Raw genomic sequence first — 127,585 nt, forward strand, 5'->3', positions numbered from 1 at the left:
TCCTATGCTGTGATAGATCAGATTCTTCAGTGACTGCACCCTAAACAAAACATAAACCCAAATATTGCCACAAAAGGATGCCGTTCTGTAGCTTGTTGAGTTTTCAGTATCACACTTACCATTCCACAACTGAGTTTGTTCACTTTGCTAAGAGATTAAAGCACTTTCAGATTTATCTCAAATCTTATATATTTGTAGAACAAAATGAGTGCAGTGAGCTGATGTCAGAGCTGGTATCTTTCAAGCACGCTTCTGTGTTGTTTTCATCAGAAACTGATGGATCATTTCTCTGAAAATAAGCACATAATCATTTCTCCCACAGCTTTCCTTCTCATCAGAGTCAAACTTTATAGAGAGCAAGACATTTATGCACAACATAAGCATAAACACTATGAAGTGATTTGTTTTTAATGGCTTTCCTCCTTCTGCAGTTTGAATGGGATTGCAGGTTATTTCTCCTACAAATACTGTACAGTGGTCAAGTATTTCTTCTGTTATGCATAGAAACTTTTATTTTACTGGTGGCTATGCACAGCCTTTAACTTTCCAATCTGTAGTTCTAGGCAACTGAGCATGGTGTGAAGCCTTGGTTTTTAGATGCACTTTACATGGAAATGCCCACTTGTGGATTCTCTGAGCAGGAAACAGACTCTCAGACTTCCTTAGTGCCCACAGTGGCAACGCTCGCTGTGGTTCTGCTCTTCTCTTCACAGCTGGAGTCTTCCCTCAGATCCTTAAATAGGTTAATCCATCGTCACAGGGAAGTCATAGGAAATTAATTATTGCAGTCTCTGATAAACAAAGCTAGCAGCAAACTTTCCATTGGAGAGCAAGACCAGTCTCCTTCAGCCAGAAGGAGAGACACAGTCTCAGGGCATAAACCTATTTAGCTTCTCAGAATGCAACAACTTGTAGAATTATTGACAAAAATTGCACCTGAAAACCAAGAATTAAGAGCTTACAGTGACTCCAGAATGATTATCACATAACGTAACAGCCAGAGGTGATAGCGATACTGCAGAGGCTGCAAAGAAAGCCACTTGGATCAGAAGACCTATGATGCTGTCTTCCAGACACAGGTCCAGGACTGTGCTCCCTACAAAGGCAGCCACACCTAGTAGGGTACACTGGCATTTTGCTTCCAAGTTTCTGTGTTCAGCTGCTCGCACCATAGTTCAAACAGATTTAAACCAACTGGATAGAGCTTAGAAGAAGGCAAAGTCAATGATCAAAGATCTAGAAAAAAATGACATCTAAGAAAATACTGAAGGAACCAGGGATGTCACTCTGGAGAGGACCGAATTAAGACATCGTAACAGTCTTCAATTACTACATAGACAGCAGCTGCAAAAATAGTGGGAATAATCCATTCTCCACATCCACAGTGAATGGCATGAGCTTCTGTGGGAAATCACAGAATCACGAATCAATGATCCAGAAATGTTGCAGAGGACCTCTTGGAGATCTTTCCAGCCCTACCTTCTATAATTGCTAGAAGCAACATGCAGGTGTGTGAGGTCATCCTCTTTCCCATCAGTAGTGTGTAATTAGCTACCATTTCCCATTTTAGGAGTTGGCTTAGTGGTAGTTTTCCACTGGAGCAACTCTAATCACTTATGGGGAGATTTCTGATTTGCTCTGCTGTTAGGAAGATCAGGAGCAACTTGGTATTTCTCCTTCTTTAAAGCCATTCAGGATGTTGCTTGATCAGAGTTGAAGTGAAATTAGTGCTAATGTGAGTGAGCAGCACTATGGATGCTGCTCAGGAAAATGCTAGGGCTATGAACATCTTTTTTCTTAAAGAACATAAGTAGAGGCCAAATTCAGCGGCAGCTAAAACCTCATTTGTTGTACAGTTGAATTTACAGATCTGTGGACAGTGTTAAATGGAGGTATCATTCCTCAACAGTTTGAAACAGTATAGCACAACCATGACAATGATGAGATAAGAGGCATATATGGGTAACAGTCTAGGAACTAAATCTGCTTTAATCTACTTGAGTGTAAATCCACTTACTTCAGCTGCATATCTCCAGAGAGTGATTCCAGGGTGAGAAAACAGAATTTTGCCCCACTGTACTCCCTTTTTTGTTGTTGTGTCTTTTTCTTTATGATGTGTTACCTCGTAGTCACAGCAGAGCACAGATAAGGTGAAATTGTAAATTGTGTATTCTCGGCCAGGACTTTTCTGTTTGTAATGCTGGTATGTGTACTTACCTGTGATCAGGCATAGGAGGTATAATCATCAACATGACCTGTGCAACTACAAACAGGAGCAAGCAGAGAGCCTAAAGGTTTCAATAATGATCCTTTAACTACAGAGGTCAAAGGCAAATTCCCACGAATTACAAAGGACCTGTGATCTTGGTTTCCAGCAGGTGCCTAAAGCTGTCATGGCAAACCTGCCTTTGCTTGCATAGCAGTGAGAATAAACAGACTTCTGAAGGCATCAGGAGAAGAAAGCCTCTCTCTACCAGGACAATTAACCAGTTGTTTCTTCTTTTGTGCGTGCTGGTTTTAGGCGTACCATTGCAGGTTTTGTGTGGCACCAGCAGCACTGGCTGGGGCGTTTGCAGCTCTGCCCCAGCCACAGCCAGGGGCTGCTGAAGGAGGCAGAGAGATGGGATGCCTGGGATGGGAGGGGGCTTGAGGGGCACGGATGCAACATCAGTCCCCCTGCTCACAGAACAACTTGTCAGATAATTATAACCATCGTTCGGGATATATTCTGAGTAGCCCATAAATTCTTATGAATGAAATTGCCCTAGTCGGCACCGCAGCATGTTAGTATTAAATCACCACGGTATATAATCCAGAAGGTAAAACCTCTAAATCTTTTGAAAGGTTTGTTCTTCTGACTAGTAATTTAACAATCTTGTAAGAAGCTGAGATATAAGAGCTTTCTGGCAGAGAAATAGAGAAGAGGCAATGAAAAAAGTGTCATGTACTCTTCTGAATCAATTGTACTGTCTAAAGTTTCTAATGAATTATGAAAGGTGAGATGACTTCTCTGTTTTTCCTTTAAGCTAACCTGGGACCAGACACTGTAATTAAATCTGTACAGAGCACTGCTCCCTTACATATGTTTTTTGTGCAATATGCAGGGTTTTGGGCAGGATAAAATATATAAAAACCCAGGATTTTCATTTAATGCATGTGCTTTTTTGCATTTGTTTTCCATGTCCTGTGCATTCTTATGGAGATGACTGAATGATTATCAGTATTTGATGAGCAACTTATTTTCAACGCTCTCTTACATATCTCTAGGGATTTTCTCAGTTTGGGTTTCTCACTGGTTTTGCAGATCATAACCTAAAGGCTTCACCCAAAGCCCAAAGAAATAAATAAGCGTATTTCTTTGGCCTTGAATAACTGAAGGACTAGACAACAGGCTAACTCAGTACAGCTCCTGGGTCAGGCAGCTTTTAGTTTTCCTTTTCCTATGCTGATATTTTTTCCTTGGGGAATTCAGTAAATGTTGCCTAGAAACACCTGTGCCTCAGAAAAATCTGAAGCACAGCAAAATAGTCATAGAATCAGGTATGTGAAAAAGCGCATCTGTTCCCACCAAACTGAATTTGGGGAGACAATTCCCATAAAAATATTGTACTAATCAAAATGCTGTTCAACCATTTTTCTCCTCAGAGAGAAACTTAACTACAGCTTGCATCGCCCACAAATTTACTAGTCAACCTTAAAAATTTAATAAGTGCAGTGCATTAGTATAATATTCTGCTCGCTCCTGAATCGGTATAAGTAAAGGTTTTAATTACTAAAATTATGCAGTTATAAAAATAATTTAATGGAATTATTCTTCCCATTTGCATTCATGGGCTGCCTGTACTCAGGCATTATGAGACGTGGTAAATTGCACTGAACTGTGGTGGAATAATTCTCAGTGCTGTAACTCTGCCTGAGGACCGTGCACCTTAATGTTTTCAATTCCCAGCAAAATCAAACCGCAGGGAAGTACGCTCGGTATATTGTAAGGAGGATTAAACGTAACGTATGGCTTTTGAAATCACTATACTTTGTGTTTTGTTGAGGGACCTATGACCTAGGCATAGGTAAAATTATTTCACTGTCATGATCTAAGAAGACTGGTTTCTGCTTTCAGTGAAGTCTTTTGCATAACACCTTTTGCCATTGCTGGTGCAGAATGTGTGCCTCGCAGGTGAAGGTTTCTGGATGATGCCTTAATTAAAGCGCATCCTCTCTAATCTGAAATGATGTCTGTTTATTTCAAAACTAATTACTTAATTATGCTCTCCTCTGCTAAAAAATCTTTGGTGCCTGAACGAGACTGCAAACTCTTCGGGGCTAAGACCACGTATAATGAGATAATGTTATGTTTGCTAAATAATATATTAGGAAAGAAGCTTGTGAATAAAATATAAGCTGAAGTTTTGTGATTCAATTTTGGGTATAGGTAAAATTTTACACTTTATCCCACATTTGCAATCATAAATAATCTTTTTCCTCAGATTCATAAATAAATCATCAGCTGAAATACAACCTGCTACCCAAACAGTCTCAAATGTTAGGAAAATAATTTCTGACTTGACTATGATGGACTGAACAAGAACTCCTGGATTCAAATCAGTTACAACAAAATTTCACATATACAATTCCTCATTTCTTCACAAGCTTTGTGTGTGGAAAGAACTGCAATGTCCTCAGAGACTATTTTGAAGGTATGTTTCTAAAAGTTACAAGGGTAACTTCCTAACCTAGAACACCCACCCTACACCAGATCTATTCCAGACCCTTCTGTGACAGGTAAAGCTAAGTGGTCAGCCAGGGAACAGTGTTCACTGCTTGGTAATATTCAAAGTGGGCAAAAAGAGAACAGACTTTTACACATTTTTAGTGTTTCAGAAGGACTAGTTTCCCAAAGATGAAGAAAAAACGGTGAGACTGATAGTGAGAAAAAAAAATATCAGAAGGAGCAAATGTGATGGAGAACTGTGAGCTCTTTCAAGAAGAGCTCATTAAATAGCCAAAACCCTGTGATTCCAGTGCCAAGAAAGATGGCAGTGTTGCCTGAAAGGCCATCCAGACTCTGAAAAAATGAAAGCAGCAATTAGGAATAAGCAGTGATGTACAATCAATGAAAAAGGGTAACATATAACAATGAATTATAGATGAGAATTTGTGAAGTGTGGGGAACCGGGAGGGGACGAAAAGACACGACAGTGAATTCTTCCCGTTCCTTTCTGGCTGGGCATAAGGCAGTTTGAGCTTTTCATTAGGAGCTTTGTAGGGAGCTACCGCTGTGCAGGAAGGACAGTGGTAGCTCCCTACAAAGCCAGCATTGGGGTTGATGGCTGTCGTCACCCAGCACAGAGTAATCCCTTTGGAAAGGGTCATGGGCTACTACGAGCTTCTCAACGGTGAAAGCAAGCCTGAAGTTTTTTGCTCCAAAGAACAGAAGGAACTACCTTCCAAGAGAGGACTGACCATTTCTCCCTGCCCTTTCTCCCAGGACTGAGCAAAGCCTCTTCCACCCCAGCATAGGCTGCTCCCTCCTTTGCACAGGAGCTCAGCAGAGCCGAGGCGGTGGCAGTGGCCAGCAAAGGTGGAGACTCAGAAGCCCCCATCTCCTTGCTGCTCGCGGGGCAGGAGCAAGCTCAGCCGAGGCCATCTCTGCCCAGCAGTGCTTTTCCCTTACTGCCACAGCAGTGGGGAGCACGGTGGTGGCTTGAGCAAGTCCAGACCACCGGCTGGGACCAGGCAGCCTGGCACGTCCCTCTCATCTGGGGCTCCTGCCCCTGCTCAGACCCCTGTGTGCCAGCTGGCCCTGGAGCTGCTCAAACAAGCTCCTGTTTAACACTCAAGAGCGAGAAATGTAAAGAGCTCAGTCTGCCAAGCTTACCTTAAAGAATCTCGTGACATGGCTCAAAGGTGGTATTGGAGTATTTTCACAGGAAATAGTGCAGTTATGAAGGGACTCTTAAGTCCAGATGAAAAAGGCTCTGTGAAATCATTGTTTGGGAGCTGAAGATGAGAAATTCAAGTTGGATAGTTGGGGATCTTATGTTCATATGGAAGCTAACTAACTGTCTGAACAGCCACAAGACAACTGGATGCCCTTCTGGAAAGTTAGGTTTAACCAAACATTAATATGCTTCAGCATACAGAATATACTGGGGCAACTGAGAGAAATGTAATGGTCAGGGACACATAGAAGGTCTGATCAGATGAAGATCTAATTAGCATTAGATTTTGAAAGCCTGTCATCTGAAGCTCTTGCCATCATTGCCACCATACACGGTCCCATCCATGTATATCATACCTGATGCTTTATGCACCAAAAATGTGTTGACATTGCTGTACCAGAGAAATTAGTTTATGTTTCACTTTGTGTTCTACACTTTAAAGAAAGCAATCACCTCATATAAATAATATAACCTTAACACCTAATTACAAAGAGAAGGGCAAAGCTTTAAAATGGAACTAAACTTAATAAAAAGGAATAATTAATTTTATGACAATTAACCTGTTGATGAAGACTAGAACTGGACAGATTCGCTTTTCATTAGCGAGCATGAAGAATTAGACGACTCCCATGGGGATCCAAATACCTGAAAGTCATCTTACTCAGAAAAAAGACAGAACTCCTTCCTCTGTGTAGCTAAGTACGGTTTCAGCCCTTGCTCTAGGGAGCTGGTGTCCCTGGAGGGTGCAGTAGACCTTGTGCAGAGAAGGCAGGAACATGAAGAAAAGAGGTAGGCAGCATCGTCTCAGAGGCTTTTCCAATCCACGCTGTTGCCACATGCGAAGTGTCATTGGCAGACTGCTGCCCTCTCCTTCTCCAGGCTACAGAGGACTTGCTCTCTCTCTCATGTCTTCTGTTCCCAAACAGCTTGTCACAGGGTAACTCACCCCAATTCCAACCATGCTCCTTTTTTTTCACCTCCTCTCCTGCCTTCAGCTGCCCAGTGGCTCTTGACTCACAGCTTCCCCTCCATGGACTACAGAGGGGAGGAACTGCCACCAAAGTCACACACCGTGACACATGCCAGCAGGGCTGGCGTGGACTTATCCCGACCTTCTTGCACCCTGTCTTTAAGAACTGCTGATGTTCTTTTTGTTTGTTTGTTTGTTTGTTTTGTTTAGTTTGTTTGTTTTTTTTTTTGCTAAAGGAGAATAGCTAATCCAACCTAATTTGGTTTAGTCTTCAGTTCAAGCTAATCCTGTTCCTGCTATGAATTTCAGGGTGGCAACAGTATGCAGTAATGGTGATCATGGTTTTTCTAGACAACTTTAGATTTGTTATCATCTCACCTGATAAGAGCTGACAGATACTCAACTGCAAAAATGCAACATCAAAAAGGAAAAAAGGATCACATGCAGGGAGAAACCTGAACTGTTGCCTCTACTGAGAGCCAAACGAACAGCTGATACAATTGGCACAACTCAGTGGTAATGAGGCTATAGCTGAATGGAGTTATTTTTGTGGCTACATGAAAAAAGCAGAAAATAAACATGGAAATTAGAGATGAGAACAGCTCAGATCCAAATCTCTGCTTCTTCAAACTCTGTAAATGCCGAGCGCTGTCTAGTAGGTTTTTCCTTCTGGTCCCTTTCTTCTGCCTGCACTAATTCACACTATATGGCTGTTGCTTTACATTGTGGATTTTTCTAAAAGTTTTGCAACTTGATACTGTGGGTTTTAATATCTGCATGAGAAGAGATGCCAAAGAAAGTTACAAAAATTCTAGTGTAACAATGACACAACCATCCTTTTGCAGCTTTTGCATGACTTTGCTACAAGATGAAGTTAACGCAAACTGCTGGATCTCTATCAAGAAACATAAAAATGCATAGATATGGAATATGTAAGATGCATGCAAATCAGTTCTTGCTGAATTCATATTTGACCATGTGTTAGGAAGTTAAGGTTTTGCATGGCATATGGTTAAGACCCAATATAAAAAATCTCAACAACTTAGCCATTATGTAGCGCTATAAAATTGTGACATTCTACCTCTTTCTGTTATTCTGCTTTCAGGATTGTAAAGGTATGGGTATTTGCACTGGAAGGGTTCTCAAACTGCAGCTCTATTTGTGCCATAGCCTTTCAAAGAATATGTGTGAACACTTCTGCTTCAGCTCTTTCATTCTCTTCTCTCATGAGGACTCCACTCCGATTCCTCCTTCTTCTTTCCTTATGTCCTGAAGGAATATATAAAGCTGCTCTTTATGTGAGGAAAAAGGTAGTGCACATTTTTTTACTTTTCTACATAGTTAATTAAATGCTTCTAGGCAAACACACTGTGTCTACACAAAGCCGGCAGAGACATGAGATGCAAGGGCCTGAATGCCCCTGGGTTGTGGAAGCAGATTTCTTCTGCACCTAGGTGGAAAACTCTGCTGCTCGGTTTGGACAAGGGAAGGTAAATCCCTCCTGGTCTGAAAGAGACCCTTTTATCAGAAGCATCTTGCAAGCCTACACGCTCCTGTCAATCCAGCACGCAGAGGTACACCACTTCCTAGCCCAGCACAAGATCCCTGCCGCCGCGGCCAAGCCCACACCCTGAAACAGACCCCAAACCCCTGGGAATTTTTGCTAAGAAATAGTGAAGTGCCTTTGAGTTACATTGCGGCCGAGCAGGGGTCTGGAGATTGCAGTTTTGAATTTAAAGTATCCTTTGGGGCAGCGGAGTCCAAGGGACTTGCTTGTAGCTGTAAGTTCAGGCAGTGGCAGGGAGGAATTTGTGTCCTGATGTCCCTGTCCCTAAGGTGCGGTGGCAGTCGGATGTGTGCCTCCTCATTCTGCTCTTGGCTGCCTCTGCCAGACTGGTGACACGGGCTGGAACGTGTGATTTGGGAACTTTTCCAGTGGGAAAATGGACGGGGCCAAGCACCTTAATTTACACAGACCAACCTTCAGTGAGTAATGAATTTGTGAGCTGGAGGTGAAAGACGCTGGGTCCTCTTAGGCAAAACTTCAGGTATAACAATGTAAAGAAAATTAACTCTGTCAAGTGTGCTGTGGGCATAGAAAAATTAATCATAAGTTTATACTTAAGGGTGATGAATACCATTCATGCTTAGAACAGTGTTGCAAATCAAACACTGCATACTGCATTTTGTATTTGCTAGCCTCTTCTTGTCCGAGGGGATGAAAAGAAAGCAGTTATAACCAATTGTAATTGTTTCAGGTCCTGGAATAGTTTCACTTCACATTCTTCTGCTGGAAATTACTGTCTAATGGAAAGCAAGGACCAAATACAGCAACAGGACTAGTGGCAAGTACAATTTGGCTATAATCAGAAAAGTACAAAAATCTCCATGTGTTCAGCTGAAAAACAGACCTCCCAGCAAGTGCGATGTAGTTCGGTTCTCCAGTTAGCCAGGTACCATTTTTTTCTGTAATCTCCTCTAAACTATGTTGATGGAAACAAAAATATAGTTTTCTGTTAATTAAAACTTTTCATTAGTTATGTAGGTCAGTAGGAAACAAAAAAGTAGTTCAAACTCCACCCTCCCCATGCTGCCAGTTTTTCTAATGAAATGTAATTAGCACTAATTGGTAAAACTACACTGATGGCTGGTTATTAATGTTTGTGTATTGGTCCCAGATGTGGTTTTACGGCTGTCAGTGCTAATGGCTCAGTGAAGGAAAAAGAATTCTCCTTTCATATTCCTGTCATTTTCTTCAGGCTGCCCCCGCCCTTCAAACAAGAGTGATTATGTTTAGGGAAGGGAAAGCCTCTTCTTAAATCCCGACTTTGTGAGAAACCGAATGCCTTCAACTCTCATTTGAATTTGGTAGGAGCTGAAAGCAGCCAGCACTTAGCATCTGCAGAATCAGGACTCAACAATTTTAGGGCTGCTTTTCTTAAGCCATCATAATTGTTAGTGGTTCAGAATTTATCAGAATAATTAGCCTCCTAATTGCATACCTGTTCTTGAAAGCACACTTATGAGGCAAGCCTCTCTTCTAAGCAATCACCTTAAAGTATTCTCTTTAGAATAATTGCTTTCCTGCAATTCCTGCAATTGCTGAGTGGACAGCAATCGCCTTCTTCAGGCAGACAGAGGTGAGAGAGCTGGCCTTTTTAGACAGGGATGACATGAAGTGATGAAATCAAGATTTCCACTACAAATCTATCCAGAGAGGTCTGGGGGGGGGTAGCCTCTTGCAGAGTCAAGGAAAGGCAATGTCACAGTGAAGAGGAGGGTCTCCAGGCGTGCTCTGGTAGGGACCAGAGCACACCTGGAAATAGATTGGAAAATACTCAGGAGCTGATTCACTCCCAAATATTAACAGTAAGGCATCAACATTAACACCTGAGAAGATAAAGCCTTTCTTTGAAAAGCATCTGTGTATTCTTACATGGTTTAATAATGTACACCTCCCCAAGTCACCCATGCACACCTTGTTTTTATGAAATCTCGGCTCATTAATATTTCTAAGTTGAAACAGAAATATAGCATACTCCAGGTACAAAGCAATTGCCTGAATGTCTTATCTGACTTATAAGGGAGTTTAACAAATTATTACAATCAGCAGTCACGTGTTTATTTGAAAATGCTTGAAAATTTGAGCCTGTTAAGATACAAGAAATGCCATATATCTTAGGCTATATATACCTGCCATAAGGACAGGACAAGGTCATGATTAAATCTTAGCCCTTAATAGTTTTGTGCCTTACAAGGCATTCAGAACTCCCTTCAGCAACCCCCTGCATTTTGTTGGATGATGCTTGAACTATTTTTCTTAATTTTACATGCAGAATTGTGTTTAACAACACGATACCTGTGGGCTGGGGGGCTGGGAAGCAATAGTTCTTCCTTGCGGCCAATGAAAAAAGGAAGCTGGTCTGTGGCCAGGAGGTCTAGAGGATGTATCGCAACAATATGTACTTACAGCCTGGAATGATGTTCTGCCAGGCAAATCTCAATGCTAGTCATTGCCATTTTATATTTTAAAATAATTAATTGCAGACTTCTGTGTTAAGCTGTTCTTTTCCCCATGGACTGACCACCCCTATACTCATTCGGCTGCAACTAACCTGCCCGGGTGTCTTTTTTACAGTTTCACACCACCACAAATAAATTCTCTCATTAAGCTCAGCTACAATCATGGCTACATCCTTTTCACCCTTGCTGGAATCTAACTAAAGGACGACGTTACCTACCCAACGGCCACATAACTAGATAATTCCTTCTGACCTTGTTTTTGAGCAGGTAAAGTACAGAGAAGGGATATCTTAATGGGATAAATAAAAACCCCCAAACACTTAATCACACAAAGACACAGTACCCAACATTTTGGGTTACATTTTTGCTAGTGCCCATGACCACTCTCATGCACTGAGGCCAACCAGAGTGCTAGGTAGCCCAAGCTAATGCTGTGATAACAAATTAACAATACAGAGAAATGAGATTTGGTGTCCTAGAACTGGTTAATGTACTTATGTAGATGTAGCTTCAGTGTCTATAGTGTCTGTACACTGACAAAAGCAAAGAGATACAGGTTTGAGCTCCTTCAGACCAAGGAATTTGATTTCCTACCTCCTGGATGAGAGCTCTAACGGTTACGGTGTCCAACAAACGTGGGCAGAACCACATTATTCTGACCTAGTTTGCACAGTTTGCTCCGTGGAAAGCCCGAGCTGGTTGGCATCGAGGAGTGCCCTGACAGTGCAGGTCACACACAGCCCCGCGTGTTTCTCCTGCTCCTGGGGAGGCTCAAGCTCTTGAGCTGCTGGAATAACTGCAACAAGTGGGTGTCCAAAGGCAGGTAAAAAGGGAAGAACCAAATGAACTTGGGCATATCCCAGACTAAGAAATAGTTGTTTCAGTTATGGGAGGAGAACTGTATTGCAAATTTGGACTTAAAAGCCTCACTTCCACCTGACTCCTACCTTGGATACCTAGCAGCTCTTTGGGTGTGTCTGCCCTATTTTCACTCACAGATCTTGCTCCCACATTGTCCACTCTGCACTCATGTTAATTCATTCTCTAGCTCTTTTTTGGAGCGAACGAATTTGTTCCCTTTGAAGCAATACCTGTCCGCAGTTCTGGAAATATTTTAGTCCTTCCCAATAAGCAGTGTGAACGACACTACACCAGGTTTGGCTCCTCCTGTCTCCCTTTTGTCCTCGCTTTGCAACCTCGAGCATCCTTGAGCACCTTCCCATGCCGCAGCACCAGCCGTGCAGCACTGACCATCAGGTTCACACTGCAAGAGCACCACTCAGACTGGTGACGGCACAGGCTCTTGCATTGCCTTGGATGCTTTGAACAGCACTTCCTACACCTGTACACACAGAGAAAATGATTATATTGTATTAAGGACTCAGGGTCAAACGCTGCGTAGGGTGGGCATGGTCTTCATGTCCTCTCATCCTGATCAGAATCAATGTCACTGCTCTTGTCACTTGGCTTGAAGCAAGGGACCGCTTTTAGGGTTGTATGCATTTAGCTGCATTTTTCAATCTAGCCTTTTATCCAGTATGGATCTCAGAATAAGATAATCAAATAAATGAGTGCGCATGGGAAGATAAAAATAAGAGAATGAAATAGATGTGTGTGTATGGCAAGACAAAAATAAAATCCTGCAACTTCAAATACACGCACAACCTTTTTACTCCTGAGAGAAGGTTACGAAGCTCCGGTAGAAGATAAGCTGTAAGCCCACAAGCAGCCAGAATCTAGTTGGGAAGCCCACCCTACACTTGCTAGAAGCAGCCAGGAGCCTGCTGTGCGCACCAGCTGGAGGGGAGCTGAAGCCTTCTCCCTCTGATGAGGGTGAAGCCGGCCAGAAACGCCTCTCACCACATGGCAGCATCCACGACCCACCGCGAGGAAGCAGAGATCTCCCCTCGCTACCGGTGCTGCCTCAATGTTTACGTGCCTGAACAACGGGAATCTGCTTCTGGTGGGTGCAAATGAGTGCTGGTGCTTTTCGTCTTCGTTCTGGAGGATGGCTGCTAACAAGAGGCATTTTTAGCTGCGGTGGCAGTACAGGGAGATGGAGGCAGCTCCGTGAGGACACACGGAGGAAAAAAAGTCACGTCATCTCTCTGACTTGTTTCCAGCCCATCTGTGCCAGCGCTGATGAGGGGTTATCCCCACAGGAGGCAATTCAGGGTTAGTCCCTGCAGGTCTGCGGCACAGCTGTAAACTTGCTTAAAATAAATAGCGGAGGGGGGACCAAGTGTGGGAATGCACAAAAATCACAAAATCTGTGACTGTGAAACACCGAGGGGGAATCGTCAGGGGGCAAATTCTCCTGTATTTTACATTCTGTGCTGTGTAACAGCAGCTCAGAGCTTCAGGTCCAGCCGCTTGATCACAGCTCTGGCCCCACTTCAGCTCAGGAGGATGCACTAAAATTGATTATAGATGTCAGTTTTGGTCACTGAGCTCTTGTAGCCCTTCAGGCAATCTACCCCTTCCAGAAATGAAGTCCGAGCCGAAGCAGAGCAGCTCCTTCCCCTCTGCCTCTCGGCGGTCGGGCTTGCCTCAGGCTCCATCCTCCTCCACCTCTTGCTGCTCCTCACTCAGTTTGGGCTTTCCTGGGCTGCAGGAGCCCTTCCCTGCTCTTGGCTGACAGAGATGCTCGCCAAACACCTCCACCCACTGGGGGCGAGCCCCCCCAGCCCTTCGACTGCCGTCACCATCTTGCATCCTACATCCACACGCTGCTTGGCAGGAGGTGAATTTTTACAATTCATTAAGATTTTGATGAGGAGCCGCTGCACAAGCAAACGTTGATCTCCTGGTGCGGTGGTGCTCCCACTCACCTGGGGGTGCTGGCGGACGGCCAGAGTGCTTGGTTGTCCTCCTCAAGCTGAATGGCACCAGGAGCACAGCTGCACACATGTGGGGATAGGAGCAAATGGCAGAACCAAGGGTTAAGTAGTACCCGTCGGCACTCACAGACACTATTTCATTTGCCTCTTCCTCCTCGGAAGGCCAGTATGTATCTATGTGTATTGCCCCCATCCCTGTTGAAGGCAGACTTTGCATCCAGCACTTTGCATTTGAGTCGGTACAAAACAGGAACAGTGCTAGCTCGCTAGGGACATTATCTTTTGCTATTTTGATTTAAAAAATTAAAGCTATCCAACCAGTGACATAAAAAAAAGATCCTCCTATTACAGGTAATAGGAATTGCTGCGTTATTGCTTTGTCCTGCCACTTGTAGCAGCCAACAGCTTATTGCCTCAGAAGAACCATCTCTATCACATAATTGTGCCTGTGTTGTATTTGCTCGGCTTAAGAGAGCTATTACGAACCTGAACTCCCTCTTTGGGCTGGCTGGGGAGGTGAAAACCCACCTGGTCAGGAAACGACGCTTGGGTGAAAGGGCTCTGTAGTTTCCAAATTTTCCCATTTAAAAGGAGCAGCAAAGATATCTCAGAGATAAAACACTCTCTTAGCTGCAAATTGGCCATATACTTTTCCTTTCTTAATGGAAGACCTGTATTTCACTATGTGATGCCCATTTTCTCCAGGGGAGAGTAAAAATACAAAGAACTACACTTCCTACACTGCTCTTTGAACTGATACATGATGCACTGATTTGAGCTAAAATCCCTCTTGAACAGCCTGAAGTTTTAACTCGGAGGAGACAGCATCAGGTAGCTGAGACACTTGAAAGCAACTCCAGCTGTGTGTATACCTTTACCAGTATTGACTATTAACTTTGAAGTATCGGGATGCACTATATATCTTTGAAGTATCGGGATGCACTATTTCGACATGCTGTTAGTAGGAGCCCACGTATCTTTGGGTATAGGTTTGCAGTGAGCCCAGGTATGTTTTGTCACAACCGTGTCCTCTCTCATCCCTGGTTTTCTTCACCTCGCTGTGTCCCAGGAGCATGCCGCACACCTTAATCTGCTTCACAAACACCATCTCTGCAACCTCCTCAGCTAGCGGACACCCTCCGCTACCTCTGAGGAAGGGAAGGCCTACAATGCCCAGCTGAGGGTAGCTGGGCAATAGCCCTAACTCAGTGCACTGTGAATGGCACCAGGAAACAGGGAGCTACACCACAGCTGTTTCAGCCACGAGACAGCGTCTCCGATTCAGCAGCGATTTGTGGCAGTGAATTGCACAGATTGACTAAATCCAGCTGGGTGCTGCTTCCTAACAGGCAAATTGCTTCAGCCGGCAGGCCTGGGCGTACTGCCTTTCCCCAACAGCAGCTGATGGGCGAGAGCGCCCTGTAATATACCTTCTCACTCCCACAAACCGTGAATGATGCGGCACTGGCATCAGCATCGATAAACTGTATCTCCGATCCGGCACTGCCATCAGCATCGATAAACCGTATCTCAGATCCGGCACTGGCACCAGCATCGATAAATCGATACGGTTATATCTCCTATCCACCGTTATGCCTACCTGATGAAGCACAGGGCACCTTCAAGATGCTCCCTCAGAGCTGCCCATCACGAACCCCCCTTTTGAAGTGAAAACGACCAGAAACTACCGGGAGCGCAAGCCGTAACTTGGCGTTTCTCTGCCCTTGGAAGCGGTTGGGCACCCCCGGAGCGGGGCAGCGAGACACCCACCCCCCCACACACCCCCCCCCCCGGCTGCCACCCGGCGGGACACCCGCGCCGAGCCGAGCCGAGCGCGGAGCGGCGCCGCAGCCCTGCCCGCGGCTGCCATGCGTGAGCGCCGCGGCGGGGCTGCCCGGGCTGCCGCTGGGCGCCGGCGGTCCCGCAGCGCAGGGCTCCCCGCGGCGGCGCTCCGCTCCGCGGCCGCGGCCGGACGGACGGGCGGGGGGGCGAGCCGAGCCGGGCCGGGCCGGGCAGGTGCGCGCTGCGGCTCCCCGCTGCCCCCCTCCCAGGTAGGGCCAGCGTGTGCCGGGGGAGCGTGTGCTGCGTGGTGCGTGTGCGTGGGGTGTGTGTGTGGGGGGTGTGCGCGCGTGTGTGTGCGCGCCCGCCCGGCCCCGGCAGGCTGCCGAGCCGCAGCGGCGGAGGCGGCGGCAGCGGCCGCGGAGGTGCCCGCCGGCGCTGGCGGGGGGGACCCCCGCAAGGTAGCAGCGGCGGCGGGGGGGGGGGGGGTGTGTGGGGGCGGGTGCGCGCCCCGGGGCGGGGGCGGTGCGGGGGCAGCCGCGCCGCGGGTTGCGGAGGGGCGGCGGGAGCGACCCGCGGAGCCGGCGCTGAGCCCCGGGCACCGGCGAGGCGGAGCGGGTCTCTCGTTGCAGGCGGCGGCGAACCGGATGCCTTTGGCGGGCAGAAGATGTGTCATGGGAAGCAGGCGAGCGGCGGCGGTGCCCTCCCGGCGGCGCGGCGGCGGCGGGCGCTGGCCGCGGCGCTGTGGCTGCAGCTGGCGCTGAGCCTCGGCCCGGGGCCGGCGGCGGGCGGTGAGTGAGGGGCCCCGGCCCCCGGGCCCCCGGCCCCGGCCCCCTCCTCCGCCCGAGCCACCCCCTCCCCCGCCGCCCCCTCAGCCCCGGCCCCGGGGGAGCGGGGAAAATTCCTCCCCCCGCCTGAGCCCACCCCCTCAGCCCCGGCCCCGGGGAGGGGGGGAGCGGGGAAACTTCCTCCCCCCTGCGCCCGGCGCCCTCCGAGGGGAGCGAAGCGCCGCTCCGTCCTGTGTCCGTGTCCCCCCTCCCGTCCCCCCCCCCCGGCTCCTTCCTTCCCCCCCAAACCCGCCCGCGCAGCCTCCGGCACCCCGCGTGGGGACCCCCGGGAGGAGGGAGCCTCACCCCGGCCCCTGCTAGGGAGCGGTAGCTCTGTGTAAGTACAGCATGATTTTCAAAACAGCGTAATGTGCTTTAATTAAGGGGGGGGGGGGGGGGAAGGAAAAAAAAAGCCTTCCCCCACCGCGGTCCACTCGGACGGACGTCTCTCGGGTGACTCTTAGCGCTAAATCCTGGGGAGAGCAGAAATTTGGGGAGGAAGCAGGCGGTTTGGGGCTGGAAATGCAACGTCCTTCAGCGCTCTCCTCGTGGAGGAGCGACCCAGCCTTATTTGGCCTTTTTCGTTTTAATTACATTTTGACACTATCTTTTTAAATTATTGAGCCTGTGAGATATTTTCAGCAGGTACATTTAATTACAAAATTGCTTTCAATTGATTCCGTAATTAGACTTGGATTGCTGGAAAAGTCTTAAAGTAAACTGCTTTGCTGCGAAATTAACTTGGCTGTGATAATGAGAGCAGCTTCGCATTTCTACTCCGGCGTGGTATGATACATTTGTGTTGGGGGAATAAGCCATTTTATGATTGAATCGCATCACTAATGGCAGACAGGGTCCAATATAAAAATTGCCTGGGCTTCTTCTCGTGCCAGAGACTTTTGCCAAAATTTTCCAACTCGGATGCCTAAGCCCAAGCAGCTCTGATCCAGATGTGTTTTCTGTCACTGAACATAGACTTACAGAAATACAGCTGAAGAGGGCCTCAAAAGGTCATCTTGTCCATCCTCCTCCTGATGTGATTCAGGCCTGATTTTCTGTCTGGAGACGATAATGCCATTTTCCTATACAAATCCCATGACGGCAAATGTGATTCCAGCTAAACAAGCTTTTAAACTGTTGCAGTCTCTACGAATCCCTGTTTAGAAATCAATGGCTTTTTTTTCTGCAACGGCGTTACCCTTGGTTTCCTGGCCAGCTCACGTTTCAGCGTGGTGATGCCATTCTGCCTGGCCTGTGCCTTCCTCGCAATTGGAGTTGTGTGAGCTCCTGTCCTCTAACCTCCTCCTTATGGCTCCATTCATAAAAATGAGACTGTTCCAATGCCCCCTCCTCCCTGAGGCTGTGTATATCCCGCAGTTTGATTGTCGGCATTTATTTAGCTGATTAGTGCAAGAGGTTCTTCAAAATATGGTTTATGTCTCCCTTGAATGTAGTAGTTTTTGTCACAGCCTGCAATAAATTCTTGTGTGATGTTGATCATTATTAACACCGCTGCCTTTCCCCTTGGTAGTGTAACTAATTCTATACCAAATTCCATTTGCAAGGCATTTTTGGATCTTTCAAGAATTTTTTTTCTTTTGGTCCAGAGTCTAGGAAAAGGCTATTCGCTGAAAAAGAGTATTCACTGAATGATTGTGCATGGGTAAAATAACCAGTGAAAAATATTTATTGCTGTTCTTAAGTTATTATTGCTATTATTTTCCAGCGTGGTTGTGCTCGGAAGTTAGGCACTATATAAATATCAGTGAATGTACAGATCTTTCATGTAGTAGAATATATGGTTGTTGGGTTTTTTTCCACCCTGAGTCATTCAAGCGGTAAAAATAATGAGCTTTGTAATTAGAACAGAGGACTGTAAATTAGGATCCCTCCTATTTTAGGTTCTGTTGTATCTGCGAGCGAGCTTACTGTGCTTACACAGCTTGCTGCGAAGGCTCAGCTTTTGACTCCCCAGCCTGTGACGCAGAGTTTGAGAACTTGTAAGCAGCTGTTGACATCGACCAAAGTTGTGGTTTCCTGGGACCTTTGAAAATTTTCTTTCTGTAGGACTCTCATTTTATGGATTTGCGTATCCAGACAGAAGGCGCCCAGCATTACTGACTGCTTTGGAAAATGTAGCCCCAATCACTTTCTGTCTTCTCATTATCTGTTAAATAAGGATAATCATACTTCACTCAGAGATTTGAAAAGAGCTTTGATGACATTTAATGAAAATACTATGGAGGTGGAAAGAATTTGTTTCAAAAGCATTAGAAAAACAGCAGTGACAATATGCTGAAATAAAAACTCTCTCACATATTAAAAAATGAAAATGAATAGTTTAGGGTTATTTTTTCTATAGAGCAATCCACGGCTTACATTTTGGATCCCATTTATGGCCTCCTCCCTTCCTTAGCTGGTACCAGGATTTGGCTACTGTAATAATCCTGTCATGACTTGTGTGACTCCTTCTATTTTATACCTGACTAAGCTCTATTGATTGTCACGTTCTACCATTTCACCCCAAATCAATACTACTTATAACTCCTTTTTTTCTTGTCAATAACCCTACAGAGAATAACTCTGTTTATTACATTCTGACTTTCTCAAAAGTGGATCTAGCAGAAAATTTGTTGTAGAAGTGAACTCAAATGAACAAACCTTTCAACTATCAGTATACCTCATTCCTCCCTGATGTATTTAACTCTGCTGATACCAAATCTCTCATACTTCAGCTTGTGGCTTTCATCTAATCATCTTTGTTTATCTTTCTTTTCACTATGATTCCGTAGTGTAGGAAAAAAAATAAAATAAAGAAAATAAGAAAGTAGGAGCAGGGTGGGAAGGCTGGTAAGAGGAAGGATGAAATGCACAAGTGGATGGAGCTGATGACAAGTTATTTCGAGGTTTTAAGGCATTGTACAGAGTTCACTGTTAAACCTGTAGTATGGAGATAATAGCTGTAAGAATATATTTTTACATATATTTCAAATTCCTGGAATTATATTGACATTGTGGGGGAGGTGGGGAAATCTAAGGAGGGAGAGGAAGGAAAAAAAGTTCAGTAAGCTTCTGGTTTTGAAGTTTCCTATGTGGCCTTAGAATTTTGTCATTGTACCTGGCCGTCTCCTGGGTGCAGGTCTGCTTTATTGTCCTAGGTCAGCTGGGCAAGCTCTGTTCTTCTGCGGTGTCTTCTGCATGGCCCCATGGAGAAGCTCAGGGCTGCAACACGCATCTCCGAAGGCTTGGATGGGGCCGTGGGCTGTCACCTTGTCTTACCTCCTGGCTTCAAGCGGGGTCAGGTGTACTTGTGTTCTTCCTGCAAGGTGTTCGTTTAATCTTCTTAAAAAGTCTCCACCTTTCCTTGAAGCATCCTCTGCCAGTGCTTCATCAGCCTTTACACTAGAAAGTTTTTCCTAAGGTTTAACGTGAAGTGTCCTTGCTGCTGTTTAAGCCTGCTGTTTCCCTCCTCAGCTTTCTGGCTGTCTTTCATGTTCTGTTCCACCTCTTTGGTCTTCCGCTGCAGAAATGCGGAGTCCAGTTCCTCCAAAGACTGGATGGCTCCAGTTTCTCCAAACTTTTCCTAAGTCTACATTGTACTTTCTAGATTGCTGGTCATTCAGACCATGAGCTTTCTCCCATGGAGCCATGTCCCTGTGGAATAAGCTGCCCAGCAGCCTTGCCAGCGCTGAACAGAGCTGAGGGATAGCTGCCCATGCCTTAGAGGCTCCGCTCCTGTTCAGACATCGCAGGTACCTTTGCTGTCATTATATGATGCCGCTGGTTTATATTCAACTTCTGATCCCCTGTAACTCCCAGGCTTGTTTGTGCAGGGCTGCTACCTGGACAGTTGTTCCCATCCCGTATTGCTGCTTTTTTTTGGCTTTGCAATCAGTTTTCTGGCTCTCCCTGGTCACGTGTCCTGCAGGCAACATCCCTTCACGTCGGTGGGTGCTTTTAAGATGGGAAGTAGTATACATGATGCATGATGGTAAAGAAATCTGGCATGTTGTAAAGCCTTCAGACATTTTATTGAATGTTAGTGATACCATGCAGACTAATGGTGGGGTTTTTTCTAGACCAAAGCTGAATTTTTACTGCTCTGTGATTTTATTGCATTTGATTGAAGTCTTGGTTATGCCTTGATTATAGTATCTAACCACTGCCTTTGGATGTAGTGGCTACCGAAACTACATCCCTCAGGTTTCTGAGGATGGTGGGCTTGTTTCCTTGGGGTAATACAAGTATCTGTGTGCCGATGATGGAAGCCCACCATCAGGCTTACTTTGTCAACCTGCCGTTGGTTTTGGCAAGAGAAGCCAGCCAAAGGTTTCCTCTAACTGCCTTGCATACACTTTTGAGATTACAAAGGTTTTCTGAAAACTCAGAATGTTTTCTGATACCCTCTCGTTAAGTCTGTAGTTAATGTATTTTACTCACTCCCTCTCAGTGCGTCTGCTTCGCTTGTCAAGCAAAATAGACATTTCAGCCTTGAGTTCTCTGTACATCTGATGAAATCATCAGTTGTTTTGCAAGATTGTTTTTAACCTCCAGCTTATTGAGCAGCTCAGTATTTTGGAAGGAACAGATTTTTCCCACCGTGACACGGTCTTATTCTCAATCCCAGACCTGCTTCATACAACCTCCGTTCCCCTCTCTGCAGACTTAAGTTAGCAGTTAAGTACCATTTTGTAGCTGTTCTGATTGCAAGCGGCAAGGTCAGCAACATCGTAGGATGGCAGCTCATCGTTTGTCTTCGTGGCAAATTCTTCTGCCTACAGCCCTGCGAGAGGCGGGCATATTTGATAGATTAATCTTAAATTGGTTTCTTAGCACCCTGCAAGAAGGAGGTTCATCCCTGATTTACCGTGGGATTTGGAGACTGAGGTTAACTTCGCTTCTCTGTTCTTCTCCCTTACTCCCAGAATTACAGTAGGGTATCTTTGATCTCTGTATTAGGGATGATTACAACTTTAGAAGAATGAATTAATTACGCTTTGCTTGATTTTCTCATCTGTAAAGTAGATAAGCAGTGTATGTCATGGGCATGTTATGAGGTAGTTTGAGAACCTCCCACAGAAAATGTTACAGGAGTGAGAAATAAGGATTTTAACAGAGTATAAACTAGAGTTTACTAAAGTAAGAGGTTCTTTAACATTGATGGTTTTTGTTGTTGGTGGTGGTATGTGGATTAAAAAATAGTTAAATATTCTTACCAGAATTAGGAAGATGTTATCTTTTTTTACTTTTGCAGCTTCTTATGGATTTTTTCTACAGTGCTGATCACATACTCCCTTTTTTCCCAAATATTGTCTACCTCTGATTGCTGTTCTTTTTTATTACAAGAAAATACACGTTATTAAAAGTAGAAAACCTTGCACTCGTGCTCTGCATTTCAGTGGGGTTTTAGGCATGAAAAGGACGACAAAGTGTGGTCGGAATTCATTTGCTATATGCCAGTGCAAATGTGAATGAAAAACTGGGCTGCACTTAGTGGTGAACATAACTTAGTCAGAAAATGAGCTCGAGGAATAAAGTGGTGTAGTGTGTACAATTTGATTCAGTAAGTGTAAAAATTTGCTTTGCTAACATATTAAGGGGACCGAAGGTACATGTATCTTACCAAATTCGGCAATTTAACTGTGAAACCAACATCTCCTCACTTGGTTTTACATTTTCTCAGTTACTTTCTTTGACGTGGCACAAGCACAGCATTATGAAACCAATTACAGGCTGTACATCTACTAGATTTCACAGTGGAGCGGTTCGTAGCAGTGGTTTTTAACGTCCATGCTTACCTTCTGACTATCTTACCCCATTGCTTCTGTCAACACCGGGTTTGGCTGCCTGTTTTTCAGAGGGGGCTCCCGATGGCTTTTCCTGAACAGCTGGGCTGCGAATGGGATTTATCCGAATCAGGGTGTTTCTTTCTCCACTTACTGAAAACAGTGGAAGAGGTTGTTGGTGCCATCTGTGCTCACTGAGCTCCTGTGGGGAAAATGTGTCGGATGTGTTTTCACGCTCGTGATGGGTGACCTCTGAATCATATCAACTTTTAAATTGGGTAGTGTCCGTCCTGGCTTGCTCTTCTGCTTGTTATTAAGAGATCATACAAAGCTTTTGCTCTGTAGGGGAGTTCCAGAACTTATCATTTCTGTATTAAACAAGCCTTGTTTTGGTCAGTATGACCGACTTTAATATATGGGGCTTTTCTGCCAGTGCCACTACTTACTTTAGCTAAGGATATCACATTAAAAGAAGAAAAACTCCCATAATTTGACAAACATTCTTGCTTGTGTTAGGTTAATAGTAACAACAGTGGTAAAAATGTGACTTATTAATATAGGCCTTCTCATCCATAGAGTTCAAAGCACTTTATAAAGGAAAATAAGTTTTGTTATGTCCCTTTGTAGATGGGGAAATGACTGTAGAAAGATTAAATGGCTTAAAGACTTGTTTCACATAAGAAACAGATCTTGCCATAGGCTGAGAAGAGATCCTCTGGATCTTTGTCCAGTACTTTCTTCTGTAAATAGAATTTAGGGAAATTCCTAATCCACATTTGTATGATATGGCTTTTAGAATAGGATTTTTTTGGCTGTAACTCTTCTAACTGAAATGAGCAGCAGATTTCCTATTCACATAAGTTGCTACTTAAGCAAATCACAGAGGGAGTTTTCCTAGTGTGGTTTATTTGCCTTACTCCTTCATGTCTGAGATAGCACACAGCATTTTTCCAGACACTGAAAACATCTTCTTCTGAATAATAAAAAATAAGAAAATGTTATAAGTTAGGGTTGAGCACTGAAAAATGTTATTGTGCTGTTTCTCATAGTGCAAAGCACATATTAGTAGGAATTATATTTATGCCTTGCTTGATCATGTGGTTGGCGATCATAGTTTACATGAAAGGGCAACATTAGAAAAGCATTGCATGTGATTTTTAAATAGTTCTAACATACTTGAGCCATTAGAGAGGAGAAGAGCATTGCATGACCAGGTAGCTCCATGCAGACAGTGGAGTGAGTGCCATTGCCTTATAGTGCCCATTGCAGTTTAGAAATCAGTGGATGTATAATGCGCTTCTGTAAAAAATGAGTTCAGCTTACAACAGGTTGATCACGAAAGCATAAGGTGCAATGTAAAGGACATAGAAGGATGAAATAGATATAGTGGCTGGTACCTCTCCATTTGCTTATTGGAAGTGGTGAAGTGGGGCAAAATGCAGAGCTAGGAAGCATGACAGGGCTAAGGGTGCAGCAGAGTCTCTGTGTAAAGCCAAATTCTGCACTTGTTAAAAATGTACAAAATCTGAAAAAAAAAAAAAAAAGTTTGCTTGGAAACTGAAAAGAGGAGACAGGGCTTACAATAGACTGAAGAAGAAAATAGGTGGGGTTACTAAGGGTTAGATTATGTAGAAGTTGGGTTATCAAGGGTATCGTGAGATACTGTCCTAAAAATAAACTCTCTTGCACACTGCTAAAGAAAAAACGGGGTACAGCATGCACATGAATCAGGGGAATCATTATATCATTGGACTCCCATTCCGGAGACCTAGAGAATACGCTAAAAAGAAGAGGTTGTCTTTGAAAATGCAAAGCCTTCAGATCCTCTTTTCTGGTACTGCAGAAAGGCAGCAGCACGCATAGTTGTTGATCTGTCAGGAGACTCAAGAGCACCATACAGATTCAAGAGACAGGCTCCCATACGTGCTGGGAGGGAGGAGAACATCCTCAGAAGTGGAAGCCTGTAAACGTGGCATCCTGTTCTCACTTCTGTCATTAGCACCAGTGAATGCATACACTAAAAAAACTGTGGAACAAAAAATTCATTTCCCTCTTTCTGGAGGTGGGACAATAGACTTGAGAGCAGAGGCACAGAAATAGGACTGCAAAAGACCTCAGAAGCATCTGCAGTTCATGCTCCAGCCCAGAACAGGACCCACATAGATACCTCAGGGAAGTTATCATTCAAGACTTTATGTTGGAAACTCTACAATCTCCCCGAGTATCTATCCCAGTGTTTCACTCTCTTAACCATTAAAAAGGTTTTGCTGAAGTCTAATTTAAATCTTTTTTGCTGTAACATAGGACTTTACGAGAATTTAAGTCTCTAGTGTGGGGTTCCCGAGTGTTCCCTCCTCCACTGTGCTGCCTGTTGGTGCAAATGCACCAGTGCTCTGCCTTTGGCCATCCTGACTGCTACTACCACTGCCCTGCATCAGGGTGGGCAGGATTCTGACTGCTCCAGCCCAGCAAACTGTCTCTGAAAAGTTAGATATTAGTTAACAGTCTGCAAGCTAAGGTTTAGCTGTAACTGCCCTATGTTCGTATGCTGCTACCAACATAGAAGGAGTCGTTGTGATTCTTCACGGTGGAAATTACAATTTTTCTAGTTCAGTTAAGGTCACAGCTAAGTTTGTATTTAACACAAGATCAGATATTTTACCAGCAGCTATCAAAAAGGTCAGCTTTGCCTTGCTAGTTTGGAAGGGCTTGCAAGGATTTTCCAAAGTCACAATTGGAAAGAATCAAGAATAAATCTCAGAGTCCTCCTATAAAAGATGCTTATTTACACAGTCTGATCTCCTTGGGGATATTAGACCAACTCTTTGTACTTGATCGTGATGTAAACAGTGTGGTTATTGCCACGCTAAATTGCACCCAAGTGAATTTTGTGTTTTACTTCTGTAGACTGAGTGAAGTTGTATATATTGAATAGCCCTGTGGTAATAGATTAGATCCACACAAAAGCCAGTCAGTAGCTTAAGACTTCCATGTGTTTTTGCAAATAAACAATTTTAAGTGGAATTTTTAGAAGCAGCTACTTACAGCTGTTGCCTCCAGTGCCTGAGTTCCCAGCAAAATTGGTGCTGATGGTGGGTATCCAGAAAGGTTGTGTCATTCAGGAATCTGGAGTGGCACAGGGAGAGGGGGGGATATTAGAGAGTGTGTGGGGAGGAGTTGCTTTTTTAGGCTAAAATGGAGGTTTGAGATTTAGAGCAACACTAAGAGCTGAATTAGCAAGAGGAGCACTGTAGTGGTGTGGGGATTGAAGTCAACAGGACTACTTGCTTGAGTAAATCTCTTGCTGTAAGAGCTTCATGGCATAGAGTGTATCTTCTATCTATTTCTAATACTCTGTGTAAGCCTACCATGCTATTCCTGTGTTTGTGTAATAATGATTTGTATTCTGAAAGCCATGGGTACTTATGAAAGAGACAGTCATTTTTCTGTATCTCTCCACTTAGCTGACATTTTTAGGGATATTTTGTACACATCATATTACTCAGAGAAAACACAAATGATCCACTTAGAACTGAAAATAAATAATAAATAATTTGGTATCCTGTAAATTGGACTTATAAAATAGCTTGATTGCAATTACCAGCTTTGCAGTAATCTTGAAGGAATTAAGATAAAATGGCGTTATCATGAGCAGTAGTAAAAATGAGAATACACAGACATTTGTCTTGGTCTTGTAAAATGCAGAACACCCTTCTCTCCTCTGAAGGGGGACCACAACCCCTAAAAAGTACAGTCACAGCCATTCTGGGGGAGCACCACGCTGCTGTGACTGCAACACTAACTCCCGCTCTATCCCTCCTTTGCTTCGGAGATAATCATCCTGGGCAGTTCTTCCCACCCGCTGACTCATACAAGCACATGCTCTCTTTTTTGCACTCCTTTTTCGCTCTCTTCTCTGAGACCTGAGGTTCTTCTGTGAGGCCAGGGAAGAAGTACGGAGGACGCAGCCTCTCTTTTTGTTAAATGTGACTGCAGGTTAATACCACCTGCAGTTCCCCGGGTGAGCTGGCGTGTATGCCATGGTGGTGACAGCACAGCCCTCTCACCCCATGGCTGTAGCTAGCCCAGCTGCAGGCATCTGGCGTCCCACCTCCCTCCGAGCTCCTCAGCAAGCCTCAGTCACAGCAGCAGGCAAGAGACAAACCAAGTAAGCACTGCTGCTCTCTAGAAGCACCAGTGGTGTAGATTTATCAGAAGCGACAAAACCCTTGTTTATGCACCTTATCGTGATTACACCCCTCTTTCATATCTTGTGTGCCTCTAAGCAAATGATACTGCTGCAGTCTGGTCTTTGGACAGCATTCCGATACCTCTCCCAGCGCAGTACCCACATTTTAAAACTCTCCCTCTCTCTCTGCTATATGATTCATGTCCCAAAGAGCGGGGTCGTTGTTTCAGGATTTAGCCCCTTCTCTTTTTGAAGAATGACACTCAGAAATGGTTGCCCAGATGGAAGAATCCGTCTTTCAAATCTAGCAGAGCCATTCACTGCTGATAGCCCGTGCGTCATCTGCCACCGTTGCCCTTATCCAGTGCATCTGTCTTAGAGAGCAGCACAAGAAAGGTACAGTCTAGGACTGATTTTGTCAAGACTAGGCTGGTTTGCAGAGGCTAGGATATTTTAGTCCAAAGGGAACATTCCAGTGAAAATATTCACTGAACAAAACATACAAATCATTGCAAAATGTGCATAGATGAAGCCCAACTCTATTATACCTATGATCTCTTTGAAACTGGGTCATGATGGGACACACCACTGCACACCAGCTGTAAGAGGTGCAGTGGAAGAAATTGCAGGAAAGGGCACATGGACTAGCAGGGGCATCCAGTTATAAGGGAGGGATGAAGGAGGGGTACGTAACTGTATGCATTCATGCACTAATGCACTTAAGCGTACCCTTATTAATCTTACAAGGGGGGGAGAGAGAGAGGCAGATAGACAGACAGATAGATAGATAGATAGATGTGTGCATATATGCTGGATAAGAAGTAAGAAACTTAAAAAAGCCCCAGCAGTGAAATTGTAAGAAATATTGACAGTCATTTCAAGGTTCTTATGCTTGTTCTTAACATTTACAAGGTTGCTTTTTACAGTGCAAAATGGATGAGCGTTGCTTCTAATGCTTCTGTTTGGGTGCAAGAATGATACTGGATTCATGTGAGGGGTGGAGAGCAGAACAGTGTTGGGTATGCTTAGATTCTATTTCTTTTTTATTTCATATACAGTAACATTACAGTGAAGGACTTCATTCCTCATTTCAAAGAGAAATCCATCAGATAAATTGCATTTGTTGTGGGGAGAGGAATTTTTTCAAAACCAGGGTGAAACATGCCTTTTTGCAGTAGCCTTGATATGATAGGAGGTGCGTTTTCTGGATGCTACTAATGGGTGCATTTTTTGACTCTGGGTTCTGCATGTGGTAGAGTTTTCTTGGTTCTTCCAACAGGCTGTCTGAGAAACCTTGTACTTAGAGCAAGTGGATCTATGCAGTTTAGAAAGTTAGCATGTTGGCCAGGCCAGGTTTATGGGGATCTAACTTGATAAAGCAGACTGAAAAAAATTGCATTTAAAATATTTTTTTAGAATGCTAACATTATTAGAATATAAAAAAATATAAGGGGGCACTCATTTAAAGTAGCTCAGGATTATGTCAGCTAAAGAGATTTTGCCGCAGTGCATTAGTATCGCAGGTAAGTGATTCATTACATTTGCTGTTCTGGCTTGTTTAAAGCTGTGATTTAAAAATGCAGACTTTCAGAGGAAGTAGTTATAAATCTGATCTGAACTCTGATAATTATTTTTTCCAAGGAAACAATATAACAGCTCCCAGTTGCAGCTGTGTGGTTATCTTAGCATTGGCTGTTTATGGTCACTTTTTGCCATACTTAACACTCTGTTTAATTCTTCGGTTGTTTTGATGGAGAGGAAAAAGTCCTTTGAGAGTGTATCTATACATATATTGTTAGAAAAAAATATTTTCCATATGCCGTTTTTTCTGTCTTTGCAGTCAAGTGATTCTATTATCATAAAATCTGCTCTGAAGTGCAAAACCAAAGCAGTACGGGGAGCTGCAGCAGCATTTCAGGAGCCAATGAGACTGGCAGCTTACTGTGAATGTTAACATGACACTGCTATTTGTTAGCTTGGAAGTACCATTTGCTGTTTTTTCCCTGATCCAAATGTCTTTGGAAATAAGATGTTGTAGGGATTTTCCTATTCATCAGCTTTCCATTTCTCCTGTGAATTTCCTTTCTCACTCCAAGGCAGTCGTTCAGGCCATGGGGGCTCTGATTGCCAGCAAGTCTGCCAAATTTCCTGCATGAGCAAATTTGGATCCTCTGTTTTACCTCCTACACTTGACCTTGGGAACAAAGGAGGTAGGTGTGAGTGGAAGTTGTATGAGATGAAGAGATTTGGCCTTATGAAACAGTTCTAAAACAATGTCTCACCTCAGTTTACATGCAGGGATGAAGAAAATCTCATAATTCTAGAACACAAGATGATGCTGATCCTTCTGGTTGGATATACAGCCTCTCCTTTCAGCATCTGAAGACCACTTGTTCTTGTTCCCTTACAGCCTTGTCAGTCCATACTTATCTCCTCCTCTGACCTACTTTCAAAAGTACTTACTGAAAATAAAATGAACAGGTGAATTGGTACCTTTTCTGGGAGATTCTCTGGGAATGACAAGGCACTTGAAAAATGTTTAATGTGTTTCTTTTGTAATTTGGCTCCTGTGCGGCCTTCTACAGATCATCTGGTCTATCTGTCTAGATCAGCTAGCTTTTAAAGAAATTCTTCACAAACACTTTACAACCATTTGCCTTGGTCTGAAATACCAAAAAAAAGTCAGAAAAAAGAAGACAAGGATGTACTAGATGGGGAAAAAAGGGATCAAGGGATGTACCTGAATACAGAGGTTAGCTTCCCTTTTTTTCCTAGTTGTAATGGTAATTTCAGTCTTGATTCTCTTATTGAACTTGACTGTATTAATTTTGTTTATTCCTGAACTGTCCTGCTGAGTTTTGAAACCAAGGGCTGGTGGGTGCCCAATTCCTGAGTGCTCATGTCCTTACTATCATTTCATGATCTATGGTAGGAAGGGAATGATTCTGTACATATAAGCCTAATGACCTGAATTTGTAAAGCTAAATAGCAACACTGCTACTGGCATGACTCACTATTATTTTTAGCTCTGAAGGGGAGACAGTGGAGCAAAGGTTCATCTTTCCATACCAGCTGCGTCTTTTGTTGAACAATCTGATATTGCTGAGAGGTTTAACCTTCATGTTTCTGTTTTTAATCAGACTTCTTCAAGATATTGTACATCTGTTCAGTTTCTTTTCATAATAGGCTCGTTCCCTGAGAGAGTGGCTCTCTGCTCTTCTTGTACGGTATGGGTCCTTGCTTAGTATTTCTAAGGACAGAGACTTTGCAACTTGAACTGTTGCTAGAAAGAGCTGAAGTAGAAAAGGTAACTGATTTAACTGAAACAGCAACACAGAAGTCTTTGGATTGGGTTTGTGCTAGTCAAAGAATAAATATTTTCCCCATTTCCCTTCAGAATGCTAATTATTTTATGTTTATTGTCAGAAGTGAAACGCTTGGTAGTACTGATACAACAAAGGAAGAATCAGGTTTTCCTGTGGGATAACTGATCCAGATTCAGTCTGGAAAATCACACTGATTTCTGAAAGCTTTTGCTCCTAGTCTTGTAGAGTGCTGCAAAGCCTAGCAGGTTGCATGGTCTCTGTGTTCCTGTCAGGGTTACCTGTGAAATTAACTGGTCATTAAAATCCCCTGTGGCTCCCAAGCAGTTCCAGTTTCTAACATTGAATTTCTAAGTAAAGGTGAGTGGTGGTACTGTCAGATTTGGAAGAAAAAAAACATGCTTACATCTTAAAAAAGCAGTTGAGTGACTTTGGAGGTTAAGAACTGCTTTAGAATTGGCTTAGGCACTGAACTAAGCTTAAAGTCCATAAACTTCCAGTGAAACAAAGGCCCTGAGCTACTGTGAAGAAGGTACAGGACAGACCAGAGAGGTGCTGCTGCCTTTAGGGTACTTGCTAAGAGTATGACCAAAGCGAAAACCTGCATTCAGATTACATGGGCTTTAGGTCTTAGACTGTAGCTCATAATGGTGATGCAGCATATTTTATAAGGAGATGACTGCTTGTACGTTAAGTTGAAAAAAAAGATTTTTTTTTTTAATCACAGTGGGAAAGTGCACATACAGAAACCTTTTCTGGAAAAAACTTATCAGTATTTAAAGATAATTTGAATTATTTCTTAAGAAGGACATATGATGGGAAATGTCAACTGAGTGATACTATGTTCTCTGTAATCAAGCCTCCTTCTACTACATATGGAAGATTTATCTGAGCCAAAAAGGGAAGTAAGGACAAAGAATAAGGAACATGGGAGAAGAATGTGCCTTGCATTATCAGGGGATTGCAAACTCAGATAAATTAAGACACAGACATTTTGTCAAAGAAGTCGGGTATGTAAGTTTAAAGCTTGCTCTAGGCAGTTTTAACTTAGCCAGCACTTAGAGCAGCTGATAACCTAAAGTGACACTGACCTTGGCAGACTTACAAGGGTAAGCTTTGCACAGGGATGAATTATTCTTGATCAGTTCCTCAAGTATATGAGGCAGAGGCCAGCATTCCTTCAGTATTGATTATGGATGTTTGTTTTATCCCAGAACAAACATACTGATTGCAGATAGTGGAAGTAGAATCAGTCTCTCTGTATATTTGAGCTCTTCTGTATCCATTATGTGATATCCTGGGGCACAGTGATGCTGCTGAGTTTATGCCATGCCTCCCTCTCCTTGCTTTTTTGACTCATTCCTTTTTAAGGCTGTAATGCATGGAATAGGAAATACTGGTTTTGTTCAGTAACTACCTGCGCAATCAGGCTTTTTTGCTGGGTTGTCTTTTTCCTGACCTTGTTGCGTTCATGTCCAGGGGATGCTTCATGACCTTTGCTTGGCTTCATGACCTTTGCCTGTGGACTTGCAATTGCATAGGTAGTTTTCAAGTATCATTAGTGGCTGCTTTGAGGTTGTCGGTGTTTAGAGACACAGTGGAGGCAATTTAGCCACAACGTCCCTATTTTTAATCCATCCTCTTGTACTGAATCACTGTACCTCTTGCTAAATCTGTCAGGGTCTGTGGGTGTTAAATGCTGCTAGGATGTAAATCCTTTTTCTTGTGAGGAGCTACCCAGACTCAGGAAATAAAGTGCCATGGTGGAAACAGAGGTTGGTTGTACCCTGCCCATGCTAATTGTAATGGTTTCTGTTAGCAGAATTGGGCAGCTCTGGAGTCACACCATAATGAAAACTCTTTTCTGGAAGGTCATAAATTGTGACCCAGTGGACAGAGCCTTTTGGTTTCTTGGACTAACAGAATGCTGTCAATGCCAAAAGTCCCACAGATATTCTCATTTTAGGCTTAATATATGAAAATGTCTGTGATTAAAAAAAAAACCACAACAAAAAAAACACCACCAGAAATGTTATCTGATACCTTAGGGAATGTGACAGCTGAAGTGTCCCTTCTAGGTCTTCTCTTGAGTGACTTGCTGGGTTCAGAGATACTTTTGCACATGCTACTTTGCCCATCTGTTCTCCCTGCTTTCTCAGATCCCCTGAGCAGGCAGAGAAGCAAAACTCAGAAGACTTCTGTTCTCTCTGCTCTTCAGAGAAAAGAAATTGTGTCAACTGCAATACACTGCTTGGACGCAAAAAACCCGAGCCGTCAGGGAAAAAAACCCAGATAGTATCCCTGACATGTAAGGCTGGTTGCAGAAAGGCTCCCAGTCACCTTGGTTTTAGCAGTGGTCATTGAGTTACAGACCTGGATGCTAACATTTTGGACAGCTCTGTTTTTTGTTTGTTTGTTCCTCCGTTAGACATTTAAATAAAGGATGTAATACTGTGGTGAGAAATGGCTTAATTTATGTAATTTTCTTTAACAGCATGGCCTTTAAGGCAATAACATGTTGTAAGACTCAAGCTCTTTGTGAGCTAAATCTCTGTTGACAGCACATGATTGATTCAATTTTGCAGATGGGACAGATTTCCTTGTTGTGTCTCAACGTGTCTCTTGATTACTTGCACACAGACCTAGCCACTGACAAACCAAAAATGTTAATATGGATGAATGCTCACACATATGCCTTACACATATGTGAACGCCCACTGCTTTATGCATTGCTTGAGGAAGAACCATACTTGTACACAATAATCCTGTTCTTTATACATGTGTAATACGGAATGCAAAGTTATGCAGCCAGAAATAGGAGCAGGGGTTTGAAAAGCTGACTTGTAAAAAAATCGAAAATGAATATTGAATGGTTGTATATTCAAGAGGGCTGAGTACAACAGGGATTTGTACTTGATCATCGATCGTTCTTCCTTCAATATGTCATCACTTGTTAGCTTCAAATCTGAAGCTGGTTTCACCTGAAGGCCTTCTCTTACTGTACTCTTATGGGATATCTATCTGTCTCATAGCCCCAGGTCACTTGACACTAATTTCTAATAATTGCTGTCAGTTCTGAAGGAAAAGCCAGTAGTGAACAGGCAAAGAGAGTGAGTTGTTCTCCGGTCCCTGAAAGTTTTACATTTAGCAGCCAGTTGTCACACAAGGCTGCTGGTGTGGCCGCTTCTATGTATTTTCTGAATGTTACCTGGTTCAGTGAAGACCACAGAAGTTATGCTTTGGATTGCATCAGAAGTAAAATGTCACAACTAAGTAGAGGAATTCAGTTTCCAAATTGTCCTTGTAGGATCATACTTCTAGAGATACTGTATAGACATTGAAAGCATTTTAAAATATAAAATTTAGCTCATGTTTCAATTTTCTTTATCTTAATGCCAATTTAGAAATTCATATTTCTGTTCAATAGACTTCAGTGGTAGTAGGCTAACATCTACACAGCAAAATTTTTCTGCCTTATGTGATCCTGTAACTTATAAAACTGAGCAGGGGAGACCCTTGGTCTCTCTGGAGGCTATATTGTGACTGCAGATTATTTGGACAACTGATGGCTTTTGTTTCTTTTCAGTTCAAGAATTTGTCCTCTTAAGCATTTATTTTCCCATTTAATGTAAAATCCTTGCCTGGGCCAGAGCCCTGACACATGAGGTGGCATCCCAAGATTAAATGTTATTAGCATAAAAAGAAGCACTGGAAACCATCGGTTTAATCAAAGGATTTCATTTTCAGAGGCGGTCTACCCCAGATTTCTAGTAAAAGTCCATGAAAGTTGTGATTTTGTACCATCTTTTGAAACTGGATCCTGACCTAAGACACCTTATTCATATGGCACCGTTAGTGGGGAATGACTTCTGGCCACTGTACTCAAATCTCTTTAAAATGTGACCATCTGCCCAGTGTTCTGCAAAGGCAGGAAATATTAATTACAGAATATTCTGGCAGCTCTGGATTTATAACAGAGCTGAATTTGACCCATTAAATTTACAAAATTGATGTTGATCCGAATTTATGTAGATGAAGAACTACATAGCTAAATAGCACTTTGTTTTCTGAACTGTTTTATCTGTGTATAGGAATATTAGACAAAAGGAGTATATTTTAAAAACACATTCAGTACAAATTTGCATGAAAATGGTACTGTTGCTACAGGGTTTATTATGAACTGTTATATAAATAATCTGCTTTTAAACAGACTCTAAATATCTATTTATGCAATGTTGCAGTTAGAAAAGTTAGTATGTGTTTTAAGACTGACAGTAGCTTACTGTGTTCAACATCTTTGATTTGTACAGCAGAACATTTTTCACTTAACAACATATTAAAAAAAAACAAAGCAAATACCAAGAGGCGTACTGTGTGCACGCACTGTATTTAAATACAAAGTTCAAGTTGCATAATGAGTCAGCTACAACCAGGAAAATACTAAATCTGGCAGTTTGTTAGTAAATGTTCTCCTATGCCTATATGTTATAAAGGTTATTTGTCAATAGGTAATGCTGTATATGCTACAAGTTGAATGAACTAAGGCAAAAAGTTTCTAAATGGATGAATTTTAAGAACTGGAACTACACATCAGAGCTACAGTCTGAACCCCTTAGCCAAGCCCATGAGAGGACTCATCTTGTCTTCAGTCATGCTCTTCAGTTCTGCTTACTCTGTCTGCAGAACTACTCACAGACTTGGGGCCCTGCTAAACAAGGGCAGTGCCTATATTGTCTTGCTCTTTTAACAGTAGTGGCTCTTAATGTTGTCCTCTTGCTTTTGAGTCCAGCTCCTGACTCTTGGGTTTGTCCTCTGGATGCTGACTCTGAACTGAGAACCTCTACCACAGCCTCTGGGTGAGGTCATGTATCCCTTGCTGCCGAAAACAAACGCACCATACGAGTGGATTCACCTCTTGTTAGACCATTAATGAATCTTGCTCCAGACATCAAGTTTCACAGCAAAATTGCAGTTTTTCAGAAGGCAGTGAAATAATCTTAACATTGCTCCAGGCTCTTGGGGTTTGTGGGCCTTTCATGCAATGTACTTCTGGAATGGAGTGGAATATTGTATTCTGCCTACTCATTCTTCAGTTCTTCATGTAAATACATACTCCAGCGTTTGCTGGAGGCAGCAATTTCTTAAATCAAACAAGTTATATTTATTTAAGCATGGATCTTCTATCCACTCCACCAGAGCAGGTGACAGTTCCTAAGACTGATTATTCAGGATGAACACCTCTCCCTTATTCAAAGCCTACATGAGTGTGTCTTCTGTACGCGCAGGAAAGCATTCCTCTCATTCTGAAGTGATCACCGCTCTTGCTCACAGATACGGTCCCTGCCGTGGCCTCACCACGTGGCTTCTTCAGGCGGTGCTTGTGCCTACAGGTACCCTTGAAATCAGTAGCCATAGTGTTGGCTTTGTCTTCTTCTACAGCTTGTATGACCACATCAGAAAGCTGCTGTGTGAAATAAAGGCAGTGCCTCTCCGTAGTCTGCCTCAAATGAGCTGAGCCATTGCGAGTCCCCTGCATGTTGGACTTGTCATACAGAAGCAGCTGAGATGTCTCTGTGCACCTCGGTTCACTGGGACACAGTGGTGAGAAACCCACCCATATCCCACCTGCAGGGTGAGTTTATTGCAATGGTGGAAAGCTGTGGCTTCATATTTGAAATCTGGAGGAATAAAGAACTGAAGTATTTGTTACCAAATTGTGTTTCTATTCAGTTTTGAAATGGATATATGATTTTTCAGTGATGTGTTAGCATTGCCAGCTGGGAAGACTCCTTAGGCAAAAGATCTGACTGTTTTGAAATTATAATGGTACAGAATAGTTATAACATGTAGAAGATGATAGTTTCATCCTTTGGGCATGTGTCTGTGTAGGCTGAAGAAATTAGTGGAGCTGGTCTCCTGCCTCAGTTTCCTTAATGCCCTGTATGCATTTTATACAACATTTTGGTTTTATAAATTATCATTCACACATCTGGTTTCTTTCTGTTCTATTTCTGACTCAGGAAAGTACTGCGTTGTATAAAGGGTCTGGAGTTGATGAGATATTAAAGATTTAAATTGTGAAGTATCTGAAGTAAAGCACATTTTTCTTTAGAAACATCCTCAAAACTTAAGGCTCAAGCTATTCTTTTTTTTTTTGAGTGCCTCTTGGAGACTAACCCTCTCTATATCACTGTCTCCTAATTCTCCTGGAAGAAGGATCTGATCACTTGTAGCTTCCAGTCTGTCCTTGTAGTAGGTACAGTCCTTTAAGATGCATTGAGGTCAGTGATAATCAATCCTGCATTCATTTTCCAACAAAAGAATTAATCTGACTGATTTTCAGTAGAATTTTGTGTTGAGAGGGAACTGCAGAAGTAATGTGAACCATGCACTTTGGCTTTGACATTTTTAACCTCAGTTTGCCCTTGTTCATCTGTCTAATCTGTAAACATGTCCAGTACTAGAGCTTTCTGTTCAAAAAAAGTCAAAAAAGCAATCACTGACCATATATATTCCCCCTTTCATCTGCAGTGCATTAAGCAAAAGTGCAACATAGCTAAATTTCTTCTTGCTGCTTTTTCCACTTGTTCTCATTGAGAAAATTCCTGTAGAAAAACCTAGATTGTGACATGAGTCTTGTGTTTCATTCTCCTAAGTTTTGAGGTCGCAATCATATTCCATACCTGAGATGTCTGCAGAAGAGGTGAAATTCTGATGCCCTTTGTCACCCGCATCCGTTGTAGTTGCAGGTCTTGTCTTTGGCATGTCGGTCCTAGGAACACTGAGAGATTGCAGCTTCTGTGGCCATAAAGGGGCAGTTGCAGGAGAGAGGGGGGAACTTTCTCACTTTGAGATTTGGAAGATCAGTTTGATTTTGGGTCCTGAAACAAATGTGGCATGCCGGGTCATTGGGAATGTGTTCTTCTTTCCCTTAGGTATAAGCTCTGTAGCTTCTTTGTCTGTGTCCATGTATAGTGTGATATGGTAGTTGAGCCAGAAGATGAGAAAGATGTAGTGTGCTTTGGCCGTGACTTCAAGTCATAAGTGACTTAACAGTGGAAGAAGTATTTATAATTACAGAAGCCATGTGGATATCAAGTAAAGAATCCAGAAGACACTCCAGACTGCCACAGACTACCTACCACTTGCCTTTGATTGAAAGCAATATTCACAATATAGCAAATTCTTTAAAATATTTTCCTTTTCAAGGATTCACTTCTTCCTTGGCCAGACCTGGGAATCAAGATAACTCAGTGAAAGTTTCATCTGTGTGTTTGAAATGATGGATGCACAAAGTAGAGGATCGGTTGTGTTTCATAGGAGACATAAAACCTCACAGCGTTCACTGGAAATTTATCTTCTCTTGTACAGGAGAGAATTGAATCTTATCAAACTACACCAGGGAGATGTTTTCAAAGCAGAAGACTAGCTGTCTGTTCTGATCCTATGTGAATGTCTGAGAGGAATGTTTTAAGTCATGGTAGCGCAAGCTGAGCTCTCCAGTTTAAGTCTGATGTTTGACTCATCAACACTTCATAGTCAGCTGTAACAAATTCCACTGCCTGGCCTAGTTGAAAGTACCTTTTTTTTGCTATTCGTGCCACTATATCCAAGTCTGGTGTTACGCAGGCACACATTTTAAAGGGGAGTTCGTTCATTTTCAGATACTTACAAATCCTGTTAGTCAGCCTGGGGCCGTCGGGCTGGAAAGCAGCAGTGCAGAGAAGGAGCCTGGGGTGCTGGTGGAGGGCCAGCTGACCGTGAGCCAGCCATGGGCCCTCACAGCAAAGGCGGCCAGCGGCACCCCGGCCTGCGTGAGGGACAGAGAGGGGCTGGGGCATCTTTCGTGGGAGGAGAGGCTGAGAGGGCTGAGACGATTCGGCCCGGAGAAGGGAAGGCTCAGGGGAGGTCTGATTGATGTGTAGAGATAACCTGAAGGGAGAGGGCAGAGGACAGAGCCAGGCTCTTTTCAGTGGTGCCCAGTGGCAGCACAAGAGGCAGTGGGCACGAGTGGAAACATGGGAGGTTCTCTCTGAACATCAGGAAAGCCTGTTTCACTGTGAGGGTGGCCCAGCACCGGTTGCCCAGAGAGGTGATGGAATCTCCATCTGTAGAGATATTCAAAACCTGACTGAATATAGTCCTGGGCAGCCAGCTCTAGCTGACCCTGCTTGAGCTGGGGCATTGCACTAGGTGATCAGAAGGTCCCTTCCAATCTCAGCGGTTCTGTTATTCTGTGATATACCACATATCAACACACATCAGAGGAAGCCTCTTTATCCCACTTGTCTGTCAGTCCTGTTAAGGACACGGGAAGTGTGTGAGACACACTCCGTTACACAGACTTTATACAGTTGTGGAATGACTGAATATGGTGTGCAGGTCATGTCCAAAGCACGTGGACTTGTGGCAACTTGGGTGCAAGGCTGAGGTGTGTTCCTAACGTAAAGAAGCAGCTGAAGATCTGAGACCTGCTGTTTGATTTTTTTTAAGTGTATCCAACAAGATTTGTATGTGGACATTTTTGCTTATGTTCAAGAGCCTGAATGATTCCAGCCTGAAAATATGGCCTAAGAAATACTTAATTCTGGCAGCATGTAATCTACCTTTCCTCCCCTTTCTTTCATATCTCTTATAACTTTAGTCCAGAATGAATGTAGTACTTGATCAAGGTGAAATACTTTAGCAACCCTTTCAATACAGAGTTAAAGGTCTATAGTGCAATGTAAGTAAAGGGAATGACCGTTAGAAAACAAACAAACAAAAATTAGAGAGACATTATGTATGGCAGTGCAATTGTGGTCTGTTATTACTATTGTCATCACTGTTATTGCTATTATGACTGACATAGTTGTTTTTCATAGTCTGGCTACTATCCTCAGCTGAAATTAGGAAGAGTTTGTTGCATTGGTGACTTTATGAACACACAACATGACCGTATGCTGCCTTGGCGCAAGTAGGACCAAACTGCTAAGGCACAGCTCACATTCTTCAGCGTCCTTGTGTTGCTGCTTTCATTATAGGAACAGATGGCTTAGCAGGAGTGTTCCCGGCTTGGTTAAAACAAAGATACAGAAGGTCATATGAACTGGCTTTTATTGGAATAGGCTGGCCATTACAGTTAGGTGTTGTTTAACAATCAGTCCTAGATGTACTTCTCCATTGCACAGGTAGCTTCAAAGGTCTCTCAAGTATGGGAAGCATATACGACACAGAAATGAATTGAATGCTTTTAAGAAGATGCAAAAGGACTGATTTCGTAGACATATATGCATTTTGAGACATTTCTTCCTGTATCTGATTCCGAACATGTAGAGACAACATTTTCATTGTATAGCAGTAAAATGACTGCTCTGTTGGCAGCATCTCATAGTTGCTTACATAAAAGCCACAATGGCTTTGAAACCTTGTATCTGGACAGAGGGATAAAGAAACAGTTATATTTTAGGCACCTGATTCAGTGACCTTAGTTCAACAGTGACAAAAGATTGCTACCATCTAAATAGATATTAAATGACCTCACAAATGTAAAATGGATTTTTCGGTTGCTCAGGTGTCTGCATCACACATGGTCTCCTCATGACCTTTCACAGTCTCCGCAGAGATGCTACTTTTGGATGAGATCTTGGAAGTTGAACTGTTCTTGGTTGTAGAAGTTAGCTACTTGGGGCTGCAGAGGTGCTGCTGGGGCCATGAAAGAAATTTGCAAGCCTCTTCTACTAAGCATACTGTTATTTTACTTTCCAGCACTTTACATCCATGTCAAAGGAAAATCCTTTTTATGCTTTTTATTCACTTTTTATATTCACTGATGTTTGCTCACTGTGTTTTGGCCTTGTATATATGCTACTAGAGGTAGGCCAATTTATGTCAGCTTGCTGTACTTGTTCTTGAAACTGGGGGGGGGTGTGTGTGTGCTAGGAACAGATCTGCAAAGTGATTTTATCTTATTTTCTCCTTTATTGTTTTTGCATTAGATTGATATGCATTCTTTTCTTTGTTCTGTCATGTATTTCTTGGTCTCTTAATTTTCTGCATAAAACTTAAATAGTTACTCACTGATCCACATATATATCAAAAGCTGAAAGAGGTCAGTGAAGACTAATGATGAGAGGGAGAGGAAAGGTGCTTTTGAACATATGTTTCTAGTTTGATTAGATTTTGCTCCTGGTTCTAAATATAAAATCTTTGCAAACTTTTAGCTCCTGCAACCTTGTTAGGTTGTATTCCCAATCAATTGAATCTTCTGGCCAGCATGCCATTAAATGGACATTTTCTAGTTCATAGTTGTAGTAGAGACCATACAGTAGACTTTGTGAGGAAGGCCTTGTGTGGCTGCAAGATGGTCCATTTTTTATAATTATCTTAATTGGTCTAGCAAAACATATTTCTTTTCCCTACAAATGTTGCCTTGGTGTATCCTGAAGGCAATTGCAGCTACAACAGTATTACTGCTGCTCTGAAAGTCGCAGCCGAATATGTCAGTGGGAGTCAAAGTAAAAGGTGCAATAGAAATGTTATGAATTATTATTAAGATACATGAGAAAGCTCTGCAGGGAGGAACTGGAACATCTTGGGAAATGGTCTGCAGTCAGCCAGCTGGGAAAGCTGGAGACAGAATGTTAATAGAAATGTTGTTTTTAAAAATCACCATGACATCAACATTTATATCAAGTGCCTTGTGCTGGAGCTGGTTATATAACTGTGATTATATTAGGTGTGATGAGCAGCTGTGTAGTCGAGAGGGGCTGTGCAGTGTTGGGGAAGGTGGAGTTGGTAGGGATGCCTGTAGCTAAAGCTGCTTCACTAGGAATTAGCAATCCTTGTTTTCAGTGCCCTATAACTTTGTAACCATTTAGCTGAAATTTTCCATTCTTGTTTTATCTCTGGCTTCACAGCTTTGGATTTCAGGAAATATTAGAACAAGATTTTTAAAATACCTAATTGTGTCCAATGTGTTACTTTTTGCATTAATTAATTATCAGAGTTTGCAAATGCTCAAAAGGCATTTAGGTGCTTGTTGAAGTATCTCAGTATTCCTATGCTGCATGTTATCCTGCCCCATGCATTTGGAGCTTCAGGTTGCAGAAGAGAGGTGTAGCCTCCCCTTTGTAACCTATGGGAAGGAGTAACTGGGCTTGAGTCTGAGGCAGGAGCTACCCTTTTGCCCAGAAGAGTGTTGGTCAGAATGGAGCCACATGAAGGAAAGCACCAGTTTGCCTTCTTAAAGTCATACTCAGTTAAAGTTAAAGACATACTAGAAGAGGTTGAAAGGACATTGGACTGCAAAAACCCTCAGCTTATAAAATGCTGAAGTTAGGCTTGCTCATATGGCTGTTCTTCCAGTCCTTTTATATCTGAGCCCATTACAGACATTTGTGGTCTTTCTCAAGACTATCACTTATTTTAACCCAGCTTGCCTGGGTAGAGTTATTTCAGATATGTGAAAGAAAGATACCTTCAAATGATCAGTGTTACCAGTATGGGTTCCAGTAGGATATTTACTTCAGTTATGGTAAAGAAAAATCCAGAACTGAACTCCCCTAGCATAAAAGAGAAGCATCTTAGGAGAGTATGGTAAGTACCATACATCATCTAGTAATTGGTCTGGTATTTGCTTGGCAACACTTTCCTTTATTAGTAGGAAGAGAAAGGGAAACATCCCAGTTCCAGCCTAAGTAAACTAAAACATAAGTTCTTGTCATTGTGAAGTAAAGCCCTCTGGCAAAATTTCTTGGTTAGAAGGATGATAGTTAAGAATAACAACATATAAAGTCTTTATATGGTGAGCATCTTCTCAAAAACGGCATAAGCAATTCAGAAGTAGTTCAGGGACTAGAACAAGTGATGAATATTTCAATAAATGTACTGTTGGAGATAACCAGATACAAACATACTATATCCTTTTTCATCCTCTAAGCAATATATGCTTTAAGGCAGATTTCTTCTGAAGAACCACGGAAGGAATAGCATATAAAACACAGATGCTACTCTGTAGTAGCGTATTCTTAATATTTCATATTTTTACTGACATTTTGAAGGTCAGCTGTCTAGGAGAGATGACGGGGATTGTGCAAGATGGTGAGAGGTCTGAGAAAGCTCTGCTGTCTTTTCTGAAGAACTCTGCTTTCATCCATCCCCCCAGCAAGGCAGCTGTGATGCATATAAAACCTGTGTATGCACAGGCTTCATACGTAGGAAACAAGCTATATGTTTTCTTTTGCAAAATCTGGTAAAAAGTTTATGTCTAGATAGTGAAAATTTGATACTATTCTGCTATCTTAGTGTATTTATATATTAATATCTGTTTGCAAAAGGCTAGCTCTCTTGAGTAATCTGAATTGCTTCTAGCTACTCACCAAGACCAAAGAGTTGCTGCAGTTTTAGTTGAGGCAACTGTTAATCAAAGTTTTTCTCATCCCAGTCTGATTCTTGTCCTTCCTCTGTATGCTTTCTATATTGAAAGGAGCTAGTTATGCCATAAATTACATCTTTTTACAAAAGCTTACACTGAAACAGAATTTGGTCTTAAGACAAAACTGCTGCTTCTTGGAACTCAATTTCTCAACTATAATTATTTTCATTAATTTTTCTGTCACTTTCAATAGCTTTTTCTTCTCTAGAAAGATGTCATAGGCTCCCTCTGGTGGCTATGTTAACTTAATTTGGCTTTGTTTTTTTAAAAAAGAAAGATGAAAAAAACAGAGTACCCCTCAAGATTGAAAGCCCAAACCGAAAGAAACAATAATAATAATAACGCAGCTGTTGTACAAGAGCAGCAATGTAGATTCATACTGAAGAGGGCAAAGGTAATTTCTTGCAGGCATAGCTGAAGGATTTGCAGCACAATAAGAGCTTTAATTTAACACATTCTGTGTTGCTATTGAGCAGTATGCTCAGATAGGAACAGGCCATGAGATCTGCTGAGTGAAAACACAGCCTCTCTTTTTGATTATCTAAAAAATTAGACCTGATATTTCACTTAGCATGGGAAACTGCTTTGACTTTTGACTTTTTTTTTAAATAGAATTGTAATGTACAGAGATATTTTGAAATAAAGATGGAGTCTGTTGCGCTCAGAAATGCATCTCTCAGTTCCCATTAGTTACTTCTTTCGTGTTTATTTTTTCCCAGGCTTTCCAAGCATATGTAAAGTAATTCAGCAGTTCAGTTCTGCTGTCTGTTAGGAATCCATCTGGCAAGTAGTCTGGATGCAAGAAGTTAAAGCTAATGCATTTCATCTCATGGGCAAAGAGCGTGCACAGTCTGTTGCTGCAGCTCAGCTGCCACACACTACCTGGGTAAACCACAATAGCTTGATTGTACAGACACCAGCTTAAACAAGGCTCCAGGCAGCCTCTGCCAGCTTAAGAGCCAGGATTGACGTCTCCCCCAGTTGCCAAAGCAAGGACTGGTTTTAAGTAGTGCCGTTCCATCTGTGCACAGAGAGCTTATGCTGTCCAGCTCATCCATTTTCTGTAGATCATGAACAAATACGTGGAAGGTCTCAGGGTGAAAGCTGCGCTCCCTGCTCTTCACACTCTGCCTCTCCCTTTCGAGTCTCTGGTACTGAAAGCTGCCCGCAAATGTAGCAGTCATAATTCACAGCAAAATCCCTTTAAATGGCCCACTGGGTTATATATTTGGCAAATTTCCACTGGTTGGTGGAAGTTTGAAGAAGCCTAATATCTACAGCATAAATACAACCAAAATGGAGAGATGATTGTGGGTTATTACTGGATTTATATACAGTCCTAATTCTTGTGAGGATTTTGCAGTTTTGCTGAAGTCTGTAACGGTAGATGAGGCAGATTAAAATACTTCAGAAGCTTACTCCCCAAACAGAAAATGTGTTGCACAATGTCATTACCAAAAAGAATATAACTCTTCATTACTGTTATAAATCACACTAAAACAATTTCCTCCCTCATTTGGGTATGCTGTATTTCAAAAGTAAGTGTGACAAGATGTGGTTTTTGGTGTCAGATTAAGTTTACCTGATTACTGATTAAATAAAATTTAAAAAATGCTGAATTCATCCATATTTGGAGTATCTGTTCTTGTACTTCCTCCATACCATGTAGAACACCTGATAAAGTTGAGACAGCATCCCTTGCTACCTAAGAGAAAGCTGAGGTGTTTCAAGCCACAAATGCATACAAAGGCTTTGAGAAGTATCAGTTTCCTCAATTTTTCCATGGGATCCAGTCATTTTACCTCAATCTTCACTCCATTTCCAATTAGGCTTATGTGGTGTACTATATGCATAATTCTATCTGTGACATAGGAAACATGCTGAGTTTTAAGATGTACAAGGACATATGTATATATAGTTATTTTCATTAACGTAGCTGAGTTATAAGGCATTATGTCTAGTAAGTCATCAAGTAAGCTATAGAGTCGATTGTTTTATGAAGTGCTGGACGTGCGAGAGGAACTCAGCTTTTGTATTTCCCTTAGAGAATAAGGCACAATTGATAACACTGCCTAGTTGGCATTTTTTGTGAGAAAGTCCCTTTTCAACTGAGTTTAAGAAATCAAGCTTAAACTTGCAATATAAATGAATTAGCTAGGCAGGAAGAAGAGTGAAGTCCCTAGAAGAATCTTTCAACCCTCTGTTTCAATTTAATCTAAAGCCCAGGTATATTTATGTATGTGAATGTGTTCATGTGGTGTGTAGGCTCTGTCCTTCATCACGGCTCCTTTCTGAGTGGCACGCGGAGTACGTGGAGTTGTGCTTACTCAGGCAAGCCTAATCCTAGCATAGCAAAACGTTCAGGTTGCTCCTCCAGGAGACTGCTTCGACAAGGGATAATAAGTGACATTGGTCCTTCTCTTAAAGGCTGAGTAATATCTGGGCTAAGGGGGAAGTTGCCTGTCCCTTCTTAAGACAGCTACTAAACATGAGGTTGGCATTTATCCCTTTAAACTATTGTATATAAGTCCTTTAGCCTTTCATTTAATCTTAACTTTAACAAAACAATATAAAGTTATCATTTCTATAACCGTGCCTAGTTTCAACATGATGCTGATAGGGCACAAGATGCTGCATTTTATGAGAGCAGTAGGTCTAAATGCGTAGAGGACAGGCATGCTTTGTGAGTGGGAGAGATCTTCAGGTCAAGCCATACGCTTCACACCACGTAGCGATATCTCAGCGTGGGAATTCGTAACTACCTGCGGAGGTCACTCCTGCCTGATGTGTGATGATTGATGCGTCTTTGGTGAGCAGCATGTGGGCTACGAAATGTCTTGAGTCAGAAATCAGGAGCAGAAATACTTCTTTTCATACTGGGAACAAGTATTTCTTAACAGTAAGACAGATCAGATCAATGCCAGCCTCTCTGTTTTTAGGTACAGTGACACATTCACAGAAAATCAATTGCAGGTGAAGAAATTCCAGAAGGTACCAGTGGTTTTTTTTCCAGAAACATAAAAAATTAATTAAAAGATGAAAATTTTCAGGCCATGGTTAGGGCGGACTATGTAAGAGATGACCAAGTGTGGCAAGATGCTTTCTTGTCTTTGGATTTTATAGCCTAAACTCAAAAGGCCTCATGGAGAACAACCCTCAGAATGAAAAGCATCTGGGCCTGGCAAAGGATAAATTAAATAAGTGGGGCTTTGAGAAGGGGTTTAAAAGACAACTGGACATGAATGGGGAAAAATAGGAGGATAAGGTGGTGTCATAAAAAGATAATTCAAGCCTGAAAAAAAACAAAGCCGCTGGAAGTATATCCTGGGGAGAATATAGAAGAAAGGTAGGGCGCAGGAAAAACCGAGAATAGGGGCATATGGTGAGGAAGAACAAAATGAGGGGTTTGAACTTCACAAAGAACGGAGGGGAAGCCAGTGAGGGGAACTGGGGCTGTGCCCTTACCCACCAGGGCACGGTCCCACAGGGTCTCAGCAGGGCTGGGTGCTGGTAATGGGGTCCATCGACAGCCCCAGACACAGCCAGGGGATGAACCAGGTCCAGGGCCCACCCAGTCGGAGCAGCAGGAGAGGTCCACCCAGAAGACGGGGCCAGAGACAGGGCTGGAGACAGGCACAACTACGGCATAGCCCAGGCGAGGTCTGGGAGCCCAGGACTGAGCTACCTGGAGCTCCTGGGCCGTGGGCAGGGGGTGTGCGTGGGGGTGCCAGGTGAGGCCAGTCCGTGCCGTTAAGGCCTGTCATCGCCCTCAGGGTCCTGGCAGAGGTTGAGACGAGAGCAGAGACATTTCTGGGGATAGCGAGGAGACATGGGATTTGAGGCAGTCCTAGAAAGGCGGTTTTGATACCAAACGCTAGATGCCACGTCATGGTGGGTGACTCCCATCGGGTAGAATGGGGAGGAAGAAAGGGAAAGATTTTAAGAGACATTTTTGGAAAGGGGCACCCAACAGAGCCACCGAAGAAAGCTGGGTGAGGATAGAGGAGGTATGGAAAGAAAGGGCCGCTGTTGTTCTCAGGAGGACAATAAAAGTGGTAATGTTGAAGAGCAAAGGGGCGAGATAGTGTAATGGTCAGGAAAATGGTGCAGGGACCATATCAATATTCTTCTTCCACCAGCATTATCAACAGCCGAGTTCAGAGTTCTCTCGTGAAACTGTTTGAGTTATTGGAGACAAAAAATACCCATGGATTTCATGCATAACAAAACAAGGCTATTAGTCTTGCCTAATCCAGCAAGGCCTGCAAGAATTGTCTGACCTTCCTAAAGCAGTTCATCTCTAGTCTGAAATGAGGCTCAAGATGGTGTCAGATTATGAAAAAAACTCTTTCTAAAGTGGTCAGAAACTGAAAGTGGCAGTATATTTAGGCACGTTCAGCTCACTTTTAACCTTAATGTAGTAAGGCATATTGGACAAGGTACTGGCTGACTGGGGTTTGGCTTTCTGCTCACCGCTATGCCATTAGCCTGTGCTGTTTATGACCTACTGCTGTTTGGCTCAGTGCCCCTCATGTAAACTGATAATACGTATGCCTGTCTTCATTGTAGGGTAATCTGTAGTCTGGTTATAGGAGTAAAAAATCATTTATAATCATAAGATTAGTGCTGGCATGCTGTAGTCACAATAGCTACTTAAAGGCCATGCCTAGTTAATAAGCTGCTTAACTAACTCAGTATTTTGGGCTACGTTTATAGAAAGAGCCTGTAGATGTAAAGTGTAGGTACAATAATTAGGAAGAACATAATTGTCTATATAACCCAACTGCTCTTGCAAGTCAGGAAGCTTGATGTGTTGCTTTTATCAGTGGAGACTGCAATTCACTGAACACTGGAAGGCAGGCTCGAAAATCTGTGCAGTTATAAAAAGAAATGGCTGAGCCAAATATTTTGTAAAAACAAAGTAAGATTTGAAAAGAGAGACCCTGAATTAAATCAGGCAACCCATTATGTGCGTGGCTGAGTCTATGGTGTAAGGAGGGAGCCAGACTCCTGCATTTATTTAAGTCTGCTTACTATATAATTCAGGGTAGTGAGGTGAACTAAGGATGAAGCATTAGCTTCAGCATAGAATTTTTATTCTGATCACTGGAGCCTAAAGTTATTAAAAGAACAAACACAATTATGACATCCTAGGGGACTGGCACACATATAAATCTGGATAGGCTGCCTGTTTCTCGCAAAGCATGTGTATGGATCTGTGTACAGCCTGCTTTTTATTTTAACTCGGTTTGCTGCAGCTGTTGCTCTGAAAAGAACCATTTAACACTCTGGGGAAAGAGAAGCTGCAGAAATCCTCAAATTATTATCTATTAAGAAAAATAAGTTTTAAATAAATTGCTTGTTTATGTGGTTAAAACTCTTGTCCCTTGAATAAGAACAAAGAACCATCACTTTGCTAGTTCTAGACCTTTCCTAGCTCCCAGCTAATCAACTTACAGTGCCATAAAAATTTAATAACAGCTTATTCTTCCTCTTCCTCTAGTCCTTCAAAATGATGAGAATCTATTTTCATGATAGGTAGGGATGTGAATACTTTCTGAAGAACAAAAGCCCATAGTCTTTAAATTTAACCAATATATGTGATTTTCAGATTGGCTTTTATGAAAATATTTTGAGCATCAGGTAGCTAGCTCAGCATTACCTATTATCTCAGCACAAGAATGCCATAACTCTCAATCTTTCAACTGACTAATAGCAATGTGTATATATTATATAAAGTGTATTAGATTTCATCTGACAGTCTCAACTTCAGTTCTTGTCAATGCAGAGTACATTATGGAGTCTCTAGTTTTTAGAGGTGTCAGCAGAAGAAAAAACAGTCTGGTTCTTCTGGTCCAAAAGGTTAGGCCATTAACTCTTGGGAAGACTCTCACAGGGTGTTGCCAGCTTCTGAAACTCTCCTGCCAGGCATCTTCCTGGCACTGATGCCACGTTCTTGTTTCAGGCACTGCCCATCCTCTTAGCTCTGTTGTCTGTGAATGAGGGTTTCCCCCTCTCTTCCCTCTTGTCCCTCTCCAGGTCCCTGTGTTAGCCTACTGGGAACCCTCTTGGGCCTCTTGTTCTGTTCCCATCTCCTTCTCTCTTATCTTCTAGTGGTATCACCATCCAAACAGCTGTCAGTCAGCTTCCAGACTAACATATTTTTCTATGTCACTACATCCCATCTCTGTACCTTTGCCAAGTTGCTCCTGCTGTTCCTGCTCTGGCTTCTTCAGTTTCTCTTCTGTCCTTAGCTTCCTCCTCTTCTGCATAAATTCACTGCCATATCCATAATTGAAAGGGAGCGACTTCCAGTAGTGCCCTAAGACACTATCTGTAATACCCACAGATTAAAGAAAGAAAAAAAAAGGAAAGAAAACCCCATGATCTAGGCAATCAGGGACTTGGTTCTCTCACTTCAATAATTCACAAGATTTTAGAATTTTTTTAAGGTAGAGAGATTAAAAGTCTTGGAGGTATGATATAAAATAAAGCATAGATGTATTAAAGAAAGATTGTGTCAGACTAATCTGTTAATCTCCTGAGACGACAGCTGGTTTCCCAGGGAAAGGAAATGCAGCAGATATCGTCTGTCTTAACTTTCGTAAACTGCCACCAGGGAAAGTATATGTGAAGATTTGGATTAATAGAAGAATAGCAGAATTGATAGGAAACTGGCTAGAGAGGAAATAGATTGCGTTGAAAGGGGAAATATTGGGCCAGAGGGGACTTCAAACACTGATGATTTTTTTGACGATGCCACAAAAATTGAGAGTGTGCCAGTGAAATTTGTCATTGACATTTTTCTGGAATTTTTTTTTAGGGGGTTAAATATGACAGTTCTGCAGTGGCACAACATTTTAATTATAAATGTTTTCCTCTTGCTCGCTAGCTCTTCTGTGTCTTTGCTCCTTGAGTTGCTTGTTCTGCTGCTGCAAGCAGCCTGCCATCGCTTTCCAGCCATTGGGAGGTCCTTCGGTAGGACTGCACCAGGGAATGGGCACTCGAGGATTTTTAGTGGAGACAGCCCTGCAACTGGATTATCTCCTGTTACAGTCCCACTCCTGACCAGCTGTTTAAACAGAACAAATTTTAGGGGAGTTTTTACCCTGCATTGAGGAATTAAATTGAACTCAATTATGAATCAGGAAGATAGGAAGAAAATATGCTTCTGCATCATCTTAACCTACTACTGATTTTTCCAGTCTTTTCAGTATGGACAGAATAACTCACAGGACAGAGCATTTTAAATGAGTAATTTAAGTAAAAAGCGTTTTGGTATGATGACAATGCTTCATTATCAGTGCCCAGCTGGGTTCCTGCTTCCTTTCTATCCAATTTTGTGCATTTGTCTCATTCTTGGAAAATAACAAGCCAACTTTGTTTCACTTTTCTTCAGTGAATGCATTCTCATGAAGGGAAGCAACAGACTAAAACCTGTGCTTAATGCTAACAGTACAATGTAAAGTCACTTTTCAATACAGAAGGAAATCAGAAGTTCTCCTTGGGTACAGATTAGGACCAAAATCAGTCAGGGTATTTTTTTCCAGTGGATATTATCTGCTTGCTTTCTAAAAGCTTTACTTGAGTAGAAGTGCTTTGCAGTGTGATCTGAAGCAAATGTGAAAGGTGCAATGGCAATCCTCATGTGGCAAATACCTGGTGAACCAGCAAAACCACCTTGTCTTCCTTTACATCTTCTAGAGCTGTAGGTAAATAATGTCCCAACTTTGCAAGGCTAACCTAATAAGTACCAGCAAGCAAAACATTCACAGAGGAAAAGGTGAATAAAAAATGGTTGGCTGTGATGAGGTCCCCATCTAAGAAGAAAGGTCACGATTTCACGGATAGGTGCATATAGAGAAAAATCACTGTAGGGCATAAGAACTGTCAGGGTATCCAGAAACACCAGAGGATTTGTGATAAGGAATCAAGTGCAAAAGCTGGAAAAAGTGTCTCTCTGCTCTCCTGATTTAAGTATGTACTAGCTTTTTGAATCCCTTGTCTCTCAGTCTTCTCTAGTGTGCACTTTCTTTAAAAGTTTAATATTATAATATTCGCACATTAATCCTGATTGTCCCTATATCCAATTCTGCCTGTTCTTGGGAAGGTATAAAATCAAATTCTATAGCACAGCTGAAAAGCAAAAATTGTTGGATTATCATACTGTGGTGTGCAATAAAAATATAGCATTATCTAGGGAAGTCTGTAGTTGATTAGAGCATAAATATCAAACCCCCAACTCATACCTCTGAGTATTTGATTCCTGCATCTTATAGAAACAAGGATCTCTGCTGAACAGTGTGACATTTCATTACTTTGGATTTGCCATGATGAATAATATTATATGCTATTGGCCTAGAAGAAATATTACTATAGTAACTAGCTCATGATTCATTTTTTTATGGGTTTTTGCTGTATTTCCTAAGGGATGCCTGTCTAGACTAAAAATTTAAACTAATTCTTGGTAACGGTAATTAATTTTTTCCAGAGTGCTAAAAATATGGGACAGATAAACAACAATACTTAGATACTGCTTTTTAAAAACACAGCAGGCCCATAACATTCTTGAAATTATGGGAGTATAGTTTTATTTTATTTGGCACTTTTTTATTAGTAGATTTCTGTGTTGTTATTAATCCTGTTTAGTGACCTAAGGCTGGATTCCCACATCGACAATATTGCAACTCTAATGAAATCCTTAGACATATAATATATAAAATGTTGCATATGAGGATGAAAATAGAAGTGGGATTGTTTGATTTAAATAAAAGTAATGAGCTCACTTATTCATTTAAATCAGTAAAAAGGAAATCTTTCCATAAGTGATATATTAATATTCTATATTTTGGATTTGCACTTATTTAATTCCTTATGATGATTCTTATGGGTTGCCAGTCAACCAGCACATGTTGGCAAATACCATCTTTATTACAGTGCCTTATCAGCATAGAGAATAGGAGGATATGTTAGGTATGTGTCCATTTATTGAAGCATATATAGAGCTTAATATGTCCATTTGTTGAAGCGTATATAGAGCTTAATGTACATTTACTGTATCCTTGTCTTTATTATGCTAAAAGATGTCGTTTGATTTTTTTTTTAATTAGATTCTTTCAAAAACTCATCATCTGTGTCAAAGTGTGTTTGTCTGCAGTTAGAATTCATAGATAGTAAGGGTTCAGATAAGAAGTGTAGAACTACCATTTTAAAGAACTATTTTAAAGTAGTTAAAATTACCTTAAGTGTAAAAAATATGCATAAAAACTAAGTTTATTTAAGCACATTTTATATTTTAAATTCACTTAGAAATGTGAATATTATCTGTAACAAGGAAATTGTAACTTTCTGTAATAAAAATGTAGAAGAACGGAGCTCTGTCAGCAGAACCACCGGCAGATTTACTTTCTGCCTTGTGTTTTTCATTAAGTGATGGGAAGTTCAGAGGATCACCCAGTAGCATAAGACATTTCATAAGGTTTCATAAATTGTGCAGTCAGTCTTGTTGGATTACAAAAGGCTGGAAGCAACAAGTGCTTCTTGCATTATAAATGAAATGGCTTATTTACAGAGATGACATAGTGATAGTAATTGTAAGAAGTTATTATTAAAGGGAGAGGCCTGTGCTGTTTAAGATGTTAGTTAGAAGAAACTCATTTTCAAGAAGAAACAAATGCATCCTTTTAGTTTGCTGTGGGTTTAGTGAAGTGCTCTGCTGATTGTATTTTAACGCATCTTCCTTTTCCAGCAATTTTAAGTGTTTTTTCCTCATGCATTAGCCTAATGTCAAGGCAGTAAAAGAATCCTGTATTGAGGTTCACATTCAAAATTAAAAATGGTGATCACCGCCATGGCTAGAAAATTCAGCTTGTTCCCTGCTGTATGACACTGGTCAAGCACCAGCTGGGGTGTGCTATATCATCCCTGAGTGTTGAACGGTAATTGGAGTAACTAATTGGAGGCATGACCCCTGAAATAAAGATGCTGTTATTACATCTGCAGTCATCTATGCAGGGCCTTGACGTTGCAGCTTTTCCCCCTTTCTCCCTGGTGAGGTTCCCAGGCAGAAGCAGCTCCAGCGTGGCTCCTGGGAGACCCCTTTTGCCCACCATGGGCACTTTGTCCTGCTTACGCTCCTCACGTTCCCTCCCCTGTGCCTGCTCTGCAGGGAGCAGCAATCCTGAGGCTCTCCAGGGAGATGTCACTTTCATTTAGCGCGGAAATGCCCAGGGACTTGTCACGCCTGAGTAGGGATTTTAAGGTTGAGCTGGCCATCGCTCTTAGGAGCATCTCTGAGTGACTGCTCCTTTCCAAGCGCACGCTGAGAAGAGGAGAAAGAGAGGTGGTGAGCGTGGTGGGCAAGATTTGGGAGCATGGAGGTCTCAATAGGAGGGTGTAAGGGCAGGTGGTGAGTTGGCTTGGGGTGGGTTGGGGTGAAGGAGGATGGAGAACAGAGGTTGAGGGAGAAGAGGGCTCAAAATGGGAAGATAAGAAAAATGGGGAATTGCAAATGAGGCAACCTTTCAGCCTTTTGAATGATCTGTTGCCTCTCTTGGAGCCTGTTGCCCTTTGTGCAGGGCTTGCATGTTCATTTTTTATTGCAGATGGGTGGTTTTGGTGCTCATTAACGGCATTACACACTGATTTTCTTATTTTTCTGCTATGACACTCTTGGGTTATATGAAGGAATGATGCTTAATGGTGTTCTTGATTTTATAGATCAGCTTGTGGCTTAAGCAAAGTACCCACCCCCTGGAGGTCTTATTTGCTGTTCTGTTTCTCCTACAATGTAATTTGAACTTCTCCCTTTCTTCCAGTGCCTTGTTAGGCTGCCCTGGATAAGGCTCAGCCAAGTGAGGAGGGATATCCAGCAGCGCTGGGAGTTGGGAGTATGTTCTGCAAGGATAGTGAGGGAGGTTGTGATTCACATCTTAAACAGGGCAGGGTTTTACAAAGCTGCTGAAGTCTCAGGGAAGCTTAAGCATTAGTGACCCTTAAGGGATTAAAGAGAGTTTAGATTTTAGCAGGCATTTCACTAATGAAATCACAGGTTTTTAATTTCATTTCATTTCCAAGGCTAGATGCTAATCGAAGCACATCCTTCCTTTTCTTGTTAGAAGGGTATGTGGATAGTTCAATTAATGTCATCAACAGTGAGGAAGCATAAACAGCCAAAGGAACAAAATGCTGTGCCTGCGTGGCTTTCACAGAAACGGGGCAGAAACTCTTACAGGGATGAAAATGACTTTTCCTTTGTACAAGACGAGCAAGCCCTTGGCATGTTTGCACTTGTGGCCCTTCTGCTTTAGTCCTAATATGCCTTTTTACTGAGAGCTGGCCTGAGATAACCTGCTCCTGCAGTGTTCACATACTCCTTATAAAATGTGCATGCAGACAGTCTGGTCCTGCCACAGGCTGCAAAGCCTCTGCCTCCCTCTACCACCAAGCGAGATAGAAAGGACTTGCTGATTTAGTGAACCCAAATGCAGGTGTTGCTGTATGAGAGGCCCATTCTCCATCATATTTAAGACAAATCCTGAAAATACTCTATATCTTTAATATTATTACACATTATATGTCACTTTTCCTTCACTGTGTGTATGTAACAAACAGAAATGAGAGTGATGTCTCTGTTCAAGAATGAGTGCAGCCATTTCTGAGCTAACATGCATCAGCAGCGTGTCAGTGAAATGCTATATAGCAGTTTTAGAGGCAAAGAAGTCCATCAAAACTAGATTAGAAATCACCTCGCCAGCACCATGAATTACAAGGAGCTGTAAGATATGGAGGTGAGGGAAGAGGGAAGCGAAAGAGGAAACTGAGAAAAAGGTTTAGAGAAATAGAGAATGATGGGAACAGATGAGGAATTCTTCTTCCTGCCTTTTTTCGGGCATGTCTGAAGTTCAGTTGTGGCTGTCATGATTTCTTGTCATCACAAATATGTAATTTTCCCCTGGCTTCTGACATTTCAAGCTTTTCATCAGGGACGAGATGAATCGTTATATGTTTGAGAACATATCATGCAGAATTCTAGAAATACGGTCTGTTCAAATGAACTATAATAGTTCATTTTACACCCCAAGGAGGTCATTGCTTATTTTTCAGTCTTCTGATTAATTTGACATCATTTTTATCTGACTGACAATACCAATTAATTTAGGTAAAATAGGAACCCGTATAAACTGCTTGTGTTTTATCCAGGTTAAGAGCATTGCCATTTTCTGATGACCTTCTGTTGGTCCAACAGCAGGAATATGGTAAATACCACAACCAAACTATATTTTGTATCAACTGCATGTTTTACTGGTGATTATGACCTTATGTTACTCATTAACCTTATCAGAAGGTATTATTGTTCATTATATTTTGCACTATGTCCCTTAAAGGTGCCATGATACAAAAAGTCTGCAACTTAGACTAAATATTAAGGTATTTTGATTACTGAAATAGTCAGTTCCAGCAGTAATTGTGTGGTCTTTACTTTAGGGATTTAAAGTGATACAGTAGCATCCCATAAAGTTGTTGCTAGTGATGCAGTGCTGATTATGATGATGGCTGCTGACCTTACTGAATTTTTACTGCATAGGTAACATGAAAATTTGCTGCTTTATTTGAAAAGTGTGTTGTATAGTTTTTACTAGTAGGTGCTGAAGATTCCCCCTTCCCTCTTTGTAACCGTGAGAAAAAGTCCAGTAGTCAGAGTAAAATTTCATTCTTTTCCCCAAAGACTCATTGAAGGATTTATAAAGAAAAAGAATCCATTCTAGTTCTAAGTTATTTTTTATCTTATTTGATATATGCTTTCCTGCAGGATAATGCGTATCTATTATAACCAAAAGATTGGCTTTGCTATTTATGTAACTTTTATGGTTCTTTCCAAAGACTTGTCTTGTGACCCTGACTGCAAACTGTTTTGGCTGTTTTCATCAGGTTCTGAAGAGACCAAAGCAAAAGATGTCCCATCTATAATGTGAGATTACTTCTGCCATTATATAAATACTGTATCACAACTTTGAGTAGCTGCTCTTACATGCATAGCTTCAAAAAAGGAAAGAAACTAAAGATCGTGAGAAAAAAAGGCTTAATTTACCAAGCTGCTTTGAAGACATGCATTTACTCATTTTTGATGGGGTGGAGCTTAACTAGATGAGATTATATGAAAAAGTTTATTATGTAAAGGGTCCAAGTCTGATATCATTAAGGACAACTGGAAGATGGCAGTTCTCAGGGATGTTTCAGCACTGTTGTTCTTGAATATTGTACCAGAAGTTTCATACTTAAATTGGAAAAGACTGATGGACTTGGCTCTCAGCTAAATAAGATGTTGAAATACTCAGCACACCTCTTGTGCAAGAGGGGAGCAACCCTGGTGAAAATCAGAGCAGTTCCTGGCTTCTTTAGATGGTAATGGCCCCTTCAAAACACCTGGGGTGCCCTCTGTGCACTGGGAGATCCTCAGCACAGCGGCCAGCCTCGCTATACCTCCCTCACACATGTCCTTGCCTCCTTCTCAGCCAAAGCACAGGAGGAGGTGGCACAGCACTGGCTTCACTGCTTTGTGCCTGGATCATATACATCTTCAAAAAGAAGCTTGCCATACAAGTGACTTCCACTGATTTTAGTAGGACTAAGATTTGGGCCAAGTCTACTGTTGATATCTATGGAGAAAAAGATGGGGCTAGGGTTTTGTTTGCTTTGCCTTTTTGATCCTACCATGAGAAGTTACCATATTGCATGTGTAATCCACCTAACTGGCTGCTCCCTGAGGCTTTTTCTTTCTTCCTTGCTTCAGGAACAAGCAATGGAAGTGCTGCATGGAAGCAGTGATCCTGTACTGATTCCATGTGTCATCTCTTATTCAGTAGCTGAATAACAGCTGGCTGCTGGCTTTGTAGAAACTAGAGGGTACAGAATTCAATTTTTCCATTCATGTTCCAGCTCTGTCTTGGGAATTCCTCTTGGGGATAGATTTCTCTGCTCACAAACTGCGCTCAAGAAAAAGAACCTAAGAGACCAACTTACTGCAAAATGATCCCTAGCAGGAATGAAAATCTTTGGTTGTGAAAGGTCACCAGAAAAGTGGCAGTAGGGTCACAGAATTAGGCTGCACCAGGGGAAAAAACATGATTGCCCTCTGTGTTGGGTTTTGTGCTGACGGTCCCCAAATCTCTAACGTTGCATACTTGACTTAATGAAAACAGAGAAATGAGCCTGGCTCATTTTTTTACCAGGCAAATTGTATGTGACCTCAGCACCTTTCTTTTTTCTGTTGTTGCAGAGGCATAGTGCTAGGCAGTTGTGTCCTTGTCCCTGACGCAGCTAGTAAGAAAAGACACATATTTCAAGGTGCGTTATAATATTCCTTGCCTGACTGCAAATTCTGAGATTACTGAAGTAACAAAATTGAGCTAAATGTCATGTTATCCCTTGGTTTAATGGAAAATAATTAAGATCATCACTGACTTTTTATTGAAGGATGTGGGTTTGCTGCCTGAAGCATAAGAAGCTTCTTTTTAATCTCCAGTAGAAATGGACAGCCCTTCTTTATTATTAAGTATTGCCTACTGTGTGTAATCCCATAAACATGATGACTGTATTCCTCCTTGTTCATCATGTTGGTGAATGAGAGAGAGTCTTGGGCAATTTGCACTGGAGTTCTTGAGCCATGCGGCAGATGAGCGGGTGTGAAGTTTAGAGATTTGTTTGACTTGGCTACTGCACCGACCCTTCAGTTCCCATGATAAACTTCACTGGATGGAGAAGTAAAACCGCGTAAGGGCAGATGCTCTGCTGCTCTTTTGCTGCTTCTGCTTCAGCAAAGAGAGGGGACGCTAGTAAAATCTCTTCAGGTGAAGAGCCCCGGCTATCAGAGCGCTGCAGAGGGCGGAGGCTGGGTTTAGGTGATGGCTCACTCCAGCATGCGTAGGCACGTAGGCGTAGGTATTCGGGCTGGGTTCTGGCCATCAGGTCACCTCCTGGAAATTGTAGCCTGGTTGGGGAGTTCAGCACAGTGACCCAGACTCATAAAGTCAGCCATGTATGGAGTCAGGAAAATGCAGTCCTCTCTGGTGACCCCACAGTTTGCCCTTCCTCTGCTAGCGGGGGCAGGTAATTGGATATACAACACATTGGCTCGGCATGTGCTTCTTCTGTTCTCCACTGGCAGCCTTCAGCCAGGGGACTGAAGGGAGAAATTCAGTGTTCAAATGCAAGAGCCCTTTATCACCTTCAGTGCTCTCCATTTGGCTGCCACAGCATCACACCGAGTCCTTTGGTGGAGGGAATGATTTGGCTTCAGGAAACAGATTTATTTTTAAAAGTCTTCTACAGTAATATCTTCCTTCTTTCTGACTGTACCACAGAGGCACTTCATCCTTATCATGCAGGAAGTAGCTGAGGCTCTCTGATACTATTCTCTTAAAATCAAAACATTAAAGCTACAATGCGATGATTTTCAAATTTTCCAGGCATCCCTCCCACTGGCATCAATTGCCCCCCTGCTGTTCCTGTTGCAAAGCTATTTGCTCTTTCGGTATGCAGTACTTGTTCAGTGCTGCACTAAACCTTTGTTGCTTTGCAGTGAAAAATGCTTCAGTTTATGCAAATGACGTTGAAATGAGTTTGATAAAGTGATAAACAGTCACATTTTATGATTGCAACTGTTGGGGTTTTGTTTGTTATTTTACAGTTGATTTTGTGGAAGTAAAGGGCTTTACAAACTCCCTTCTGGCGTCAATGCAGTAATACAGTGCTCCCATAACAGCATTTTAAAAATTTGGTAGGGCCACCAAGACAACATGATGGGGGGATCACATACACCCAACATCACAATGTCCCTTTTCCCTGTGGTAGTGCTCACTCCCCACTCAAAATCTCCCTGTACCTAGCAGCTCATCTTCTGTGTTAGTTACTATGTCTTAGGTTAGGTTTCATGCCCTTTTCTTTATTTCCTCTTCCTCTCTGCTTCTGACACGTTATTATTCTTTCCAGTGACTGTACCAGACCTCCAAAATCCCATTGCCCGCAAGAGTAATTACAGATACATTACTGTGCAATCCCCACTGGTAGGTTGGTTCAAGTGCTTTATTTTTATCCAGGTCAGCTACTGAGCAGTGTGGTTGACTTTGCTTCCTTAGTAGCTGCATGACAAGATGGGAGTATTTCTGTCACCTGAGTATTTCTGCTGTAGCAGAGGTTGGTCCTCTCCCTAGTCTGGAGTACCTGGTACACGAGTTGGGTTGCTAGTGGTCATTAAAGGTTGATGTGAAGCCCCCTGGAAAATTAGATGTCAAATGGAAAAACCTAGACAAAGCACAACTATGGCTGCACGAGAAATAAATGAACACAGTTTGATTGTATCTTTGTCTGACATAGGGTTTGATGACCTACATGCTTGTGCTGATCCTGGAGCTCCTGAACATGGATACAAGACACCCAGTGCAGGTGTTTTCTTTGAAAGTGTGGTAGTCCGGTTTCATTGCCAAGAAGGATACAGGCTTAATGGTACTTCAAAAAAACTTTGTGTGAGACACTTTAATGGCTCCCTGAGCTGGAAACCAAGCGATAAACCTGTGTGCCTACAAGAAGGTAAGTCAGTTTTCTTAACACAGTTCACCAGTGTCAGTTCTTCTCACTTGTCCATGTACCATGTCTGTGTGTCTCAGCACAAAACACAAAAAACTGGAGTCCATTTCACTGTGTCTTATCTGATACATCCTTTAGTTTCCCATCCCTCCCATCCATAATCCCCATTTGTCAGTTAAATTTATACCATGAGAGGTTGTGTGTGTGTGTGCACGTGCACGCATGTGTTGAAAGGACCGTAAAGAAATGTGAAGAAAAAAAGAGAATACATTTCTCCTTTTAACTAGTTACAAATTGATGCAGAGAGAAAAAACAACCTCCAGTATAAGTAAACTTTTTATAACTATTTATTAAAGCTGCCCACTTAATACTCCTTTCTGCAATATTTTACTAGGAAAATATAATGAATTTCCAATGCTACTCCTCCTGCTAATCAGGAGTTTTAAACAATTATATTTTATGATGTGTGCATGACTCAAGTAGGAAAATCAAATACACATGTATTGCAGAAGTTTAAAGTCACAGTAGACGTTTACTTTGAGATAATTCAGACTATTATGGCATAAACCAATTTATTGTATTGCATTTTTGAAATTGTATTTGATTTTAAATAATTAAGACATTACATTACTTTCTTCTTCTAGAAGTTAGATAGAGGCAGGATTAATTTGAATACCGTAATTGTAAATTTTGGCCAAAATACATCCAAGCAACACAAACGATTTATTTCACCAAATATATTAAAGATATAACTTGTTCTTTTTGTTGAATTATTTTTGGTCAACAGAGCTATTAAAACCAGCAGACATGAAAAGTGTTAGTTAAATCAAGTGTGTACATTTTAATGTTGTGACTTCTCCACTGAAGTCATTAGCCATTGCCTTGTTGTCTTCAAGGTGGAGCAAGATAAATTCTATTTCAGGATGCCTTCCATCATTTAAAATCAGATAAATGTATGGACTTCATTCAAAAGTAGTCAAAGACTTACATGGCTCATAAACGCACTTAGTACATAGGATCATGCATCACTCAGCGTGTGTAAGACCTGCAAGTCCTTGTTTAGGCTGATGGGTGAGTGGTTATGAGAATCCTATGCTGGGACAGGGGTGCGTGAAGGCATATGCCACAAGAGGACCAAGCAGGGCCTGGGAGGACCACGCTCAGGAGATACACGTGAAGGGAACAACCCTAAACAGTGGTCTGTGTGGAAGTCGTGCATTAGATATTGCAGAGAGTAGCCAGAGGCAGTTGGTAAGTAGTCCATGGTCTTTCAGGTAGCTGCCCTGTTGGCAGGAGAGGTCTTGGTAAAATACGGGCTCCTGGACATGTGTGAGGCCACAGGCTATAGAGCCATGAGGGGCACAGTCATGAGCTGTCTCATGGTATGCACCGTGATGACAGCTGATGTGTAGAATGTAAAGGCAGTGGGGGCCAATACCACCTGCTCAGAAGGGTGCCATGGGTCAGCTTCAAAGAAACAACTTGGTGCCTTTAAAAATAACGTATGTGCGAAAATCATGCCCTCTCCTGTTACAGCCAGCTTTTAGAAATGTCTCTTTCTCTTATCTAATGGTTATTTAAGAAAAAATACATGTAGAGTGACAGCAGCATATGTCTAAGCTGGGTATTTGAACTACCAGAAAAAGCTATAATGCTTGGAAAATCTGTTTTCTTAACCACTACAGGTAGCTTCTAGGAATTTTGATGTGCATCTTTGAAATAGTACCTGTATCATACCCTGCAGTTGTTAAAATAAGTATTAACGTGTTTTGTTGAATATTCAAACCTCTTCCCAGGCCCCCCCCCAGTCCAGTGGAAATCTGTGGAGGAAGTTTCTGATCACAATGCCATCAACAGCAAAACTGCCACTGATGTCAGTGTGATCAACACTCGAGCCAGGTGTTTTCAAAAAGGAAAGAAATTGGAAGATGAGAACGTGATGGATGATGTGACAACAGCTGCTTAACAGATAATCATTACTTTACAGCACAGAACACTTAAAAAGGATTGCTAGCCAATGCTCTGATCAGGCAAAGCACTTAAGCTTCAGCATAACTGTAATTATCTGATTAGACTTGTTAAAGTTTGGACTGAAGAGTAGGACCCCGATTTAGGATTTAGTAAAGCAAGTGCTTAAGTACTTACCTGATTAATGGTATAATAATACTTCAGGTATTATTAAAACAATCTTAGGGTTTAGCAATAGGAAAACAAAAATTAGATGACAGAATTAATTCTCCTTTCCAATGCACAGTAGAACCATTGATGCAGAAGAAATTCTAAGCAAAGGTTCAGCAGCAGTCCATAAGACCTAAGCATTTGCTTAAGTGCTTGTTAGAGTGATCCTTTTGTGTACAGGGAGCAGAATCATGAGAGGAGCACGATAGGGAGATGGGCAATGTAGGAATGTGGCACACCTGGAGAACAGTTAAGGAGGAATTATAACAGGGTTTGTAATTCTCAGCTGTCTAATGGCATACATAAAAGTCCTCATTGCAGAAATTCTGTAATGATATATAAAAAGAAATTTGAAATTTGTAGCAACTGCTGGAAAAGTAAGAAGTTAATGTTTTACCATTCATCATTAGCTATCACAAGGCAAAATAAACTATATATTGCATTTACCCAGTTAAGGCAGGGGCTGACTGCCGTGTGTGCTATGGTATGCTGTACACGCCTCTCATCCCAGTATATCTAAATGTCAAATATTGCCAGCTGAGCTTGAACAGTAAAAACACTCAATACTTTGGAGTTCATTTTAAGTTAATCTCAGGAGTTGGGATTCAACTAAGAATGGTCACATATAATTTTATGTCTATATGTTATGTACGTTTAATTGTCATTTATGTGTTTACTAGAACAATCTCTAATCACAAATGAATGCTATTTACCAAAGGAAGTAAAGTGACCTGTTTCAGAATGTAATTGATTTTAAAACTAATACATTTGCCTGGAGCTCTTCATCCAATCCATTTGATTTTATAGGTCTGTCATTTCTTGTTAAGAGGCAGGAGATTTTAAGTGTCAGTATGAGAATGAAGTTGCATGACTAGGTGCTCAATAAATGCCCTGTCAAAAACCTGTGTGCTTAGAGTTACGTTCTCGTGTTGATCTGCAGCATGTTGTGACTGTAACTTCCATCAATTCTCATACGGTTATGCACATAAATACCAAAGCTCTAAGGTAGGAATTTTGTATTTACTGTTTAAGACCAATATGTCATGTTGTTCACACTTTAATCTAATCTTCTCCCACTGTGATAATGTGGCTGCTGAGACTGTTGCTCTGCTTGGAACAAATGCTACCTCTTTCCTATGAGATTGAATCTAAATTTACAGTCTACATGGAGATGGCAACCAAGTGAAGAGCTGTGCCCTTCTCTCCCAGTGCTTCTGCAGGCACAAGCCTTCGAGATGTTCTCAGTGCTTCATTCTCCCACTGACAGGGATGATAGACCTGCAGTGGAAGTAGTGGACTAGTACATAGTTTGGCAACAGTTTTCCTGAATGACATTTAGCACTCATTTCTCTTTGCCTTTTTCCCCTGGCTCTGTGAGATGACCGAAATATTTTTATTTCTTCATCTCTTACCTGTCTTGCCCAGTGTTTTCTGATTCTTAAGCCTGGGTGCCAACACTATGTGATGTTTGTAACCGGTGCTTAGCAACAATGGCCACAGATCTTAGGTGAAGCCCCTGTGCACTGTTGTAATACAAGCAAAGACAATAAAGAGAAAGTGTTTATTTAATATGCACTGAAATAGTGTTTGCCATCCACAGAACTATCCTACTAACACAGTACTATGGATTTAACACTAGTAAAAAAACCCGAGACAATATTGATCTTAAATGTTTGCTTTTAAGAGGACAAGGTCCAGATGAGCTCTGCCCGCATTCAACCCATTCTTCATGATGTTCCTTTCATCCTTCCTCCCTGTTCCTCTCCGTTCCAGCCTGTCAATGCTGTGGCTAGATGTGGTCAAGGCTAATTCAGAGACCGCTCCACAGTGAGGTACATAGGAGCACTGGACCTCTGCATTTGAGTTTACTTACAGACTAGTAAACAAAACAGTGCCAGAGCATGGGCCAGGGCACTGCTCTGCAACTGCACATGTTGTTGCAGTGTTAGATAGGTCCCTGACAGGGTCAAGTAGTATTCCTCAAGCAATTCCTACAAGCAGTTCTGGATTAGCAGGGACTAGGGACAATTTTTAGAGGGTAAGAGTTCACCTGCATAGACACAAGCCATGCCAAGCCAGCTGGTACCCATGGATGGTGTGGCTATCTCCATAGTGTCCAGGTCATCCCTTCCTTCAGAGTTGCCTTTATGGTCCAGGTGTTCTCACGAGGAGGGAAGGTGGTCCTCCTTCCCCATGGGCTGGAAGAAACAGTTCTGATATAGATGATGCATGGTTTGCACATAAAATAAGGCACTGTAACTATAGCGTTTAACAAATTTTACTCTTCAGACCAATCTTGGGATGGGGGACACAGTTGGTTTGCTAAAGCCAAGAACTCCTAATGTACAAAGCTGCATCTTCATGAAAGTTAGGTCAAGATGAGCCCTTGCACCTGGCAGGCTGTCGGACCTGCCAGCTGCACCCCACCTCTTCGTGCCTCTGCAAGATAAGAAATGTGTTCCTAACTAGGTCTTTCTTTTGGCTGACCCATTTTAATATTCACATGGTAGATATGAGCAGATCATGTAAAACTGCCAGAAAGGAGTGTAAGTCATAGCCATTGCTGTTCGATGCTGGTTAAAGACCGTGTATTCCCTTAAATGGTTTAGCAGCTTCCATGGATATGCTGAAAAGTACTTAGAATAAAGCAGTTTATTTTCTAGGACAGGACATTTTAAAATCCAGTCACTTATTCTCAGCTTTTCAAGCAGAATTTATGCCAGCTAATCCAGTTGTTTGCAGAGAGGCGGCTACTGCAATTTATGCCTGACTAAGTGCTAAAAAATACAAATTCAGCCAGTGGGAAAGCATTTGCTCACAAGGCATCAGGAAAAAGAGCTGTAATACTGTGGTCCGTTGGTCTCGAGTTTAGCCGGGGCTTGTAATAGGCCTGTTATCAAAGTCAGCAGGATATCGCAGGCGAAGGATGGTACGGTGAGCAACTTATCACTGTTCTCTGCCAACATCTAGCCGATTAAAATGATTCGATCTATAGCTGTTACTTGGAATAATGGGGATGAAGTCGCTGTAATAGGTCATTGTTACAGAATCGATTTCCCCCGCTTTGAAAGTGAAATCTCGTATTTTACTGCACTGTATGTATACACACCTTTTTTATTTGTATAGCAGCGGAAAGCTGTTATGCCAAGAGAGTGAGCTGTTCATTGACGTTATCTTCTGGCATCCATCTCCAACCTCCTCCTGCGTGGCCACGGGGCAGGATCCTCATCTATCTCATCCCATCCTCGGGGGTGCCCAGGGCAGCCTCTTCGTGACAGCGTTCAAGGCTTAGTGTCAGGCATTTCTTACGGGGCATGTCTCCTCTGCTGATTAACTTGCTGGAGAGAGAGAAAAAATTGTTCAGTCTTTGAAGGTGATGTCTGCACCTTCGTCACAGAGCATTTTATAACCTTCTGTTAGGGTATGCATCCTCCCAGACTTGGGCATTTATTCATGGATAAATTCTAATAAAACATCTTGCTGCAGGTTCTCAGACCGCCTGGCAGACTGCCAGCCCTTCCCGTTACAGGCAGCAGGAGGTACCTGCAGCAGCAGCCAAGGAGCTAAAAGTCACAAGAGAAATGGGAGAATTTTTGACTAATAGTATGTCCAGGCCCCATACTAAAAGTTAGCTAAGTACAATGTATTTTAAAAAGCATCCCCATAATGGGAAGATACAAAGGGAAATGTATTTTAACTGGGGAAGCAACACTCTTCCACTTCATACTAGTAAAATTTAGCGATGGAGTCTCAGAATAATATATCCCCTAGTTTGCCTAAGTAAATAAATACATTATGAAATACATTTGCTTGTAGTAGTTTGCGTGTGCTATGCTAAATGACAGTTTATCTTGCTCCTAGTTGCACTAGCAAACAAGCTGTTACTATCGCTTTACTTTGTACACGCTCACAATTAATTGCTAAATACAAATTTAGAGTTGCCTCTTCTCTTTAGCAAGAATTACCCATGAAAATGGCAGAAGTTTCCTCTTTTATGCAAGTGTCAAGGGACTTCTGAAACTTCAATTTTTTTTTATAAATACTGCATTCCTAAATGAAGATAATGTCTCTTGTGGTAGAAATGTTGGAAAAAAACCCCAGCGTAAAACAGGCTTATAATATTTTTACTGTCCTGCTTTTATTTGAAATACTTTGTGGGTTTTGATGCCTGGAAACTTTTATCACCATCTCTGTCATGGATTGACTGCTGGCAGATGAACAGATAATTTTGATCGTATTTTCCCAATATTTAATCTTGTCCTCTCTTCTGTTTAATCTCACTTTACATTTATGAGGAGGATGAACTTTGAGTCACCTGGACTATTCCTTCATATCCTGTGGCTTGTCTCTTAATTATTCAGTATTAGCAGAGGGATTTTTACCCTGCGTCACCCTTTCCTTCCACTTTCCACAACATCTTTCATTTTTCAGTCTTCTGGGATTTATTTTATATTTTGGTGTCTTTGGCACTGGTATATACAGTGAGATGTAAGACTGTCCAATACATGTGTCACAGACAGGTAATAGAGGCCATGTCTGTATATCACTAGAGGTTTGCAGTCATCTCCCTTGTTGAGATCTTATACAAGCACTTGAGATGCTGCTCAGCGCTTAAAAATAACACCTTCTGAAGGCATATGAATTCAGGCACATAAAATTATCTGGTTTAAAACAGAATCAATGATATTAAAGTGAAGACATTCTCATAATGAACTCTGTGGAATGGAACTGGATAAACCCTTGTAAATGTACCTGATTTTCATCTGTCTCTCTACTAAAACTGCAGTTTTTCTGTGTTCCTCATGCCATATCTGTATTTTATCTTTTCTTTCGTCCTGTCCTTAGTGCTGTCAAAGAGTCTGCCTTCACATGTGACTTGGGCATAGTCAGACTGTGCAGTGTAATTAGCACACATGATGAATGGAAGGACAAAATTAAAAACAGTCTTCCTAAATGCTCTTAATTTTGTTTGTTTAAAAAAGTCTGGGGGAATGATCCATTCTTGTAGCACGTCAGCTTCTACTACAGTGCTATAGACTTTGTAACCGATGGTTAACTAGGGAGAGGGACATATTTACTGAAATGCATGTATTTTCCAAACAGTTTAAGCAGAGCACTTACATTAACTGATAACTTTTGCTTAAGAGCTTGATTATTGAATAGCTAGCCATGTTTTTTTAATTAAGTTACTTTTTTTTTTTTCATGAAGTCACAGATTGCCTTGTTCCGCATGTTGAAGATGCAGAGATTCATAACAAGACATACAGGACTGGCGATAAGTTAATAATCAGCTGTCATGAAGGATTCCAGATCCGTTACCCTGACTTAGACAACATGGTTTCAATATGTCAAGACGATGGAACATGGGATAATCTGCCCATTTGTCAAGGTTTAGTACACCAGCACATCCTGTTTTATAGCTCATGCACCTTGTGATAGTTTGCCAATATTTTTTTCTACAGTTGTAAGGGTGTCAGTGATCTGACAAGCTCCACCGTACAGTATTTGAGTAGTGCTGTTGCTAAGATTTTTTTGATTTCTCTTCCCTGTTGCTCACTGGAGGAAAGAAGATGCCACTTTCTGAACACAGCCGTACTTAAAATACTACTTTAAATAGTGCTTTTCGTTTGCTAGTCTAAAATCTGACACAAGACACGTTGCATTTTAAAAAAAATCAGAGTTAAATCAATCAGAAGTTCAGCAAAAGATCTGATGGGCAACTGACATTTTTGCACCCATTAATTTCTGGAAAGATTTAAGCTTCTAACTGCAGTTTACCTTTCTTTACCTTGTACAGCAGGCAGGGGTAGAGGAGAGAAGCTGACACCCGTTGTTCTATCAGAGTTTTCAGCAGAGCTGTTGGTTGGGTTCACAGTCCATTAAACCCATAGGAATTGACTGAAAATTCAGGATGTGCACAGGAATGATTTTGGCCAGAAAAGCCTTTAGCCATAGAACTAGTAGTATTAGTAATACGGACTCCCAGCTTCATTTAGACTGCAAGAAATGGCTGGGGGTGAGCCAGCTTTAGTGAATGGAAATTCAGTAAGCCTGGGCTGCTATTACCTTTACATTTCTAACACGCATGGGTTAGTACCATTGACTTGGTTTTAACCAGTTCACGTCTTGGTAACAAGTTTGACCAGCTGAACAGCATCGAGCGATTTTTAATTGTCTAAGCTAAGGAGAAGACTGGGTTAGTATTAACATTCCTCAAACCCATCTGTCATCTCCTAAAGCTGGCAGTTCTCTGTAGGCACTTAATTGTACCGTCGCATCAATTTGCTGAGTCGGGGCAGGCAGACAGGGGAGCTGGGACACTTTTCGGGAGTGATGGTGACAAGGTGAGACATGAAAGCCAGGGCTTGGTGTTTCTGTTCTAAAGTGATGAGATTGATGGGCGGCAGAGTCAGAAGTTACAGGAGCTTAGTTTGTAGGGGTCTCCACCGTTAGGACCCTTGGTTTGGGGCACATCAAACTGTCCCCCGAGGTCTTGCCTCAGACTATGGCACAGACGTATCACGTTACAGGGCTTAGCTCAGTGTTTTAGACGCACACGTTGTATCTGAATAGGGCTAACAGAAAAGGGGAGTTTTCACAAACCCATAAAAAAGTGGACACTGGTTTTGGGTATCTTATCAGCAATGACATCATGTGCGGCAGTATGAAGTATACATCTTTGAGAGTGGGTGCACCTCACATCTAATTAAGGTAGATTAAGACTCTTGCAGTTAGGTGAGGTGAATACTCAAAAGATTAATTTGCAGGTGCTGTATTTGCCAAAGATGCAGGTGGAAATTTTGTGACAGCCAGTATTAACTGGGTAAGCAAAAGTACCCTAAGTACCCCTTGGTTTGTTACTTTCTTCTGTTGCTGTATTTATACTATGAAACACTCAATTGCTGTTACTTAATATTCGATGTTCACTGCTTTTCAAAATAAAAGTAGTTCTAATAAAAGTTAAGAAATGAACTGCACAAGAGCCAAGTGCTGTTAACTACCAGACAGGTAGAGAATAGGCAATTCAGATTCAAGTATCTGCCATATTTTGCCAAATTCTGTAAACCTGTTCCAAAATTGTCTCCAGCATTTTCTTTTTGCTATGTCAAGCGCTAATAATATTAAAGGCATTTGTCTACTTGCACTAGGTAGGCTGTCAATTACATTTCTATGGCCCTTTGATTGCAACAAGCAGGGGAGTCTCATGACACCAAGATGCCTTTTTTTCTGCCAGAGCAGTGGGAAAGGGGTTGTAGAGCATACAAGGATCTCAAACTATTTTTGCCACAAGATAATAATGATAATTACTGATCTGGAATGATGTGAATTACTTAGCAAAAAAATGTCAAAATGAAGTTTTCAAGCAGCTTGAGGTGTTTGGAGACCTAGGGATTTTCACAAACACTTTGGCTGTCATACAAATTCAAGTAAATCTCTGTCCTGCATTACAAGAAACCCAATGAGCATTAAAATTCTGAGCCAGCAGAACAAAATTTTCCCTGATACAGTTCAGAGAAGAGTAAGCTTGGTCTTGCTCAGGTGGTCTGTGCTCTTTCTGTCCCACTGGAGGCTGCCTGTATCGTCCTGTTCAGTGGGCTGCTCAGTTTGCAGGAACCAGTGTGTTATGTGTGGGGCATGCTTGATCAGAGGTATGAGCAGTAGCCAGTAGATAGGATGCTTGAAGCTTTATTTAAGCAGGGAGACAACCAGCTAGTAAAACAGCTATCAGAACCATTGCTCTGGTATACAGGGTGCTGTAAAAAGCTTTCAGGCTTTTTCTGTTGTTTTCTTTTGCTTTCGTCCCTCTCCCTCAAAAGACCATTGCAAGGAAATAACCACTTGAAGTGCTGCCGAGACACTTAGATGCCAGTATCTTACAAGAATTTCTCAGACTGATTTTAGTTTCCCCCTCAGGTTTAAAATTATGAGAGTCCTATGAACATCCTTCACAAATTCCTAGTAGTGGTAAGAGATCTATTTATGGATTGCCATAATGCAGCTCCTATTGGTCTCATAACTTTATAATATTATTTTTCATTCCCTGATTACTAATATTCTTTACTCCACATTATTGCAAATTAAAAAATCAACAGTATTACGTATTACCCAGAGGGTCATTTCTAAGGCCATGAGGAATTATTTTTTTCTCTAGTACGAATTCTTATCTAAATACTAGCTCAAAACAGACTATGAATGACACGTTATAAAGTCGTGTCATCTATTAAATTCACTGCTCTTTCTTGCACCAAATATGGTTGGTGACCATTTAACCACTCAGTACCATCCATGGTACAAATCCCTCAGAAGTAATTCCGGAAGTAGAACGGAGTCTCTGACTACATTTGCAGTTTCTGGTGATAACAGGTACCTTAACTTTTTGATAACCTAACCTGAGACCTCGTTCAGTGTTTATCACAGGACTGCTCATAGGAAGTCACGTCCCTTTAGACTTTATCAAACTGGAATTTCAAAATCATTAATTCTGTCTGCAAATCTTTTACAGTTGTGTGCACTTTGTCACAGGAGCAGTTTTAGTATTAAAGATGGTTTACATGCCTGTCAGTTTTAAGAGGAGGAATAAAACTCATGGTTTATATAAATGACAATCTTTATTTCTTAAAGATTCTCCCTCAAAAAGAAATTGCCATCTGCTAAACCAGTGAATGTTTGTGAAATAAAATACTGTCATTTTCAGTAAACCTTTCATGGATTTGCTGAGAGTGAATCCCACGCTAGCAAAGCATGTGGGCTAAACAATAAAAGGGTTTGAAACAGGATAATGAGGCATATGTGTCTGAGGGAGATCATGCAGGCATGCCATTCATAGTAGAGAAGATGAAAAATATTGCACTTCTCAATTTAGGAATTATAACCGAGATGTGTGAAGATGACTGAGATAAGCACCGTATAATAAAAGATACCTCCCTCTTCTTAATTTGCAGGTTGCCTGAGGCCATTGGTTCTTCCTCATAGTTACATTAACATATCTGAGTTCGAGTCCTCCTTCCCCGTAGGAACAGTGGTGTATTATCAATGCTTTCCTGGATATAAACTAGAAGGGGCAGAGTTCCTTCAATGCATGTATAACCTTATCTGGTCAGATAGCCCACCTAGGTGCCTTGATGTGGAAGGTAAATGTCTTATTGTTTGCTTATCTTTCAATTGTGCAAACCTAGCATGCTCTATATGATTTAAACTCCGGGCTCTAACCACGGTTCCGCTATATGTAAGGTTTCCACAGGCCACGCAGAGCCTATCTGTTTTTTGTTGCGTGCAACCTGTTGTGGTTCACTGCACCATTAGCTCTTGGTGTTCCCTAACTAACGTTTGCTCTCTCAGTGCGCAAAGTGCAAGAGGGGAAGCTCTTAATGATGATTGCTTTGCCCTTAAAATGTAAATTCTTTGCAGCTTTTCTAATAAAAATACTGAGGTAGTTATGGAATCCACATTTGTGTGCAGATGGTCAGAGTTTCTATAGATACGGATGGATTTTCATGCTAAACTAAAAAATACTCCATAGAAACCCTTAGTTTGCGCTGTGCTGGCTGCAAACATTATTCAGTGCTACATGATGCTGCACGCTTGAATATTTTTCGTCTCTTACAATAGTTAAAGAAGGATTTGCAACTAAAATGACTGAGCTAATTTATTGATTAGGAACATAAAAACCATTCAGTGTGAAACAGAGGTAGATTGTACCAAGCCAAAAGGAATAATCTGTGACTATAGTTGCAATGCTGGAATGGAGGATATTGTACTGCATTTATTTTTGCATCCCAGACATTTAAAACAAAGATACTGAATGGATTGCTCTGTACACTGTTGAAACCTTGTGAACTGCCTTCCTCCATCTTCATACTGCATCTTGAATGAAACATCCTAGGAAGTCACCAGAATCCAAATACATCCTCTGCATTTCATTCCCCTAAAAGGACTACATTTTTGCTCTATTTCAAGCCTGTAAGGAAGCTATCTATATGTAGAATTTAGCTAAAAGCAATTATAGGAATTCATATGTGATGCTTATGTCACTGAGCTAAATGCTAAGCATTCTGGAAGTGCAAGAATTTGCCAACATCATCAACAAAGTGATATACTGCACAAAAATAAAAAAATTATCCTTATTTTTAACTGACAATTCAAGTTCCAAAATTGAAAAATGCCTTTGCAATTTTGCAGTGATGACTAACAAGATGGTTTTTATTTATTTATTTAGCACACCATAAAGGATTAATCCCAAATCAGCTCTATGTAAGCCATTTTTTGAGGGTTTGTTTGTTGTTGTTTATAGCATGGAAAACACATTAAAAAATTAGAAGGGCCCTGTTAGGCTTAATCCAAACAGTCTGTTTTGATAAAAATGACAATTCTCCAGTTAGAAGATAGGAGCATTAAAATACAGAAACCGAAATGTATGAAGCAGAAAAAGTTGTGTCTTAACCTCACTTAACACAGGTGAGCATTCCAGGTCCAATCAAAATACCCAAGAAAACTCGTGCTCGTTGTTTATTGCTTGTATTATAAAGTCACGGAGAGGCACTTTTTCCTTGATAATTTAAAACATGAGGTAAGAACTGCTGCCCTGACAGTTCTACGTTTTAAGTAACATGTCAAAAGTTATCATCCTCAGTCAACTATGATGATCTGTGATGGGGGGATTAGTGTGTGCCAGACGCTGGGTCAAGACCATCTGGGAGGCCTCCTGAGTTTTGATTTAGATCCAGCCTCCCTTTTAATCACTTTCTTATTGCTCTCTTTAAATGTTAAAACTTTCCGTGGTGATTTTGTGTTGGCGTCCCATCTGTGCATGTATTGAGTGAACCACAGGAGACCAAAGTCTAGAGCATAATGCTTGCAAGAGCAAGTTCTCCTCAGCTTTGGGGCTGTCCCCGCTTCTGTTGGGGCAGAAGAGAGAGCAGCAACACTAAAAGGTCACCGCTGACAGCTCCCCTTCTGAACTCCGTTGTAGGGATGCTGCAGCTGGTATGCAGTGAACTTCAAAATTAAATCCACATAGGGTAAATCAACTTGAGATGCCCTCGTTTGAAAGCGTTTGTTCAAGTGATTTATGCAAGGAGTGCCAGTCTCCAGGAATCTTGTTACAATCCACTACTCTCAGTTAGTGGACAAAACTGCTTCCCTGCATATTTTTTATTCTGCACCTTGCATACCAATGCCAAGCTCATTTTTCAGCATTCCTTTTATGTGCGAGGTATAATCTCGCCAAGCAGTATTTTTCACAGAGGAAATCTGCAAATAACAAATTAATTCCATTTATTTATTTCCATAATCAATTCAAAATTCATCCTAATGACATATCCTGCTCAGTGTTTTAATATGGTGATGATTAAAAGCAAATGGTTGTTAGGAAGCTATAGTAAACCATTCTAGAGCTTTTATTCTGCTATAAACAATGCTGATTACAGCCTTCTCATTTTGATATATGTTCTTCTTGAAGCCTTCACAGAAGGAATTTCTTAAATGTGTCTTAAATGCTATATGTCAATCATCTCAGGAATTTTTCCCTCTTTGTTAGGGCAAATAAATTCTGACTGAAGGGTTTGTAGCTCCATTTAAATAAATAGTTACACCAGGGACCGCTCAGCTCCTATTGTACAGTCCAGACTTACTCTCAAGTATTACCAAGCACTGAGCTTCCACCAGCTCTGGTGAGAGGCTAATTTTTGCTGATAGGGAAGATTTTTCTGATAATTACAATCACTGTTGCTTTAGTCACAGCAGTGCATAAAAATTGTGTTACCTGGTACTGAAGTGCAGCCAACACTGCAGAGTTATGCAGCGGCTTCTCAGAAACAGCTGTTTGCATCTGATCAGGGAAGTTGTTAGAGCTCAGGCAAATAAGGATGCCTCTAGCTCGGATTGCCAAGTATTTACTGGTATAAGATCCTCTTCTTAAATGCTTGTACCTTTGCCAAATTTAAAACATTCAGATTGATTTTTGAGTGTCTGCCTCAAGCTGAAACATTTGGGAAGCTTCAGTTGAAATGGTTCAGCTATATCTGAGAATGACGGTAGGGGAAATGGTGTTGTTTTACCAGTGCTAGAAAATTTTACAGTCATTTAGAGGATAAGATGAAGCATCTTAACACTGAATTTTCTTCTCCTTTAAGTCCTCCATTTACATCTTTAACTTTCTTAATATACTTTTTTCTAGTGGATTTCCATAATTATGCAGAAGGTTTTAAAACTCTTTTGTACTGAAACTCGCTAGACACTTCCAAGGATATATGAAAATCTAAGGAAATTTTTTTTTTTATTTGTTTATATGATTTTTAAATTATGCATTTGGGGTTAATCATCCATCTGTAGAAATTGATGTAAGTGAGTGATTGCCTTCTGTAAAATCAGATATGCAAAAGGTGGGTGGAAAAACCCTTAAATTGAAGATTACCACATGGGGTATAAACACTAATTGTAAAATCAGATGGCTTCCAGAAACACTGAAGGAGAGCAAACACTTGAAAACATACTGCTATGAAACTCTGTAAAATTAAATGTATAGAACTAGGAAATGTTTATGATATGATACAATACTTTAAGGTGAATTGGAGAAATTTGGAAAAATTAAAAAAAACAAAACAAAAAAGCCTGACTTAGTACTTTGGGAACATGATCTGCGTATGATTACACACCTTGCCATCTGGACTCCATATTTTAATCTTTCATGCCCTTTGGAAGACTTTCAAGAAGATGTAAAGAATAGTTGTTATAAAGAACTGGGCGGGGGAAAGCAGGCAAAGAGAGGAAAGGCTGGAAGGATTTGATAATAATGTTAATGCTAGAATATAAAGCAGTTGTCTGGATAGTGTAATTGGGAATTCCTGGCTTTGTATGTAAGAGTAAAAGGGAAAATAAGTTGATTTGCAAACAACAAACATGATCCTATTATCTGGAATGTCTTGTTTCAGCATCATCCCAGCTGAACAGAAAAGCTGGTCCTGCAGGAAATCAGATATATTGCAATATCAAAACTTCATTCTACATGCTAGGATCAACAGATTGTCTAGCTGAGGTTAAGCTTGAAAGAATGTAAAATAGGAAATATTTCAAATTTTTATAGGTAGATTCAAAATTAAAATGAAAAAAACATGAGGAATAGACTTCAAAGGGGAGATTTGATGTGTAGAAGAGAGGAAAAACATAGAAGAAAACTGAAGGCACTTCAGAACTCTGGTATATAAAACCACCTCATTGTGAGAAGAGGTGAAAAGATACAATGGTAAGCAACCACCAATTACAGAAAGGATCCTGAAAATTATAGAAACTATGGAATAAAGACAGGAGAAGGAAGGAATTAAGAAAATTGCACAACAAAGCCAGAAGAAGTGCAAGGGAACCCAAAAAAACCCTACCTGGAGCACCAGGAAATTTCTAAAGAACAAAAGGGGCTTAGTCATATGAAAATTAAACCCAGCAAAGTATGCTACAAATAAAAAAATATTCTGGAAAGACAGGCAAAAATACAGGACAGAGCTTTAAAATGATTCTTCTCATAAACCTGAGGACAGACACTCATAGAGAGGGTCTGATAATTCTGACATAGACCCTAGAAAGTAAAGAGCATGAAAGAGCACTGGAGGGGGGTGATGTTACAGGTGAAATGCCATAGCCGCTTAATATTTCAAAACAAAGTAACTTAAATTTTCTAACCAATTACACGCAGGATACTTTGAAGGAAAGCTTCAAAAATCTTCATTCTTACATAACAATTGCTAATGTCATCAACAGTGACTGACACCAAGCTATACATTTGATAAACTATGCTCTCAAAATATTTTAAATTCTTGATGGAACATACAGCAATACACTGAGAAAAAAGATACCAGTCAGCCTGTAATCAGTTTACGTTCAGGCCTCAGAATAAAGTAAGCAATCCTAAGCCTGAGATATCATACATTGGTACGAATGGATTTCTCTCTGTGTTTCTTTGTTGACATTGAGAAGGCTTTAGATAAATTCCAACATGACAGACTGATACGTATCCTCAGGGAAGATAATGTTGATGCAGCAGATCTCTAGCAGATAAAAATCCTGTAGAGGGAACAGAGGGCAGCAATACAAGCAAGTTGTGAAACACTGTGGTATTAAGAAATTAAGAGGTAGATACCAGGATTCTGTTCTATGTTTAGACCTACTCAGCTTGCAGGAAGGAGGGAGAATAGATTAAATATTGCTCAGCTGCCAAAGTTGACATCCAAGTTAACTGAGTTAATGCTAACATAAGACGCATTGATAGCCTTGTTTTTAATAGCTCTGACTAGAGTGGCATTTCAGAATATATTCACTGCCTACAGCAATACTTCTTGCAACTCAGGAACAACAACCAGCAGTAAATGCTCAAATAGCAGCAGCCAACAATACTTGTAAGCACCTTTACTTGGGCAACACCTTTACATCGGTGACACCTTTAGCCTGATGGCCAAAGGATGAAATAGGCTGACAGCGTTTCACCCTGGGGGTGATTTAATCGTAGAACACAAGTGTGATGAAGAAGTTTAGAAGGATAGTTTTCTTTAAGAAAAGTCATTCAATAATTCTACATGTTTCTGCACTGTAGACGGTTAAAGATCACCCAGGAGTGCAGAAATAATACACATCCAGCCACCCTGTATGAGTGTGGAAGTTGAACACTTTAAGGAGCTGCTTATAGTGACTTGGAATATCTGGATTTTTGTGCTGTTGGAGAATGCTGAAATTCATCTGTACACCTTTACCCACAGCTGAAGAGGTGTGGAAGATAATTGAATTCAGAAAGAGCACAGTGACATGAAATAGTAGGCAGACAAATCATGTTTTTCTGTGGACATACTGCTTAATGATCATCCAGTCTCTTAACTCCAGCAGGTGTATTGCAAAGTGAAACAGAAAGAAAACCAGACCACGTTTCGAGACAGAATGATACACAAAAGTGGGCTTTTTACAGCTCTCGTTATGAGGGTTGTGGGGGGGTTTAGACAATAGTCTCCAAGTTGAGGACATTGTTTGAAGAAGATAAAAACCACTGTATTTCTAAGCAACTGCTGCTTTTTTGCATTGCAGAAATCTTCTTTGATCTTGGCTGTGATTGAAATAGATGCCTTCTCCACTCTTCATAGTTTTTCAAGAAAGCAACAGAACAACAACTTGTAATCTGTTTCTTTTATGTCTTCTGTTTCTGCTTGATGCACAGGACTGTCACAGTAAATCATTGTTTTACACCTGCTCTGTCACCTGTGTACCTTTCAGAAACTCTTTAGCATTTCCAGAATCAGCCAGACATCCCAGCTTTTTTATGGAGCCATAATTTCTGCCCTGAAGTTCCATGTTAGCTGCCAGATGCATGTAGTGTTTTATCCACGGTGCTTTAAATATGCTGAGGATTAGGTGGGGGAAAGCACACAAAATTTCTCCCTGAGGACTGTTTTATAATATTAATCTTTAACTCTATCTGGCAGGGCTCCTCAGAAAGGGAAAGCACACTACATTGTCTACTTTGAAATCAAATGTATCTGTGCTTTATGGACACGTTCATTAAATTTGGCTATGCAGTGCAATCACAGAACATCTTCCACAAATGGAGGGAACTGTAGCTACAGACTCTATGCATTAGGTAGTCTATTCACTGCGTAGGTTTGTTCACTTCCAGACATAGAAACCAATATTTAAGGGGTGGCAGTTTCACCAGTCAGTGTAGATAGGCACTTGATAACTAAACATAAATAACAGAAACCAATACTCTTCCGTGCCCTCCTAGTCTTGTAAGCTGGTTTGTGGTATTACAGTGCTAAGATCACCTGCTGGTTTTCCTCCCCCTTGTTTTTTTTTCCCAGTAGCACTCCATTGGGAATGGGACCTTTCCTTCTCCCAGGTGGTACAGCTTGATTTCCTCAGCCTTCAACTAAACCCTGGAATACAGCTTGTCTATTCCAGCATTCCTTCTTTCCGTCAATCCCTGATGACTGGTGTAGGTGACACCACACAGCTCAAGAGATTCTTGCTTATAAACAAGGAGGAAAAAGCTGTTAGAGAAAGGGAGATTAAAATAACATAAAACCACTGACATGTCCGGCTCAGAGTGAGCACTGCCTTCTTCAGACATTCCTGTCAGGTGCTTTTATCTGTCTGATTTTCTTAGCCAGCTTCCCAACACCTCACTCTCCCTCTTCCACCTCCATTCTACTTCTAAGCACTTTGACCTTTTCCAGGTCTGGGGTTGTCCTGTAATGCCTGTCAGATACCCAAACCTTGACTTATTCTGAAGCTCTCCGATTCCTTCATGTTAGATGTCTGTGCAGTCCCCAGCATCTGCTTCTCAAAGTCCTAAAAAAAGACCATTACTGATCATAAAGTCAACTTTTTCCTCAGAAAAGGAAGAAGCAAAACTAGAAGCCAGTGATGAAGAAAGCTAGAACAATGTGCTGTAAATGAGACTACAGTGCTCCAAGCACTCCCATGTGAATAATGAGTATGAATATTCCTCAAAGATAATTACAGGCCTTTTGCTAATTACGGGCCTCTTGCTAGAAGAACTCCTAGCTCTCTATTGCTGCAAACTCATCACCATTTTTTTGTAGTTTAAATGAAAATTGCACTTTTTAACTTATAATTTATAGGAGAAGGATCACCTGGGGTGTGTTTCATCCTGCATCCATTGTGAAATGCATTTGAAACTAAAGACTTTGGCATTAAGATGAATATTTCACACATTGCTGTGCTGGGAACGGCAGGATTGTTGAGGACGAGTGTGAATTTGGTGTGATGCTCCTATAGGAGCTCAGCTGACTGGAACAGCAAAACGGGCTCCGTAATTTGTAACTCCAGTAATAAGGAAGCTCTGTGTATGATCAGTGATTGTAAATCACCTTCTGTTTCCATTTAGGAATCAGCTAATTTTAAACTACTATTAAAACAGGCTTGAAACTAGTTTTATGCTGTTCCATTTAGGCTCATACAGCTGGTGTCAGGGATAGCAATTTTCAGCAAGATGGTGTTTGTCAGAGCTAGACCAGAGAAGCAGCTTTTCATTAAAAACTTAATTATTCGATTCATTTCACACTTCGTAGAGGGTGAAAAGTGCTTCTCACTTTATGCACGTTGAAAGGCTTACCTCGCTATTGTAGCTGGTACAGAATTACCCAGGGGTGATTGTCTAGGGGCAGAGCAAGCAGCTTGGAGCCATGAGACCCAAGGTGTGTTCCTAGCTGCTTGAACACTGACTTGCCGAATGGCTGAGAAGTTGCTTCACTTTTAGGTGTCTTTTCAGGAGAAAACATTTAAGTGGCATTGTGAAGGTTAAGTAGTTGAGAAAGGTTAAGATTGAAAAGAGTTTGGAAATTACTGGCTAAGATTACAATATTTTTAATAATTCTTGCTGTAGGCTTTCAAGAAATAAATTTGCTGGCAACTCCAGAGTTCAAAATAAGCATCTTGTATCTTTGTTACTTTACATCATGTCTACTGTCAGGCTTAATAGGAGTTACATTATATATTGGTGCTCACTTAGTTGTTTCCACTAAACTTTCTCTTCTGGTATTACGATTGGTGCTGTTGTTTTGCTGTGGGAATGAGTAATCAGAAGAGTTCCTCAAAGCACGTCTTCACTTTCAAAAGACAAATTCAATGGCCTCAAAGTTTTTCTCACTTATTCCAGTATAGCTGTAATATGCAGTAAGTCTCCCTTCACAATGCCAGCAGCATTTGTTATAGGAATGTGTCATTAGGGTATTGTTAAGCTGATGTTCACGATGAATGAAAAGTTACTCTAGTAATGCTTCCTGTTCTGCTTACATTTCTGAAGAATGTCATTAAAAGTAAATTCCTGTTAAGGAGCTGTTCTAGATTGAGATGTTTTGACATGGCTTATTTTAAAGCAACTGGGTTTGCTACTTCCTTCCTTTTAGAAACCTCTTAATTTCTTCTTCAAGCTCTCGACTGGATATGAGTAGTTGAGTCCAACAGTTTTTCTTCCATCCTACTTATAATACTGGAAAATTTAATTGGAATTCTTGTTTTGCAATTTTAGAATTAAAATACTTTTGTTTTTTTGCATTACTATAAATGGAAATCTGAGTTAAAAAATAGAAAAAATAGAAGAATCCTTTTTTTAATATTTAAAGTGCAGAAGTAATTTCCTTTGCCTCCTCTTCTTCCTGTTGGCCATCCAATCCCCCTTCCCCTCTGTATTTCCCTATCTGATATTGCACTAGAAATACCAATTTTTGTCTACCAGTTTTTGTCTTGAGAACTTTTTGGCTAACAAACAAATCGGTAAATTCTCTAGACAGTATAGTGTCTTCAGAGTTTAAAAATTCAAAACTAACAGCTACTTTGTTTTGAACACCATTGATTTATTTTCTTTTTGTTTGTTGTTTTTTACAAACTCATAACTATTAAGAAACATCTTCCTTTATGAAAGATGCTAATACCTGTGTTCCATCAACTGAATATAGGATATAGGCATTGCCTTCCCCTCCATAGTGACTATCTTATAATGTGTTGTTATGTGTATGTGAGAGGACGAGGAGGTTGAAATCAGGGCTCTGTACTGTGCAGTGCAAGTGTGATTCATGTGCTGGTAATACCTGTGGAAATGGCCAGGTCTGTCAGGTGAACTGGACAGGGGTTGTTGAGGTATATGAGAGAAAGGCTTCTTGGTTGAGTATTTATTTTATTCTGAAGGTATGAAGGGTGATGACACTGAAGTAAGCAAGGAACCAAGTTTTATTAGCACAGTATTCATAAAGAAGCAGGAAAAGGAACAAATATGATCTTCCATCTTCTACGTTCCCATAAAAAAATGAATTTTCAGATCCTGTGTACCCAAGCATGTGTTTGTATGAAGGCAATATATGGAAAAGGATCCTTCCTAAGGCCCCAGAAGCCAGCCAGTAAAGCCTCAGGTGGGGACCAGGTCACCCTAGATGGGAAGACTCAGACCTGCTGGGATGTATCCTGCTGCGGTCTCATGGAGTAAATCATGGCTCCAATTAAACATTGGTTGGAATGCAGTAGCCAGACGACAGGTGTCCAGATTTCTGGTGTTAATTAATGTCCTGATACGTACAAGAACAACAAGTGAAGGTTAGGAGAAGCTCTTGTTCTCTTCCAGCTTGTGCACAAACCAGACAGTGTCCCCACCTCTCTGATTACTATCTAGCGAGATACACCAGTGTTTCCCCCGCACATTGGAAATGGCAGTTTTTTCTGTGTCTTTCTCATCATGAAGTTTCATCTTTATCTTTTCTCACTCTTTGCATAACAAGCAGGCATTCATGGTGTGTTTGGAAGAAGTGTTATTTTTTATTAGGTGCAAATGTCACTAACCCTTCCCATCCCTATGTTAAACAGAAAGTGGCTGGCCTTACACTGGGTTTTTCTGCTAACCCAGCTAACCAAGCAACTAAGGTCCTACATGAAAGGAAGACTAGTAGCTAGAGAAAAAAACATACTATGCAAAAAAATCAATGGTAGAAAATAAGCTTCTTGCTTATTCCTACCCCTTTTTTATAAGTAAGTAAAGCTGGGCAAAACCTGAATAATTTACCTCCCACCTACTTTGACCAAAGACTAAACTGACTAACCATTGAACTGATTGACTAAAAGGAAGGTTTTGCGCACTGTAAATATCTGTAACTCCACTGTTACCTCTCTACCAGTGGCTTTTAAAAAGTGACGTGACATCTTTATTCTGTGCCATCCATGTTAATTGAGAATATGCTAATGCCAAAAAAATCTCTCCCTCCTACAGTTCCAGTGTCAACAGTGCAGAATTACTGCAGCATCCTCTGGGCAAAGTTTAAAAAGCTTCTTGACCATAATGGGTAGGAAAAATTACTGGCTGAACCCCATTTATTCCTCCAGTGTCTGGGCAGTAAGCGCCCGCAGCCTGTGTCACCCTCGCTGTGACCCTGGTCCAAGGGATGCGGCTGTTGCACTGCGGAGGCTGCGATGGAGGGGGCACATCGTGGGGCTGACTTGCCTTTGCCTCTGCTCCAAGCCAGTGTTTGACAGGGTTTGTAACACAAGGCTCGACTCCCCAGGTTTTAAGCTCTTCCTGAGAGTGCTAATCTTTCATTAAAATGAGTCAGAGCAGAAAGCCCACAGCTGATCTCAGAGGAGAGCCCTCAGCTCCAAGAGCTCCTAAGAGCAGGCGGGGAAGTCCATCAAAATCAGATTGGGAATTCCTCCCTTCAACTTCCTTGAGTAATAAGTGTCTTGAGCATCCTGGAAGGGACTTATTTGCTATATAAACACATTTGTTCTTTCTTTTTGATGAACGATTCAGCTTTTCAGCTGAGAATGCTGAGCAGTAAAGTTCTGTAAGTCCCCTTACAGTCTGTGGCCAATTGCTCTACAAAGTCAAATCTGGAGACCCAGGATCACGTACTGCAGAACCACCAGCAGACACTGCCTGAATTATGTCCGGCCCTCTGACAAGCTCCAAAGTTAAGGGCACGCACATGTGGTCTTTTAATGTTGGTCATCAGAAGATATTACTGGGTTATCCGTGCTGGATGTTGTAATTAGCACATTAAAGTCTCAAAAGCCTTATGAAGTGAAGATGCTGAAAGCTATTGGTAGTAAAGATTTGGTGTCATGTTTAAGAACAGCACCTAGGTCGTTTTTTAAGCTGTGAGAATTTTCTGAAGTAGAATTCACTTTGTTTCTATGCTTATCTATTGTTCATACTGCTGTCAGCTTTGACAGTGAAAATGTACTTGTCAAACACACTCTTATTTTAATCAGTTTGTGGCTATTTTCATTCTGTGAGTTTGATGCATTTGCGTGAAGTCCGTGGCCTGTAATTTCCAAATACCATTAGGGTCAATCACTGGGAATGCTAGAATTTGACCTTTCCTAGAAAACTTCAGTGGGCTTAGGTTTGCCACCTGAGTTTTCCTCCATATTTGATCTGACACATTACTTTAATCTGTGTAACCAGTATCATACACTGATATCCAGCATACCTCTGCACTAAAAATCTTCTGTCTTTGAGAGCCAAGAGTGTTCAGCGGCCCTCCAGACTTTCATAATCTTGCTTTTCTATGATCAAAACTAAGGCCACTTCATGGCTGTCCTTCCACTGACTTTAAAGGATCTTGGGCCAGGATGACCATGGGAATGGAACGAGTTGAGAAAGGGACTTGGTGTATGACTAACCGCCCAGAGCCCAAAGCGAGTTCATTTTTGCTTGTTTGTGATATATCTCATTTGACTTGATTTGGAAAAAGAGGCTCTGAACCTGAGCATTACTGATTGTACATGGAGACCAGTTTGCCCATGCAAATGTTGAGGGATCCTCAAACTGGATGAAGTAAAGTTCACAGGAGGTTCAATTGCATCTGCTGGTTGTAAGAGTGTTTAATGCAAGAGCTGTTGGCAGGTATGACTGCTTAAAACTTGACTCTAATTCATGACTAATGCTCAGCAGTGCATTAAAGAAATGTTTGCAGAAGTTTCCAGGCAGCACCAATGCATGAGCATTTCCCTTGAAACATGGAGGGTGTCAGTGGAAGGGGTGGCACTTTTTTTTAGCACTGGGGACATATCCTACACAAAGACTGATGCTCCTGTTTTCAGGTTTTATAAAATATATCTCCATTTGTAAACAGACTGCCAGCTCCGTATCTGGGTTGTCGCCACAGTGTATTGTTTTTAATCTGCCTGGAAATGTGTCATTCCTGAGCTGATCTACATTGCTGGGACACCATTTAGGAGGTTAGGGATGAGACAGCAGGTACATTGCTGGAGAGGAAAATTTATTTCTCTGAGTGTTGCTCTTTGTGATAAGGTGTGCTCTACTTGCTTGTTGCTAGAAAGGTACTGGGCATCTACACATCTCTTGCAGCCTGCCGTAGCTTGGCAGAACTCAGTTGCAAAGAAGCTTAAATTGCTGTCTTCCTTTGCTCTCATGCTTTAAGCGTAGACAATAAAAATATACCAGATTTCCTTATGGCAGGCCAGAATTGTTGCTTTCGCACTGATCATTTTCTTTTTAATAGAAGAATGATCCCTGATATGGACAAAAGGTGCTTTCCTACTATTTGTCTGACACCTTTGCCCTAGTCTTAAGAAAATTGTTTTCCATCTTGAGTTAACTTCCCAGTAAAGCATTCCTCTGTCTTGTGGGCCCAGAGACTTTGGAAAGTATGGAGAGTATTGAGGATGTGAATTTTTATGTGAATTACTTGCTCTGATTTCAAGTTATTATTAAGCCTTGCCAGTGAAAATGCAAACAAAACCATGTCTCCAGGGGATGGGGAATAGACATTACTGCACATTGTAATCAGCCTCTCTTAAAGATTCATTTAATATCTTGTGTATTTTTTTATGAAATGCATTATTCATGTAACAAGATTCACAGAGAGAAGCAGCTGAATTGTAATTTCTGGGAAGATTCTTCTTGCAAGATGGCATTTTCATTATTTAAATCAATGCAGTAGGTCTTGCCCGCATGAGGGAGGCATGAAGTGAAGGGAACAGCCTGTAGATGGGGCACTGAGCCAGTTAGTTACTGGCTCTGATGGGAAATAAAACAAGCCATCCAGTAATTTAAGCCCTTTTTGGGTCAGTGCATAGCCATTTGAGACATTATTACACTTTGTAGGGGTTTTTTCCTCTGTGTTAAAAGCACTTAAGAAAATAGTAGTCAACTAACACTTACTCAGTGGAAAAGTTTCCTCTCTTATGAAAATACTGCTTGCGAGCCGCTTTCCCCGCTGCTGTTTCCTAGAGAGTGCTCCCTTGGTTCTCCATTGAGGTCATCTGCCCAGCCATGTGAGAGGACATTTCTTTTCATTTCAGGGCCTACAATAAAAGTTGCCCATGTTTATATTGCAATTTTCTCTTATTTACCTAACCTTATGTAAACAACTGTACTTAATTAATGCAGGGTCAGCCTCTGTTATATTGAAGACTGCAATCCACCAGCGGTCCTACTGAGATCAGTAGGGCTGTTTAGAGATAACAAAACACAAATAACACCAGTAGAGTTTAAGCTCAACTTAATAGTATTACAGTGGTGCAGACTGCAAGTGCTTAAGCAACATGGTGTGCTGTGCATCTGTTGCAGCACGGTTGATAGCAAACTTATTTTTAAAAGTGAGTATTTAGGAATTTAATTAGTGCATATAACCATTTAGTTATGTTAATGAAACAAAAAATAGGATGTTACAGCTGAATTCGAGACGCTTCATAAGGAGAGGGATTCTCCTTATTTTCACTGTCCCCCTCCATCGCCATATAGCCATCTTATAGGCATACGTCCCCCCTTTTGTCTTCCTCTCGCTCTCCCCTTCCCCCAGAGGATGGGAAGCTTCCCAAATCCCATCTCTCAGGCGTTTAAACAAGGAGGTGACAGCAGAGCTTGCTGGTGTCAGTGAGAGCCAAAAGTGCCCCGCCGGCACGTGTTGCCAGGCGGGAGGTGCGCGAGCATCCCTCCGCTGGTGCGGACGGGCGCCTGGCCTCCCAGCAGCAGCGGTCTGGTACCGCTGAGACAAACCCCAAACGGCCGGGAGCCTGAAAGGGAGCCTGAAGCGTGCCCTGTGCATTTCGACACGCTGAAGCTACCCAGTGGTGGGTTGCTGGCATTAATGTCTTTCTCCTTTTCTCTTTGTTTATTTGCCCAAGTTTGTCCACTACCTCCAATGGTGAGTCATGGAGACTACATCTGCCACCCGCGGCCTTGCGAGCGTTACAACCACGGGACGGTGGTGGAGTTTTACTGTGATCCTGGTTACACCCTCACCAACGACTACAAGTACATCACCTGCCAGTACGGAGAGTGGTTCCCTTCCTACCAAGTGTACTGTGTCAAAACAGGTAAGGGAGCAGCAATGGCATTACTCCTATCCGTTTATAGTCCCTCTTTTTTAGAGCAAATTTGCTGGTCTCTAATGCCTGGTTAACTTCATCTGTTTCATGGTTAAGTGATGAACTTTGATTTTAAGAGGCTGTTAAATATAGTACCTTTCCAAGATCCTGAATGATCTTAAACCATTTCAATTGTTAGCTCTTCAGATGTATTTTTTAACATCTTCTGAATATTTTTATATGTATATAAGCTAAGGTCATGATTGCATGTATAAAAAAAAGTCAAGGGAAAAAAGCAAGGTCCAGACCCTGTAGCAGCTTAATGTTAAGGTTGCTTTTGGTATATGGCATTGGGTTCATGTGTGTTTTTACAAGATATGTATAAAAGATGTGTTTTCCTAACTAACTTGCACTTCTGAGTATTGTTGAAGTATTAATACAAAATAACAACAGTAATAATCAAACACAACTCTTGTATTGCCTTTTTGTTACAGAACAAACCTGGCCAAATACACAGGAGACCCTCCTAACTACATGGAAAATAGTGGCGTTTACTGCTACCAGCGTTTTATTAGTACTGCTACTGGTTATTTTAGCCAGGATGTTCCAGACCAAATTTAAGACACATTTCCTTCCAAGGTTTGTACTGTTTTCTTTTTTTTTTTTTTTTCAGTTTTCACATTCAGCACTCCTTGATGAGGAGACAGAGTAGCTCACGAGCCTTGCAGACACCTTCTTCTGCTGCTCTGAGCAGAAGCCTCTGAACCGCTGCTGTGGAAGGGCACCCCCAAAAACCCGCAGTAGTCCCTTCTGCAGCTAAGATAAAAGGCAAAGTTTGCCAGATTCGCTTTGGGAGTAATTACAGCTCTGGTACTGAGAATTGCTGCTTCTGCATATAAAAATAGCTGACAATATTTTTAAATACTCATTTTGAGGTGCTGGGGGAATTAATTTTTTAACTACTGTAGACTTAGTAATGTAAGTTTTAAGAAAGAATTTCCTTTTTCTCTGTGGACAAATTTGTATTAAAAGTTTGCTTTCCCTTCATGAGTATTATTTTCATCATGATTCATAAACATCTCCTGCATCTTCCTTTATTTCCATAAAATACTGTGCAGCTATGAGCATTTGTCATTGATTCTCACAGCACTCCTCATGAAACAGGAAGGTGGGTATTACTGTTATTATTATCACCTTACAACTGGAAAAACAAAGGCAGGCATGCTGAGTTTTAGGCAAAGCTAGTACTACATTGGTGTTTAGACTTGTTTCTAGTTTTCAGTCTGCTCAGTTTGCTGTGGACCTTGACCGTGTGCCTTCTCTTCTCCTGCACTTGCTTTTTCTCGTCTTTATTCTACCACATGCAGAAAGGAGAGTTGAAAAAGCTGTATGTCAGTAAATATGTCCCCATGCCAATGCCGCCGAAAGGACTTGGTGATCTTAATGTTGAATAAATACGTGTACATAAAAGTATACAGATTATATAAGTGATGTGTAAATTTGTATACATACATGTGCATATTTACTGTATATAGGGAATAGTATACGTATACATATATAACTAGGAAGATCTCTGGGGTAATGTGTTGCACTATGGGTAGCTTTATAGCCCATACTTGTCTAACTTATTGAAATGGCTTTCTGTCCTCTCCTTTTCAGATGTTTTCATGTCCTAAAGGTACCTGGGATCAATTCCCTCCTGCCAGGACTATACTGTGATTTAAGTGGCTACTAAATGGATACTTTAGGGTTTAACAGACCTTCCCAATTAACAGAAATGTTTTGCATAAAAAAGAAGCCAGCTTAGTACTGGTTAAGGAAGCCTTCATCCTTTGAAAGTAAGACCTGAAGGATGCTGCAAATCTGGCCACCAAAGCCCTGTCATCCAGTAGTAGTCATCTCAGGGCCTATTTACATGGGCTGTAAACACTTTTGTGCTCTAGCACACATCTTTCCAGGGGTTCAGGCACTTTTGACTGGGAAACTATATCTGTGATCTTACATCCATGATACCTACTGTGCACAGCACAGCAAATGGTGCTCCTTATCTCTTTCAAGCACCTGCTTTCCTTCCCTTCTCGGAATTGTTCTTCACATACTGGTTTCATCTTTTCGATTGTAACAGATTCCACTGACTGTCAATCTGAACAGAGTTTTGCAAACCCATGAAGCAAACATTTCTGTGAATGTTAATGACCCCGTATCTTCATTTTGCATGACTAGAAAGTGCTGTGTTTACTTAAGTTCAGCGGTTGCTCGGAGGTGCTTCTGACATGCTCCTGCTCTCTGTGATAACTCATCTGTGTTTGACGTAGAGGCAACCAGGAGGGCTCCATGGGTGACCCCGACTTTGTGGTGGTGGATGGCGTTCCTGTCATGCTGCCTTCCTACGACGAAGCTGTAAGCAGCGGCTTGAATGCTCTGGCACCTGGATACTCAGCTACCACAGACCAGGGGCATATATTGCAGACAGAAGATCAGAATCCTCCTGCTTACCCCGGCCCCAGGATTACGGACGTGCTGCCTAGCGAATCTGAGGCCTGTGACAGTAGGTCGGGCTCCTCTGAACTGCTCCAAAGTTTGTACCCGTCCCCAGCATGCCAAACGGCAGCGCTTCCCGGTTCAGATCGAACTGACATATCCCGTAGCACCGTCGGGGAGGCTGCATCCACGAGTCCGCGGATCGATATTGCAGATGGTAAGCCTTGCATAGGTGCAGTAAGTGAGTCAGTAAACAGGAGCCATCATTTGTTTGTACGGTCAGAGCAGGAATAAATCCAGCTGACTTGCTCGTACTTTCTCCGTGGTTTTGTCCACATCTTGATTTGGACATTTTTCAAACCATACTACTCCGTGGTCATAGAGCTTTGTGTCTGTGATATGTCCTTGCTAGCTGTGGTGCAAGGGATTTGAATCCCAGACCAGAAGGTTCCCATCCAGACCCAGTAACAGCAGTCTCCTCACCAGGGCTGTCAGCAAGCACCCGTGTACGGCAGCAAAGCCAACCATCATCTTGCCTGTATTGGTCTGTTCATCTGCTCCTCAACTCCTACGCTCACAACTCCCTCACATGCCATGGCTTTCACAGCAAAGAAAAGGATTTTCTCCTTAAAATGTGAAGCAAATCATGTTTTCATACTCAGCCAAAATTAGCAGCCTTTATTAAGAAACTCCTCATGTCTGTGCATACAGCAAACTGTTCAGTCTGAGGCATGTATGTATTAAGCCATGGACATGGGAGTCACAGCATAAGGGGAACATGTATGAGAAGGGAGATTGCCATATATTATTGTCTGCATTTAAATCGAACGTGAGCATGCATTGATATCATTTCATTGAGTTCTAACGGAGCTGTATGGTGTGCTGCTCAGCATGTTAGGGAAACCATACAGCTTTCCTTGGAGACATTTAGAAGGAGTGGCTCTGATCCTGCTCTCCACAGTCCCTGAGAGTCACTAGGCAAAGAGCTGAAGCTCAGTGTCCTAAATTCAGTGTGGGTGAAGGTCTGGGTGGAGGAAGTCTTCCTGCTTCATAGGGTTGGGGATAACTTCTAATGGTATCACAGTGGGGAGAGGACAGCTAGAAGGAGGAGGGAGAAATTATCATAATGCCAGTAAAAGTCCCTGCCTACTCTGAATGCTGTTTCAGTGATTAATGTAGTAGAAAGGATGTTTGCATTTAGGATTTTGTGGGTCTAACTTGTCTTAGAAAATCTGGATAGTTCTAGTAGGTTAATTTTCACACAGGTGTTAGAGCGTAAGTGGATCTAGAATTGGGGATACTGTGTGTCTTGTTCAGATTTTTGCAATGTCCATTTCTGTTTTTGTAGAATGGCTAATACTAATACCCTGCAAAAGTATAAAGAGAAGCTACAATCAGCAATCAATGCTATTTCTTTTTATCCCCTAGAGATTCCTTTGATGGAAGAAGACCCTTAGCCTGCACAGAGACGTGTCTTCGTCACATTGCACTGTTCGGTGACACGAATCATGAAGATTTAGAGATAGAAAAGACTATCTGTGGATTTGGGGAGGGTATTTTCCTACTTGTCAATCTTCCATGCGATGATGTCACCTGATTGGGTGTACATCTTAATCCACAGCGGGGATAACAGCATCCGCATTTGGAACAGCAGCAGTTTTATGAATGAATCCTGGGGATTTGATGAGAGCAGATGTAGAAAAAGAACTGTGGCTTTTTAGAAATGAAATGTATATCTGCATCGCAGAAAGTCATATGGTTCTGTAAGAAATGCTATTGGATTTTGATACTAACTGCCTCACAAAAGCATGTCAAAGTATGTAAATTTGCTTATAAAGACTGCTTTAAATGATCTATGGACCTCTAGTTTATGAAGAATCCTTACAAATTTAAAAAAATACTAGTACTGAAACATATAAAAAGAGGAAAGATCCTCTTTGGCTTTCCTATGATAACCAGGAAGCTTTTGATTTAGTTGTTGGTGATCTTGTTTCAGACCATGTCTGCAGAAAATATAACAGAAATGATGGGATTCATATATACTTTGATGTATGATAGGAAATATATATAAATATATATATATATATTTAAAAACTCTTAAAGAGAAAGAAAAGGAAAGACTCCCAGGTCACATCATGATCTGGAGATTTTTTTAAAGGTAAGGCAGAATTTATATCATATACAATATTCAAGGTAAAGTATCAATATTTGTATTTATGCAAGACTTCTGTGACTACATTGCATTTGATAAATCCTGCTGTAATATGAGAGATCTAGAAAATGTTAAAATTATTAAATATGTGCTTAAGAAATGTTGAACTGCCCTGCTTCAACCTTTCTTAAGCTCTTATAAATATATATACTAGAGTAATCTACAGTCATAGCCCAGAGCACTGCCTTGTCTCTGTACATTGTGGTAGTATTCTGAGCCATTATTGTAGAATACTTTTTAAAAAAATAATAAAGTTCAGTTGCAGTTCTTTTGACTTATCTGACTGCGTGTAGTTTGCCTTTTTTTCCCTTCCTCACTTCTTTCACCAGCTCCCACCTGAAGGCTGAGATGGCAGCAGCACACCTGCTCTGTGGCATTTTCAGCTTTATATTTCATTATCCAGCTACAAATGGAGTATCCAGCTACAAATGGAGAGAGTGGTTTTGATTAAGCAGAGCACATGAAATGGATGCACCAGTGGCGCAGCTTCTGTAAACGCTACATGGCTTCTGTAGAGGCTTTTCTCTCTTCCGCATGCTACGCCAGAGCATTGTGCTAAAGCCTGTATGGATGGTTCACCTTTGTGGTGTTACAGGCTATTTTTTATTTGTCAGGAAAATTCCTGGCTGTTTCATACACTTACTGAAAGCCAAACAGATTTTCTCATCTTATTTTTGGTATTGCGCAAATGAAACATATGTTTAACTGGCAGTGTTTGAAGGAAGAACTCGCCGTATGTTAATGATAGAGATTGCCATCATGTGGGCTAATCCAAGCCAAAGGAAAAAATGAGACTGAGTTCTGATTTTATGTACAAAGTAAACCAGTAATATCTCTATTGCCTTAAACAGAGGATTGCTACAAGTTGCTCCATTATTTTGTCATGATTGTTTAATTATTTATTTGTATTGTGGTAGCATCTAGTGGCCCTACTCATGAATCAGGCTAGTAGAATGATAGATGTGCTGCAACCATTCAAGAAAGTGTTTATTAGCATCCTGTCAGCAACTGTGTATGACAGCAAGAAGCAAATGGAGACAAAAAACTGTAATGGAGAGGCAATTATTACAATAATTCTACGGTATCATTGATGAGAACATAGTGTTTGCTATTGAAAGGTAAGACATATTCCACATTATCCTCCATTCTTGCTTACATACGTTGTGCATTTTTTTCTGCTGAAATTGTCTCAATTGCAATTGCATCTTCAGGTTTATCCCAGAGCCGTATCTATTGCATATTAGTACTTTCTTTGCTAACCCTTCCTTTTTAGGTCACATGCTTTCCAGAGGTGTTTGCACTACCAGCTGAAGTTCAGGATTGTCACCCCAGCAAACAAGACAAGAGTGCTGCAATACCAACCTTGAATTGAAGCACATTTCAAGCCTAGAGTCAGTTAAGTGATTTTTGTTCCATAATGTCATTGAAAAGTATTGAATTTACTTTAGATGCCCTATAAAATATTATGAAATCTGTCTTTGCTGGTCTTTTAACAGCTTGTGAAATTTCATTCCTTATTAAATTTCTGGACTTCCATTTATTCATTTCTGTTATGAAAGCTTCTGATTAATATTTGGAGCTCTACAGTTTTACAGATGTACACTGCTGTATGTATTGTATTGCAGTCACTTTGTTAAGGGAGCCAGACAGGGTAACTTCAGAAATGTAAATTTATGGCTTATTAGACCATTTTTATTTTAAAAAGTGCAGAACTGCAAATACACTGGAAAACGTTGATGTGTTAATATTGCTTGATAGTCCTTTGATAGCACCGTACTAAATATAACATGCAAAGGTAAAAAAGAGGGTTTTACCATTTTTTGCTTATGATGTGTAAGACTTCCTGAAAGGGTGATTTGGGTGAATTACTTGTGTGATTGAGTTTGGGGGGTTTACATGCTTGAATATTTGGGGGGAAAGAGAGGACTGTTTCTACTGCTGGTCTTTTTTTTTCCATGTGGGGCTTGAATTCTCCGGAGAGGTCTGCCTGCCCCTGGATCCGCACCCGTGCCCCAACCCACAAGCTGATGCCCTGGGCTGAGGGCTGCCCCCAGCTGCCCCCCAGCCTGCCCAGCTCCCTGGCCACCCTGGAGAACCCCGCAGCTCCCTGGCCTAAGACCTCAGGTCAACCTCAAGCATTCCCTGAGCCCCGGCAGCCAAACCTTCAGGAGGGCGGATGCTCTTAGGGCCCCAAGAGACTAGAGAGCTGGTAAGATCATGACAGTATGTTTGCTGTGCAAATGAAACCAGATGGGAGGATGAGCACATCTTATGCAGATCACAAGCTGTTTTCACTCGAGCTAACTGGATGTGAATAAAAACAAACCCAGGAAAACCCTTCTTGGTGAGGGGAGAAGCAGCGTGTTAGTGAAGATGGACAACCCGTGTGCCTTCGGCAGAGGGAGGAAAGAGTATGTACTGAGAACTCCAGGAAAGAAAAAGAAGAACTAGCTTCACCCTGCCAATACTTCTAAAAATGAAAAAGGAGAAGGAGAAATGAGCAATGTGTCAGCCTTCAACATTGACTTATGAACAAGGGCTTGACCTGCAGAGTGTTGGGCGAAGAGTGGGGATCCAAGGTCTCGCAGCAGCTCTGCAGGGCGTGAATCACAACCTGAGCATGAGTCAGCAGGACCTGGCTGTTGTGAAAATGTTAAATGTCAATACAAGGATGTTCATACAGAACTAAAACATATAACACATGAAGCAATCCTTCAGCTCCACTCAGTGCTTGTACGGCCTCAGCTAGAGCAGTGTGTCAAACACTGAGCAACTTTTTTCCTCTTCAAGCGAAACATGAAGTAGCTGTAGGGAAGCCAAGCAGAGAGAATAAAGAATTATTAGAAGTTTGGAAGAGCCTGTCCTCACAGGTCATGTTAGAGATCATGTGGTGTTCAGTGTGAAAAACAGACCAAAGGGGACACAGAAATTTGGTTTTCTGTAAGAAGCATATTTTACAAAAAAGGAATTTATTCATATAAGTAGGACAAGAATAATAGGCTTAATTGCAGCTTGAGAGAATTAGGTTAGATATTGGGAAAAACATTCGAGCCACAGGAATGGTTACAAGCAGGGAGAGATGGTCTGAGGAAGCTGTCAAAAACCTCTGTTATTTTTTAATTTTTAAAGACTGTTTTAAATAAAAAGGGGCCAGGAAAACACTGAGGTGGGATGGACTACATGAGCTTTGGGGCCCCTTCTCATTCTGTTTCTGTGTGATTCCCAGCTTGTGAGAACTAAACTTGGCTGACATGGTTTTCCCCATACAGACTAATTCCAAACTGGTGGTACTGGACAAACTGGTCAGCAGTCATCAAAATCACAGCCAGAAATACTCTCTATTCCAGCAACAGAAGCTTTTTTTGTAGTGTGGGCTGAACTCCAGTAAAATCCTGTGAATTAAACCCTGTTGCATTAAAGTGACATTGATTTCAGAATTTTGTTCTGTGACAAATCCAAATTTGGGATTTTCTGGTCTTCATGTCTATCTTAGGCAGTTAAATGAATGCAGCCCTTCTAATACTCCAGGCGCATTAGGTGAAGTAAATCCTCTTTTGGCAATTATCTGAAGACACCTATTGAGTTCAAGGAAAAACAGTAGCTCAGGCACTGGAGCGCAGAGACCATTGTCATGTTTATGCAAAACTTGCTTCCCATGCCCCAAAAGCTGTTTGTTCCTCTTTGTGCTATGCTGCAGATGGTAGCACAGCTTACCACATCAGCTCTTAGAGGAGGAGTAGCACAGATGAGAGAAGCACATCTCAAGCTCCTGTTCTTGGTCTCCCATGGATTCCCTGGGAGGACTCAGAAGCAGGAAGAACTAGAAAGCAAGTAAACATCTGCCCCAAACCCAGGAGCATCTTCCATTGTTAAGGGCATGTCCAGTCCCTTCGACACAGTTCCCAAAGGAACTGCACTACGGCAGAGGGGAGATAGGCCCTGCTTTGCCTATCACTCTCCCAGGCCAGGGTTTGCAGCCAGAATAGACAGACAAATCCTTCTCCCCCACAATAATGTATATAACTTACTTCATGCGTTATAGATTTCTCTTGTCACTACTATTATATAGTAGCATACAGCCCATTCTTCCAGCCCTACCTTTTCCAGGACAGTAAGATACGTTATTTAACAATAGAAAGGGCATTAACTTGAGATTAAATTATTTGCTGTCCAGGTGTCAGAGCAGACTTTTAATAATTCACATAGACCTCCATACAGAAATTAGATGGATAAGGCTGGATAAGGCTTACTGGGGTTCCTGAAGCAGCTTTCCTCAGCTAGACAAAGGGCCTGTCCTTCAGGGCAGGAGGACCTGCTACGTGGGGACATTTTGTAACCCAGGAAAACTGAATTCACCTGATAAAATATATTAAACAGAAACTTTGAGAAGGAAGAAAAGACACTTAAATTTTAATAAAGTCCAGGGGACATTGATAAGTTCCCCATGCTCTCCAGTAAGAATAGTGGGAGCTGTTTTCTTAATACAGCTGGTTCAAAAGAAAGTCAAGAGGCAGGGAGGGAAGAGAAGCTTCCCAGGTTGGGGGTCCAGCAGCTCTTCTCCGTCACCTCTGCATTTCAGTGGTCAGACTCGTTCTTTTTGCAGTAAGGGCCTTGGTTTTGGTTTGGATCCACTTTTTCCATTTTACTGTGTTTACCTTCTGTTTCCCCTCTGCTTAGCCTTCTACTGTCTTTCTCTTTTTTTCTGTAACTAATACTGTTGTTCCAGTTTCATCCTACCACCTCAGTCATGCTGGGAAGCGAAACAAGTTGTTTAATTGCAGTGCAGTACCCAGCAGGACACGTCCCCTCCCTCATATAAGGTTGCTCTTATTTGCCGCCTTCACTTATATTCTCAGCAGAGAGGACAAGAAGGGACATGGAACTCCTCACTCTGCTGACAAATGGTCCATGAAAATGGTTAGAGAGTGACACTGAGGGGAGCCCACATTGCTGCATGCATGATATATCTATATGCCTTGGTCCCAAGCCTGTCAGCTCACAATCTTTCATTGGCCCAGAATTCACAGGTGCACGTGAATGCTCCTATACAAACACAGCAGCCAAGATTTTTAAGAATTAGCTAATATTTTAGGGTGTTTCAAGGTAAGACATTTTAAAGAGACCCTCGTTTCTGAAACTGGTGAGCTCACAGCTTCAGAAAATGGGCACTGATACGGTCCAGTTAGGGAGCACAGGGTGCACAGCGGGTCACTTCATCTATCCGCTTCCTGGTGCCAGTATGAATTTCTTGTCCCCAGGATAACTGCTCGAACTAAAGAGTTGCCAGTTGCTGAACTGTCACGTTCACATCTTTTCCTTTTTTTAACCTAATTAGGCTAGATTTATTTTTAACGCTCCTTATTACCATCCGCTTCTGACTTCCATCCATCTACTGCTGAGTACATGCTGCTCTTGCCAAAGCAAGTGTCTTTCAGCAGCTAGCTCAGCCTCCTGGAACTTTACCACCCTGCAGGAGATCCACACTTGCCACCACTGTCCCTTCCATTAATTCCATGGCAGCACATGCCATTTGTCTGCCTTGTTCAGTGCTCTCGTGTTAATAACTGTGCAACTGGTTGTTATTTCTTTCATAACCATTACCATAGCTGCCTGTTGTTGATAATTCAGGGTTAATTACTTACTAAAAAGTTTAGCAGAACAATTTAGCTCCGCTTAGCCTGTTCATTGATGAAGACTATAAATGCCTGCAGTCTATCACTGATAGAGACATTACTGGAGTTTGGTATAATTGGCTTTTACTGAAGTGCTGCAGCAAAAATGCGGGTTAGGCTAACTGGCAAAGTCAGCAGCCTGCTTGTACACCTACTTGGTTTTCCATTCAATTTTGGGCAACTACTTGGCAGGAGAGCTGCCACAGTAACTTACCAGGTTCACTTACGTATCCATTCACATTGCAGCAGTGTGCAGCGTAGATACAGCTACAGAAGTGCTGAAGCCTGGCATTAAAAAGGACATCATGGCAGCTGCAAAGAGTCCAGCATTTCAGTTACACTTACAGTGCTGGGCTGATTTATCACAAATACATCTTACTGGAGATAGACATACCTACAACAAGACTTAAATGATAACATTCCCTCTGTTTTATGGAAAAAGTGGGGGAAAAATTGCCAAGAAGAATTGTCATTAAAGGTAATGTCTCTCCAGTCAGTTTTCTGTGGTCTGGCAGTCTCCTGTTCGCTGAAATTTTAAATCTAGGAGTTGTTACAGACAGAAAGCTGTGGATATATGCACTGCTCTCAGTTTCCAGTGAACTGGGACCCCTTTCGGCAATGAGCTCTTTCTGACCATGCAGTTGGGAGTCCCCGTCTCCTGATTCCCAGCAGTGGAAGAAAGGCTATGTGCTCCCACCCAAGGGAAGGTGGGGTTTAGCATTATGCTCCTTTAGAGCAAAACTGGACTCTGGAAACTTCACCTAGCTCTCTGATTTTACTTGCATTACACTATTCGCAGTGAATTGAGGCTGACTGTGTGTATTGTGATACTCTGTGTTCATTTAAGCCTTCACAACATAGGGCTGTGCAACAGGTCATCAATAGCCTTTGGCTGCTCTAGGCACTGACAAGCAAGTGAAAGGAAGACAGTTCCCCTCTTAGACACTTTTTAAATCCAGGATGGTGCTGTCTTCATCTTTGGATGCCTAAGTATCCTAAATATGCCTAAATATCTTCATATTAAATTATGAGCAAGAAAGTGATTAATTGTTCCCTGACCTTCAATTTCTTCACTGAGACTGTGTCACCAAACCATATTTTATGTCGCTAGGAGACAGCAGACGTAAATCAAATATCTGCGTGCTCTAGAATATCTAACAAGGGAGGAAATTACTTCCATCCGTTAACACAGACAGATTTTCTTGAGAGGATTTTCTGCCTTCCAAATTCAGTTTTAAAATGCGATTTCATCCTCACAGGTCTGCCTGTTGGTTTCCAGCACAAGGGGCATTGCCTCAGCTGGTTTGCAGCGCTGGCAAGAACAACAACCTGCCACTCTCTCTCATCTTCTAAATGCTTTTTTTCACTACATAATTTAAAAACTATAAATAATTTATTAAAAAACCCAACACCCAAGATAAATGTAGATTTTGGGTTTCTAAGAAGGAAAGGTAGTGGGTATACTTGCTCAAGAAATTAAATTATAATTAGCTCAAAAGAAGACTGAACCCCATACACTTTATTTCTGTGGTCCAAGACTGAACACGCAGTAAGTAGAGAGGGGACTTTTTTCCCAAATAATCAGCAAGAAATGACAGCGGGCCTCGGGTCTCTGAGAACACCTGTGTTTGCAGCACACAACATCTGCACATCTGTAGCCACATCTGTGGCTGCCACGAGAACTGGGAGGCCAGTTCTCCCTTTGCAGGCAATGGGGAGAGAGCAGGGCTCTGACCCCGTGCCGACTTGTGCCATCCACGTTGCTGCTCCTGCTTGCTCAGGTACGCTGGGCACTGCAGCCCCCACTGAACCCGGTATATTTACAGTCTGTGGCGGAATGGGCCTCCCCCTTTGGCAGTGCTTTGTTATTGCCTTTCCTCAGTTTGTCCTCTTAGGATTTTGCATCAGCAGCATTCAACGTTGTCAGATCATTATCAGCATGTTCTTCAGGCGTAGCTATATGTGGTAGTGAGTATTTCCAACTCACATCAGCTCCAAAGCAAGTACCATTGAAAACTAAAGAAATTTAAAAAAACTTCAACAAAAAAATCAAGCTTAGGAGTAGCTTCATTGCTGTGTTGTCCCTGTGCATTCATTTTTCTGTTCAGATTAGTCATGCACTTGCAGAACAGGAAGTTCACTACAGGGCAGCCAAATCTCATGTTCAGAATTAGGACCCTGGAAGGAAAAACCAGCATGTAAACTAGAAAAATATTAGCCCGTGATTGCACTGAAATCTCCAAGCTTAATGCGAGATGTGTTCATAAGTGCTTTCGCTGGAAAGAGACAGCCTCTGCCATGGAATTACATATTTAAGCTCTGTGGAATAGATTTGTTTACTGAATGACAAAGGCATACACCCGCGGTGGCTGGTCAGGGAGAGTGCTATGTAATCATCACAGGCTGCAACGCAAAAAGAACAGTTTGAAGACCTTTGACATTTGATTAGTATGTTTCTCTTTTACAGAGTGAAGAGAGTTTGGACCTTAAAAGGAAAATTATCCAAGGCTTTAATTAGTGGGGCCACAGAGAAAGAAATGAAGAATGACTGGAGAGAGCAGTAAGTATATGCTGAAAGCTTACAGGAAAACTGATGCCAAGCAGATTGTGATAGATTTTAAATTCCAATTGTAGATGGACTCATGTGCAGATGCCAAACACGACTGTTCCTATGTAATTCTAAGAAGGTAGGAAATGCAAAAAAATTCAAAAGCACAAATTTGTGATGGCTGGGAAATGCTCTACTTGAGCAACTGCTTTACCCCTTGGCATGGTCATAGAGAATTGATTCTGCTCTCTTAAAAAAACAACAGCTGTTCACTGCTGAAGGCTGTTTATGGATTTGCACCATATACACCAGTGCAGAAGAGACACACATTTATGCTATCGTAGCCCATCTGTACTGGGCCTTGACCCACGCAGATCCGTCAGTACAAATACTGGTGCATTGGCCAGGAAAAGAAGTAGCCAAGACACAAAATTCTCTCAAGTGTACAAAGTAAATGAAAAAGATCAGCAATCTGTGGGGTTACTGAAAATGGCAAGCATGCTATTTTCAGGCAAACATGATTTGTGAGGTGATGGTTGCTTCACAGGCAGTGAGTCACAGAAGAAGCTTAGCCTCTGCAGCACCTCTCTCTTCCTTAGGCAGCACTTTCCTTGGCAGGAACAGGTGGAGATAAGGTCAGTGGTTTAGGGCTTGTGCTGATAGCACAAAATAAGCAGAAACTGCTGTCAAGTCAGAACAGGTAGGAAAAATACAGGAAGAGGCTATACAAAAGCGAAACACGCTTCATGTCAGAAAGGTTGGACTTTCAGGCGTGGATGAAGCCAGAAGCGATGTGACATCTCGCTCCAAGAGCCTTCTCCAGTTACTCCTGGCCAGCAGCTGCTGTCAGCATAAAAGCAGGAGTGCAAGCAGCAGTGGTGGGAGCTTGGCTAAACCAGGCACCGAGTGAGGCGGAATGAGATGCAGCACAATTGCCGTATTTTTCTATCCTGGCAGGTGAGTCCCCAGTCAATGTGATTACCTGCCGTGGGGCAGGAGGCTGAGTGGCAGGTCACCTCTCTGGAGAGGGCTGCAGTGGCAGGACACCGCCGGGAAGCACGGCCTCCGGCGCAGCTCCGTGGTGGGCAGGTCCCGCTATCTGCACCGCTCGGGGGCCTCTCCTGCCCTGGGCATAGGTGCCACACACAGCAGCAGCACAGGGGCTGCCAGCCAGCCGGGGAACTCGCACGGCCACCCAGTAGTTTCTCCTCTTGAATCTGGCTAGATTACTTCCTCCTGATTCTTGGTAAAAATGTGATCCAGTATTGAGACTTCGGGTTATTATTCTGATGCCTGCAGGCATCTTTCCATATGAAAAAAATGTTGAGGACTTTTTCTCCAGGATACTACGTGCTTTGCTAATAAACCACTTTGGAGATCCTTAAAAGAATAATGTTCCTGGGGTGGAAGAAGTGATGTGCTGGTTTTACGCTCTCCTCACCCTTTGTGGTTTTGAGTGGCACAACATGAACATGACATGTTGCAATTCATCTGTCATATTCACATTTGGAGAAGTGGTCAGAATGGAGCAATCCAGCCATCCCAGCTGAATACGCTGTTGTTAACTGACCGATGTCTCGAGTCCAACAGGAGTTGCGAGGCTGTTGTGGAGGTGCTGACTTTTAAATTCCAATTGCATGCAGAACCTTGGCATATTGTCAGCATGTACAATTTTCAATTTCACGGGACATTTCTTTGAGTGTTACCACTGGATTTTGTTTTACCTTCATCCTCCCTTTTTGTTAACGCTGCAGGAATTATTTCTTGGGGCCCTCTCCTGTCTCACCTGATACTGCACGCACTAAGTGATTCCTGGGGGGTTTCTGCGGACAGAGACCTGACCTTGTACGAGTGCAAGCGTAGGTACACTCACATACAAATGCTGGCCAACTTGGTAACATGAAAGCTGTCACAGGCCATTTTACTACAGTCTTAACGATTGAAAGGTATTTAGGTTAGTATAAAACCAGGTTTCAGCTCCGGTCAGCTTTTCTTTGCAGAATACGGGGAACAGCTGCCAGGCTGGCGGGTGCTGCCTGAACAAAGGTCTCCTTCTACTCTGAGTGGCCTCAGGGGGAAGCTGCTGCTGCATCTGGCTGGCCTGGCAGCAGAGCCCAAAATAGGGATTTGCCCTGTACAGCTGTGGAGGTCAGACAATCCAAGGCTGTATTTTATATATGTATATTTTAAGTGTGGGAGTACATTTTTCTCCTACAACCTACTCAGACCATGGAGAGAAGCAGAGAGGGCTGAATCAGTTCCTCAGACACTACCCTTTTGCATATTTTTACCTTATTTTTAAGTATCCAAAGCAGGGTAAGCACAGATCTGAGCTTTTTTACCAAGATCTGACCACTCTAATTTCAAGAGATGAAACTTCGGTTTCAATGTGTTAAAATGAAAATATCAGCATTTTCAAGCTAAAATGTAACATGTTGAATTATTATTACGTCGAGACTGATACAGCACTTTCATCTATTGATCAAACTTTGCTTAGTTAGACTACTGAACTTGCTTTTCTCTTCTTTGCTCAAATTAGCAGAGTCATATTTGTAATTGAACTCAGTGGTAGCCAAGGCTATAAAGGCATATAAATGCAAATACCTGCCTCTCCAAAGTCTTCAGTTTTGCTAATAATGAAGCTCACAGAAGCACATTCAGATCAAAATCGATGCTAGCTAAACCAGGAAAAAATTCACTTACAGAGGCTCATTTTGGATCCTTCTACATGCATAAAGGGAGAGTAATTATCTTTGTACATGTAGAAATTTATCTTTTCTTATTATATCCATTCTGTGGACAAACTGTTGAGTTCACTGCTTTGATAAACACTTTCTAAAACACTTTAATAATTCCCCAAACACTCAACACAACCCACACTGGCTTTTTTTTTTTTTTTTTTTTTTAAAGCTGGAGGTTTATTAAGAAGATCACAGATTTTCCTATGTTTGTTGTGAAATCCAGGTGGGAAAAAAAATCAAATAATACTTGGTATTTAATATGATAATTCTAACTGAGACTCATAAGGTAAAGGAACTTAATGCCATTACCTATGCAAGATATGAAAATGTGTGTCTCCAGAAATAATGACCTTATTACAGCGTTGATCTTGTGTGGGTGGAAGCTTGCTTTAGAAGAAGCCTGTGGGAAATGATCATGTATTTCACCTGCCTGTTGTACATTATAGGTGAGCCCAGAGGTACAATAAGATACACATTTGGTAAGTGTCTTACATGTAAGAAATCAGTAATTTAATGCATTAATCACTAGAGTGCAATTATAGACCTTAATTTATAAGATATTAGTCATTCGCCATAGATAACCTTCAGTTTCTATTAGAATTTCATAGTCTGAGTTCATTACAACTGGCAAATGTCGTTTGCCCAATCAGCACACACAAGGGCCTGTTCTTTGGCTGGAAGCACATTTTTTCAGTATTAAATCCACTCCATTAAATACGAGAGAGAGCACCTGTTTGGGTCTTATTTCAATAAAGAATATATCCTAGCTGCATTTTAAGGGGGCTTATAAAGATTGCACGTTATTAATGTATTTTATTACCATGTTTAAAACTGAGTGAGATGATACACTGGAAATATTACAAGCACATCAGCAGAAGACATCACAGCTGGTGATAAACCATGGCAATAAAAAGCCTATTAACCTGTTGCAGTCTTTGTCAAAATATGAGACTGTGCTGGTTTTGGCTGGGATAGAGTTAATTTTCTTCCTAGTAGCCACTATAGTGCGTGTTTTGGATTTAGTATGAGAAGAATGTTGATAACACACTGATGTTTTCAGTTGTTGCTAAGTAGTGTTTAGACTTAGTCAAGGATTTTTCAGCTTCTCATGCCCAGCCAGCAAGAAGGCTGGAGGGGCACAAGAAGCTGGGAGGGGACACAGCCAGGAGAGCTGACCCAAACTGGCCAAAGGGGTATTCCATACCATGTGACGTCATGTCCAGTATATAAACTGGGGGGACTTGGCCTGGGGGGGGTGGATTGCTGCTCGGGAACTGACTGGGCATCAGTCAACAAGTGGTGAGCAATTGCACTCTGCATCACTTGTTTTGTATATACTAATTCTTTTATTATTATTATTATTGTTGTTGTCATTTTATTATTGTCATCATTATTTTCTTCCTTTTCTGTCCTATTAAACTGTATCTCAACCCACGAGTTGTTGGTTTTTTTTTTATTCTCTCCCCCATCCCACTGGGTGGGGGGAGTGAGCGAGCTGCTGTGTGGTGCTTAGTTGCTGGCTGGGGTTAAACCACAACAGAGACAAATGACTATTTGTTACAAAATGTGTTAAACCATTTACTGACCTTTTATAAATGAACCTTTATGTATGATATTTTCTTGAAATTAGTAATATGCTTAAAATTAGGTATCTCAGTGCTAAATTTCAAGAAGCTGCATAAATCCGGGACACAGTAAGATTCTGTAAGTAATTTTTCCTAATTTTGGGTGTTTTCATGTGTATAGTGGAGAGGACATCTTTTCTTTTTCCCTCTTCCCTAATCCCTTATGGTACCTGCTAGATGTCTAGCTCACTGTGTGTATGTGACTTGCATAAGACAATGGAGGAGCAAGAAACGTGTCTCTGCTTAACACAGACTCCTTGGCAGAAAGACAACTTTTGTTTTAGTTTCCATCATTTCTTGCAAGTGACAGAACACCAGGAGATGGTTGTGTAGGTGTGCCTTTTGTCATCAAAATATAACATGCTCATCTGCATCATTTGGAATTACATTACTTCCTCTATGCAAGAAGGCATTGAAAGATGTCAGTACAGTGCTACAGAAAATACAGCTGCATTAACACACAACTTAGCGGTTTCTTTTCTCTCTGAGTTACGCAAGTACAGTAGCTGAATATACTGGCATCTTTTATCGACTCCTGTGATTTACACGTTTTAAGCTTGGAGGTTTTTAATAACTGAATCAAAAAGATTTAATCCAGAAGCAAGTCTGCAGTTGTAATAATAGCGTGTGAGCACTGTTCAGTGGTAAATCAAAGTCAATGCACCAAACTAAAAAAACATCCGGGTTGGATTTCCAACAGTAACTTGGCAAGAGCTTTTGCAAAAAACACTCCTGTAAATTTGTGACCACTTGTTAGCAGCAGTTGACTGTACAACAAGCAGCAGTAAATACCTTGCTGCCGTGCTGAAATGTGCATTTTATATTAAACAAAAAGATGCTTGAAGACTATAGCCATGAAAAGATAGCAGTCCTGCTTACTTGCTGCTTCAGCCACTTCTGAAATCTTTATTCACAATCTGAAACTGGCTTAGCTGGCACCTAAACTGTCACTGGGTTCTAGGCCTTGGCTTCAGTAACTTCAGTATAAAACATCTCAGCCTTTTGTGTATATGGGCAAACAGTTAAAGGCCCAAGCTGACAGGATCCACAAAAACCTAGGTGTTTCCCACCTGCATCAACATGCTACAACAACAGGATTGTAACTGAAGTATCCACATTAGACACACGTTGAGATGTATAAATTGGGGGCAAACACATCTAAATCCTGATGGTGGTTCTTACTGTCACCACCTGGAAAGAGGTGCTGTGGTGATAAACTCAGTAGAAATGAGACTTACTACAGACTTACTGTCTTTTCCTAATAATTACAGCTGAGTAATCCTGAAAATATTCAGAACTTCAGGTATCCAGTTCCATCTATTCAAAGTAAGAGAGAGAAGCAGGACCAAAGGGAAAATAAGTATTCTGTATCTGAGCATACATATCACAACCATTTCCTCATACTGTAAATTTGCACAAAACAACGGGTACTTCTCTAATATCCTATGCGACCTGACAGAATTCTGTAGGACTTTTCCTAAAATAGTTTATCTGGCTTTGTCCGATTCCCTGTGTTTCGTTTAAACACAGAATTTCAAATTTAGCAAAATTACTTCTCTACAGATGCACAGGTCCTGTTTTCAGTGGCCTCAGAACTATCATTTCAGTGCCGGAGTGTGTTGTAATCTCTCACCCAATTTAACATTAGTAGAATATACCACAGGCAACCAGAGAGGTGCATTAATACCATTAAAGTACATATATCACTTACAAGTACTTAATACAGGAGTGACATAAGTATCAGTAATTAAAGGTACATAATCCAGATTAGCATGAAGACAGGCACTTTGGTGTCATCTCTGGCCCAATCGATTCCATACAAAACACAGCAGCTTAAGCAGGAAAGAGTGAGAATTTCCTATCTAGATATCCTCATGGTCTGGTGGGACGTCAGGGGACATCAGGGACAGAAGCAGAGTTCAAATCCTTTTAGGAAGAGAAAGGCTCCAGAAGGAGAGATCTGACCATTGAGTGGAGGGATAGGAGAAGGGTCTACGACTTGCTGGGAGTTGTGAGCAAGAGCTGCCTTGGGCAGCTCAGAAGAGGCCACTTTTTCAAACTGCATCAATTTCCAGAAATTGTATTTAAATGCAAAATGAAAATTTAAATTACTATAATTTTAAAAAAGAAAAATTACCCTGTCCTCTCTTTTACACCCCCCTCCCTCTTCATTCCTGGATTCCTCTTTAAGAATTATAGTAACGGGCAAATAAATCACTTCAGCTACAAGATCTATCCTTCAATCTTTACTTCTTTAGTAAGCCTAAGTATTCTACTTAGTATAAGGTAAAGTGAAAATGGAATATAATGACCATTAGAGAGAGGGTAAGAATGCGAGTAGCGGATCAGCCGCTTGCAGTTAGCTTGGGTCAGATGAAGTGCACGCCAGAGGGTCAGCCATACTGGAGGTAAGAGAGATGAACTGGCTCTTTCTACCTGCAAAAGACCAGAAGAAACAGCTCAAGCACCAAGCAGCCAGCAAACACAGATTTTCACATTGCTTAGACTGGGGTGAGTCGGTGTGATCGTCTTCTGGGCACCAGAATGCTTACATCGAGCGAAGCCAGTAAAAGCTGGCTCCCCTGCCCCGGCGGCACCCCGCAGCCTGGTTTCCCCCTCCCGGACCCCTTCTCGGCATGTAGCAGCTGGTCTTCAAAAGCCAGGGAGGATCTTCACCCTGCTGGGGAATTCGCCTGCCCGTGTTTCTTCACTGCTGGCTCTACCTTTCTCCTTTTAGATTTTTTCCCCGTTCCGTGCCCACATCACCACCGTTTTCCTCCATTCCTCACCCCCGCAGCACCCCACCTCAGCGCGGCGCTGGCCTTTAGTTCCCGTCGCGTTCCAGGAGTAAGCTAAAAGTCCGAGTTGGTGTTTTCGGCCGCCTCCCCGAGGCAGAAAAAGCAGCGATTCCCCCGCCCTCTCCGCGCCCGCCGTCCTCCCCCACGCCGCCCGACACCTCAGCCATTTCACACAGGCCGGGTGTTCGAAGACGCTTTCTCGCAGCGGCCGGCTGGGGTGCGTGTGGAAGCGAGCGGGGTGACAGAGAGGGGGGCTGTGCTCCTTCCCGCCGCCGCCCGTGGCCGTTGGGTTTCCGTTAACGGCCGCTCCGCCCCGGGGGTGGGGTGGCCGCAGGCCGGGGCGGCGGTGGCGGTGGCGCGCTGAGGGCCGGGCCGGGCCGGGCCGGGCCGGGCCGGCGGAGGTGAGCGCGGGTGGCGTGAGGCGGCTGCCGGCCTCCGGGCCGGGGCGGGGGGTCCCGCTGCGGCCTGTCCCGGGGGGCGGCCAGGCCGGGCTGCGGGCGGGGAGCCGGGGGGGCGGGTGACAGAGCAGCAGGCGAGAACGGAGCGGCAGACCTACACAGCTCCGTCGCAGCCGACACTTGTCCACGGGTCCAGCTTCGCCTTCCCTTTTCGCCCTCTGCCTTTCCTCTCCGAGCCGCTAAGAAATAAGGCGTGTTGTCCACCCCTAGGAGAATTTTTTGGCACCGGGGCTGCACTTCACATTTTTAAAAGCAGTATGTTATTTAACATTTTTTCCCCCTCCAAGTTAGACAAGGATTGCTACACTCATTTTATGGGAAAAATTAGATACGCGGGGTATAAAGTTTCTAAAAGGTACAAAGGTATCGGAGGTAAGACAGCCTCACGTGCACCTGGTCTGGGAGAAGTCCAGCTTGCTGGATGTCAGCAGGTTTCCCCACCCCTCACTCCAGTGTTCAGGCATGAAGCATTCTGCTCTTGCAGATGCCCAGCAATGCCCGAGTCCGACAGGGCTGATGAGTCTGCATCTAGTCCAGCTATGTGGCACAGGTGTTTTGATGTAGGCATGCTTCTAGCTCAGAGCCAACCCAAAATGCAGCAGTGGCTGCTGCTTTGTTTTAAAATGCAGCCATGAACTGTTACTGTACACCTTTAATTCAGTGGCTGATGGCTAGGAGCATTCACCCAGGTCATGGGAGAGTTCATTCAATTCCATCCTCTACCTGAGGGCAAATGAGACTTACATCTTCCTCCTAACTGGCAACAGGATCTTTTTGGCACTCTTCAGCTTCCTTTTGAAGCTGTGTCATTGTGCACGAACTTCTAGAAGTTGACTGAGATGGTAGAGGCAGGAACTGGAGTGGGGGCAAAAAGGGCCTCCAAGCTGTTCTCTAAGGATGGTTTCTGGGTTGAAAATGTGCATAGTCAGAATATGGAAACTGCGCAGAGCAGATCTCCTCCCTCCCCTCCCTTGGCCCCCGTACAAAGCATCCCCCGACCCCTCGTTAGCCTGAAACATGTCTTTGATTTAGTGAATCTTGTACATTATTCACTCAGTTGGAAGAGCTGTAACCGAAGAGGAGGTGAGTACCTCCGGTCCAAAATAACCAATGCTTCCACAGTTAATGGGTATTTGTGAGATGAAAGGGTTTGGTATTACATTGTGCAGAAAACAGAATTGAGTGTAACTGTTTTACGTGATAGATTAATGTGCTAAATGAAGACATTGCTAGCTTTCTCTCCAGAAGGAGCTGGGTAGAGACAGAATTTAAAATATAACCTGCTGGGGATTTCTGTTTTGTCAGTCCCTAAGTGTCAGACTGCAGGTCTTCTATGGATTCAGAAATCACGTGCTTATCTTTTTACATGCACTGCATGGAGCGTATGATTTGGTTTCCTGCTTCCACTCTAAATGCCTTTCATGCAGGTTAGCCTGTGTGACAGCTGTTCTTCTTGGTTGGGTTGGGACTATCTTGTATGAGGATCATCAGTAGAGAAGCACTTGACCTGGGATATATATGCAGGTGAGCCCTAGGACTCTACTACCATACTGCGAGTAAATGAAATAGCTAACTCGCCAAGTGTCTTACACAGGAATTGTTTCAGAAAGGCTACTAGCTACTTTTCTACCTTTTTCACTTGTTAGGTCTCCTTTACACAACAGGTTCTACAGGACAAAGTTATGTCAGCTATACTTGTGAGTGTAATTTTCACGTTCTTCTCCTCCACCAACAAGTTAAGAGCTAACTCAAATATATTCTGATCTAAAGCCTATTTCAAAGAAATTCAGAAGGTATCCTTTCAATGTCTCCATTCCAGGAAAGAGTGGAGCGGGTTTCTAACTTCACTTAAATGCTGGGCAGATTGGCTGTCTGTCTCTCTATTGTCCTATATTTATGGTCCTTTTGTCACTAGACATTTGCAGCTTGTTATCTTTTGATTGCTTTTTTAAAACATATGTGCAAAAAACATATTTGCAAAAGCAAACGTCTCTTTATTACCAGTTCTGTTAGGCTCTACATATTTTGACACAGGTCTCCATACTCCTTTAATAGTTCCTTAATAAATAACGTGCCCAGATTGGATCACAGGAGTGCAGGTGTGGCAACCGTGCCATTTCCCTTCCAGCTAGCCATTTAGTCATCTTTGCTGACTTCAGCTACTGAACCATTACCACTGTTTTGTGCCTGACCACTATTTCACAGGCATGACAGTGCTGATGAGCTTTATAAAAAGGTTAGCTTTGCAGGTAAGGCTGTACAGAGCTCTGCTTGTGACCCTAGGAGTTATAGTCTGAATGCTGCTTCTCCACTTATTGCTGCTTTCTCAGGAATTTCTGTTCCGTCTGTGAAAGCTGGCCTCCTGTAAGTTAAAAACTCGGCTGCCATTCTTAAGAGTCCTTTCCTATTACCACTTTGATCTTTTCCAGGTGAGATTTTTAATCCTGGCTGCTTCTAATTATCCTGCAAGCACAAAAAAAAGGACATTTTATCCCTAGGCTAAATCCACTTTGTGAAAAACACAGTTGTCCTGGTTTCAGCTGGGATAGAGTTAACCGTCTTCCTAGTAGCTGGTGCAGTGCTATGTTTTGAGTTCAGTATGTGAAGAATGTTGATAACACTGATGTTTTCAGTTGTTGCTCAGTAGTGTTTAGACTATAGTCAAGGATTTTTCAGCTTCTCATGCCCAGCCAGGGCACAAGAAGTTGGCACAGGACACAGCCAGGGCACCTGACCCAAACTGGCCAACGGTGTATTCCATACCATGTGACGTCCCATCCAGTATAGGAACTGGGGAGTGGGGGTGGGGAATCGCCACTCGGGGACTGGCTGGGTGTCGGTCGGCGGGTGGTGAGCAATTGCCCTGCGCATCATTTGTACATTCCAATCCTTTTATTACTACTGTTGTCATTTTATTAGTGTTATCATTATTAGTTTCTTCTTTTCTGTTCTATTAAACTGTTCTTATCTCAACCCACGAGTTTTACTTCTTTTTCCCGATTTTCTCCCCCATCCCACTGGATGGGGGGGAGTGAGTGAGCGGCTGCATGGTGCTTAGTTGCTGGCTGGGGTTAAACCACAACAACAGTCCAAAATGATAGCTAAGAGGGAAGGGAAACCAACAGTAAGGAAACGCTACTTCCCTGGGGTGGCTTCTAGTCTAGACCAGGCAGTTATGACATGACAGTTTTCAAAGAAAAAGAAAGTCAACATGGATTCAGGGTGTGAGGCAAGAATACCTGAGTGGTGACTATGACCGCCCACAGGTTGGTTGTGCAGCTTTGAACAAGCATCTCTGCTGGGAAACAACTGTAGCACCAAGTAAAAAAAAAAAAAACCAGGAACCTTCACTGTCCTCACTGAAGCCTCAAGAAGTTCATTTCCTTAGGATCTAGAAGAGCCTAAGAAACCTTGTTGGTCCTCTTCTCAAGCCTAGCTGAGGCTCTCTCTGCCTTCATCATCCCCTGTCAGACACAGCGGCGAGAAGCCTGTGCTGCTGGGGGCTGGCAGATGGACCAGTGCTCGGCGCTGGGGCGCTTCACTGGAACAACCAGCCCAGCTGGCTGCTAGATACAGCAGTCTATTAGCACTCAGCCATGCTGACAGGACAAAGCTGAGCTGTAAGATACAACAAAACACACGTACAGCTTGTTGGCAGTTAGGGCTGAAATGGTCTCTCACAGTTTAGCAGTGTGAGCAAACTGCTTGCGGCACATGGCAGGGAAAAGAGCAGGCTGGCTCTGCTCTGGAAGGAGACACTCAAAACAGTGCTAGCAGCTAAAAAACAACTGCGCTGGGGCCAGGGGCTGGAGTCTGGGGCTACAGCACCCTCCCTGTGCCTATCCAGTTTACTCCTGTGCCTCTGAGAAATAGCCCAGAGCATGTTTTAGTCTATACTTCCAAGTTTATTTTCCCAGCCTTCTGGAGACTGCTTTCTTTTAAAGAACTGTTATAATAATAATAGAGGAATCGCACTATCTTTGTGTGTCCACATCTCGTCATATAATCTGAGGCGATATAAAAACAAATAAATAAATACAAATAAATCTAGATGATGAACAGGAACACTAGATCATTACATCCCATAGGTAGCTTCTGATTACACAAAGCAGTGGCTGTTTTATATAGTCCTTCTGCTCTGTCAGGTCAGTAAATGCCTTATTGTCTTAGGTTTTCCCCATCATTGATAGGAACTGTCACAATACTCACCTGCCTTATAAAATGCTTCCTGATTTTAAGTTGGAAAATGATGTATTTGAGTTAAGCACCCTAGCATCTTAAGGGAGAGGCTGAGGGGGTGGGAAGGGGCACATTCATTAATTATCTAATAAATGAAATTGCTTCTTTTTTAGATAGTAATTGGCTAGAGGGGCCCCATGAAGAAAAGCATGTTTACACTGCACAGCTTTTTATGAGCACAAACGCGTATATTATGATGGCTTAGAGCCTGGGCAAAAGCTTGGAGCTTTATTTTTGTTTCAGTAAGTAGATTTGATCTAATCAGATAACAGCAGCAATACAAATTTTCACAATAGCAGTTGGCCTTTATCTGGCCAGTCTAAGAACAAAGGCTTACTGTTTGTGATATACCTTTCAAGGTCTTTTTTATGGCCTAGATAAATATTACAAACAAACTCCTTGTCAGTAGGCTTTCTGTTCCATTAAAAGGGTGCTCTTTGAAGGTGTTTGGGTTTATTTCTGAGAAATTTTACTACGTGCCAAATACAAACAGTCCTTCACAATCAGTGTGTACCACCAGCCTCTGGGAAAGATGCCCGTAATTGTTGCCAGGAGTGAAGAAAAGATTAATGATATTACGGTATTAGATGAGGATATTTTACTTGTTCTGCACTTTCTCCAAGAAGTAGGAATGAGTCTCAATTCCCTACAGAATTGTGACATGTGAATATATAGGGAAGACTGAACAGGGAGACTCTTTCATTTGGATGGCAGGAAGGGACCCAAGAATTGAAGAATGAGATTGAGACACTCTATCAAAATAGATTGAGTCTATTCAGGTGAATTTCAGCAGATTTTGGGCAGCCAAGTCCCCAAAATCTGATCCAAAATGCCCTTCCTTCAGTCATAAACCCACATGGCACCACCATTTCTGCTGCTGCTCCCAGTACGTGTAAGCCATTGCACAGGAGCACCCCAGGGTGAGGAGCCTTGCACAGCGATGGCAGAGGTTGTAGACATCAATATGAAGAACATGTCCCCAAGCAGGCCTCCTCGGGGGAGCCTGCATGGAGCACTTCTAGCAGAGCTGCAACTCTGGGTCTAGTGCAGGGCATTCTAGACGCCATGGACATTTTATTTCAAACTTTAGCCAAGGAAAGGAGAGGTCTTTGATATTATGACCCAGTTAGACCATTAAAGGAAGTGGAAGACCTGAATAGTTAGCCTTCCTCAGTCTGAGAAGCTTCAGTCTGGGTCTCACTCAAGGAAACTGCTTTAACCACGAGGCTATAAGCACGTAAGTATGTTAGGCAACAGTACCTTTTATCTCTCCTGCAGAAGCTTGGCAGTGCAAACAAGAATGCAAGAGCTGTGAGGATTTTTGGCCAAGCAGGGGTTGGAAGATAAACTCCTTGAATTATTTTGGAATAGAACATTGCTTGCTTGATTTTGGTTGTTTAGTCCAAAATGCTAGTTTAGCTAAAATCCATAACCAGCCTTCATCTTTAGAGTCCACTGTTGAGTACAGAATTAGCAACTGATGTTACTGTCCTCTACTTCCCTTTGTCAGTACATGCCTCCAGCATAATTTTGCATCCAATCAGTATTCCCCTTGTTTTGCAGAATTGGAGAACTATAGTTAACTCCTCAGTTCTTTTAGCATCTCCTTCTACTTTGAGGTACCAGTTTCCAAAGTTACAGCCTCAACAGCTTTGACCCATTCTCAGAAAACTTGAACGTCACAGGTAACCAGCCCAGCTGTTCTAGATAGAGGAAGTCTCATCCCCATTACATGTAAACAATAGACAAGTTTCCATTGTTTGCAGTGGGGTTTGCTTGTTATTCTCCTCTTCTTTTTTTTGTTTGTTTTTTTTTTTTCCAAGTCTGCTTCATTCTGTTTGGGTGTTTCCACAGAAGGGTCAATGCAATCCAAATAAGACAGGAGCTGCGCTAGCCATGTACCAGGAATAGGGCACATAATTGTGTGTGGGCTGCGTTAGGTTTGTGCATGCTTTCTAGTCTTCATTCCGAGACACTGATCAGGGGTTACTTTTCAGACTGGGCAGCTAACAGCCAAAATTCCCCAGGCAGATAACTTAAGTCTTACCTTTACATCCAGACTAAATAGCAATGTGGAAAGAGGACAGATGTGGTAGGTCATACTAACGTAGGAGTTAAACCCCCTTTATATGCTGGTGCACTTGATCCATGCCACAGGTGAAGTATAGTGAAAAGAGAAAGGGACTGAAGAAGAAAAGATGGAGATGGGAACCGAGATCATTCATTGACATATCAAGACTCAGGTCAGGAGTAGAGTCTCACAGAGGCTCTTGCAGCACTTCTGGGTTGGCTCAGCCATTCCACACTGCTAAACTGTGAGAGACCATTTCAGCCCTAACTGCCAACAAGCTGTATGTGTGTTTCTTTGTATGTTACAGCTCAGCTTTGTGCTGTCAGCATGGCTGAGTGGTAATAGACTGTTGTATCTACCACAACCCCTTTCCTGGAGCTGTTTCAACCATCTTATATGCCACATGGCCAAAGATCAGTTACAGATGTACAAAGATCATGTATTTAAACTTCAATGCTATCAGAACATGAACATTTTCCTAAGATTTATTCTCAAAAGTAAACTGGGTTTGAAAGAGGAGGGAGGAGAGGAGAAAGGATTTCTTTCGACTTTGTTGGGATTCTTGTTCCAGAACTTGCAGATTGAATCAAGAGCCCTTTGAAATCCCAGAGTCCTCCTAGCTGAGATTATCTATACTGAGTCAGGCTTAACCTGAAACTAAGCAAAAATGTCCCCACTTACCCAAAGGTTCCAAACTCCTCCTGTTCATTGTTTCCCTTTCCCAGTGGCTCTCTCATGCCTATGTTCTTTGCACCTGAAGTTGATTTCTTTATTGATACTGTTTGTGAGTGCTGCACTTTGCCAGCTTCTGGCAGAAAGATCTGGGGTTAACTAACTCTCCTAGGAATTAGTTAATCCCTTGTCCCAAAAGAATTTAACAACTGACTGTTGTTTCTGGTCTGGGAAAGACATCCTGCGACCTTTGTCAGTAATGTTGGATGCCGTGTAGAGGCACAGTATACCAGAACAATTTCATAATAAAAGCATAATTACTTCAAGCAGAATTCAGAAGCTGTATATTATACAGGAACCCCAACTCATTATATCACAACTGTAAACATGTCCATCCCTATCAGGCAGGACAGCTGCTCTGGTGAATGTAAGAGAGGGACAGAAGCTGGCAAGAATGTATTTATGTTAGTATCTAAAAATTAGAAGCAAAACATTTGAAATTATATGATTTTCTACACAGAAACATCTATTGCTGATTAGATTCTTTCAAATCTTAGAATTTGCCAGAAAGCAGAAGTGTGGCACCAGTCTGTCTAGAAACTTATTCATAAACACTGCTGCAAACTCAGTGTAGTTTAGGTTAGATTAATATAAAACAGTCTCTGTTCAGTTAGCTGGACTCTGGACATATAGAAGTTGGCTTAAATATATTTTCAAAAAATTGACAAGAAAAGTTGTATGTTACTGATGAAAGTATGCATATCAAATTTTAAGTTAAATCACTGTAATTTTATACACAAGCCCATCTCACTATTGAAAAAAATAGTAAGGGACAATTAAGATGGTCTTTGTCTCTTCAGTGCCTCAAGTTTTTGGGTATAGAGGGGAGAAAAGACAACTATCTTCTATGCATTGATTTTACAGGCAAGAAATCCACCCTGAAGTTGTTTAATCCTGTCTTTCTTCCCTTTCTCTGGGGAGCGTTTGTGCTACCTGTGATGACCAGTGTTGTTTCACAGAAAGACATCAGGGTAACAAACAGCAGCACTCATGCAGGCTCCAAGTGAGCTCTCACATCTTGCTGTCCAAACAGCAACACCCTTAGCTATGGAGCCAAAGGAAAAAAAGCCTTCCAACTTGACAGTAGGATTAATGTTTATCCCTTAATCCTTAATGCTAAAGCAGGCTTGTGGCAATTAAAGATGAGATTCTCACACACTCACCAAAAGATACTGCTACCTTTATTTTATATATAGATATATATATATACACCCTACTCATCTGTGATTCAGTGACCTACAGAAAACGGCCTGTATGTTTTTGCGAAAATTAGCATGAGCAAAAAATTTACTTTTTTTTTTTGGTGCAGGTAATGAAAAATTTACCAGTTTTACCTGTATTTACCTTTTTATCCACCAACCACATCCCGAACCCCTAAATGACCGGTATTCTTGGTCACTGGACTTCATCTTTGTGGAATTATTTCAAGGAGTCTGTGCTTGTGGTAGGCACACAATTCCTCTGGCTGACTGAGTCGTCATCTAGGAAAAATCTCCTTAGGAGGATATCATGGTCACTGCAACAGGTTATTGAAAAGATTTTTAAACTCTTTATATCTTATTGATGATTATATCAGACTGGTCTTCTCTAGAATCCAGCCAGATAGCCAGCGCCTCTGCTGCCTGGCTCCCCAAAACCTGTGGCTGACAATTGAGAACCATTTAGGCCCGCTGCTCATTTTCATAAGCACATATGGTACATGTCTGTTCACTTCCACTGGCGTGTGCTGGTTCACATTTGACCTAGGGTTATGTGGTGGAAGCACGAGAGGCTGCTGAAGAGAGTAAGCATGCTCCTGAGTGCTGCATAAAACCACTTCTGAGACCGAAACTTTCCTTTCAGATCACTCTTTTAAAAAGCAAGCAAATACTCTCGACCATCAGCAAGGACAAAAATAGGGTATGTAACCTGTTCTTTATTTATGTGGACTCCAGTGCATTTTTGTTGCGGGTGTGGAAGGGGGAATGGCAAGTGCTTTCTAATTCTCCATGGGAGAGTTGTTACTCTAACTTCTTTCCTGGCTTGTGTACATCGAAAAGGAGACAGTCTTAGTCCTCCTCTTCAGCTATACTTCAGGCCCTGCTTACTGACAGCCTCTGTGGATATCCTAAGGTGTACACAGCTGTGCTGAGATGGACAGGCACTACTGCAACGTCCACTCTCAGGTACTGCCAGTTCCCTTCCTTTCTTGCTCTGCTAGTGAAGGTTTCTAGGTATAGTAACCCAAGTTAACAAAACTGAGTTTTAAAAAAAGTTAAAATGGTGTAGGTTAGTTCCAGATGACTGAAAGCATCTGCATCAGCCTTCCCTGATCCAGACACACACTTCCTGAGGAGGCTGAGACCAGAGCTAGAGTATTTGCATTCTGTATGCACTTGCTTGCTGCCTTTAGATCTAGGTAGAATATCCACCCTGCGTTGTAAAAGTTCTTTCCATTGCTCAGAAACATATCCTGCTTAGGACTTTCCATCCCAAAAGCATTTGCTGCATTTTTCCTCACCCTCCTACTGTTCCCCTTCCCTTTACTGCTTACCCCTTCTGACAGCAAGACAGTAGAAGGAGACAAAATCTCACATGCTGAGCTCTGGTTCTCTGAATTTCATTGCTCCAGTTTTCAATAACAAATGAAACATTTACACATCCCTTCATCTCCATGTCCATGCACAGGCATGTAACTGAATGGAATGATCATAATTTTGTGGGAAGAATATTCTTCCCAAAAGGTTTTAGGTGCTAATGTACAATGGTGAAGGGTTGTATAAAATGCTACATGGAGGGATTCTGTTAAATTAAAAATCTTTGCTGTCCTCATGACAGCAGTAAGAGGCATTACTTACTGCCAGCATCCTCTTCCTGCTCATGGAGTGCCAAGATTCGGGGGAAAAGGTAGTAACTTATGCAGAAAAAAATTGAGGGAGCAAAGAGTTTACAAATGAAATCTTCCTTGTCACCAAACCAGAGCAGAGTTGAAGTGTAACAACTGTTAAGAGATTGTTAGAGACTTCTTTAACTTACAAGAATGTGGAAAAGCAGGTAAACGTAAAAACAAAGTTGGCTAGAAATATTTCACCATTTTCTTATTTTCTAATAATAAAAATAAAACTATGTTTTTAAATTTAAAAACAATGTTTTCTAATTCTTCCACTCTAAACATTTTGAGCTTTTTCTTGTGGTAAGGTGATACACATGTCTATTAAATTTTGACTTCCAAAGTACTTTCTGTTTGTCACTTCTTTTGGTGATGCTGTGATTTTGCCCAAGCTTTAAAAACCAGCCATAGCATTTGGGCAAATACAAGGAATGGAAATGTAAACATCTGAAACATAAATGTAATTTAAAACTATTTGTGCTAAACATCTTATAGTGTGGTGTCAACAAGAACGATTGTAACAGTTAACAAATAATAAAAGGGAAACTTGGTGTTTTGTTTTCATGGTTCAAGCAAAGTAAAAAGTAAACAAGGTCTTGAATGAACTGCTGTATGTTTAGTTGTGTCTTTTTTAATAACCTACAACATTTTGTAGTCATAAAGACAAACATAGTATAGCTTACTGTTTATAATATCCCCTTTTAACAGTGCATGCTAGGTCAAAAAAAGAGGGTAGAAATTACAATTATTTTCTAGTACTAGGAATTATTCCCCATAGTTGCAGTTAAAATATCTTAACAGAATTTTGATACTCACTGCCTGCAATTTGCTTTTCTTTGCAGCACATCCTAAATTTTTTAGTGAGACAAAATGTGAATGAAATCTGAATGCCAGGACTTCAGAATTCAGCACTCTATCATATATTCATAGTCTCTTTTACTTTCAAGTAATCAGATCTTGTCCCAAACCCATGACATTGTCTGAAAAAATGACAAGATTAGTATTTTAAGTTGCAAGGTATGTGTGTTTCCCACTTAGTGTTTGAGCCTCTAGGGTGGAAATCTGCAGACTTACCCTAGTAGTCACAGTTGTTACAAGTTAAGGTTTTAGTATAATCAGATGACTTTGAGAACGTCACCAAAAACATTAGGTACAGTGAGACTGCATCAGTTAGGAGATTCAATGGTACCATAACACCCTTGTACTTCCTATTTAGCAGATTGTCTCTAAAAAAATGGCTAGGTCTTTCACTTGGTATTTGCAATGGGACTATCATAGTGGTTTCTACTGACATACTTTTTCATTTCCCAGAAATCACTTTGTATGTTGGCAACAAGCATAAGATGATTTTAGTTCAAGTGTAATATTCTGCATAGAATTTTGTACTTGTGCTTTAAAGCAGCAGTGTGCTTAAATCATAATAATTATTAGCAGGGTTTACCTTTTTTTAATTACTGGCTCGAAGTCCAACTTTCTTCCTCTCTGAAATAGATGTACTTTGCAGACATTAGATGGCCGTTGGGGGTTTGGTTCCACAAGGATTTACACTTACCAATTTTTAAGCAGATTGTGCTGGAGGTCACAAAAATTCTTCCATTGGGTTGTCATTTCATTTCAATAAATGCTTTTTAAAAAGCAGAGGCAGACGGTTGCAATCTTAGAAGGTTTTTTTAAACTACAGTACACAAACAACCACTTTAGGGCTAATAATTTGCTCTGTTCCTTACCATGCGCAATAAAAAAAGACCTTCCTTGTTTTGAAGAGGTTTTTGTCTCAGATAAAGAGAGAAGCAGGCAGACAGATGGCATAACACAAGGAAAATCCAGCACAGGAATAAATTAATAAATAGATTCATCAGTGAGCTGCATGAATTATGTTATGCACCTTTTTATATAACTTCGGAATTTACAGTTCAGGAAATGTAGTTTTTCATAAAATGTGAAATCTTGCAGCACAGTTTCAGGCTACTGTGTTTTTTCTTTTCCTTCACTATTAGCCTTGTTCCTGCCTATACTTTCAGAACTATTTTACAACCCTTTCAAGAACAATTTCAGATTGCAGGGTTAATCTGAGGCTCAAGGAGCTCCAGAAGAGGTCCCCCTTTTAAAAATTCATGGCTGTTAAGCACTTCTGTGTGACAGCAACCTGAATTCCAAATAGTGTCATTGCCCTCACAAGGAGAGCGCTCAGGGGAAGAGCAGCATTGGCCTGCTCTGTTGAGATGACTGGATGACTGCACTTTACTTTGGTCATCCAAACTGTTTAAACCTCTTTGGATAACTGATTACAGAATTAAGCTAATACACCAACATCACCAGTTCCATGACACAAATTATATAGCTAGGCCAAGATTTTCACACTTACTTAGTGGGGTTTTGGTGCTGCCCTTAAGGTACATAAAGGAGGGTTACTTTTTGGGTCATAGGAGGTTCTTGCATCTCTTCGGGACCCATCTTCTGACCAGCCAGCCTATCAGATGATGCCTGTTAGACTTCAGAGAAAGGATAAATCCCAAATCACTAGTAATTTTTAGTGTGACATTAGTGTTTTATTACACAACTGTTAAAAATGTGCTCTACAACTTACTGCATAGATAGCCAACTGCAGAACTAATGCTTACTATTTTCACTTTTTCACATAGATTCGTGATGTTACATCAACAGCTAGTACTTGCCTTTGGAATATCACTAGCTAGTGATATATGTGCATTTAGAAGCTGTTATTCAGAAGCCCAAGTATCCCTATATTATTCCTGCAACCTCACAGATATTCCACTTGTGCCAAAGGATACAGTGAAGCTTTTGCTAACTTTCAACTACATCAGACAAGTGACTGCAACTTCGTTTCCACTGCTGAAGCGCTTATTGCTGTTGGAAATCGGAATGCAGTATGTCTATCCTGTTACCATAGGAAAAGGAGCTTTCAGGAACCTGCCAAACCTTCGTGTCTTAGACCTGGGATTCAATAGGATTCTTCAACTGGATCTTGATGCTTTTGTGGGCTTGCCAAGTCTGACTGTACTCCGTCTGTTTCACAACGACCTTGGAGATTCCATCCTGGAAGAACGTTACTTTCAAGATTTGAGCTCGTTAGAAGAATTGGATCTTTCAGGGAACCAAATCACAAAACTTCAGCCTCATCCCTTATTTTATAATCTAACAGTCTTGAAAACTGTGAACCTGAAGTTCAACAAAATATCCAACTTGTGTGAAAGCAATCTTACCAGCTTCCGAGGAAAACACTTTTTATTTTTTAGCCTCAGTTCTAATAATCTGTACAAGACAGATGAAATGGCCTGGGCCAAATGCCCAAATCCTTTCAGAAATATTACATTTAACTCACTAGACCTTGGTGAAAATGGCTGGAGCACAAAGAAAGTCCAATATTTCTGTACAGCCATTAAAGGGACTCAAATTGGTTCTTTAATATTTAGGTCTCATACAATGGGTTCAGGATTTGGCTTTAATAACTTAAGAAATCCAGATAATGATATGTTTGCAGGACTAGCAAGAAGTGGTCTTCGTTTGCTTGATATTTCAAATGGTCACATTTTCTCTCTCAATTCTTTAACCTTTCGAGGCCTTGGTGATCTCGAATTGCTGAACCTTTTCAAAAACAAGATCAATCAAATCCAAAGGCAAGCATTTTTTGGCTTGGGAAACCTAAAAACTCTCAATCTTTCAAGTAATCTTTTAGGTGAGTTGTACGATTATACTTTTGAGGGTCTACATAGTGTAACGTATATTGATTTACAGCAAAATCATATTGGGATGATTGGTGGAAAATCATTCAGTAACTTAGTAAGTCTGAAAGTAATTGATCTCCGAGACAATGCCATTAAAAGACTCCCTTCCTTTCCACATCTGACCTCTGCCTTTTTAGGTGACAATAAGCTAATGTCTGTAGTTGGCACAGCAATAGCAGCAACACACCTTGAATTAGAAAGAAATTGGTTGGCAAACCTGGGTGACCTGTATATTCTTTTCCAAGCACCAGATGTGCAGTATATCTTCTTAAAACAGAATCGCTTCTCTTACTGTGTGAAAAGTGATAATGTTATAGAAAACAGTCAGTTAATCTATATGGATCTAGGCGAAAATATGTTACAGCTTGTGTGGGAGAGAGATTTATGTTTGGATGTGTTCAGGGCACTGTCCAAACTTCAGGTTCTACATCTGAATAACAACTACCTTAGTGCTCTTCCACAGGAGATTTTTAGAGGTCTAACATCTCTAAAAAGACTTAATCTAGCTTCCAACCTATTGTCTCATCTTTCTCCTGGCCTTTTTCCACAAAGCCTAACAAACCTAAACTTGTCTGGAAACCAGCTTTTTTCGCCCGAGCCTGAAGTCTTTATGACTTTGAGTATTCTGGATATAACACATAATAAGTATGTCTGTGATTGTACTTTAAAGAGCCTACTAGTGTGGCTAAATGAAACCAATGTCACCGTAGCTGGCTCACAATCTGACAGGTACTGTGTATACCCACCTGCATTTGCAGGGGTACCACTGTCATCTCTGACATATGATGGCTGCATTGAAGATGAACTCCAGCAGACACTCAGGTTCTCAGTATTCATCTTCACCTCCATCACTCTTCTAATGTTTCTGATGGCAGTCATCATTTTTACTCGCTGTCGGGGGATTTGTTTTGTCTGGTATAAAACGATCACAAAAAAAATGATAGACAGCCATCCACAAGTGGCAGATAAAAGCAAATACAAATATGACGCGTATTTGTGCTACTGCAAAAATGACTTTGAATGGGTCCAGAATTCTTTGCTAAAGCACCTGGATTCACAGTATTTTGATAAAAACAGATTTACCTTGTGCTTTGAGGAAAGAGATTTCTTGCCTGGGGAAGAACATATCAACAATATTCGTGATGCCATTTGGAACAGCAGGAAAACAATCTGCATTGTGACCAGGCAGTTTCTCAAAGATGGGTGGTGTGTGGAAGCCTTTAATTTTGCCCAGAGCAGGTACTTCTGTGATCTGAAAGATGTCCTAATTATGGTAGTGGTTGGGTCACTTTCTCAATATCAACTGAGGAAATACAAACCAATTCGAAACTTTTTACAAAGGAGTCGATATTTGCAGTGGCCTGAAGATTATCAAGATGTAGACTGGTTTTTACATAATCTTTCTTGCCAAATTCTGAAAGAAAAAAAAGTGCGAAGGAAAGCCAGTGGTATAGAGCTGCAGACTGTAGCAACACTCTCGCACTGATAGTGTATCGGTTGCTTGTCTCTTACCTCTCTAATAATTTTACCGCTGTTTGTTCAGGTATGTGTCTTCAGGGGGTTGTTCAGGATCATTTTAATAAAAGTCTGACTCAGTGTTCACTGTTACAGAACCTGTACCTATTATTTTGATGGTGACATAGTCCTTGAGTATACTATTCATCTCGGTTTATACATTTATTCAACAAAAGCTTACCATTCAGTATGGCCTCAGTGAGTTTTTCACTGTAGTGAGGAAGCAGGAATAGGAGGTTTTATAAGCTGTCTTGACCTTAGCTGCAAACAAATAATACCATCTTAACTATTTTGATAGAGATTAAAAAGTACACATGTGAATGCCATTGTTTGAATGTAGATGTGTCTGTGTCTAATCTAATTTAGTCTCAGTGCACCAGTATACAGGATTTCTATTGATAAAATTACTCCAGCAAAATATTACTTCCTTCTCAATTAGTGTAGTCATTCAGGAACAGAAAAGGGCTAAACCTCGGAAAATTTTCCAGGCAGCATGGGGGAGCAGATTAAAAAAGGGATTGACTGTGCTGATGAAGCCCTGGGTGTCGCTGTTGGCTCAGGTAACAGCTAGGGCTGCCTCAACTCCTCCTGCCTCCCATCCACTGCACCTGCTGGCATTAGGGACAAAATGCTGCTGCAAAGGGAGGTCTGAAAAAGGACCAGCAGCCCTGGCTTCCCAGAGCCCCCGTGGGCTGTCAGAAAAACCACCACCATTTCAACTCTCTGCATTTCTTACATTTCTCTGAAAATGTCTAACCTTTTTCCTTTTTTTTCCCCAACCAGTCCAAATATTTATAGGCATACTTTAAAGTCAGAGGTTATACCAGGGATTATTTCACATAAAAAACACTGACAGACAGCCAAAGCAGGAATGAATCTGTACAATGAAGATCATGTGCAGATCTAGGCTGTTAGCCTATGGATCTGTACATGGTGTAAGAGATGGGAATTTTAAAAGCATACCTAAGAAATTGTATTTGAATGAATGTCAAAAAACATTTTTGGTCAAGTGTTAATTGAGACCCTTCTTCAGTTAGGACCTTAGTGTATAATTACAAGATACTCCTATCATTTCAGATACTTAAAACTTACTTCTGCTAACCTATGTAAGCAGGAATGACAAGTAGATGCAGAGATTACTGGGGTGGCTTTAACCAAGGCTTCTCCATTTTGTTTGAAACGCTTCTGTCTATTTCATGCTTATGCCACTGGTGAGAGGTGGCTACATAAAACTTGCATTTACTTCAGTCTTTGGAAAGGTCTGACTTTTTACATAAAGGTTTCAATAAAACCTTTGGATGAAATTTCATTGTCTGCCTCTGTGCTTATATACTATTTTGGAAACTTAAAAAGATCAAACCTACGTCAGAAGCAGCTGGGAAAACTTCTTTCTACCACTGAGGCAGCTTAGAAACATAGAAGTAGCCCAGCCCCCATCTGCCCCTTGCAAAAACTATTGCAAGGGGTCGACAAAAGGCAGTAAAAGGATTTTTGGAGAACACGCTACTGAACCATTCCTGATTGTGGAGTGGTTTACAGGCATATGAATAACTGCGGTGTCAAATTTTAAAGAGATTCAAAATAACTTTCTTTTTTACTCACTGTGAAACCGCTCCAAGCCTGAGACTGTCAGAACAAATGCAGTTGGTACAGTCTGTCCTATACAATGAAAAATTGACTTCAAATAGATCATAGGACCCTGATCACCACCTCTGTAGAGTCACCTCTTCTTAAATGACAAAGCCTGGGGAATTGTTGAGAAAGGGCTCGTGCAGACTCCTCTGCTCAGCAGGAACCACAAAAGCATCCTGTACAAAAATGGAGAATGACTATGCTTGATGAATTAAGGCCATAAATTGAGCCTCAACCTCATAACTATTGATCAGATTCCCTTCAGGCTCGCTGGGAACGTTACTGCTCTATTAGAATTTTATGGCTCCTCAGTTAAGGATACTCTCTCATCAGTTTTACTCACCTTCCTCAGTGAAAGACATTAACTTGTTGGAGAGTGTCCAGAATAGGGTGTGAAGTGTGGCACTGGCTCTAAAGCAAGCTATTAAGACGGAAGCTGGTGAATTTATTTGCAGTAGCAGCACAGGGAATATTCAGAGGATGGTGACTCAGTGCCACATGGTATCAGCTCAGATATTTAATAGTAAAAGCCTTCCCCCACCATTGCAACATATATTACAAACATTAACTGGTCAAGCAGGCAGTGTTGTTCAACAGCAGCAGTTAGCCAGCCTGTCAGAGTCCCAAGATTGCATGGGCTCCTATTCAAAAGCAAGGCACTCAGGACCAGAACCCAGATTCTACAAACATACTGCTGTGGAGGGTAACAGAAACCAACAATGACATGCCCACATATTATTTCACATTTTACATGATTATTATTTCACATCCAGTGAAATCAGGCTTCTCCTCCCCCTTCCATCTGACAGGCACACTAGTCTCGACAAAGTGTTGTCCAATTATATTTGCTAATCCCTCCTCAGAGACACTGTTCAACCTGCTGGTAGATCTATCACCTTGTTAATTTACAGTTAGTATCCATCACTGCGCCCACCCCAATAGCTGTACTACCTGTGTGCAGAATACTAGAATAGATAAGACTACAGAGAGTTCAATCTCTTGAGTGGGACACTCCTACATATGTTGCTCAGAATCACTCTGCCTTTCATTTTTTTGTGTCACATCATTAACTCAGCTCATTTGCTGACTTCTGGGTCTTTTTCAGCATGACAGATCTCCTACTTCTCACTGCCAGAGACCATCTGGGTTTCAGATTATTGGATCCCACCTTCTCAATTTCATGTGGTGCTGATTATTTTACAATGGCTTTACCATGTTCTTTTCTTGCTGGAACCGTGAATAGCAGCAGTCCAGTTAAATCACAAACCAAGGCCCATACCTGGGAAAATACTTACAGACAAAGAGCAATACACAACTGAGTGGCAGGAGTGAGTGATGAAGACGCTGCAAATGGAGCAGAAGCAGCACATGCAAATCTCTGGGAAAGCAGAAACTTCGGAAGGGTACACATGGTGGTCTAAGCATCTTACCATCGGAAGGGGGCTTGGGTTCCAAAAGAAGTGGAAACTTGAAGCGAGCAAAGACAGACAAGGAACAAGATACATCTTTAGGGTCTGACTCTACAAACATGACCAAACATAAATGGCCTAGTACAGTACGCAGATTTAACTTAAAACAGGACTAGCACTAGCAAATATTTGCAAGGTTTCTTTGCACTATACAGTACTACCAACAACAAGCATGCAGTTCTGTAAAATAAGGCTCCCCAAATTAGAAGACTGGTGTAAAAAAACCCCAAAAGATTAGAAAAAAATTATAAATGTCTGGTATTTGACCCTGTGAGACCACATTTTTGCACTTTCTCCATGATCACAAGAAGGTGGATATTCATGCAGTCCATGAATGCAAAAGCCAAGGCTTTAAGAAATAATCCAGATATTTCAGGACTGCTGCTTAAATGTGAAGTACGTCTAAATTAGTCAGGCTTGAATAAGGAAGACCTTTAGGAAGATGGTGAAGAAAAGACAGGCTGGCCTTTCCAGCTTCCCAGCCCATTCTGGGCAGTGGTCTTAAATCACATATATCCTCTTTGATTCTTGCAAGATTTTTTAGTTGTTGCTGATAAATAGGATCAGCAAAACTACAGCCTTGACTGCAGTGAAATAACCTGAAGGAGAAGTGACAATATGAAGACTTCCCATACAGACAAATTTATATCAGTAGTCTTTGCAAGGCCTCTTCCGGTGGTTATTACCTGGCTGCTTGTCAGTCTCTGAGAAAGTATCGAAACACCTTTGGGATGCCAAACAGCTCGTTCTGCTTTTGGGTACAAGCACTTTTTCATACAGAGCTTTTAGTTACCTGTTTTCTGTTTTGTCTCTCACAAAGATGAGCTGAGCATCTTGGTCTTCAGACTTACTGTGCTGCTCCTGGCAGCCATGGAAGATTCCCTACTTGGAACAGAACGGCAGGTGCTTCTCCACCATTATTTCCTTCAACTAAACAAAAGCTGCAAAAGCAAAGTTTAGAAGCTGAGATTTACCCAGAATGCCACTGTAAGCACTGACTTGAACGACAGAGAATGCTAGATGCCAAGCAGGTACCAGAAGTTTTAAATTCAGCCTTGTTAGTCAACCTTGCATCACATCTAGGCATTATTGTTGGGCCAATCCAACTCCTGCATGATTTCTTCTTGCTGTTTGTCAGATTGACAGGAGGCTTCTCTTCCCTTTCTAACCTTAACTTTGCTTTCTGCATTGTGTATATACAGTGTAGTGGGTGCCAAAAGTAAGTCTACATTTCCTTTCCCAATATGCAAAAGTCAGTATAGAGGTATGACATGAGTTATTTCATAGCGCAAAGACTATCTATTCATAGCAGACTCTTGTTTGTTTCAGACATGCGGTTTTCCTTCCTTTTAGATAGCCTATTGTTTGTCTTTTCCAATTGTATTAAAAATAAAATCTTTGAAAACTACAAGTAAGAGAGAAAAATGTATTTCTTCTGAAACTAACAATTCTCCAAACAGGAAGGTTAGCTTTTTCCTGTTTAGACATTATGTTCAAAGAAAGGAAGTGGGGATTTTCAATGATAATAATAATTACATGGTATGTAAACATCAGTAGAGTATCAAAGGAGGCTTCACTCTTTATTTAGTGCGTCCCAAATGCTACACTGCTGTTTAGAGTATCTTTATCTTTGCCAGTTCACCAGCTCTTGCAACAACAGATTTATGAGCAGTCATTGCACTAGGTCAATCACCTGTATGCAGGCTTTGACAGTAGAACAGCAGCATTATCAGGCTGCCTCAAGCCTGCACAGAGAGGAGTGGAGCAGAGAGTCCTCATACAAAACAACAGTTTGATGTGGCAGAGGGTTTTTTGCGTCACGATTACACATACCAGGCTGTGTAACCTCTTCATGTTGCCACCCAAAGCTAAGTACTTCAAGCCATGAAGCCCGTTGATACTGTTCCTAAAAACTGAATTGGCAATATAATTTCAGCATTGTGATTAGATGCAATATCAGAACATAGATATTTGGTACATGTGGTACCTTGCAATAGTGAAACTAGAAGTGCTTTATAAAGATAAGTGCATTTTATTATCTTCTCTTTAATGATGGAGGAACTGAGGCAGAGAGAATGAAGTTACTTACCTTTTTTCATGGGCTGCGCGTGGAAGAGAACTAAGGTTTGACAAAGGGTAAGTTATTAGGTCTGTTTGCTCTGTTTTGTAGGAGTTTTACAACATGCATTTTTATTACCTTGGAAACTAAAGTCTTCTATTTATCTGCAGAACTAATTAAAAGTGTAGGGTCTCCACTTAATGTGCCACCAGTTTGCCTGTGTGGGGCAGAACTAGTTTTACAAGGAGAAGAAGGTAGCTGAAGATTCACTGAGAGTTGCCAACTTGAGCGCCAGTGATCTGGGGACAATCTGAGCCTATTAAAGATAGGAGCAAGAATTCACTGGGCATTTCAGTGGGAGTTGCTAACACTTTTCTGATATTTCAGCTAACACATAGGCTGGTATTTCTGATGGGGGCTTGCAAATTAAGAACAATAGGAAAAGCAGTGGAAGACATATGGCCTAGTCGAGGTGAAGACGCACTTGTGGGAATGCCAGCAATGGAGTAGGGACAATAGGGAGAAGCCAAAGTATTTTTAAACACATGAACTCTCTTGAGAACTCTAAGATACTAAAATTTCATCATGATCAGAAAAAAACTTCGGAATGAGCCATTTGGATATGTTGCTTCAAAGCAATGAAGCCTAAGAATTTAATGTGAATAAGGAAAAAAAAGGTGAGATAATTAATGGTAGGAAGAAGTACGAGAAATGAACAAACATATACCAACTATAACCTCCTTTTCCTGAAGATCTGATGTTCTGGAATTTACTCCCACAACTGCTCATCAGAAAGGAAAACCCCAGGCCCACGCACCCAGCCTTCCCTTTGGGATGGTGAGAAATGCCAGGGTGAATCACTTATTTTGTTCTAAGAGTGTTAGCACCTGCAGCTCTCCTGACATAAACATTCAACACTCCTGAAGAGCAGGCCTTGAATTTCTCACTCTTTTCTGAGGGAGAATAGCCTTCAAGCTGCAAAGTGAATGCATTCCAACTGCTCCTTTTGGAAGCATCTTGCAATTCTCAGCATCAGCTTCTTTAATTTCAAACTTTAGCTGCTTTGTAGCCTCCCTAGTTCCACATTGTCAAGCATCCCTGGATCATCTTTTATTGCAGACGGCTATGCATCCACCCAGGAAAGGACCGTCCTGTGCTGTAAGGACTGACAACAGCTGACACATACGCTGCATGGCAGGAATGTGTGTGTGATTAAATACAAGTTAGGAAAAATCTACAAACCATTTACCTAGGTATGTCTACCATACTCACTACCCAGATTTCTGAGAAAACTCACAGATTAATCACAGCCCTTCCTTATGTGTCTGAAGTCTGGACTGCACTTTTCCTGCCAGAGGCATAACTTTTTAAGATGTCAGCTCAGCCTTCAGCTGTAGCAGCCAGTGCTGCCCCTGACAGACCTCATGGCACAAGGGGAAATATAAGCTCATGTGGAACAAAGAGAAATCCAGAACACACAGCACCTTTACAAAAATCCCTCAGTACTCTTCAGGGACACATCCAGCAAGAGGAAAATGTAGGCTGCAGGTTAATACAAAGCTAGTGGTATTTCACTCAGTTCTGTCTTTACAATTCTTTATCAGGAGTAATTTGGAATGTGACTTGATGGAGAACAGACTTGAGCTGGGAACAACAGAGCTTGGTTAGTTTAAATAATGAAGGAATTTCTCCTTTTTTGTTCCTAAAACTTGAGACGTGCTTTACAAAAGCCCATTCAGTCTTCTGCCACGTTTTCCATTTTTGTGCAATTCTCCTAGCCTAGGTTCTGGCTGAAGATGGGAACAAATCACTTCATGAAAGAAAAGACAGGTTGCAGAAGATCTGTAGTCTGATTTGAAAGAGCTGAAGAACCCAGAGAAGCAAAAGAACTACAAACAACAATGGCTGCAAGAAAATTATATCTGAAGATAGCAGAATTTTCCAAAGTGTGGAACACACACAAAGAAGTGTGAAGAAAGAGGAGCTGCGTTACTACAGAGGGCACTGTCTGTGCCAACTCACTATCTATTCATATTGCAGATGCAGGGACTAAA

At 41.7% G+C, this 127,585-nt stretch overlaps 2 protein-coding genes across 3 annotated transcripts; both read left to right on the plus strand.

Annotated features, from left to right (window-relative positions):
• Positions 1–15,967: 15,967 nt before the first annotated feature.
• On the plus strand, positions 15,968–89,616 carry SUSD4 (sushi domain containing 4). 2 transcript variants are annotated; one of them, XM_075042020.1, is made up of 9 exons: positions 15,968–16,012; positions 16,184–16,342; positions 58,466–58,678; positions 66,063–66,242; positions 69,796–69,984; positions 84,482–84,673; positions 85,159–85,303; positions 86,980–87,362; positions 88,574–89,616. In XM_075042020.1, the coding sequence occupies exons 2-9, from the start codon at positions 16,219–16,221 to the stop codon at positions 88,600–88,602; spliced, it is 1,455 nt and encodes a 484-aa protein (XP_074898121.1). In that variant the 5' UTR covers positions 15,968–16,012; positions 16,184–16,218; the 3' UTR covers positions 88,603–89,616. The 2 variants fall into 2 exon arrangements, with proteins under 2 accessions (XP_074898121.1, XP_074898120.1); XM_075042019.1 differs by lacking the exons at positions 66,063–66,242; positions 69,796–69,984 and having other exon boundaries at positions 88,576–89,616.
• Positions 89,617–105,016: 15,400 nt separating this feature from the next.
• Positions 105,017–121,549, plus strand: TLR5 (toll like receptor 5). The gene is made up of 2 exons (XM_075042571.1): positions 105,017–105,142; positions 117,753–121,549. The coding sequence occupies exon 2, from the start codon at positions 117,760–117,762 to the stop codon at positions 120,340–120,342; it is 2,583 nt and encodes an 860-aa protein (XP_074898672.1). The 5' UTR covers positions 105,017–105,142; positions 117,753–117,759; the 3' UTR covers positions 120,343–121,549.
• The last annotated feature ends 6,036 nt before the right edge of the window (positions 121,550–127,585 follow it).

This window comes from Buteo buteo, chromosome 12 (assembly GCF_964188355.1).
Source record: "Buteo buteo chromosome 12, bButBut1.hap1.1, whole genome shotgun sequence".
In the NCBI taxonomy this organism is placed as follows: Eukaryota; Metazoa; Chordata; class Aves; order Accipitriformes; family Accipitridae; genus Buteo; species Buteo buteo.

What these genes read in the sequence shown, in the direction of transcription:
- SUSD4 (XM_075042020.1), top strand. Translation starts at nt 16,219, where the DNA reads ATGTGTCATGGGAAGCAGGCGAGCGGCGGCGGTGCCCTCCCGGCGGCG. An exon ending in ACCTGTGTGCCTACAAGAAG is followed by an intron (nt 58,679 to 66,062) that starts GTAAGTCAGTTT and finishes TTTTTCATGAAG; the next exon opens with TCACAGATTGCCTTGTTCCG. An exon ending in AGTGTACTGTGTCAAAACAG is followed by an intron (nt 84,674 to 85,158) that starts GTAAGGGAGCAG and finishes TTTTTGTTACAG; the next exon opens with AACAAACCTGGCCAAATACA.
- TLR5 (XM_075042571.1), top strand. Translation starts at nt 117,760, where the DNA reads ATGTTACATCAACAGCTAGTACTTGCCTTTGGAATATCACTAGCTAGT.